This window comes from Abrus precatorius, unplaced genomic scaffold (genome assembly GCF_003935025.1).
Source record: "Abrus precatorius isolate BTA unplaced genomic scaffold, Abrus_2018 Scaffold6, whole genome shotgun sequence".
NCBI lineage: Eukaryota > Viridiplantae > Streptophyta > Magnoliopsida > Fabales > Fabaceae > Abrus > Abrus precatorius.
In genome coordinates this window covers 13,177,261-13,321,439 of record NW_020874406.1, presented here as the reverse complement: position 1 = coordinate 13,321,439, position 144,179 = coordinate 13,177,261, and the positions used below count along the sequence as shown (strand labels likewise).

At 31.6% G+C, this 144,179-nt stretch overlaps 11 protein-coding genes, 1 non-coding gene and 1 pseudogene across 24 annotated transcripts; 8 read left to right on the top strand and 5 right to left on the bottom strand.

The window, feature by feature from the left end:
• The first annotated feature begins 10,628 nt into the window (after positions 1–10,628).
• LOC113869771 lies at positions 10,629–12,085 on the top strand. The gene is made up of 2 exons (XM_027506241.1): positions 10,629–10,743; positions 10,829–12,085. Exons 1-2 carry the CDS (start codon positions 10,684–10,686, stop codon positions 11,414–11,416), a joined length of 648 nt encoding a protein of 215 aa, XP_027362042.1. The 5' UTR covers positions 10,629–10,683; the 3' UTR covers positions 11,417–12,085.
• An 18,034-nt stretch (positions 12,086–30,119) lies between these two features.
• On the top strand, positions 30,120–38,491 carry LOC113868499 (SNARE-interacting protein KEULE-like). 7 transcript variants are annotated; one of them, XM_027504134.1, is made up of 22 exons: positions 30,488–30,545; positions 31,865–31,923; positions 32,097–32,236; positions 32,323–32,404; positions 32,716–32,794; positions 33,276–33,326; positions 33,422–33,518; positions 33,627–33,659; positions 34,213–34,338; positions 34,448–34,639; positions 34,734–34,817; positions 34,897–34,995; positions 35,071–35,147; positions 35,558–35,654; positions 36,262–36,387; positions 36,551–36,646; positions 36,790–36,909; positions 36,986–37,063; positions 37,406–37,590; positions 37,859–37,949; positions 38,046–38,135; positions 38,236–38,491. In XM_027504134.1, the coding sequence occupies exons 3-22, from the start codon at positions 32,174–32,176 to the stop codon at positions 38,287–38,289; spliced, it is 1,920 nt and encodes a 639-aa protein (XP_027359935.1). In that variant the 5' UTR covers positions 30,488–30,545; positions 31,865–31,923; positions 32,097–32,173; the 3' UTR covers positions 38,290–38,491. The 7 variants fall into 7 exon arrangements, 6 of the variants coding, with proteins under 6 accessions (XP_027359936.1, XP_027359932.1, XP_027359931.1 ...); XR_003505383.1 differs by lacking the exon at positions 32,097–32,236 and having other exon boundaries at positions 30,120–30,545; positions 35,564–35,654; positions 36,979–37,063; XM_027504131.1 differs by lacking the exon at positions 32,097–32,236 and having other exon boundaries at positions 30,170–30,545; positions 35,564–35,654; positions 38,236–38,467.
• Positions 38,492–41,138: 2,647 nt separating this feature from the next.
• LOC113868501 (deoxyribodipyrimidine photo-lyase) lies at positions 41,139–44,427 on the bottom strand. 4 transcript variants are annotated; one of them, XM_027504136.1, is made up of 9 exons: positions 44,044–44,427; positions 43,601–43,950; positions 43,275–43,515; positions 42,988–43,145; positions 42,876–42,912; positions 42,648–42,706; positions 41,938–42,019; positions 41,753–41,824; positions 41,139–41,528 (listed from the first exon to the last, which is right to left on the bottom strand). In XM_027504136.1, exons 1-9 carry the CDS (start codon positions 44,350–44,352, stop codon positions 41,340–41,342), a joined length of 1,497 nt encoding a protein of 498 aa, XP_027359937.1. In that variant the 5' UTR covers positions 44,353–44,427; the 3' UTR covers positions 41,139–41,339. The 4 variants fall into 4 exon arrangements, 3 of the variants coding, with proteins under 3 accessions (XP_027359937.1, XP_027359939.1, XP_027359938.1); XM_027504138.1 differs by having other exon boundaries at positions 41,152–41,528; positions 42,988–43,051; positions 43,271–43,515; positions 44,044–44,384; XM_027504137.1 differs by having other exon boundaries at positions 41,152–41,528; positions 42,648–42,688; positions 44,044–44,384.
• Positions 44,428–45,322: 895 nt separating this feature from the next.
• TRNAK-CUU lies at positions 45,323–45,395 on the bottom strand. The gene has a single exon. It is a non-coding gene; the product is annotated as a tRNA-Lys (tRNA).
• A 6,683-nt stretch (positions 45,396–52,078) lies between these two features.
• On the top strand, positions 52,079–54,313 carry LOC113869820 (uncharacterized protein At4g22758). Its single transcript, XM_027506312.1, has 3 exons — positions 52,079–52,495; positions 53,433–53,640; positions 53,936–54,313. The coding sequence occupies exons 1-3, from the start codon at positions 52,208–52,210 to the stop codon at positions 54,175–54,177; spliced, it is 738 nt and encodes a 245-aa protein (XP_027362113.1). The 5' UTR covers positions 52,079–52,207; the 3' UTR covers positions 54,178–54,313.
• An 8,241-nt stretch (positions 54,314–62,554) lies between these two features.
• Positions 62,555–64,713, top strand: LOC113870208 (annotated as a pseudogene).
• Positions 64,714–67,863: 3,150 nt separating this feature from the next.
• Positions 67,864–68,510, top strand: LOC113870207. The gene is made up of 2 exons (XM_027506801.1): positions 67,864–68,215; positions 68,422–68,510. The coding sequence occupies exons 1-2, from the start codon at positions 67,942–67,944 to the stop codon at positions 68,508–68,510; spliced, it is 363 nt and encodes a 120-aa protein (XP_027362602.1). The 5' UTR covers positions 67,864–67,941.
• Positions 68,511–70,046: 1,536 nt separating this feature from the next.
• On the top strand, positions 70,047–72,909 carry LOC113869055 (protein cornichon homolog 4-like). 4 transcript variants are annotated; one of them, XM_027505176.1, is made up of 6 exons: positions 70,047–70,266; positions 70,724–70,905; positions 71,535–71,657; positions 71,750–71,874; positions 71,955–72,050; positions 72,773–72,909. In XM_027505176.1, exons 1-4 carry the CDS (start codon positions 70,195–70,197, stop codon positions 71,775–71,777), a joined length of 405 nt encoding a protein of 134 aa, XP_027360977.1. In that variant the 5' UTR covers positions 70,047–70,194; the 3' UTR covers positions 71,778–71,874; positions 71,955–72,050; positions 72,773–72,909. The 4 variants fall into 4 exon arrangements, with proteins under 4 accessions (XP_027360977.1, XP_027360978.1, XP_027360976.1 ...); XM_027505177.1 differs by lacking the exon at positions 72,773–72,909 and adding an exon at positions 72,151–72,719 and having other exon boundaries at positions 70,049–70,266; positions 71,750–71,793; XM_027505175.1 differs by having other exon boundaries at positions 70,059–70,266; positions 71,750–71,885.
• An 18,480-nt stretch (positions 72,910–91,389) lies between these two features.
• LOC113869394 (ACT domain-containing protein ACR8-like) lies at positions 91,390–94,358 on the bottom strand. The gene is made up of 6 exons (XM_027505700.1): positions 94,046–94,358; positions 93,218–93,378; positions 93,064–93,131; positions 92,404–92,970; positions 92,178–92,282; positions 91,390–92,076 (listed from the first exon to the last, which is right to left on the bottom strand). Exons 1-6 carry the CDS (start codon positions 94,105–94,107, stop codon positions 91,714–91,716), a joined length of 1,326 nt encoding a protein of 441 aa, XP_027361501.1. The 5' UTR covers positions 94,108–94,358; the 3' UTR covers positions 91,390–91,713.
• Positions 94,359–98,618: 4,260 nt separating this feature from the next.
• On the top strand, positions 98,619–101,817 carry LOC113869157 (ATP-dependent Clp protease ATP-binding subunit CLPT2, chloroplastic). The gene is made up of 5 exons (XM_027505336.1): positions 98,619–98,867; positions 98,949–98,987; positions 99,066–99,175; positions 100,162–100,341; positions 101,494–101,817. Exons 1-5 carry the CDS (start codon positions 98,653–98,655, stop codon positions 101,649–101,651), a joined length of 702 nt encoding a protein of 233 aa, XP_027361137.1. The 5' UTR covers positions 98,619–98,652; the 3' UTR covers positions 101,652–101,817.
• Positions 101,818–102,011: 194 nt separating this feature from the next.
• LOC113869156 (protein DETOXIFICATION 56) lies at positions 102,012–103,627 on the bottom strand. Its single transcript, XM_027505335.1, has one exon. It carries the CDS (start codon positions 103,625–103,627, stop codon positions 102,128–102,130), a length of 1,500 nt encoding a protein of 499 aa, XP_027361136.1. The 3' UTR covers positions 102,012–102,127.
• Positions 103,628–125,239: 21,612 nt separating this feature from the next.
• LOC113869774 (AT-hook motif nuclear-localized protein 26) lies at positions 125,240–126,148 on the top strand. Its single transcript, XM_027506244.1, has one exon. The coding sequence runs from the start codon at positions 125,240–125,242 to the stop codon at positions 126,146–126,148; it is 909 nt and encodes a 302-aa protein (XP_027362045.1).
• Positions 126,149–129,978: 3,830 nt separating this feature from the next.
• On the bottom strand, positions 129,979–139,156 carry LOC113868804 (kinesin-like protein KIN-UA). Its single transcript, XM_027504709.1, has 19 exons — positions 138,857–139,156; positions 138,444–138,544; positions 138,192–138,314; positions 137,669–137,854; positions 137,370–137,591; positions 137,088–137,244; positions 136,400–136,549; positions 135,769–135,857; positions 135,368–135,571; positions 134,971–135,084; positions 134,422–134,553; positions 134,187–134,318; positions 133,021–133,156; positions 132,836–132,928; positions 132,359–132,484; positions 132,123–132,248; positions 131,207–131,350; positions 130,623–130,751; positions 129,979–130,534 (listed from the first exon to the last, which is right to left on the bottom strand). Exons 1-19 carry the CDS (start codon positions 138,978–138,980, stop codon positions 130,377–130,379), a joined length of 2,646 nt encoding a protein of 881 aa, XP_027360510.1. The 5' UTR covers positions 138,981–139,156; the 3' UTR covers positions 129,979–130,376.
• Positions 139,157–144,179: the final 5,023 nt, after the last annotated feature.

Here is a 144,179-nt window from a genome sequence, read left to right as displayed (position 1 = left end):
AGTTAATTATGTTTTTAGCAAGCAAGCCAGTAAGGTGTAATTGTGTGAGAAATTAACAGGTCTTTTTTATTTTCCTATTTGTTTCCAGCTGCAAATTACAATTAAGAGTTAAATTTTTTTTCGTACATAAAAGCATGATACAATTTTTATTTTGGAGCCTTTTTAAGTTTGGACCATTGGCGATCGCACTCTTAAACTACCCTCAAAACCGAGGCTGGACAAACTTGCCTGAAAATAAGTGGTATACAGATTATGGGGCAGGAAAGGATGGTGATGACAACGTGTTGTACAACCCATGTCCAGAGATTAAAGCGATTGATTAAGAGATCAAAGAATAGAGTAAGTCATGGAAGAGCTCCCTTATTGTAAAGCTTTTAGGGAAGAAAGTCTCCTTTCAATTCCTACAAGCTCATTTGAATCAACAATGGGGAGGGAAAAGGGCTATAAGGATCATTGATATGCCCCAAGATTACTTAGTCCAATTTTTCACTTAGGAAACGTATAATTTTGCTTTGTACGAGGGTCTGTGGATGATTGCAGGACACTATTTGATAGTGCAGAGATGGCGGGGTGGTTTCTTGGATGACCCTAAATCTATATCCAAATTAGCGTGTTGGGTGAGAATTTCAGATTTAAATTTTAAACTTAAATAATGAGAAATTTCTCTAGAGGGTGGGCTCAGCGATTGGAACGTCATTGAAGATTGATAAATTGACATTTATCCATTAAAGGAGATGATTTGCGCGTATATGTGTTGAAATCAACCTTAAGAAACGATTAGTTCCTATGCTGAAATTTAGAGGACGAATTTTAAGCTTTTAGTATGAAGGTCTTCACCAAATATGCTTCAATTATGGAACCTATGAGCACAAGAAAGATCAATGTCTATATAGGATTGCTCTTGTGACTGATAAGGGGAAAATTTGCCAATAAAGACAATGGATATGGTGGAGAAAACAACTATTGAAAAACCAGACGAGGGTGTAAGAGGAAACACATCTAGGGTTGATGTCAGCAAGCCTAAGGATGATGGGGGTACACCTCATGTAACCACCAATGGAGAAAATGTTGAAGGATCTGATCATAATCAGGAGGAGATATATGGACCGTGGATGCTTGTTACTCGACTGCAGAAGAAGAAATTTGATCCAAAAATTAAAGCATCTAAGATTAATTTGATTGGACACTCTTCACGTAGTTCTCGTTTTTCAATTTTGCATGACGCGAAACTTGTGGACAATGAGGATTCGACTAAGAAATTGGGGTCTGTTACACAAATGGGTCCCAATGGAGTTCATGAGACACATAAAGATAAAATAAGAAATACTAGTAGGGGAAGGAACTCTCAGGCCATGCATAAGGAACGTGCAGCAAATAAAAACAAGTTTGGGAGACACGTGTAAGAGACTCACGTGAAAACTGTACCTACACATAGGAATGCGCATATGGTTGAGGACACCATTGAGCCACCAATGAGTTACTCAAAGAAGTGGGGTATAGATCGTGAAGTGTGGGAAACCATAAAACGTATCGAAAAGAAGTGTGTGGAGAATGGTGTGTTGTTTGGATCTTGGTTAAATTCAATTTCAACAGAAAGGTTGGACATTCCTAATAAAGAAAGAGGTGCTACCTTAGTACCAGAATGTGATAAGTCCATGGAGACCACCAAAGCAAATCTTCATTTATGATGAAGGTATGCGCCTGGATTTATAGAGGAGCAAAGTCTAAAGGCTTTGCTAATCTTTTATTGGATATGAAGACAAACTTCTGTTTCAACATATTAGTTCTAATGGAGGCTTGTGCTGGGAGTCCCATTGCGAATTCACTCACGCACAAGCTATAGTTCAACAGAAGTGCCCTTGTTGATGCAAATGGTCATTCGAGAGGTATTTGGTGCTTTTGGAATGCTAATATTTGGACTGACACCTATTCTTCTTGCTTCCCAAGTCATTCACCTTAGAGTTAAGATGAAAATAGGGAGGAGCTGGGTCTTTTTTGCAATATATGGCAATCCTCACTTTGTAAAATGACAAGAACTTTGAAATGATCTTATGGGATTCCACTCTTCCCTCCAGAAGCCTTGACTATTGATGGGAGATTTTAACTCCTTGTTAGCATCTTAGGAAAAACTAGGAGGAGGTAATAGTCACTTAAGAGGCATGCATGCCTTTCAAACCTTCTTCAACCATTGTGATCTGATTGACATATGTTTTGTTGGTGAACCTTTCACGTAGAGGAGAGGTGAGGTAAAAGAAAGGCTTGACAGGGGAATTGCTTCTATGGAGTGGCGTATGTTGTTTCTAAAGGCTTGGTTAGAGCACTTTCCTAAGCTTAAATCTAATCATAACCCCCTTTCTACTTCATGTGCTTCCTCTTGGGTGCCATAACAGGTAAAGATGACCATTTCGCTTCAAAGCAACATGGCTAACACAATCTGCCTTTAATGGTTTTGTTCGAAATAATTAGCACTTTGATGGGTCTTGGACTAACTCAGTTAGTAGGTTCCAACATGTCTTAAAGGAATGGAATAAAAATATTTTTGGAAACATTTTTACAAAGAAAAAGGAGCTTTTAAGGAGGCTTCATGGGATTTCTAAATGCTTCCAAAGGTTAGGGTATCAACAATACTTAGTGGGGCATCAATAGAAATTATGGCAGGAATACCAAAGGATTTTATATCAGGAAGACTGCTATAGTTTCAAAAATCTAGAGTCTCAAAAGTAAAATATGGTGATCATAATACTCGCTACTTTCATGGAACAACAATTGTTAGAAGAAGGAGGAATAAGGTGGAAGCCCTCCAAGATTCACATTGTGAATGGATATGTGATCCTTTGTTGCTGAAGCAAATGGTTAATTCTTTCTATATGGGACTATATGATGATCTGGGTGGAGCTAATCCTTATCCACTAAGTAATTGTTTCCCCCATATTTTGGCTGAGGAGATGAATCGGATTGGGGATATGCCATCTTTTAAAGAAATTAAGCAAGCAATGTTTCACATGGGAAGTTTTAAGACTCCTGGAAGCGATAGATTTCAAGCAATTTTCCTTCAATCTTAATGGGATGCAGTTGGACTGCATCTTTGTCAGGTAGTTTGTGAGGTGTTTTTGGATCCAAGAAAGGTGGCTAGCATCAATAAGACCCTACTTCACCTATTTTGAAGATTGATAATGTCATTAATGTTAAACAACTTCGACCAATCTCCCTCTGTAATGTGTATTATAAAGTTATTACAAAGATTTTGACTTATCGGCTAAAGTCGCTAGTGAGCAAGTTAGTGAGTCCTATACAAAGTGTTTTCATCCCAAGACGGCACGGAAGTGATAATATTATCATTGCTCAAGAAGTTATTCATACAATGAAACATAGAAGAAGTGATAGAAGTATCACGACAATTAAGTTAGATTTGGAGAAGGCCTATGACCGGTTAAATTAGGAGTTTGTGAGATAGACACTTTGGGATATTGGGTGCCAAGAAAATTTTGTGAATATAGTCTGGTGGTGTATCTCAACATCCAGTATGAAGGTGCTTTGGAATGTGGAAGCCTTATCTTCACTTTCTCCTTCTAAAGGGATTAGGCAGGGCGACCCTCTATCCCCTTACCTCTTTGTGCTTTGCATGGAAAGACTATCTCAATTGATTAATATGGCAGTAGATGTGGGCTTTTGGATCCCAATTAAATTAAGCAGAGGTAGCCCTTCTCTATCTCACCTTGCCTTTGCTGACAATTTAATATTGTTTGTAGAAGTGAAGAATTCTTAAGTGGAGGTAATCTTAAGGTGTCTTGACATTTTTCGGAATAGCTCAGGACAAGTTATGAATTTTGAGAAATCCAAAATCTTTTTCTCAAGGAATGTGCATTGAGAGACAAGAGTGAGGATAAGTGCTTGGTCTTCAAAGAATAGATAACTTAAGAAGGTATTTGGGAGTGTCTTTGTTTCATGAAAGGATCACTGAGCAATCTTTCCAATTTATTCTTGATAAGATCCAAAGTAGATTATTAAGTTGGAAGGAGTGAACCCTCTCCTACGTTGGAAGGTTGACACTAGTGAGGTCAGTGTTGGAGGCTATTCTTTTGTATACTATGCAAACATCCTTGCTGCCTGATGGAGTTTGTCACAAGGTGGATAAAATATGTCGAGACTTCTTGTGGGGAGGCTCGACAATTCCATTGTATTGGATGACACAATGTTTGTAAGTCAAAATGTAATGGGGGGCTTAGTATCAGATCCACTCGGGGGATGAATGAGGCTTGTATGATGAAAATTGCCTTGAAAATAATTACTGATAAAGATAGTTTTTGGGTTTGAGTGTTGCGTTCTAAGTATGCTTATGGTGACAGTTTGATTCCAATTATTAAGGGAAGGTCGACTATGTCTAATACTTGGCATGGGGTGGTTAGGATTTGGAACACAGTCCACAATAATTTGGTTTGGAAAGTTGGAAATGGAGAAAATGTGAACCTCCTAAATTCAAGATAGCTTCCTGGACTAGATATTCTACTTCATAAAGCCAATTTTTCCTATACTGAAACCTCTATTTCTCTAAAGTTTAAGGATATGATAAACAACGAAGGGGGATGGGATATTGAACATGATTGATAAAGTGCGTTGAGGCTATGAAAAAGATGGGGCTTTTACCATAGCATCAACATACAAGTTGATCACTGGAGGTACAACTTCACCAACTTCCCTAAATTTTGAATTTGTGTGGAAGTGGCCCGGAATACAAAGAACTCACTTTCTTCTTTGGTGTGTACTGGTTGGAGCCTTACCCAATAATGAGCTACGATTTGTAAGACACGTAACTAATGATCATAGATGCCCTATTTTTCAGGTGGAGGTTGAATCGGTCCTTCATATCTTTTGCAATTGCACATATGCTCGAAGGGTGTGGATGCAATTGCTTCTCTTGTTGTGGCGGCATAATTTTTTTAGGCTACCTTTGAAGGAGTGGATGGAGCGTAACCTTAGATGCACTATTTATATTTACCAGGTCCCATGGCATGTACTGTTTGGTATAGCTATGGAGAAATTATGGATTAATAGATGTAAGGTAGTTTTTGAGAATCATGCAATACTAGAGTGTATGATGGTGGCACGAGTTTGAGCGCTGGAGATTTCAATATGTGATGTTTTGGGACTGTCTAAGCCTTGCCTTGATCCGTTAGTACAGGCAATGGCACCCCTAGCTAGATGGTATCCACCAATGGAAGGGTGAGTGAAGCTAAATTGTGGTGGGTCTTTCTTAGAAAGTAATAATCAAGCAAGGTGTGGAGGTATTATGAGAGATAGTCAAGGTAGGTTCCTCGTTGATTTTGCTATGCGGTTGAAGCCATTGTCGGTCTTGTTCTCTGAACTTATGGGGATCAAGCAAGGCCTCATGATAGCTGCTAGCGAAGGATATGGCTTGTTGGTGGTGGAATCTGATAGTGTTGATGTAATAGAAGCCTTATGTAAAGGAGCACATGTTTTTCATAACATCCATGCATTGGTAATTCAAATTCTAGAACTTGTACCCTCCTTTAACAAGATTATATGGGCGAGGATTCTCATAGATTCCAACAAGGTAGCTGATGACTTTGCAAATCATGGAAATCAAATGAAAAGCCTGAAAATTTTTTGTTCTATCCCAAATTTTATTTTTTTATTGATGTCTGTAAGTCAATTTATTTTGAAACATAACTACTAGGTAAATAACATTATCAATGTTATGAAAAAAATTTAAAATATCAAAATATATAATTTTGAAAAAAAATATAAAAAATAAAATTTTTTTAAAAATTGTGAATTTTGATTTTTAAAATTAAAAAATTTCAAAATTATTATTAGTGAGTTTTAACATTTATAATTCTTTTAAAGAAATTAATAATAGCTATTTTTAGTATTATATAATTTTTAATTTTTGTATATCTAAATTTTTATACTTGCACCAATTGTTATTATTGAAAATTTTTGAATTTATAAAAAAATACCATATTGTTATTAAAATTGTTATTTTCAAATTCTCAAGTGTTGTACATAATTAAGTTGCTTAAAATGGTATATTGTTCTATTGCTTTCTAATCTTCTAATATCATATATTATTTAAAATAATAATAGGGTGGTTTGTTTTTTCAACTAATAATTAATAACAATTAATATAATTGTTAGATGCTGTTACAATTGAAAGTTTAAATTTTAAAAAAAGTGTAACAGTGTTAGAGTATGTTTACTTTTTGTTTTAAAAACATTTTTTATTTTTAAAAATAAAATCTAATACAAATATATAGTAGAATTTATTTTTAAAAAATAAAAAATTATTTTTAAAACAAAAATCAACCATACTCTTATATTTTTGAGTAATTGAATTCATATATTTTCGTAAACAAATACATAAATGATTTTGCATCAAGTTATTTTAACTTTATTAAAAATTATGAGCTTAAATTATAAGAATATAATTACATCAAATATAAAAAAATTAATACGTGTGGAGTAAAAAAAAAAATATTATGGTTCCAAAATTAAAGAAAAAAAGTGCGTCAATAACCTGTTTTTAGCAAACTTTGTGAGTCGTTATCTTTTTTTTTTTTTTAACTTAAAGTCTTATACAAAAATTTTAAAAATAATTAATAATTTCAAATTTATAAAAAAATTTACTTAATCTTTTATTTATTTATTATCTTTAATCAAATAAATATTAATTATTAAATCTAAAATTATATTCAAAAACTAATTATTTATTAATAACAAAGTAAATTTGTTAAAATATAAAAAATCTCTTCAAATATTTAAAAAATTTAAAATGAAAAATTTTAATGAAAAGTTACACTAAAATACATTGAAAATATGAAAGTGTTTTTTTATTTTTTTAATAAAAAATACCTTTAATTCCTTAACTAATATCTTAAAGTCATCAGCTAAAATTTTTAAAATTATTTAACGAACAAAGAGGACAATATTATATATATAACAAAAAATTCATGAAGATGCACATTTTTTTCAATTCTTAAACCTTTTGTCCATGTTCTCATATTGCATTTTTAAACCCATACTTTAGAGATCTCTCTCTATTTTTTCCTACAAAATAAATCAACAAATTAAGTAAAAGTAATGCGAACTTTGATTACACGTCACACGATATAAAACAGAAGAACATCGACATGATGAAAAAGTAATGATAACTATATGAAAAAGAAATACAAGTTCAAGTTAGAAAGTTTAACCCTAGTATGCTTATAATACCGAAATTCAAAGTTATCATTTATGAGTACTTAAAAAAAAAAACTAATTTTAAAAGAGTTACTTATCAATAACTTTTTTAATATATTTAAAAGTTGAGTTTTAGAGATAAAAAAATAAACATTTAACTTTTAAATTTAAAGATACATATAACATTTATAAAAATAAAATAAAATATGAACACATTAAAATTATATTAATATATTATTTTATAATTTTATTTAAAAATATAAAGTACAGAATATTAATTATAATTTTTTAAAAAATATATGATCTCTCTTTCCTTTATTTTAAAAATTTAACTCTTAAATATACTTTAATTCAAACAACTAAAGTAAATATTACAAGAAATTTGAGCCTAATTTAGTTTAAAAAATAATTAATAAGAGAAAAAAACTTTATTAATATTTTGATCATATTCTTAACTGATAACACCTTAACACACATTTCTCACATCTAAAACTTGACATCTGGGACGTAGAATTTGTGGGACTAAATATTTTTGAGCCACCTAATATTTAAATTAAATAAAATTTAATATTATATTAAAAGAATTAAAATAACTGTTTTTAAAAGTTAATTAATAAAAAAAGTTAAACACTTATAAATAATATTTTAGCTATATATTTTTTATCAATATAATATATCTTAACAAAATTTATACTAAAACATGAAATAATTCATTAAATGCCACTGAAAAAAACAAATGAAAAGATGGCCTAATTGAGAAGAACCATCTTGTGCTTTTCTTTCTTACTTCTGTTTCAATTGAACACTGTCTTCTTAGTTTTGTCATGAACAGGCCACGATCACACAATTGACTTCATTATCCAAGAATGGAAAGGATACATCGTACATGTTTAGCACCTTGCTATGCATCTGTCGTGAATGCAACGCATTACAAAACACCAATAGCTACTTGCAGAAGTTGACTTTTGACTATCTTCCTCCCTCTCTCCAAAAGGCAGTGACAGACTAGCAAGCAAGTGCAAACCCTTCATGGGTTTTGTTATTGCTATATAGAATGAGGCAACTGAGCCTTCATTTAAAACAATGATTTCAGCGTTGATTATACCGCATTGCCCACGTTCTATGAGTTGTTTGGATTTTTTTATGGAGAAATTTTATTTGTACATGTACAATTTTTAAGCAAAATTTTATATAAAATAGACAATATGATAGTAGTGCAAATTGTGTGGGCTTTTCTCAACTGGCTGGTTAAGTGAATTTCAATTTAGGCGTCGTTGTAGCTAGTTTATGAGGAGACAAAAGGTCTAGTTCAAACCAGGCGAAATACATGCTTTTTAGCTAGCTATGATGTGAACGGATATACTAAAATGTACGGATGAAGATTGTGACTAGTTTGTGCTGCTAATTGGGTGGTTCAGAGTCGGAAAGTAGGTCACCATTGTTTGTCTCCCACTCAAGCTACCTAGGTCAAAAAAGTCTCTTTTGTTTTCGCTGATTCACCATGTTCATTCATTCAAAGATATTTTCCTTTTTTCTTGCCGGGAATTTAGCTTATTTATTAACCAGTGTTTAGTGATATCAATTATGAATTATTTAATATATTTTGTTGAATATTTCTCACTGTTTAAAATATTAAATCACTTATATCTCCTTGACAACTTTGACTAACATTTGCCTTTAATTTAGCTTGTTCTTTCCTTTTGTGAGGCCATATACCTCTACAGCAGTGTGTAAAATAATCAAGAAAATCGTAATAGTAATTAAAAACGATGAGCAAACTCGAGGAATGACTATAATTGTCATAATTAAAAATTAATTGAATAAATAAATTATAAGGTCTCATTTGGTTATGTTTTTTAAAATAAAAACATTATTCACTTAAAATATATATTTTAAAAACATATAATAATTATGTAAATTTTTTCATAAAAAACATTAAAAATATTGTAGTACTTTTTTCAAAAAAGTTGTCAGAAATACTGTTTTTCATCCAAAGGTTTTAAACAAAAGTTATGTTATAGAAATGTTTTTGTCAAGCTTAAACAAAATATACTGTTACTCTTTCATTACTGTCGGGCGGTTTGTTAGTTAATGGGGTAGGTACATAAGAAATGGTTTTTTGTTGTTGTTACAATACAAGTTAAAGGTCCTACCGAGATATATACATAACCAATGCTTAGAAATAAGTTTAATTAAGTATTTTTATCTTATAAATTTAATAAAAATTTTCTTAAAATAAAAAAATTGAAAAATTTATTAGAATAAATAAAAAGAAAAGCTATAAAAATAATATATTATTTTCGATGAAAACTTAGAAGTATGAGATGAGAAGTGGTGTACATACAATGGAAGATGTGAACTCAAGTGCTGACGACGTTAATAATCTAAGCAAACATTGACCATATTGTTTCTTGTGTGTGGCCAAATTTATAATGACCAAAATATGAAGGTTGTGCGCGTTTCTCGGCTGGGTGATGGGATTAAGTAATGGCTGTTTCACGCTAAAGAGGAATGCTATAAAAGTATAAAAGAAGGAATGAAAAATATTTAATTATAAATAAAAAATATAATTTTTGTAATTTTTATAATACATTTTCCCCATAACGAGGCTCTTGCTAAATATATATGCTGCTGGCAACTTTTGAACGTGACTTGGAAGTTGGATCCTATTCGTCGTAGTCATTAATTACGAAGGCGGTGACCTCAGAACCCGAAGACAAATATTTGTTTCTGGAACCAATCTTAAACCGGTCTCTATTGGACCATTTTCCTTCTGGATTGTTCCTATTTCTATGGTCTTACATCCTCCACTCCTTGCCGTTGGACATTTGTATTGTCCTTTATTTTAAATTTTTTTAATTTAATAAGGATATTTCTGAAATCGCCAAGTCTGTTAAAAAGCAATTTAAAAATCAAAATCAGATATCCCAAAGCTAGACAGAAATCAATTGTCAGTGATTAGAGAAAACAAAATTGTAAAGAGGAGTCGCATTGGTTACCTAATATAAATATTAAGAGAGAGAAGAAGTGATATTTGAATATATTATTGATATTTTGTGTGACTGGCCAATCACCACCCTGGGCTTGTCTCCAAGGCTGCAATTGCAATTAGAATAAAAGTCAGAAAAGGGAAAGGCAAGCAGGAACAGAACCCGCACTAAAATCCAAAACCGGCAACAGAAAGAAATGAAAAAGTTGGGTGTTACTTAGTCCTTTCCTTTGTTTGGTATTGGCATATGATGTAAGAGCCTTAGAGGAAGTAATTGTGACGAAGAAAGCACCGAGAAAATGAGGTGTGAGTGTAACAACGTCGTTAGTCCTCTCCCATAAAAACACACTGATATCGTAATGCAATACGTTGGATTAGCGAGCGAGAGACGAAATGTCAACGCTCTTTGTCCCTACCCTTTTCACATAAATAAAACCCACTCCCCCTATTCCCCCAATTCCCCTTGCACACAACTCAAACACAAACACGCACAAAAAATGAAACTAGTTTGGTCACCAGAGAGAGCATCCAAAGCATACATCGACACAGTTCAATCGGTAATTGTTAATTAAGTCACCTTTCTTAATTGTTATCTCATCATTCATGTTGTTCCACTTCTAACCTTGACTTCGGTATGTGCAGTGTCAGCTTTTCCGCGAATCGGGTGTGGCAGAGCTTGTTTCCGCCATGGCTGCGGGGTGGAACGCGCAGCTCGTAGTGGAGACATGGTCGCAGGGTGGAGTTATTCCAACAAGCGTGGGATTAGCCGTAGCGAGCCACCATACGGGTGGAAGACACGTGTGCATAGTCCCAGATGATAGGTCAAGGAGGGAATACACAGAAAGAATGGGTGAAGCAGGTGTGTCGGCGGAAATAGTGGTGGGGGAAGCAGAAGATGTGATGGATGGTTTGGTTGGCATAGATTTCATGGTGGTGGATGGTCGAAGAAAGGACTTTGCCAGAGCGTTGAGGCTTGCCAAGTTGAGTAGTGAGGGTGCTGTGCTGCTCTGTAAGAACGCAAATTCAAACTCAAGTTTTATATGGAGGAGCGTGTTGGCACAAGGATCTCGGCGTCTTGTTCGTTCGGTGTTTCTTCCGGTGGGGAAGGGGCTTGAGATGGCACACTTGTCTGCTACAGTGGGTAATGCTAATAGCTCCGTTTCAGGACACAACAAATGGATTAAGCATGTTGATCAACGATCAGGGGACGTGCACTTTATTCGAAGGTGAATTGATTCTGCATACGTCTCAACTTGGCCATTTAATTTTGTAAATACAGTGTGAATTTAAGGATCAAATCAACATTTACTCCGTGAGAAGGAGCCTGACCCGTTATTGTTTATCTAGCTTCTTTCTCTCTAGCCTGTAACATGTTGGCTTATTTATTATTTGTTTATTTATTTTTTAGAAAGAGATAAGAAGAAAAAGAGAAACATTTGTTGCTATTCTTCATGTCTTTTCCGTATTTGGAATGGTTTTGTAACTTCAAAGGTTCACCCGTTAACATTCAATGACTAAGGTATCTTGTTTTCTTTCTATTTGGAAAAATCTTATCCTTCCAGCAGCCTGGCTGTTGAGTTCTGGTTAGTCGAATGAATCTAAAATTGAGACTGGGCATAAGTCATCATGAAATGGACAATAGAGTGTTTGATAAATTAATCTCAAGGAGCCAATGATGGCGAGCATTCAAAAATCAAAGATTTCAAGATTATGCTGAACTGCAGTCCCTTTCAAATGTATATTTAATAGGCATTAAGTATGTTCTCAACAAAACATTAATGTAATGACATGTTGTAAAATTTAAAATTAAGTTGTGTAATTTGAAGCACTAAAGTCAACATGTGCTTCCTTCTGATTGATAAAAAAAAAGTAAAGATTTATTATATTTTCATACCTACCTATGAAATTCAGAGTCAACAATTACTAGCCCGGGACCTCAATCAAATTTCCCTTATTAGATCAAGTGCTTATCCCCAAAGCCAATAATTATCACTTAAAACAACGAAGTATTACACTGAATCAGTGGTTGAACTTATAAGTAACCATTAATTTAATCCCAAATATCGTGAACCAACAAATTTTGTCATTCACTTTCATGATTGTCAATCAATTTAATATATGAAACAGGCACTACAATTTAATTTGGTATAAAAAATTATAAAATTAATTTAATCCCTGGATGATAACTATTCCTGTTGTTTAAAAATTGTCAACTTTAACTTCTAAGACTTAAGATAAATAATAAAAATGACAAATTTTATTAAAAATACAAAATATTTATTATTTTGAAAACATAAAAGCATTATAAATATTATTTTTATTGATAAAAATGTACTCTTTACAAGTGCCAAAAATCAATTATATGGCCTAGAGTTAATAAAATCACTTTTTTTATAAGATATTTTTTTAAGAAAACTTTAGTGATTTTTATTTTAAGGCGTTTTATGTTTTTTATAAGGTATTTTTATTTTCTCTTAATAAATAAAATTGATAAAAATTTAAATTAAAATCAATAAAATTTAAATGTTGATATTAATATTAGGTACAAAGATAATAAGTAAGGATAAAATTATTATGTTATAATATTTTATATAAATAAAAAAATTAACTAATTTTAATTGCTTTTATTGATTTATGTAATTTAGCCATAGATCTTTTGTATAAAAGACTAAAATAAGTATTACCATTACCAATTTGGTCCTTGATTTTAATAATCATCAGGTGATTTAGTCTCTTACTTTAAGGTTAAAAGGGACATATATTTGATAAAATTATGGATTAAAATATTAAAGTATACCAAATTTAGAAATTAAAATAATTGATAATTAATTTTTAAAATATTTATTTTAAATATTACTAAGTACTTATAGAAGTTAAAAATCAAAATAATAAAATAAAATAAATTTCTTTTTTAAATTAGATCAACTTTTATTTTTTTATAATTGTTTTATTTAATACCTTTAATTTTAAAAAGTATAATTTATATTTAATTTATAAAAAAAATATTTTTATATTATTTTTTCTCTTATAAAGACTTAATTAGAAAAATACTCCATTTAAGCAAAAGTCATGAATTAAATATATAAAAAACATTAGGAATTAAAATATCAATACTTCTTAATTTCAAAGATTATTTTTTTGACAATATTTTAATGAGTAAAACAACTAATAATTATAATATCGAGAACTAATTGAATGGTTTGATAACGAATAACGGCAAATTTATCTAAATAATGTTAATTTAAAAATAAATTCTTAAATTAAGTTTATTTTTAAATATATTCCTTATTTAGTGTGAATTTTTATCAGATCATTAATTATATCGCATCTGCATGGATGATACTCTATTTTTTAAAATATTTTAATACATTATCGACAACCTCCAACTGATATTCTCACCACATAAACGCAGAACTGTTTGAGTAATTTTTAAAGAAATAAAAATAAAGATATTTTCCTGTATCAGACACTTGAGGGCGATAACTGCTTACATGTCAGATGGGCATATGTATCGCAACAATAGCAATGATAGGCAATTTTAAAAAATCAACCGTAAGGGAGAGTTGAATACGTGTCAAAATCCTACGCTGTGTCGAGTTTGGGTCGTCGATTATCCTATTGGTGCATCAGTGGCGATAGTGGTCTGATTACGACATGTGGCAGGATAGATGCTGGTGCCGCAGAACCCTTCTTCCCTCCTGCACTTTTGTCTTCCATTAACGCCGGCCAGAATAGCATTTCTCCATTAGCGGTGTCAAATTTGGGGCAACAAATTGTTGATTTTACAGTATATTTCTGAACGAAATTCAAAGGTAAGAATAAAATTTTGTAATAAATATGTTTATTTTATTTGTAAATGAAAAATAACAGTTTAGTAAATGTTGAAAATTTGCAAGTGGTGGCACCGGAGAATAGATATCTGGAACTCTATTTGAATCACCAAAAGAGGTTAGTGAAGCGTAAAATTTTCATGTATAATTTTTTTGTAATTTATTTTTATTTTTATATATTTTTTAGCAATTTAATGTAAAAATAATTGAAAATATAAAATTTGAATTAATTTTAAAAAAATAGATTTAAAAGTTGAATAATTGTTGTTATATTTAATTCTGAAATTTAGCATTAAATTGAAAAAAATTATAATATGTTTAAGTTTAAGTACAATTATAAAAAAATTGTAAATTTTGTGTAAAATATTTAGTAAAGTCAGTAAAAAATAGATTAATATTATTTTAAAAATAGAATAATATTTTCTTAAATTGAATAAAATAAATTTTTGGTTGAGTGTTTTTATAAAATAATAAATTGAAATTAAAGTAATTTTTAGTTACAACATAATAAAATATTAAGTTAGCAGAGAAGAAAAATAAATAATTAGTTAAATTAAGAAATTAAAATTGCATAATAAAACATGATAAATTAAATAAAAGTTGTAAAAAATTTCATCATTGTTAAGATTAATTAGAAGGGTAAATTGTAGGTGTAGAAAGTTTAATTTTATGAAACATGTTTAAAATGTAGAATAATTTTGAGTAGAGTAAATAAAAATTTCACGAAAACATATTTATAAAATAATAAACAGTATTTTATAATTTGTTTTCAATAAATTAGAAATAATAGAATTTCAAAAGATTTAAATTATAAATAAATTCATTTTTAATGATAATATAAAGAGGAAATTTAAAATATAGTTCAAATAAAATATATGTATATTTAGAAAAATAAAAATGTAAAATCGTTACAAATAATAATTACAACAAATAATTTTTATAAAAATAGAAAATTTATATAACTTATCTGAATTATATTTATATTAAGTTAATTTTGTTTTGAATATTTAAGTTATTATAGACTAATATAGATTTTATAATGGTAACATTTGTTTAAAAAATTATAACATGTGGCTTCCTAGCATTTGCAAAAATATTAACCTCTATTATAATAGAAATATTAAACAAAAATATTTACATTACATAAATATTAAACAGTACAGCTTAATAAAAATTATATGTAAATAAATAATAATTTTAATACACTTATTATGATACAAATTATTTTTATTATTATAAAAATAAACAAAAACGAATTCTGCATGTAATAAAATATTAAATCAGGCATTAATGTTAGTAAATATATAATAAAATTGAAATATTAGGTATATAAAATTTAAATTATATTATTAGAAGCCTAATAAATATTAGACATATTTATTATATTTATTATTTATGAACAAGAAAATTGAAATTGCACTTAAATCATACCTGCTAATTTGCTGTAACTAGTTTTGTAATGGTAAGATGAATTTAATTTGTAAAAAAATTGAATTAAAGTAATATCGAGAATAAATTTGTAATTGTAATATTATTTTATATTTTCATATGATTATTAAATTTATTAATTATTATGTAACTTGGTTCAATAAAATTGTAGTTGTGTATTTACATAAGTAAAATATTAATTTTACTATTATCTAGTCATAATAATAGTAAAAAAATTATTTTTAAATTATCAGATGACATCATTAAGATTAATTTATAGTTTGTACAAAAATCATTCAAAGTAATATTTAGTATGAATATGTAATTGTAATATTATTTTATATTTTCATATGATAATTAAATTTATCAATTATTATTTTACTTGGTTCAATAAAATTGTAGTTGTGTATTTAGATAAGTAAAATATTAATTTTACTATTATCTTGTCATGTTTAATATGTTAATAATAGTAAAAAAAAAATTTAAATTATCAGATGACATCGTTAAGATTAATTTATAGTTTGTATAAAAATTAAATAAAAATAATATTTAGTATAAATATGTTATTGTAATATGATTTTAGATTTTTATATGATTATTAAATTTATCAATTATTATGTAGCTTGGTTCAATAAAATTGTAGTTGTTTATTTAGATAGGTAAAATAATAATTTTACCATTATCTTGTTATGTTTAATATGTTAATAATACTAACAAATTTTTTTAATATTATCAGATGACATCATATTTTTCACAAGGTCTAGTGATTAATCCAGGGCCTAAAGATCCGTCATTGTTATGTTTTCAAAGTATACATGTGTTTGAGTACATTTGAGATGTTGAGAGCATCCCATGATGAAGGTTAGGAAGTGTCATTTTATACAAGAGTTAATGAAGTTTGAATCAAGTTTTTTGTGGTGTAAAGACATCATTAGATTAACACATATATGTGTTCCATCACATCTTATGATTTTCCACTTGTGGTACTTTTTGCCTAATGTTGCTCTAACTCTTCAAGGGCATCCACTTGTATGATTTGGACACTTGACATATAATTTTGTTGGTTTTGATTCCACCACAAAATAACTTTGATGTGCCTTCATTGCAAAATGTTTAATAGCCATTTTTACATCATCTTTACAGTCAAACACTTGGCCAACATACAATGCATCACCCTCCTTCCATGCTTCATCTACATGAATATCTAAATTTTCTAATTCTTCATCAGTATGTTCCCAATTAATATAAGTATAATTTTGACTTGAATTCCAAAAAGGAGTTTCAATCACGCTTGCATTGAAACGAAATGCAACAGTTAATAAACTTTTTGAAGATTGAAACATATAATTCAAACCATAAACATTACTACCTCTATGTTGTGCATTTTTATGACTATTCAATATGGAATTAAATTCACCCTTCATGTTAGTATCAGATAAACTATCTATTGAGAAATCTCATTCATTTTTGTTGTCATCACCTTCTTCATCCTCATATTCACTTTCTACATAACCATCAAAATTGTTATAAAATAAAGATAAGTTATAAAAAATTTAATATTATAAACCCTAAACCAAAAACATTACTATACCTACTCCAAAATGAAGTTCATCATTATCACTTGTAATGTCATGTAAAAATGAAACAACCTTCTGACCGAATACAAGAACTTTCACCGAACGCAATACCTGCATATACTTTAATTGCACTTCTCTGATTTTGTTGTGAAAAGGCACTTAACATACAATCAATATCTTCATTATCACATATATTCATCATCGTGTATTGTCTACCAATTGGGTCTACTAAAAATCGTGAAATCAATCTAGATAAAACCTGATTAGTAGACAACTTCAATTTTTTATGAATATTTCCTTTCAATATCTCAAAACTAATTCCATGTTCAATTTTAATAATTTTATTATTTCCTTCAAAAGTAACACCCTCGTTACTTGAGAATATTCGACCATTCTAATATACTATTATCACAAAATCAATCATCCTGCATTAACAAAATAAATCCACAAACAACAATCTTGATCAGTCAAAAATAATAATTTTTTCTAAATTTTTTACATTTTGCATCATGGATACTGCATCAACTATAATCGCAAATATTTGCCTATTTACTTAATCAAAATGATTTTATTAAAAATTCACATACGCAACACCAAACTGATTTTATTACATAATACTGCATTAATATATAAATTTTTTTCTGCAATTTTTTAACACAATAAAATTAGTATAATTATATTTTAATATCATCATAAATTAAACATTAAATTGTTTAAATTTATTGCATAAAAAACAACGTAACCTATCACATAATGAATTTTATTAAACATAACTTTATATGCCTAATTTTTTTTTATAAATATTACAAATTTTTACTCAAATCAGCCTTTTTATATCAATTTAATTTCATAATCATTTTATTACCTCTGTTTAATTAATTTTACATCATTTTTACATTTCTTCTCACAGTTTTTTTATATTTTTCAATAATTTATACAAATTTTAAAATTATTAATACATAATAAAATACTACAATCATATTAAAATCAATTCATTATAGTTTATTTACATTCTTTTATTTGATAATTATATTTCTATCACACTATTCAATTTTATTTTAACTACTAAATAAAAGAAAATTATTTCCATAACAAATAAAACATATAAAATTTTATCTAAACAAAAATAATCATAACTCAATAAATAAATAAATAACAGACGCACTGAAAAAACTCAAGTTACCTAGGTTTCCAAAATTTTTGCTTCAGAAACGTTGGAACGTCAAGCTTTATGTTCTTCTTTCACCAATATAAGGCAAATGTGCAAATGTGAATACTGTTATTTCTTCCTTCAGATTGAGGCAAATTCAAAGAGTGCAAAACACGTCTTTCTTTCTTCTTTCAGCAATGTTATGCAATCTGAAAACTGCATTATATATACAAAGATTTTTTTTTCAATGCATTACTCATGTAACCAGTACATGTAGACACGTGGCGAGTGCCCAGTTGTATCGCATTCTACAGGCGATAAGGCTGACGCAGCTAGACCACCGACTTCCTATCGCTCAAGACTAACCGATACAGCATATCCACTTGACACGTGTCAAGCCCCCACATGTATCGCTGGTCCAGAGTTGACAACATTTACGCATTTTGACTATCGACTTATCTGTCATTTCTTTTTAAACGATACACCTCACGTGTTTAATATGAGCAAGTATCGGTTAAAAATCACCAATAGTATATTAAAAAATTAAAAAAATTTGCTATTGTCCATGCAAATGCGATACAAGTGCTGATCTGGCAAAAATTCACACTAGACAGGGAATATGTTTAACAATAAACTTAATTTGAGAATTTGTTTTTAAATTAGCATTATTTAAATAAATATGCCACGAATAACACATGTAACGTGATTTTAGAAATAGATCTGCATAGGCCCAAATAGCTACATACACTTTTTCTTTGGTCAATGAAAGAGCTCCATCCTCAATCAGTTCTAAACTGAGGACGCAGGCTGAAGGTACAAGTTATTTGCGGCATCTCAACTCCGTTCTCATGCTAATACCGTTATTTTTTTAGTCATTATTGTAGCACATTTTCACACTCTACGCCTTATTGTCTGTATTTGTTATCCAAAGAGGCATTGCAAGACACGACCATCTTTTTCTATTTGTAATCGGGAGCTAGAACGAAATCAAGTCAATTACTCAAATTTCACCCAAGCCATTTTACTCAGTGAGTGACTATGCTTTGTAGAAGGAAGCCTCCTATCACCCTGTTTGGTTGGCTCATCTTGTGCACTACTGCTAGCACCTACAAAGATTAAAATTGAAGATAAACAATAGCATATTCATTTGGAGCAAGATCCACTAACCTACCAGCCTTACAGACAGAACTAGAGAGGGAAAAAGAGTCCATGTGAGTGATTAATACAAGGTCATAATGTTATTTGTTTCCCGTGTGCATCCTGTATAAGAAACTTGATCTTTGATTAGTTTTCATAGTAAAACCAGGAATAACGTTGAGAAAGTGAAAGCTAAAAAATTGCAAATGAAAAATCAAAAGTGCATTTATTACTTTTTTCCCCTTAAGTTATTAGGTTGATTTAGTGAAGAACAATAAATTTTTCTTACAAATGAGGAGTTGATATGACATTCTATATTACAATCTTATTTCAACCACAACTTTGTTCCTATTAACATTGAATTTGGATGTAATGAACTTGAATAGTGTTGATGGGTTTTTTTGTGGAGTAAATGGAGCTGCTAAATATGTTAAGTTGGACATATAAATAGAGTTAGAAGTTAGACAATTGTTTAAGAACAAAAAAACTGTTTAAGTTGGACATATGGAGTAGTAGTGTTAATATAAAATATCATGGTGAATGTGTAAAATTTGACAGAAGATTCAATTGAAGTATTTGTGTAGTATTTGTGTTACTTGTAGTTGCAAAATGCAAATGTGACAAGTTTGAAAGTATAATAAATCGCACACATTTGTGTTTGATTTGTTTCTGGAAAGCCATTGACAATTGGACAGTGATGTTATATGTACATCTATGTTGTCAATGGTGCAATCAAATTTAACAATATCAATTAAAGTATTGTAAAGTGTTGTGGAGTAAATATTTAAATTCAAAACAAAGGATATGAATGTATGATATGCGAAATAAAAGGCAATTTGCAAGATTTATGATGATTGCGAACTTTCTTATAATGAGTTTCAGAAATGGCTTCTTAAGATAACGATCTTATATGTTAGGTATTGTAGTTCATTTATTAGCTCCACTAATATGGATTATGTTATTGATCATAATTGTGCGATGTTTCACAATTTGTTTTGGATATTCCCTCAATGCATAAATGTGTTTAAATATTATAAGTCATTTATTCAATTGATGTTGCGTGATAAGTTTGTAATTAAGCTCTTTTTTATAGCCCATATATTGATATTTGACCTTTATTTTGTTTGAATTTTACACTGATTTATTTATATATTATGCAGTTTAGCATAAAAAAAGCCACAACTGGGATTAAGGCATGTTTTGGGCTCAAATTGGTTGTAAAATAGAGTTTCACAGTAGTCAGTAAGCTCAGACCTATCATCAAGCACAAAGGTGTTTCGAATACATGCACGGTCGTACATATTGACCAACACACCCATGTATCAAGTTTAAGCACGATTGTGCTCACCTGCAAGAAGCCCAACTATGAAACAATTTTAGGATTTTCAAAACCCCTATTTAAAGGAACCTTGGGGGAGTAATTGAGCATCCTATTCTACATTGTTTACACCTCATTTTTACACTTTGTCTTTGACTTCTCTTGAGACATTATTGGTAGAGCTTGGAGCTTTGGACAACTGTACTCAAAGATCGGGAACTCATCTCATCTCTAATTCATTATTTTTTTTTATTATGGCTTTACTTATGATTGTTTTCATTCTTTTCTTTAACATGAGTAACTAAGTTTATAGCTAGGGCTATGAGAATACTTATTCATGAATTTATGAAATTTTAATATTTGAATCTAAATTTGGTTTCTGTTCGTGATTAGTTTTTATCTTATTGTATTTCTTTATAAATCCTAATTAATTATATCATCAAGTGACCGTAATTCAGTTAGTTAATAAATTTATAGGATAAAACGAGATAAAATATTAGGTAGACCAAACTAATCTTTCTCTTCTAATTGTTATTAAATTAATAAGTTTATAGATATTTTATGTTTTATTTAACTAATGTCTTGCATGACCATTGAGGATGTTAATTTAGACAAAAGAATATTAATATTGCATGACCATTGGGTATTAATAGTAATTGTATGGATGATTGGTAATTACAAGGAAATTGCATTTATAATTAAACAGAAGAAAAATATAAAAGATTGAATGAGTAAATCCATATGCCCTAAGTTCTTCTTTGATAAGTTCAAACAAGAAGAGTGTTACCTTCTTTGATCTTAATCTAATTGATAATTAATTTACTTTCAATCCTTCTTTTTATTTAATTTCACATTTGTTAAGTTCAAATAATTAAGTTAAGAAATTCTTAATAATTAAAAATCAATCCTTTTAAGATGATATTTTGCGCTAAACCATGAGAGGTTCACATAATTTCTTTTTCTATTACTTCATAAAGGGACAATTCTAAGCACATCCTCACACAATGTCAATATATTGCAATCATGAAATTTTGTCTAATCATTTGTGCATCCACTAACAGTTGAGTTATTTACTTGCAATCCTAATTGAAATGTCACATCTTTAAATATGATTATGCATTCTCTATATGGAAAACAAAATGTGTGTTTTTTTAGCACCAATACTCAACAAGGACATTAATAAATGTCTTATCATAGTTATAACATTCAAGTTGTAATAAATTCTAAAAACTAGTAATTTTAAGGTAAGGTTATAGTTATATATTAAGTGGATTAATAGTTAATTTACATCCAATACTAAAGACTCAATGAGGTTGTATTACCTTAGATGTTAAACTACTAAAACAATTTTAAGTTTATGATAAAATTAAATTACAAAGCACTAAAATAACTTAATTAAATCAATAATTGTAAATAAAATATAATTTAAAATATAAAATAAATTTAATTTAAACAAGTAAATATTCTAATATTACCAATTCTTCCGATCCCACATATAGGTAGCTTCTAGTATTATAATGATGGAGATTTTATCGTTTCATAAGTTCATTCACACTACCTATATTATTTATTATAATAATTATTCTTAGCTTTTTTATGAATAGAAGTCGCAACACTCCTTAACTTTTATAAAAATTTTAGATCAACCTACCTAATATTAGCATGAGCGTAAGTGGCACAAACTAAGACATATTTCAAATTTTGTATTTATTTTATTTTAAAAAAATATTTATTATCAAGTAAAATCATGTGCTAACCTCACTCATGATCTAAATTATTTAGCAAAAAAGTATGGGATTTCATCTCATCATAGAATGTTTAAAAAGTAAAAGAAATGTATTGCTAACATTATTTTTCTTTTTGGAATAAACATGGATGAAAAAGCATTCCTCTCTACATAAATATTGTAGATGTGTAAATATTATAGAGATGAACTTACATAATCTTTTAGTAGCAATGAAAACTCAACAATAGTAATAGCTCCAGTTCACAAAAGTAAATACATTTGAGCCTTTCCATTTCATGCTTCTTCAAAGGCATGGAGTTCATCTACAAATCACAACCTAAATTTTGACATATAATAGTATTGGAACTATTAATGACAGAGAAATTTTTGTGTGCTTTGAGCCTATATGATATAGGGGTGGGTACGGGGCTCAAAAGTTTGAACAACAGCAAACTGATCATAATAGTAGAAGACCCATCTTCAACTGTAGTGTGCAACAAATATGGCAGTTCATGGGTTAAGTGGGTGGGTTTATTCAATTATAGGCCAAAGTGTGTAATCTTTGATTTTTTACTTGAGTTTTTGCAATTGCAGATGAAATGTCAAAGTTCAAAAAAAATGATAAATTGAGGCATAAATAGAACCAAACAAATGATAAGATGAAAGGAAAAATTGAGAAGACAAAAGAGAAGACAAAGATAAGAAACAGAGTAATTTGCAATAGCAAGAGTTGCAACATAGTGGCATGACATAAAAACAACGGCGTAAGATGTAACATCGTCAAAAAATTTAGATAATTTCTTAAACCTTAATTGATGTCTATTGATGCTTTTTGGAAGAATTTTTTTCCTTTCTTCTTTCTTTTCCTAATCATTCCTAATCCTTATTTCCATTTTACTATGTTTGATTCAAGATTATTCTTATTATTCTTTCTTTATTCAGTTTAATTACTTCATGCCACTTTGAGAACATTCAATTATAGGGTATATATGCATTTTAGTTATATTTTAAGTCCCAGGGATTAGACTTTAGTATAAAGGATGCTAGGTGGTGGCATTGGGACCCTTCTTAATAATTCTTTAAGTGTCATTCTATTTTTCTTTATACTAAACTTATGCACTTCACTGATTCTCCCCTTTAAATATTGACAATGCCTTTAGCAAATGTATTGAATCGTACAAGTAATATAGTGAAAGTAAAGTATCGTTTCCATTGATTCACTAAATTGAACTAATTGAATGCAATTAGGATTGAATGAGACTCTAAAATATAAATTGATTTAATTCACTTTCAAGTAAATAAACAACAAAATATGAAATAAGATGAGAAAATTCAATGACAAGATAGTTAGGATTAGATTTCACATATTTTTCATGTGATAAACTAAATTCCCTTACTAGTTCAAGCTCTTCTTAAGATGCTAAGAAAAATTTCCACTCAATTAATTCATATCCAATTCCTTGGTATACAAATTCTCTTGAACCTATACACAAAGATTAATTCCTTAATTCCAAATGTACGAGTCTAAGGTTTAAGAGCACAAGTAAACCAAAAGATCACACACCTAATAATTTTTATTCCTAGAAAATTAAATGATGAGACAAGTAAATTAAGAAGTACAACCATTCATTCCATTTTTCAATGTCAAGAAGGTTCATCAAAACAAAGCATGATTAACTAGTTCATACCAAACATTAAGAATAGATTTACAAGCTAACATCAAAAGAAGTTTAAACTAGAGTCAAGAATCTAATTACATCACAATCCCAAAGAGATTCATCAACCCTAACTAGAAAATATTTAGCAATCCATCACAGGCATGAAAATCGCTAGAAAAGAAGGAGAGGTTCCCTTAGCCATGTTCTTGACAAGAAAATAAGTCTGAAAATCTTCTCCAATCTTTCTCTCCAAAGACCCAAGCATGAGTCTGTTCTTCCTGCTCTAAGAGTTGCCCCTTGGTTTTCTCTCGCAAAAAAATCCTGATTTTTTACAATATGTCTCTAATCCCTTTTATCTTACACAACATGTATTCTTGTCTACATCAGTAAGTTTGCGCCTTGGTGCACAAATGTCTACGCTTTAGCATTGAAAGTCCTGCAACTTTATTAGCTAATCGTGATAAGTGCCTTAGCACACACAACCTTGCACCTTGACACAGGATGGCCCGAGAGCACATTGTCACACTTAGGTGGCGCCTTAACACACATAGGTCTGTGCCTTGATGCTGAATAACCTGCAATTAATATCCAAACTTTAGCAATTTTCACCCAAAATAGTAGTAAGGTAAGAAAATTTTAAAAACTAGAATTATAATAAATTTGGAAGAAAAAATAAAAAATAAGAAGTTAAAGAAGATTAAAATTAACAAAAAAAAATACACTACTAAACTCTTAACAAATATACACATTCAATTGTCATATTTCTTTAGTGCTTCTCGGAATGATGTAGGAGAGAGAAACAACTTGCCTTCCTTAATTCATCACTAGAAACTTATAATCACTATTCCCTTACCTTTAATTTACTCTCTCAAAAATTATCTCCCTCCCCATGCATAGGAATTTACGTAAATACCTTAAAGGGGTAAGATATGAACTCCTACCCACTTTAAATGTTACAACCGGATTCTATGAGTGTTCTAAAGGAAAATGGCGCCAACCATAATTAGTCATTGTTATTACTTTACCATTGTAATTAAAGACAAAGCACAACCTTTTTCCACCCTTAAGTGCCATCCTCCTTAGTTAAATATCCTTCTTGTACCTCTAATTATCATACTACTCGAGGAGTTAGGTCATAAATGAAATGTCAAAGAGTAATGGAATAAGGGGGAGGATGGGGAATTAAAGTGTCACGTGACATAATGAAAAGAGAAAGAGGCTAGTTAGTGTTGATTAGGTGGTGGTTGTTCTTTTTTTTTTTTTCCTTTTTCTTTGTAACTCTTAATTAGAAAATTAAAGTCCCATAAGGACAAGAGCTGGACTGACAATTCTCTACTTTCTTTTATTCTTGCGTTTCAAATCCATCTATATAAAGAGATTCACCTCACCTTGATGCAGTTTCCCTTCATAAATGAAATTACGCTATCTACGACACCTTGAGAAAACTAAAGGACGAGCATCCTCCATTACGCTGCCCAACCTTGTCATCCTACATATTTAAAATTTGATATATCATTTCATGTGCTATTTTGTTTAGGTCTGATTATTACTTATGAGTGGTGCGTGCAAATTATTGATGACCATTATAAGTTAGCTTGCATAGTTTGAAATAAAAGTAATATATTTATTTTTCATTCACCGCATCATCAATGTGAGGACAAAGGAAGGTCAAGGCAACAATGTGGCACAACTAAGGAATGCATGTATTTAGGTTCATAGAATAACCTTGGGGGTAGTGAAGGGGAGATGACCCAATGGCATGGAGTAGCTCACCGCGACTGAGTCACATTGCCGACAAGCCCTTACTAATCCCGACTTGGACACTCATTACTAAGGATAGTGGTAGGCTCATTCCTAAATGTTGAATATTGAATCAATGAAGGAATGAGGACCTCCGACCACCTTGACTTGAGGAAAGATGAAAATTGGAGGAAGTATAGGCTGTGAGTGGCATGCATCACATCTCATAGTTTCATTGAAATACTTATGAACATACAACATATTTAATAGTATTTTAATTTGGTGTTGTTTCTTTGATGAAATGAAGTTCTTTTTTAATTAACCTTTGTGTTCTATTGTGAGTATTGTGTAAATCATTCTTATTATTTGGGACTTATCTTTTTGCTTGTTCCTTTTTTCTTTTGTTTTCCTTTCTTGTTTTGTTTGTTTCATGCATTTCCAAATGAGCATCGATTAGGCGAAGATATGGATATTAGACAGCAACAAGGAAATGTGGCTCTACAATCCCCAAACACATCATCGCATATTCAAAGGACTAGTGACCATGGGCATGGGACCCATAAATGACGAGGGCTGGAAGCCTTATTAGAACAATAGCCTCCTTGCTGAGATTTACATGCCACTATGATAGGCTAAGACTTATTTACCCTTTTTCTGTTCCTCTTTCATCTTCCCTACCTTCCGTACATGCACAAATTCCAAACCCTCCTAGAGACCCCAGAAAGAGAAAGGCTCCTATGGATTCTAAAACCCCACCTACTTCTTAACCAGAACTTGTACTTGAGCCCGAGTGGAAGGACATCTCTATCATCGAATCTTCCATTCGACCTATACCATCTCACCCTACTAGTGCTCCCTCTTCCACCTCCACCTCCATATGAAGCTGGATCTTCCATACGCTATCCATCACAACCACCACCTTAGTCTCGCTCTCCACCTCCCACGGTTAGATGGGTAGATAGTGACAATGAGCAGCCTTCTCCCCTTCAACCTCAAATGGGAACGACCCGTCTATTTCTGGTGGAATAGAATCTGGTCCAGTGAAGACTCTCTTTCGATAGAGTTTTAATTATGATTGTATATTGTCATGGATTTTGAAACTGCTCATAGGACGGGTTGTATTGTTACTTTTTGAAAGACTATGTACTAGGGGTCTATTTTGATGTATATATGCTTATGGATTTGTCTAGATGGATGCTTTAGATAACCCTTTTGATGATCACATGTGAATGCTTTGATACTTCGATATACCTTTGTGTGACCCGCAATATCTACTTTGATATGGTTGGTTATTAATGAACATACATGTTATGTTGTACCTTGCTGAAATGAAGTAACCACTATATATGGATGTTGTAGGAAACTATTGAAGTGTGATGGTAATTGCAGGTGCCATGAGTAGGGATATAATGAGTATATACATATGACTGCGTGTATTGAAATTGTTCTGTTTTGATAATTGAATTGACTAGTAATTTCTATTTATTATGAATTAGACTCGTTACAGGAGTGACATACTTGCCTTTAGAATTTTTGTAATGAGAAGAATATATTAAAGTGCTATTTTTATGCATTCTACATAATGCTGGATTGAACCTTTCAAGAGATGGATGATGTTTAATGTATTTCAATAGTTTGATGCTTCACTGTATAGTTTGTTGGCATGCTCAACTCCTAACTATAAATTTTACTCTTAATGGATAGATTATTCACGTTAACTCTCTCCTCTAACAATAAAAGAGGGTATTCCATGTCTATATATGCATGTAACACGGTAACTTATTTTAGTAATAATATGTGTAACATTTATACCGTGAAATAAGAATACACTTTTAGTAGAATAAAAATCAAAGTTAATGAAGTTACATGAGTTGGATGTGAATTTTTTTTAAAGAGCTAAATATAAATAGTTAAGTAAGTCAAGTATCGATAATTTTTACAAATTAAACATCAGACTGTTTTTAATATTTGAAATTGAAATTTTAACTTAATTGATTCGATATTTAAACTGATTAAGCTTTTTCTATTTTCCAGTTGTCACAAGTTTAATCAATTAATTAAAATTTCTCATCCACCTCTAATATGATGTCAATTTTATATATATATATATATATATATATATATATATATATATAGTTTTTTTATTAGTTCACACTGTGATAGTACTGTCCATGTCATACCTACAAATAATGCATGAATATCATGACAATAATATACTTTCATTCACACTGTACAAGGTCTGCATAGTCTCCACCTTACCATTTGAATTGAGTTTTCTTGAAGCAGAATAAGGAACAGTTGAAACTTACACACGGTTTCTGTGATATGAGAAAACTGAAGCATCGGAACATAATATTTTACTATTAAAAATGTAAAATAAACAAATAAAAACTTATTCACCGTTAATTTTTTGAGTTAATTATATTTATAAAAAATTTAATTTAAATAAAAAAATATAAAGTCTCATTTTATATTCCCTTGTTTTAGAAAATTCAATTCATAAATACCGTACTTGTCGTCGTCCTTAAAAATTGAACTTCGCAATTTTTCATATTTTTAGTTTTTATTCGTTCCTTTCCGTCAATAGTTCCCTCATTGAACAAGGAAGGTTCTAGCAGAATCAACGGTTCTCCACGTGCCGGGGAGGTGTATTATTGATCTACGCGTCCAAACTTATAGTCCGTGATCTAATTCCTTGTTAATGTTAGGCCTTTGTTTAGAGTTGCCCATTACACCGTATTACTTTTAGCTGTATTTATAATTGAATTTTTTATATTAATTATAAAAATATTTTTAAAATATATTAATTATAAAATTTTTATACTCTGAATTTAATATAAAAAATTTGTTTAATTAATTGCAGCATATTCTTTTATGCAAATTACTATCTTAATCATTAAATATAATAAATGTTTTTGGAACTATTTTTATTTATCTTAATAAATAAATTATTTATTTATTATAAATACTAATAATGCAATGTAACGCTTAATGTGCTTCCTATAACCAGATGTCCTAATAAAAACGAATTCGGATCCTCTCATATTTTGGCAAGAACATAAGCCTTATGTTGCCATTTATTTAAGCGAATTAAAAATGATTTAAGCAAATTGTGTAAAAAAACTATAAATTATATAGAAACTGATAGCATATTATCAAAGAGTAAAATTTTATAAAATTTGTTATCAAAGTCAATTCCACTCATCCTCTTCTATTTATTTTTAGATGATATTTGATATGAATGGAATGGAATAAAATATCTTAGCTTCTTCTTTATCTTTATCCTCTCCTATTTATTCCTGAATGATATTTGATATGAATGGAATGGAATAGAATGCCTTAACTTCTTTTATTTTTGACTTATCTATGTCTTGAATTTTTTTTTGGATAAATTTTATTGTGAACAATTGTGTACCATTAATGGAATGGAATAAAATGGACTTTTTATTCATGTTTTGCTGCCACGGTTAAATGTTTCTAAATGAGTAGAATTGACTTTGATAATAAATTTTGTAAAATTTTATCCTTTAATAATATGTTATCAGTTTCTATATAATTTATCATTTTTCTACATAATTCGCTTAAGCCATTTTTAATTCGCTTAAACCGTATAAAATTTGCTTAAACGAATAACAACATGAGGCTAATATTTACGTTAGAACATGAGAGGATCCGAAACCAATAAAAATAGGACTCTAATAATTCTTGTGGGACACCCGCTCATTGAATTTGACAAAAATAAAAAACCAAAAAATTTGAACTCCCCCTCCATAAAAATATAAATTGTATATTTGTAAATTGATATTAATTTAAATATATTTTATGTAAAAAAAGAAAAAACCTCAAGTATACGAGTTACGAGTATTTTTTATTTTAAACTACTTAAATTACTCATCCTATATATAGGATTAATTAATTAATTTAATATTAAATACGATTAACTTATATTTATTAAACGTATTCTTAAATATATTTTAACTAATCTTTTCAAAGATACTTACGATCAATGCATTTATAAAATTATTAATATTTTTTAGTAAGAAATTGATTAAAAAATATTTATAATCTTAAGAAAAGGATCATTTTAAATTTGATAGTTTCATAGTAATATTTTTATGATGTGTGACTTATTTTTTAAATATTTAATTGTTGTATTTTAAATGTTTATTTATACTTTTAAACTTAATTTTAATAAAAATTTATTTCATTAAATTGAATATCAAACATGCAAATATATAAATTTAAAAAACATTAATACTGTATTATATAAATAATGAATAATATAAAAATATTAGATATAATAATACCGCACGATAGAGATACAAAATAAAGCATTTAAAAAAAAGTTGAATTATTCTTCCCTTTTACGAGGATAGGGCGTCGTCATCCAACGGTCCACTCCGCTTCTGGAAAAGAGATCCGACCCGAACACCATCCATTTGGAGCTTGAATTCGGCCTTTGGAATTTGGACAATTCAACAGAACACGTCATGAATCATCGTTCATACGTTCCTGTTCAAATTTAATTAACCAATAAATCCTTCATTACATTACCATTATTTTCAATTTGAAATACTAATTAAGCTTTAAAACCAATTTTGTTCAATTAAATCGTTTTCTTCCCTTCTGGTGCCGCTGTTTTTCATTTGTGATTATTAGTTTGACGATCCGTGGCCTTGCTCGGGATCCCTAGAGAGATCAATCAAGTGTGAGAAAGGGAGCATGTCTATGTCGGATTCCGATTCTTCCTCTTATGGCGGTGACCGCAAAAGTTTCAAGCAAATTACCCGCGAGCGTAAGCCACTTTCCCATTTGTATTTTAATTCTTCTACTTTCTACCCTGTTATTTCCATTTCGCTTATTGCTCTCGACACATTCAACAACTTTTCCTCGTCCTTGTAACTTGCTCTGTTTCATTATTGGTTATTCACTTATGCTTTTGAAATTAATTACACATGCTACCCAACCAAAACACGATCACGTTAGACGTTAGTCCTCAGTGATTATTCGTCGTTTCCGAATTCTGCCACGCCGTTACTTTGTTTGATCACAATCTCAGTATCACGATTTTTTACTTTTACTTTTCTTTTTTTTAACTTTTTATTAGCTATATGACAAGCACGTTAAGGCAACTAGCTTGTGCGTTCAAATAAGCACTTCCTCATGTATCGTTTTAGAGGTTTCGGGGTCTGTCTATTGAGTTTGGAACATGGTTTTTGTGCTGTTAAAGTTCTCATGTAGGCACGATATCGTTGCATGTTTCATCATATTATCTATCCAGAGAATTATGCTAGAATTTGTTTAGGTGGCGTGAAAGATGAATCCATCTTTGCGCTACTGAGAGAATTCCTGAAAGCTATAGAAAAACTGCTCTCTGTTTGACAAGCATATAATAAGCGTGTCAAAACTGCCTAATGGGGAGGCAGTTATCAGGTGAGAGTAGGGACCTTTCAGCACGCACCAAGTGAGCAGCCCAACTCATCATGGGCTATTTACATCAAAAGCAGAATAATATTTATCCATCATAATTTCAGCACTGTATATCAATTTCCATTATCAATATTATTCAATAATCCAACAATATTCTAAATATTCAAATAATGCTAATCCATAAAATAATGAAAGAGAAATCCAATGTAGCAGATATGCTGGGAGATTGATGACTTCGATGGTTGTACCCCCCACCTTAAATAAGTTATCTTATCCTCTGTTTTTGTAATTCACTTTTTTTTTTCCTTTTGTCTTTTGTTCATGTAAAAGGAAAGAAAAAGAAGAGGGGGAAAGTTGCATGATGGATGAAATTTCAAATCATTTATAGTTCTTTAAAGTGTTGAATTATCAACTTGTTACTGTATATGTCATGTGAATTTCTTTACAATTAGTATTTTAGCGTCATCACCAAATTCAATGCGACACTCTTGTCCTTTGCATTAATGGATACACTGATTCAAACAAATCTTGAATTATTTAAGTTCTTATTTCTGAAAAGATGCTATTTTCCCAACCTTTTGCAAGTATTGCATCCTTTCTGGTTTTCCTTTTGTTCCCTTTAACATTTTAATAGTTTATGATCAAATGAACTTGTTTATTTCTGTTTAATAATGCTATCTCCAGGATTATTACATGAAATGATGAGATCAACAAGAACAGGGGATTCCAAATCAACTTGGAAGGTATATGATGCCATTAGTTTAATGAATTCTACCTCAAATTCATTTAGCTTTACTTTGGATGTGTGTTTCATTTAAAGTTTTTAGTTTACAATTAGATAATTTATTTGTCTAAATTGCTTGCTTTTTTCATTGGATCTTTATTCGAACTGAGATCATCATGAGTATTTTTTCAGCTGCCTCTAGATATCTATTCCTGGATGTGCTATGCACTGTAGACTAGTTTCTGTGCAATAAATGCTGGTAAATATGCATGCATGTTTGCACACATGCAGTCAAGTATAAACATATTTTACATTTGAGTGGAGTGTTGAAGGTGAATTAAAGAACTAAGAAGTATGAAGTGAAAGTTGAACTTATTGATTACCATCATATACTGGTTCATGGGTTGCTTGCCTACAGGTATTAATAATGGACAAACTTACTGTAAAGATAATGTCTCACTCATGCAAGATGGCTGATATCACTGATGAAGGTGTTTCATGTAAGAATCACAAGATTGATTTTTTTGCAGTCATTTTTTTTACTACAACCAATCCATTGTTTTTACCCATAATTTCCTCTTATTTTAATTTTCCATGCTGTTTCGATAGTAAATATCAAGTTTTATAAGTAAAAAATCTATTTAGTTTTTGCTGTTTGTATTGGATTGCATCAATTTATGAACACCTCTATAAGGTAAGGTCATTTACATCTGACCCTCTCCAAGATTCACAATGTTGGGGGCATCCAACAGGCATCTGTTGTTTATTTCTATTTGTTCTGTGTTATGTGATTTTGCTGCTCTTTTTGTAGTGGTTGAAGACATATACAAGCAACGGCAGCCATTGCCCTCCATGGATGCTATATATTTCATCCAGCCAACCAGAGAGAAGTAACATATCTGCTTTTCTGTTTTGTTCCTGTTATTATGCAGTTTGTTGTGATTTTGCAACTGATGTCTCAATAACACGTGGTTTACAATGTCTTTTAGGGAAAATATTTTTTTTGGGTTTTGATTTTAGAAAACTTTGATTTATTGATTTTGTTCTTATTTTTATGGTTGCTCTCCTGAATTCTTTGCTAATTAGCTTCCAATTTTATTTTATTTTAATTAAAAGGTTTCTTTATTTCATTTTGTTCTTTTGTTTACTTTGAAACATGTCATGAATTATTTCCTTACTTTTTAATTTTATTGTTTTGTTTTGAATATTGCTAGTGTTTTCTACAGATCACATGAAGATTCATTGCTTTGTCTATCTCTTTTCCTTCTAATTATTCATTTGTAATGTAAATCAATGAATGATAAATATACCACATTCGTTTTTTTATTGTTGATCCATATTTAGTGATTTTCTCTCCATTTGTGTTGGCAGTGTAATTATGTTTTTGTCAGACATGTCTGGAAGGACACCCTTATACAGGAAGTATGTGGTGATCATTATAATATCTCTTGTGTGTTCAATTCATTCCAGGTTCAACTTATTTGTTTTGAAGCCTGCTTTATTCCATGTTCCTGTAGGGCATTTGTTTTCTTCAGTTCAACTATTTCCAGAGAATTAGTTACAGAGATTAAGAAAGATACAAAGGTGTTAACTAGATTAGGCGCATTGAGAGAGGTGAACATTTTGTGTTTAAAAACTGTATTGTGCTTAAATTCATATTTGTGCCCAAACAACGTCATTTCATATTGTTTTTACCCCCCTTATTTGGATGACATTATGCAGATGAATTTGGAATATTTTCCTATAGATAGCCAGGTATGTGGTTGCACACTTGTACTTTAATTTATTTCACCTTCCATCTATAATATATATCACCAATTTTCAATATGGATACAATTGTTTTTCTTCCTCTTTGGTTGCTAATAACTTTCAAAACTCATGACATGTAAAGTGCTTCTTGTTTTGGTCCAGTTCCGCATAGCCATGAATGAGTGTCTAGTGATGAATCAGGATTATCTTCCAGTGAAATTAATTAGAATCTATAAGCTGTTGAAGAAAACCTTCCCTAGATATATAAACAGGGCCATCCATGAAAACACTGAATAAACTTAGCAAGCAAACTATACTTGATTGCATATTACTGTTTCTGAGGGTTAGTAAATTGAATCACCATACAAGAAGTGAAAAGTTTACAGCCAGAAGATATGGCTTAGAAAGTTCATCTATGCAAATTGGCAATTTTTTTAATCATTCATGTGTATCTTTTACAATATCCTTTTTGGAACTCATCATCATTTTCTAATCCCATCATCATCCCACTATTGGATGGCTTCAATTTTGGGCTGCATTTTTGTTCATTTTAATGCAGGGTTTCATCACAAATAATGACAGAGCATTGGAGGAGCTATTTGGGGATGAAGAGAATAATCATAAAGGTGTTGCATGTTTGAATGTGATGGCAAAACGAATTGCTACAGTTTTTGCTTCGTTAAGAGTATGTGGATAGTACTCTTTGTGACAAGGATACAAATTGTAGTCAGTTCTTTATAATTGTTCAAACACGTGATTGAGAAGTCTTCTGAAGCCTGTAAATGTTTTTTTAGGAATTTCCTTCTGTTCGCTTCCGTGCTGCCAAATCCCTAGACGCAACCACAATGACTACTTTTCGTGATCTTATTCCTACGAAGCTTGCTGCTGGGGTTTGGGATTGTCTAATGAAATATAAAAAAAGTATACCTAATTTTCCTCAGACAGAGACCTGTGAATTGCTCATTCTTGACAGATCTATTGATCAGGTTTCTTAGCTTCATTTGTTGATCATTGATTAATAATATCCTTTTGAAGGCCAGTCATGTTGTTTATAATGAGCATATTATTCTGATTTTGTAGATTGCTCCGGTGATACATGAATGGACTTATGATGCCATGTGTCATGATTTGCTGAATATGGAAGGAAATAAATATGTTCATGAAGTAACTTCTACAATTTCCCCTTCTGTCTTTGAATTTTTGTGTATCTTGTAAATAAACGCAAATCTACTGCATTTTTAAGGTTCCTGGTAAATCTGGTGGTCCACCTGAGAGAAAAGAGGTTCTTTTGGAGGATCATGATCCTGTATGGGTTGAGCTTCGCCACGCACATATTGCAGATGTAGGTCCAGCTTTATGCCTTTACTATGCTAGATATAAGTAACATGAATACCTTTTGATATTGATAACCATGCAGGCTAGTGAGCGGCTGCATGAGAAGATGACCAACTTCATTTCAAAGAACAAAGCTGCACAAATCCAACATGGTTCAAGGTGAGCAATAATTATCTCCTGATTTCTCAGCAATAGCATTGTTATATAAGAGGATAGTAATGCTGAACTCAATTTACTAGAAATTAAATATTTGCTTATGTTGGGGGGGGGGGGGGGGGCGGGGGGCGGGGTTCATTTCATATTCAAAAGTAATTTTATCTAATTTTATAAAATTATTATTGCAAGGACGGCATATATTACTTAGAACTCTTAGTTTTCTATTGAATAATTTTAAGCCTGCGCTGTTGGGTAAAATGGTCAAGTCCTTGGTTGGAATTCAAATGCATGTGTGGTTTGTTGTTGAGAAAATTTGGCCCATAACTAATAATAGTTTAACTGAGCCTAAACTTCTTGTTTTTTGATTGATGAAATGTCATAATAAACATAAATTATCGACTTGTGTTCTATTTATATAGTGGTGAAATGTCGACAAGGGACTTACAAAAGATGGTTCAAGCACTTCCACAATACAGTGAACAAATTGACAAACTCTCCCTCCATGTAGAGGTTAGTTTTTTTTAATGCAAATTTTATACAACTTTTTTTATTGCTATCTGGTGTCTACACTTAGAAACTTCCTGGAAGAATTGTTCTACAATCCGCGTTTGTCCTCAATGAAAAATCTTATTTTACTCTCTGGTAATGCCATTACTTTAATTGCCTGATTGGGCAGTTATTTTAGCTTTGTTTTTCCCTTATTACCACCTCCCAGTTTAATAACGAAATATTATTGCTTCTATCATAATTCTTGCTGATAGATGACAGAATAAATAAACTTTTGCGCTCAAGTTTTTTAGATATTTCTGATAGTTGCTTTCTGATAATTGCATGCGAATGAAAATAATAATGTTAAATTAATTTGCAGTTTGTTACTGTTTAAAAACTATAAATGAGTCCCTATTGTTTCAGTCTATTATTTGGTTCTTATGGATCACAGGGACCCAATTATTATTATTTTTTATCTTAACATTTATAGGAACTCATTTATTTGTTTTAAACATTAGGTCCATAAGAATAATGGGACTTGGAAATTCATTTAACCATACAGTGGATCTGATTATGATCATGGGTGCCAATTGGCATAACTTCATAAATGATAGGCTTTGTCGTCCAGATTGCAGGAAAAATTAACAGAATAATTAGGGAGTCAGGACTGCGGGAACTTGGCCAGCTGGAGCAAGATCTTGTTTTTGGAGATGCAACAACAAAAGAAGTGATCAAATTTTTTACTACGAACGAAGTAAGAAATTCTTGGAGGGAGAAAGGAAATGGAGGTTCCTTGAACCCAAACAATTCACATATTAAAATAAGAAAGCTTTTTAGCGATAGGAGTAGTGAGATTAGAGATGCGATTTCTCCCTGTTTCATCTTTTAAATTTCATATAAATATCACTTTTGTGCAGGATATAAGTCGTGAGAATAAGTTGCGCCTCTTAATGATTCTTGCTGCTGTTTATCCCGAGAAATTTGAAGGAGAAAAGGGTCTGAATTTGATGAAGGTACGGTTTCATTCATATTGGGTACCAACTTGATTTTCATTTGCTGTTCATTTTATATTTTAAAGATAAATATGCCGTTGATCATATATACCTTAACACCTGTAATGATGTTATCCAATTTTAACCTTCCAAATGCTTCTCAGGTAGCACGACTGACAGAAGAGGATATGAATGTTGTACATAATTTGAGAATGCTTGGGGGACAACCAGAAACCAAAAAAAGTTTGACCACTGCTTTCAGTCTTAAGTTCGATATCCATAAGGTAAAGGTGATTTCTAAATTAAATATATGATTTTTAAACGTTACATTGTCTGAAGAGTGTTCTTTTAAGTTGTCAGAAGAAGCGTGCAGCAAGGAAAGAGCGTCCTGGTGAAGAAGAGAAATGGCAACTAGCACGCTTTTTTCCCATTATAGAGGTAAAAATAATGTTAATATGATATTCCATTCTTCTCCCATGGAATATGCATTCAGTGATGAAATTTTCAGAGGATAGCATAAGGATGAAAGTCGCCTGTTAGTGATGTAGTTGGTTGTTTATAGATTCCAACCAAAATTCTCGCCATAAACGGGAAATAAGAAGAAAGCATTTTGCTATTCTTTCTTTTAATATCATGAAAATTGTGTAATATAGAGAAAGATAAGGCAAATATGATGAGTAATTTTTAATTTATTAGAATAATCTCTTTATGATATCATATTGGTTAGTATTTATCCTGAAGTTTCATAGCCTCGTGTGTGATGAGCGGATCATTATTCAGGAACTGATTGAAAAACTCACGAAAAATGAATTGTCAAAGGAAGATTATCCTTGTTTGAATGACCCAAGTCCGTCCTACCACGGCACACCCGTTTCTGGGCATGTAAACCAAAATCCTCATTCAATGAGATCAAGACGCACACCAACTTGGGCTCGACCGCGAGGTTCTGATGATGGATATTCAAGGTTTTATTTTCTTTCTTCATCAGTACCCAGGAATCTAATCATTGTTTCTGATGTATAAATTTATTTTTCTTTCATCCATTAACCCTGTTCTTCCATCTGGCTCTATGTGGCTGCTTATTATTCCCCCTTGCTTCTGAGTTGGGTAGGCTTGCATAAGCTTGCTATTATGTAGATAATTTGTAGGGAAATAGAATATCTCTGTTGAAAATGACAATAAAGCGGGAACTTTCTCACGAGTAATTTTTTATATTTTCTTGCTTGCATACAGCGATTCTGTACTACGACATTCATCGAGTGATTTTAAGAAGATGGGGCAACGAATTTTTTTATTCATTGTTGGTGGAGCAACCAGATCTGAGGTTTGATTTTACACACACACACATATAATGAGATTGTATTACTACTTTTTTCCCCGTTTTTGAGATCTGATATGTTATTTAAATTTTGACCTTCAGCTGAGGGTTTGTCACAAGCTTACCGGAAAGCTGAAGAGGGAAATTATTCTTGGCTCATCAAGTCTCGATGATCCTGCAGAGTTTATCTCGGTATTGAAGTTTTGCCCTTTTCAATGCCAAACGTAATGTTTTCCTCCACAGGAATTGCAATTTCCATAACTATTGTTGCATGCTATTTCTTCTTTTGCAGAAATTAAAGATGATAACGACGCACGAGCTTTCATTAGATGATATCCAGATATGATGTTAAGGACTGTAGAACTAGAAAATGCCTTATGCTCACTTGTAAAATATATTTGTGTTGTAATCAAATAGTTTAATCATCTTTATATTACAAATTCTGGATATTCGATTCCTTGTAAAAAGCCTAACCTGAATAATCTTAGTTGATTACTAACCGGAATGAACTTTATAGTTCTTGGCGAACAGAGATTGTCTCCCCTCCATAATAATAATAATAATAAATAAATAAGCCACCGGTGAGAACCAAAAAAAATTGATTTCATCAACTATTGATATAACAAGAATATAAATTATAAAATATGAATTCACGGTATTGTCTATGCTTATTAATTTATGGTTTTGTTAACGTCGAGGTTAGGATGTCATTGTGCACCGGATAAATGGTGGCTCATGTTACAAGTAACTTGAATTTGGATGATTTCCAGTTTGTGTGAGAATATGAAGTTTAAATTTATTTTTACTTAAAGGAATTTAATTTTATTGAAGCGACTGAATATTAGGTTAAGAAAAATTATATTAGTTATGTTTTAAATTGTCTTTTTTTTTTAAACATGTAAATGATAGCTACTCTTTTGAAAATTGATTATTTTTGTGATCGAAGTTACTCGAGTTAAAAATAAAAAATGACATGATGAAATGAGTTTGGTTATATAGAGAGGAGTTTTGATTTTGAAGTGAAAGTGTACGGCCGCAGAAAAAGAAGAGGGATACAAATTCTCTTATTGTAATAGGAATTAGACATTCAATTTTATCTTTGTTTAAACAATAATAAAATTATGCAAAATTTACTTATGTATTTCTTATGAGATAGAGGAAAGAGAGGTTAGGTATGAGAGAAGAGGAGGTTGGAGATGAGTAGGAATGGGGAAAAGGGATGGAAAGGTTGGGTATGAGAAGAGGGGAGAGATAGATATGGGGAAAGGTGGGGTGTGGAGAGAAAGAAGAGAGTTGGATATAGAGCATGAAAAAAAAAGAGAGTTAAGGGAGAAAGAGAGGAGTTGTGTGTTGGATATAGAAGTTGGGAAAGAAATATTAGGCATAGGAGAGAACATAAAGTTAAGGAAAGATACGTGAATATTGCATGAAAAAATATTTTATTATTTTCTCTATTTTTGTTTAAATAAAAATGGAATTGACTATATAGTTTCTATTATAATGGTAGAAGATCCAAATTTCAAAAATGAGGTTAGAGTTGTTTATAATGATTGCAATAAGTAATTTTTCTTTTTTATAAAAAATTATTTATGTGAAGAGAAAATTATAATTTGTCTCAAATTTTAATTATTTGATTCAATTTATATTCTTTTAATAAATAGTTGAAGATTTTTTTATTATCTCTTAATTTTTGTTGAGAACGTAGAGGAGAAAAAATGACATGCAAAAGTATTCACTTAAAGGAAGAAGTAATTTTACTTCAGCTATATTCACTTGCTTTTTTCTCAAACAACATTAGGTTTACATAAGCAATATAAAATTAAATATCTTGTTCTCATGCAAACCCACAAAAATTGCATATGACCTTATTTAGATATATTTTTTTAATTTTTAGTTTAATTATATTTTTAATTTTTATAAATATTAAATATTTTGTGATAAATTTTTATAAAATTTTTTACTAATAATTAAGATTTAATTTTTACCGTTAACTTGAATCGACAAATAAAAAGTTAAATTAGTACTGCATTTATTATTTAAAATAAATATTTACAAAAAAAATCTTTGAACAATTTTACATATTTATAAATACTCTTTTTCTTCTCGTCCAACTCCCTCCTGGAGCTTCACCTCCTCCACTCTTAACCTCCACCATCATCATCACCATTACCCCCACTCACTCTCCATCCCCCAACCTCCACTCTTACTCCCTCGCTTCCATTTCCTTTCCCTAACTCCACTTTTTTCACACACCTCCTTCTAGGTAAAGGGAAATGGGAGGAATTATGGGAAAAGTTTAAGGTTATGGATAAGGGAGTAAAGGTGGAGGAGGATGAATTACAGGAGAGGTTTAAGGTTAAAGAGTGAAGGAAGGGTTATGAGAGAAATTTAGGGGTGAGGGAAGGTGGATAAGGAAGGGTTACATGAGAAGTTTGAATGTGAGGGAGTGAGATTGGGATTAAAAGAGGAGTTACAGGAGAGTTTTGGGGTTGAGGAAAATGGATGGAGAGGGATTTGAAATTGAAGGAGGGGGAGTGGGGGTCGGAGAGGGGTGTTGGAAGGAGCGGCGTAGGGGGTGCAAGAAGGAGAGAGAAGGGATGTGGGAAGAAAAAAAAATTAGAAAAACTTTTATGTAATTGTAAAATATATTTAAAGACTTATTTATAATTATGTAATTTTAAATAATAAAAAATTAAAAAAATAAATGATATAGAATATTATGTGATTCCATATATAACTGAGTTAATTTTATATTTATCAACTCAATGCTTAACAAAGGTAAATTAATTATAGAAGTAAATTAATGATAGAGACTAAATTTTAATTCTTTAACTTTTTAGAAACTAAATTTCAATAAAAAAATTTAGAAGAATTTATTTTAAAATATTTAATATTTATAGAGATAAATATAATTAAATTTTAATTTTTTAATAATAGTGCAAAAATTTACTAGTTTCCTCTAAAAATTATACTCATTTTCCATGAACTAAACTCTTTTCCATTCATTTGGACTAAATAAAATAAAGAATTATATATAAAATAAAATAAATAAAAATGATATTTAAATGGGTAAAAATAGATATAAAGTTTTTAAAAAGACATTTATTTTGGATTTAAAAAAATCAGTATAATGTGTTTCAATAAAAAATGAAAATTCCAACCTAGGGAAGTTCATAAATCATGACACCCAAATAAGGAAAGTTCACCTTTTTTCTGTTAAATCATTTCTTTCAATTTTTTTTTACATTCTTAAATCATTGCATCCAAACAAAGTGGTCAAGAATGCGGATCATGTTCCCTGGTTCAAATATCACAAGCCAAACAACGGCACGTTACCATGCTACTCTGCCTAAAAACAAAATATGCCAAGAAACGTAGAAGCATATATATGCTCCTTCAGTTTTCAGGATCACAACGGCGTGGTACTTTCTCCTTTCGAGATAGCGAGTTTTCAGCCTTTCTCTTTCTCAGCTCACTAACTAATTTATTGACATATGCAATGTATTTATCGACATCAAATTTCCTTTTGCAGCCTGCATAGTTCATGTATCGGATTTTCCCAAAAATGGGCCTCTCTCGCCAACCCTGAAATACATCATAAGAATTAAGTGCCGAAACTGAGAATTCTAGTTGATTTTCATATGATGTTTTGCAAGCTCTCAATTTTACAGTTCATTTGGTTTTCAAAAAAATAAGAGGAAAGCACAAGTCAGCTACGCAGAAAAGGTAATTACAACAGCCTACATACTATGTTTCATTCTTCCTCCTCAATATTCATATTATAGTGAACGAGAACAATAGAGGCGAACCTGATCATGAACCCCACAAATTGACCACATGCAGCCAACATAACCATTTGGATCTCTCCCATCTAATTCATACTGCAGTCAGTTGAAATTGCTATCATTTATACAAATTGTAACAACCTTCCTCTTATGAAAATCACACCGTAATTAGATTACTTGTCTATGTTGACCAAAAGGAAGAGTGTTACCTTATCATTTAAATATAAAGATATCTCAAGGGCATCTTCAGGTCCTCGTGTCCATTCAAGTATCTTCTTGGCCCAATACATTCTGTACACGAAATTTTATAATGAGGAAACAAACGCAGTTATATTAAGGTTTCCCTTGTAAGCTATTTTTATATTGTAAGAGATACGGTCTATCTCTGCTAAGATAATATAAGAAATCATGCATAACAAAATATCTCAGGGACCTGAAAGATTTCAGCATATCTAGGAAGATATTCAGCAAATGTTATAGCTGAGCAGTCTTGTCAAGGATATTTATTGCCTAAGGTCATGTGATTGATGATTATTAGGGAATTTCTTCCAATCCATGGACACGCAATTTGCAGAACCAAACAAACTACATTTTATTTGTGCCTTCTGTTGTCTCCAAACATTTTTCATAGCAGTGGAAGCTTTTAACGATGCTTTTGCATGTTGATAGAGTGATAGACTCGCATTTATTATGTCGTGTTTTCCTTTCGTGGGTTTATAATTTATTTTCAAACAATGGTGATCAGATTTTCATATAATTCATTTTATTATGAAAGGAAAGAGATCTTATAAAGATCTAGAGCTGTAAGGGTGAAAAAATAGAGTTGATGTATACTCTTCATTGAATAATAACGTGTAATAAACTTAGAATGTGCAAATCGAAGAGCAACAAAAGGAGAAAAAATCATCAAGTTACTTACCGCATAAAACCATGCATTTTCCCATAATGAACCATCTCCAGCTGAGAAGCATTCCAGAGCTGATATTTGCAACAGAACGATATAATGCTCATTAAGACAAAACAATAAAATGCCCATTAGAAAGATCTGAAGCATAAACAAGTAACAAAGTGCTTTAGTCTTTGAAATTGTCACTTGTCAGGTGATTTTAATTGGGAAAATATTGTCATCCATGAAAGATTAGCTTACGGGATCAGCAGTCTGTGCCTTCTCCAACTGCTCCCTCCTACAAATACAAAAACTAAATGAACTTTCAAGTAAACAAAAACATTAGAGTTAGAAACAAATAAAAGTGACTCACGAGTAAATATGTTCTCGTTTATCAGAGGCATGATCGAGCAAGGTCTTACGAGCCCACTCCCATGCTCCTTGCAATGAATCATAATGAGGCTGGTAAAAGCAAAAGTTATCAGCAAGCTCTCTCCGCACAACCAATTCCTCCACGAAAGCATCAATAGCCTTTAGATCACAAGTCAAGAACAGGAAAGTTAAACTAAACATAAGGCACAAGATAATTGTCACAAATTTTGGAAAGAAAATAAAATCAAGCAACAGAAAAAATGTATTTACTGGGCAAGTAAAACATACCTGAGGGTGTGAAGTTCGCAGCTTACGTGCTTCTAAAGCACAACGCTGAGCAGATATCTGTCCAAAATGCAAATAGGGTGATAAGCCAGAAAGTGCAGTGGGTTTGCACGGGTTGTTGCGATCTACAGAATAATTTTTCAACCTTTTAGTCAAGAACCCATTTTTACTTCCCATTAGCACTTCCATTGCAGCATTTTCCCCAGGTTCACACCACTCAACTTCAGGAACCTCAGCTCCTCTCCTAGTTTTTCAAAAAATAATCATGTCAGGGGGTTCAGCTTATCCACATGAATTGATTTTAGCTTATAAGCACATACAACTCTAACCTTAACACATCAGCAATGAGATCATCCCAGTCAATGGAGTGGTTGTCAGTGACCACCCACTTCCTAATTGGGGGTTCAAGTTCAATGTTAGGGAAATCAATGAGATACTCAGAAAGCCTTTTGTTTATCTTAGCCCTTATGGTCCTAGCACTGTACTCCAACTTATCAGAAGCAACCCAAAGGGGGACAACATTGTGAGCATCCACTTCATGGACGGTAACAAAACCGCCTACCCTCTTGCAAATCTCTTCTTTACACTTTCGTACTTCCCGCAACGGTGAGAAATCCGTCACCAAAAGTGAAGCTTCACATTCTCTAAGAAACTTTGGTATAGTATCCTCTGCTTCACCCTACAATAAAAAATAAAAAAAAATAAACACTTTTGAAGAGTTAATAAGAGAAGCGAAATCTGAAAAAAAAAAAAAAAAAAACATGGGAGTTACCCGAAACAAGAAAAAGGGGATATGAAGTGTGTGTTGCATGCGGTGGCACAATTGGCGCAAACCCCTCAACATGAACCCTAAATGACGAGATTTCGCGCCCAGAAAGCTATGGAAGAGATTGAAAACAACGGCTACGGGAACGTTGGCTTTGTTGGCCTCACGAACGGCGTGGATGAGAGCCCAGTTGTCTATCGCTCGTTGATCTCTGAACATCCAGTACACAACGGGACCCGCTTTTTCGCGCGAACCTTCTTTAAGGGTCCGAATCCGACCCGGTTGAACCGACATGGGCGACGGTGCGTAAGCCATGGCCGTGAATCGTAACGCCACCAGCTAACAGTCACAAGTCTTGGAGGGAACTTCAACTGTTCAACGTGTGGTTTCAAACGAACTTACGTGGTTCCAGTTTCTATTTGACACGTATACAATTCTTCTTTTTTTGGAATTCGGTTCAGGACCCAAAATCTTGATCTCAGCAGCCCATACGAAAATGGGGTTGGTCGATTTTCAAGGCCCGCAACAGAAAACTAGTTTGGCGAAGGGCATGAATGTCATTTTCTGGGCCCCAAATTAACAATTTTGGACAGAAACAAATAGTAATTGATTCCATTACTCCAACCAAGATTGCAGGTGATTTACTTGTAGAATTTTGTGCAAACTTGAAACCGTTTATTTTTCAAGAAATAGTTATTATATGTATGGTATATTGTTAAGAATAATACTTTGTTGTAACTTCAGCCGGAGAAATACCTTCTGAATCTTTCTATATGCCACCCAATGATACTCAGTAGGCAGGTTTTTTCCGTTCGATTTTCCACTATGAAAGGATAAAAAAAAAACCGTAGAAAAGCAGCGTACAACAACGATTGAGAAACTGATATTTTTAATGAATAATAATGGTGCCTAAAACAGAAAGCCATAAAGTATGAGGTACAATGAGAAAGCTCATTTCCAATTTCACTGACTGCATAAAACTGGTGGGAGAAAATATTCAATATATTCTAGTTTTCTGGCCTTCTTCCAACGAAGTAAAAGGTTAGTTAGCAGGTCGATGATCATACTGAATGCCAAGTACAATATCTTTTCTACTCCCATTTCTCTTTAATTTTATTGAAAAATATGTTATCTATTGTGACTTGTTAGGCATCATGATGGACTGCAGAAAAAAAAATACCCTGTCCCCCCCAAAACACAACTCGAGGAGCGTTAGACAAATGTCAGCCTAACAAATACAAGGTTGCACAACATTCATTGTCATTATTTACTGAAAAAAGTGAAACGCCCACCGTGGGGCTCGAACCCACGACCACAAGGTTAAGAGCCTTGCGCTCTACCGACTGAGCTAGACGGGCTTATAGTAATGTTCGAGCATTTAATCATTGTGAACATTATCGTCATTACTAGAACTTACACTGACCTTACCAATCCATGCTTACTAGCTTTTGTTTTAAAATTTTATACATATTTTTAATACTTAAAAAACAAATCATGTGGTCCATATATAAAAAGCAAGACTAATATTTAATTTTATTTTTCAATGGGGTATTTGAAAATGCCGGTTTTGAAAAGAGCGGACAGGAGAGAATAAATTTTCAGATTTAAATAAATATATTTTAATTTTATATTTTTAATATTAAAATATATCTATATCCTTTTATCTTTTCTCCTTCAAACTCCCAAATAAATTTAAGATAAAAAAAAAAAAAGGAGTATTGAGATATAAAATAATGCATTTTTTTATGCAAGTTTAGAATTAAAAAAATTAATATAGTAAGCATTAACTTAATGGGATATCACATATAAACAATTTTTATACAGTGGGTGTGAATTTTTTTCTTAAATATGAAATTATCCTTTATTGTATTTTTTTTTCTCGTAAACACAGACTTTATCGTTCTTTAGTATTTATTTAATATTATTTAAAAATAAAATAATTGATTGTTTTTAATTAAATTTATGTATGAAATTTTTCTTAAACAGGTAATAATTATATATATATATATAATATTATACATTATTTGCGAAATTTTTAAAAGTAAATGTTACTAAATCGAATTATGATCCGCGAAGGGTAGAGTTAAGTAAAATAAAGTATTTTAATTTTATTTGTTTAAGTCATTTTTCAACAAGCGTATGAAACAAACAAACAAACAAAATAAAAACAACTTATGCCCGAAATATTCCAACTTTTTCCAGAAAACATCGAAGAGGCAATGACTCAATACCCTCGTGCATTATCTTATCGGATTCGCCCCTTTTGCCGTTTGTTTAATAAAATAATTGGTGGAATGGTGGATACTCTTCCATTTTAGCGATAATTAAACAGTTTAGTTTCAATTTATTTAAGCAAATTGAAATTTCCCTTAATGCGAAATCTACCCAGCATGGTGGAGCTCAAAACCACACCGAAGATCTCTCCAAAAGCACAATAGGGTCCAAGCGCCACCACGACTTGCAGTCTCTGCTAAGTGGCGCAATGACCAACTTGTACACGTGAGCTCGACGGGTTTGCTTACAGCAAGGCCAAAGTGAAAGAAAGAATTGAGAAGAAGTTGCTTAAGATATCACATCATGTTAGCCACTCTTTGGCCATGCTTAAGAAAGTGCCTGGAGTGAAGAAAACAACATCCAAAGACCGAAAGCTTCTCCAAAGTGCTTTGAATGAGACCAAGTTCGATCTTGTCGTTGCCAAAAATGGCACTGGCAATTTCACCACTATAGCACAACCAAGTAGGTACTGGGCATCACCCACCAAATATTCCAAAATATTAGTTTAAATGAAAAAGAACATGAATTGTTTGCAATTATGTCTCTAATTTGATTCGCACACGCTATAGAAGAGACCAGCTTGAGAAACTTCTAATCCTTTTTAAACCAAGCACGTTGTCCAAATAGTTATCTTAGCAAATTATAAAATTTTCAAAAAAAATGTTACCAAATTAGCTAACTTAAGTGAATTCAAGAGGAGCTATTCGTATTTTTATAAAATTTGTTTAAGTGAATTGAAACTAGATGTTCCAATTTCTGACAGATCTTCCTATTTCACATACTCGAGCTATGATTTTATATTTGAATTTTTTTTTTTCATTGTGAACGTTTAGTTATATTTTCATTTAAACAAACATAAATTTACTTAAAAATAAATAAAGAAAATGATAAAAAAAAATAATGCAAACTTTCACTTTTTTTTTCAATTCTTTAGTCTCTTGCTCTTTCTCCAACTCTTCCCTTCTCACCCATTTAGGCCATCTTTAGCGGCTATTTCGTACACAGTTTCTTAAAATGAAATGCAGAGAATTACATTTCTTCACCGTTAGACAGTATGACGTGGCATTTGCAGTTTCTTCAATAGAAGATGCGTTCCTAATATAAGGAATGGTTTCTTCTCTTGTGTAGTCTCATCTCCATGGCAGCACATCCATCTACTACGTCCAGCTCTTTTGGGAGGAGCCAGTGATCCTCGTCGAAGTTTCTGAGAACTTGCTTCAATCGTCATGGAGTGTAGAAGTCGCCATTAATGGTCAAAATTGTTGTGATGCATTAATTTGTGTTGTAAAAATTTAAGTCCAATTTTATTTTCCAAATGAATTTGCCGTGCAGGGGATTTGGTACAGGGCATGGGATGCGTAGAAGTTGCTGTTTGGTTTCCAATTTTATGAAGATTCTTAAGCTGCAACATTTAGTTTCATTTTTTTTCACCTGTTGGACTTCTATTTGTAGAAGTTACCATTCAATGATGTGGCTATAAAATTCTATTACTTCCTGTAGTAATATACACCACCATTTGTGCCATTTGAGTATTTCTTTCAAGTTCTTTCAATTTTTTTGCAAAATCAATCATTACCTATTGGTGAAAATTCTCTAAATGCTCCAAATCTTCAACATTTTCTATATCCATCATATCCAATCAACCCAAACAATTCTCAAAACCCACAAGTTTTTATGTGTCCACCACCCCAACTAACCCAAACACATATTATAGGTCTTCGTTACCCAATGATCATCCTCCTACGAATTAAGTTGAATCACCAATTGGTCTAAACAATATTTAATCAGATAAAGAAGAAGAAATTTCAACTAAAAAAAAATCTATCATAGTATTTCCAATGAAAGAAAATGTGATTCCTATCTAATCGTGACTCAATGTGTTAAAGGATTCAATTGTAGGAGTAGACCAATCACTTAGCCAATATTGGGCAAGAATAAAGGAAGCATATAACGATGAAGAGCACAAAAAATTTTCTAAAAGAGAAGCCAGTCAATTGAAATCTCGATGGAATCGTATCCATCCTCCAGTTCAAAAATATAATAGCTACTACAAACAAGTAGTTAATCATAAAAGAAACGGGAGCACATAAAATGGTGTTATGGTTGTTGCACACATGATTTACTCGCAAGATACTTGGTACCCAATGTTGCTCATTCTCACATTTTTCACACAAATTTCCTCTGTATTCTTATTTGATATTTAGATAGAAACGTAATGGATGGAAACATTAATTTAGATGATCTAAAAATTGATTTAGATGATCTTTTGGATCAATTCGTAGATGAGTATCTTAAAGACAATATCGACGAAGAAGTGATCAGGTTTATACTACAAAGCTATTAACAACAAATTCCCAACACCACAAGATCTAGCCAAAGAAGGAGAGTGGTTCATTGGAATTGTGAGGAAAGTCATGAACGATTATTCAATGACTATTTCGCTGAAAATCCAATATACACAGATACTCGGTTCTGAAGAAGGTTTCGTATGCAAAGGCTTGTGTTTCTGCGAGTTGTAGATGCCTTGACCAATCATGATGAATAGCAAAAGTGCACAACTGCTCTTCATATATTGGCTTATGGGACATTGACTTTGTGGACAAATATATTCGAATTAGTGAAAGGAGTTTGTAAAATATTTGGGAAGGAGTATCTGAGATGCCCTAATAATGTAGACATTGAACAACTACTACAAATGGGAGTGGCATGTAGGTTTCCTAGAATGCTAGGTAATTGTCCAGTTGCGTGGAAAGGTTAATTTTATCAAGGTGATCCTGCAAACCCAACAATCATTCTTGAAATTGTGCCCTCACAAGACTTGTGGATTTAGCATGCATTTTTGGCACTGTAGGTTTGAATAATGATATTACTGTGTTGAATGCAATTTTTTTCAAGAACTGCTCCGAAATTGCAATACACAGTGAATAGAATCTAATATAATATGGGTTACTATCTAGTAGATGGCATATATCTAGACTTTGCTACATTTGTGAAGACCATCTCGATGCCACATAGAGAAAAATGAAAATTATTTGCCGAACGACAAGAATCAACGAGGAAGGATGTAGAACATGCATTTGGAGTGTTTCAATCTCGATTTCATATGAGGTCCAGCACGTCTCTAGGATGCTGCAATAATGAAAAACATAATTATACATGTATTATATTGCATAACATGATTGTCGAGGATGAGCGAGACACCTATCAAAATTATATTGATTACAATGGTGTAGGTGATGACATATCAACATCTAAAGAAACTTTAGGTGCTCATACCAATTTTAGATCAACATACCTTCAAAGGAGAGTAGACGTTCATAACAAACAAATGTACCGCTAACTTCAAGTTGCTCTTATTGAATATATTTGGAAACGTTTCGAAAATCAAAATGATGAAAATTAATTTTATGTAATGTTATGTATTTTTTATTGCTTTATTTTACTTTTCAATATCTACGTATTATGTATTATGTATTTTTTTCGTAATGCATTTTGTTTTATTGTAATTTAGTTGTCCTTTTTAAATTAAATTTAAATTTGGTACATAAATGAGTAAAAATAAAAATATATAAAAGGTGAATTTCTTGAAATTTCTTACCATTGGAATGAATTTGAGTTTAAGTTACTTAATGCTAACGTAACAATGTAAGAACCACAAAACACATATTTCAATACAAGAATAAATTCTTTCAAGAAAGATGCTTATAGCACTTCCACTCAATTTTCTCTTACTTCTCACTTCTCTCATTCTCCGGAATCTCACCTTGTCTCCCTCCTCCTCTTTCCACACTCCCATTAGTTTACTCAATTTTCACTCTTCTATGTGAAAGATTGTGGTTATATTTATCTAAATAATTTTTATTTTATTTTTTTCATTTTTATTTTTATTTAAATAAAAATAAAATTAAACATCTAATTTCTATCGCAAATAAAAATATTCTAAATTTTATAATTTATTTACATGGATGTGATGACAGGATACGAATTAATATATATATATATATATATATATATAATAGATAATATAATTAAAAAATTCAAGAGGAATGCAATTACAAAAATTATATCTAATTCTATGAAAATCTAATAATTACAGTGAATAAATATTTTTTTATTTGATTTATAAACATTTTTCATACATACGACGGAAGAGATAAAATAAAATAAAATAGAGCTAATATTATCTTTAAAAAAAATTAAATCTTATACCAAGCATTTCTAACTCTCAGTTCGAGTTAAAAAACACTTTTGACTCTAAAGTTTTAGTAAGACGTAACGTGTAAAATATAAATAAATAAATACATAAACTTATGTACCTGATTAAGCTTGAGAAAAAGACAAATAGGCTGATTTTTTTATATTTTAATATATTTCTTTTTCTTTTCCTCGTTCTCTCTTTAATTTCTCTATCCATTTTAAACTTTCATTTTTATAAACAGATGGCCTATTCGTATAAAGTTTGGAACCTAATTTTTAAAAATAAAAAAATAGTTACTATCATTCAATATGCTTTGAATTTCATGTCAATTGGTCGTTTATTTTGAATGCAAAAACGATCGCAGAGAGTATAACGCTACGTGATATGGTCACGCGGTAACAAAAAGCCCGTCTTTTGGTAACAACGAAAGGACAAATAGCATTTAACAACATGGTAGTTTACCATGCTCCTTAAACAGTTATTATTTCTCTAACGGTAAAGGTTGGATACTATAATAGGAAACGAGTCACATATTAAAAAAAGGTTTAAATTTTGAACCTGTTAAAATAATTATAAAAGATAAATTTTAAATATAGTATATAAAAAATGAAAGCAGTATTTTTTTTTAATAAAAATTCATCATATAACTAATAACGTTGGTTATTTAAATGTTAATTTTTCTCATTAAAAAACTCCAGATGTTAATTTAAATCATCAAAATAAAATTGAAGATGAAATATAATATCTGATTTAGTTCTAATTGGATAATAGTACTATCAAGATTTGTGATTTTGCATTTGAGTTTCGGTCATTATAAAAAGATTTTCTAACTTCAATTGTTTAAAAAGTAATTCTACGCCTTTTGAAAAAAAATAGTTCCACAACAATGCATGAAAAATAAAATCGCCACTAACACAGAAAAAGACAACTATTATTCAGATGACTACTAAGATAGTTAATTTGATATAATTAATTTATCTTTGCGATAAATTTTTTTATATATTTTTTAAATACTATGAAATACTTTCTTCCAAATTTGCAAGTTAAAAACCATTCCCAAAAGCATTTCAACTTTATTAATTTTTTAAAATATCACTTATTTTAATGATAAAATCACATAAAAAAACGACCCATGATAAATAAAAAAGAATTATCTATTTTTAAGCACGCTAAAACAATGGAGTTTGATTATTGGGGAAAAGAAGAACAACGATAATTCACTTTATTTTATCACAGAAAATCAAAATACCCATTGACCTAAAGAGGAAGAAAAGTAGACAAATGGGTGGCCGGTGCGCAACGTATGTTCATGTCCGAGTGTTGGAACGAAAAGGAGGGGAAAAGGAGAAGGCTACAAATCCCCAAGCGACAGCTGACCCAAAAAAAGAAGGAACAAAAGTACCAATAATATTTTATCAACCATCACATTTTTAATTTTTATTTTCTTTCTTTTTTACCTCTCAATAAATAAATAAATATATACACGCTTACACGGAGTGAATGAATAAATAGTTTTTGAATAAAAAGACGGCGGGACCCACATAGCATTAGCACAGGAATATAGGATGATACGAATACATTAAGGGGAGAACTTGAGAAGTGCAGTGCAGTTACCCTCTCCGCATCAATTCCTATCCTTTCAACCATACCATATATTCATTTTCATTCATCTAACCGCTGTCTTATAAGTTGTGTTGTATGTCTCAAAGGACACAATCGCCGGTGCTCGCCGCCCGGAGAATTAAGCCGCCGCATCCGTTCCCGTCGCCCCGTCGAAGAACAAAGAACAAGTCAAAGCCTATAAAGATCTTGCAGCGCTGCTCATCCGCGCCGCTGCTCTCATGCCGTGATAACGGTGACAATGGCGGTAACGTTGACGGGCATTATTGGAGGAGTAGAGGCAGACTCTTCCGCCCTCAAACGTTTTCGGATGCATTTCTGTCTTCCCCTTCTCCGTTTTCCTCTCCGCGGATTCACAGTAATCAGGTTAATTACTAATTAGACTCAGCTTTACTAACCGGTTTCTATTACGGAGATTTAATTTTTATAAACTCTTTCGTTGCTTCTTCGTCACATTAATTTTTCTAAAATCAAATCAGGATCGAATAGCCTGAATGGTTTCTTTCATTTTGGGAAATGGAAATTAGAGATAGCGTAAACCTCAAAACAAGGTTACGTAAAAACTAAACCGACTCTATTTCTTGATGCCGTCTCGAACTGGACAGATTCCGCAAGTTTTTGCCAAAGTTAGTACTGTTTTGGTGAGGTCAAATTTGGAACAGAGTCAAAGTTGAGTGAGAGTATATATGATTTATTTTTTTAAAAATTGTGTCCCAAACCTGTGATTGGTTGTGCTTTAAGTCCACGCAAGAATTGCTGTTAAAAAATAACTTGGGAGGTTCCTGAAAATTTATTTTTTTCTGAATAATAAATCATTCTTTTTAAAACTAATTGAATTCATTCTATTAAAATAATTTTATATATTACATGAAAGTACAAATTAACTTCCTTTCAATATTAGGATGTTTGATTACTTTACGACAAGCATGGGAAGTTTTTCAACCATCCAGATTACCTAACAGAAGTTGAAGAATCAATGCTTATGCATTTTTTTAATATAAAACAATCAATATAATAAAAATGTTATTTAAATTAGTTTATGTATATATCTTAAAATATTTAATTGTTTAGAATTAATTTCATCGAAAGAAATTTTTCTTAATTTTAAAATAACTGAGCAAGAAGTCATGAAGATTTAAATAGTAGGTGTAGTGAAGTAACATGCGCGCATGACTTGCAAATAATGACTTGATCAACCCCCAGTAACAATAACAATTAATTACATCGATTACTTTGTATCCAGAGAGTTGTATAACTGATCAGAAAAGACGTATTCCTCTTGGTGGTGTTTTTTGTATTAAAGGGGTACGACAAGGAAGATAAGGTGGTGGTTAATGTGACGGTTGAAGGAAGTCCAGGACCAGTCCGAACCATGGTTAAACTGGGGTCCAGTGTGGAGGAGACAATAAAGCGTGTGGTCGATAAATATAGAGAAGAAGGGAGGAGCCCCAAGATCGATGTTAATATGGCATCTTCATTCCAATTGCATCACTCCTATTTCAGTCTCCAAAGTAAGCGAAAATTTGATAACCAACATTTCTATATCAAACTCCTTCTTTCCCCCCTAAAATATCACAAAACGCATAACTGTACACTCATAATGTAGTTAATATTACTTAAAAGGTTTTAACATGTTAACTTTGCGATTAAAGTTTTAAACTTCTTAATGTTTGTAGAAATGTGAAAAGTGTAGCTATGACAAAGTTGACCAATATGGCAACCCTACCTTTATTATATATATGAAGAGGTTTTTTCCCCTAATTTTGTTAGATGGTATTTATTTGGCTAACGCTTTTTGCTTGCAAGGTTTGGATAAATCAGAAGTGATTGCGGATGTCGGTAGCAGAAGTTTTTATCTGCGGAGAAGTGGGGAGGCATCTACTTTGAATTCATTTCATTCGGAAAGTGCTCCCCAATTAGTCACGCATGGTTCTGTTCCTACCATTGCAACTCCTCCATTCTTGATCCCGTCTTTCATTGCCCGTAAGATTAGCAAAATTGTGAGAAGAGCTCGCAGGCTTTGGAAGATCGTGGTTTGTTCGCCTTGAGAGACAACCGAAATACTGTAGTATTTTGGGCTACTTCACCTCATGACACAAAAGGCAACCATTTTTAACCTGCTGTTGCTTTTCAACCTTTCATTTCCACCCTCTGTATTCGATCTACATATATTTATTTGTTCAAATTGCATATCCAATGATTGACCATTGGCTTTGTAAATATTTCAGTATTTTGCTTGCAATATGATAATGATATCAAATCGATTGGTTTAGTAACTCAGCGGATGTGCACCCTTAATTTTTTGAACACCAACTTTGAGTCAAGAGTCTAAAACAGACTAATGCTTTGTCTCGACGAGAGGGGAAAAAAATATTGAAGAAAAAAGCTTGTTTTCATTTTCTGAAAGAGTTTTCTCTTTTTAAAAATTAAAAATAGATGTATTTTTAATTTTTAAAAAGAGAAAACACTTCTAAAAATTGAAAACAAACATTACTTCCAAATTTTAGATTTTTCTCACCTGACTTTTTAAATTTTTTCTTCTTCTACTTCACCAAACATAGAGTAAGTATTACACGCACAAAAAATAAAATAAAAAACTACAGCTGCATGCCTCTTTGTATTTTATTAAACACAGCATTGCCCATTTTCTTGTATAAATTCAATTATTGAATTTTATCTATATATGCACATTTTTAATATATTAAATTGGGCAAGACTGTGACTTTTTTTATGCGTTTTGTCAACATTAAGTTTTAGGATTGAGTTTAAGTATTCATAAATAAAAAAAATTATAAAAAAAGTACATAATTATTGTATTAGAATCATAAAAGTATAATAAATATTTTTCTTTTTAATAAAATTTTACTATTACTAACACGTCATTTGGTGTTTATATTTTTAAATCTTTTATTTTTGTTTATTGGAGCGTTTAGAGTAGTGTTTAAATTTTATTTTTCTTTTCAAAGTGTGTTGCTTTAACTTTGAAACACTAGATTTGGTAGAGTATATTCTTTTTTTTTATATTCTCTTTTTTTATGAGTTGAGGCTTGTGAATACACATGGATGTGCCAAATTGGAGCTTTTTTTTTTTTTAAGGATTTTAGTGCTTTTTTAGCTCACACAAATTGCTACAACTTAAAAATTTTTGGTTATGCAACAATTTGTGTTTTTTTTTTTTTGTGATTGGAATTCACTTTGTGTTTTTTCATATTGCAATTTCTATGTTTTGGGTTAGGATTTTTCATGTTTTGTTGAACAAAAAAAAGAATTGATGATGTGATACTAAGAATGGTATATGAAGAGTAACAATCTGTGTGTTAACAAACAGTAACTTAGGCAACAATGTCTAGTAGGTTAGAGAATGAAAGGATGAGGGGGATGAGGGAGATGTGAGAGGAGAGGCAAGGGGAGAAGGCTGCGGTAGGGGAAGAAAGGGCTAGTGGATTTGGGGAGAGTTGAAGGAAAACAAGAGGAGGAGGAGGAGGGAGAAGAGAAGTTGCAGAAAGGAATTTGAAGGAAGGGAAATTTGAGGTGGCAATAAGGGAAAATCGAAGTTGGAAGAAGGGAAAACAAGGCTGATGGATTTGGAGAAAAAAGGTGGAGGAGCTACAATAATAAAAAAAAAAAGAGGAGTTGCAATAGCGGGAGAAAGAAAAAGGAGCAGGAGAAAAGAGGAGAGAAGAAGGAGAAGTGAAGAATCAATACCTCTTAAATAATTTTTATTATTTTTAAATAATTTTTTAAATAAAAAATTTAAGTTAGATTAAATAAATGACATTAGGTCATTTCATCACCACTTAAGGCATCTTTGTTAGGCCATATAATAAAGTTAACAAAAAAGATTAACATGAAAAAAAAACTTTAAAAACTAAATTAAATAAAAAAATTAAAGAATTAAAATAAATTTTACTCTAAAGTTAAGGTACGAAAAGATTAATTTTACTTAAATTAAATTATTAATAAAAATTTTATAATAATATATTAATAAAATAGTATATTATATTATTAATATAAGTTTAAAATATTTGTCTCAAAAAAATCTATATTTTATTAAATAAAGAATGCCTAAAAAAGACAATTCTTACGACTAATGTTTTTTATTCTAATATGGATTTTGGTAGTAAAGGTAAATTAAAAAATAATTTTAAAGTGTATGTAGCTAAAATTTAAGATGGAAAAATAAATTTAATATAAAATAACTAAAGTTAAGATTTGAGAGTTTAAAATATTAATATAGAAGAAAATGTTAACATAAATATAAATTTATTTTAATGTGAAAAATTAAATATAATAAAGATTTTACATTTTAAAAATAATATAAATTAAATATTAAATAACAAATACTAGTAAAATTTTGCTATTTTTTGTGGATTTTTTACAGTAATTTGCTATGGATTTTTTAAAATTTTTAAAAATGTGATTATTTCTTGCGGATATAGATTTACATGTTTATGTATAGAATTATTTGCAATAAATTCTTACAGAAAAATCTTAAGAAATGTTTAAATTTTTGCAATTTTTTTTTAAATTTGAATCCGAAGTAAGTTTCTCAGATTTTTCACAGTTTTGAAATTATTTGTAAGAAATTTTTAAAAATTATTTTATTTTTTGTCCAAATTTAAATCTTTAATAAATTTTTGGGATTTTTTACATATTTGTGTATAAAATTATTTGCAATAATTTTTGCAGGAAAATATTTATAAAATATTTTATTTTTTTATATTTTTTTCAAGCTTAAATCTGTAATAAGTTTTTTAATTTTTCTACGAATTTGTTTATAAAATTATTAGCAAGAAATTTTTGTAAAAAAATCCGCAAAAGTTTATATTGATATTGTTATTCACAGAAAAATCGGCAAGTACTTCATGCAAATTTTGCTGCAATATTCAGGATTTATCTTACAATTGTGTTACCAGTGGTTTTTTTTTGCTTGTAGACAACAAAATCATATTTATTTAAACTTGGTATTTAAATATATGTTAATTTACTTGATGTTTATTTTATTTTACTTAATTTCAAAATATCACAAATTAAAATTGTCAAAGTTAAAAATAGTATTGAAAAGATAATTGGAGTTCAAAATCATTTTAACAGTTCGATTTGAATCAAATATAATTGAAAAATTAAATTTTTTAGTTTATATAAAATTGAAATTAGTTAAATTTATTATATAAAATTAAAATTAATTGTATAAAATAATTTATTCGATCCTCTTTAACTTGAATTGTTTAAAAACAATTAAAGCAGTATTTTTTTAAAATCATTCAAATGATTATTTAATTTTTTATAACTTAATCTCTTCTAAAAAAGAAAATAAAATTATAAATAAACTCACAACAGAAAATTCGTGTCTATTTTTCTTGTTATCTTCCATTCATGTACCAGCTCACACACAAAAATTAATCATCATAATGTCACACACTTGAAAAGAGCCTACACGTGAAGGAATTGATTCGAGGATCAATGCAAATGAGTCTCTGTTCCTCATTAAAGTCGTCATCAAAATTGAGCTATTAGCGTGTCGTCTCAATTTCAAAGTAACGGCATCAGCATTTAATTAGTGTGGGCCAAACAAGGTACAATCCCGGTAATTAACTGTTCTTATTTTTAAAAGTTAAAAGGAACACATAATGAAAAATATATTTTAATACGGTATTTAATAATTAGAAATATAGTATTTTTTTATATTTATTAAAATATGGTCTTTCCAAACATGTCAATATCAATTTATAGAAGAATAGGACTATGTTAGCATGTTTAGATTGGAATTTCAAGAGCTTAAAACAACAGTTGCAGGTTAAGCATAGTCAAAGGTTTCAGCTGCTCAGACTTTACTTAAAAAATGTTAATAACGATTTTTACTTAGGTTAAAGAATCTCTGCCACGTTGTTATGCTGTCATAATAAGTCTCTACATGCAAATGAAGCATAGAACAAGAAAAGGTAAGAATTCTAAAATAGTCAATGGTGATTTTGCTTTATGATCTATAAACCTAGTGTTAAATGCCAAAAAAGATAGGAAAATTTGGAGAAGAAGGCGCAAGAGACAATAGGTTAACAATATATATATATATATATATATATATATATATATATATATATATATAAAATATTTTAATACTTAGAAGATTATTTTTTAGAAATAATAATTAGAGATTCAACTATTAATTAAGAAAAAATATATAAGAAAAAATTTAAAATTTAAATTATAGTTTAAATTTCATTAAACAAAAAATAATATACTAATATATAATAGTTTAGTAAATATTTTTAATAATAGTTTAAATTCTGAAATTATTATTTTATAATTTATGTTATAATATATACATTCTTATATCTTTTTTCTAATATTTGAAACATTGACTATAATTGACTAGATACTTTTGTTTCAAAAATTGTTATTTACGTTTTTTCAAAAGCTTAGGGCACCTAAAACTCCAATATGAGCACGTTGTTATAATCCTATTTCTCTATAAATCGCCATTAACATTTTTTGGATAACTATATTATGATAAATATGTAAAAAAATTATCATATTTTTAATTATTAAACATGATATTAAAATAATTTTCTCACACATTATTTTTTTATTTTTTTTTACAAATTCAAATACGTGATTGAATTATTTACAAAAATTTATTTGACTTTTGTTTTCCTCATTTATTTTTATTTTATAATAGAAATACTCTTCTCTGACGACAGTGGGTGACTCCATCAATAAAGGAAGTAAGATTTTAACAAATATACGGGGAGATTTCAAAGAACCTAACATATTTTCTTGAAAGAAAAAAAAAATCTCCATGCAATATTTTATGCAAGTTTACTTGTAAAAAAATTTGTAGAAAAATTACTTGTAATTTTACGTGTGAATTTATCTGCAAATCTTATTTACCAAGTAGATATTACCGAGAATTTAGTTGAAAGAATTACTGGCAGATTTTTTTATTAAAAAAATTATAGGTGTATTTTAAAGTTATTATTAATTAAAAAATATTTTAATTTTAATTAAATCATTTGTAGGAGACATAAAATAAAATTAACGTTATGAGATGATTATATTACACTATTTGAAGAAATAATAAAAGATAATGTATCTACATATTCTACCATTAAGTTGCACAAAATCATAAAAGATAATGTATCTACAGATTCTACCATTAAGTTGCACAAAATCATAAAAGATAATGTACCTAAGGATCCCACCATTATATTGCAATATTCACAATCTAATGTTGTGAAAGAATTTCAAGGTAATTGTATTATTCTGTATTTAACATATTTTATTTAAATTAATTATATATATACAATTCATATTTAAATATAAAAAATATAAATGTATGTATTATAAGTAATATTTCTATTTTCACATCAAGATCAACAAAGATTTATGTTAATATTGACATATCACAGACTACTCATTTTATAGATTTATTTAGGTAATAAAATTATTTAAAATTTTCCTATTACAATAATTATTCATTATTCTTTACTTTTTCTCTTAACCAAATTTTTAATTATTCAGTATCACTTTATTGTAAGAATTTTAATAATGTGCATGTTGATGACAATGTTAATAATACAAGACAGGTTCTTCCTAAGTTAAAAAATTTTAAAAACATATATGAAATTTTGATTTTGGCAAAATCAAAAAGTGATATGATAAATATTATTTCTCTTATACTTTGTTCTTCTTATTTTATTTTTTAAATTAATTTTCAAAATAACGTAATTAGTTATATTGTAACTGTGAATGATATATTACTTAAAAATAGTTGATATTATATTTTTTGCCCCCATTTGCAAGAAGAAAGTTTCTTTAGCAGTCACAAATTTTAAATGTGAACGATGTTATAAAAATGTTGAGTATTCAATGACAAGGTAATTGAATTATAACACTATGTATTTTAATTTTTAAATTTTAATATTAAAATAAATTGAATTATATATTATTACCTTAATTTATATACATTACATGTTTCGTCTTAAGCTTGATGTTAAAGATTCTATTGATTTAACTATATTTATTTTATTTGATAAAGTTGTTGAACAATTAGCACAAGTAAAGTTAAAAGACCTTGTTACAACATTTGAAATTGTACGCAAATGTTTTAAGATCTAAATTTCTAAAAAATTTATTCAAATGATTGATTATATAAATAAAATATATTAAAATAAATAACTATTTTTATGTGATAATTTTTTTAAGATAATGATAAAGGGTTGAAGTTGTCTCCACAACTTTCAAATATTATACGCACTTCACATAGTTTTAAAATAAAAATAGTACTTATTTTAAAAATCGTAGAAGACAAAGCTTCACAGCAAATAAAATTTTGAAATGGTAGTGAAAATAATATAGAAGATTATATTGGAGTTTTATTATTTCCATTTATAATGTTTATAATATATGATGAATAAATTTTTTTCATTGTTTAATATTTACAGATTGAGAAGAAAAAAAGTTTAGACAATATAAATATAAAAATAAAAGAAAATAACTCAACAATAGGTTCTTCACATATATCTCAAAATGTGAGAACACTAAATCTACAAAAGAGAAAAGGAAATTAATGTATAATTTATAAATTTATAATATATTGTTGAAATTTCTTAATTAATACAGTAATATATATTTGATATTTTATTTTAGGTTGCAACTAAATGAAAACAAAATAAACAATACTAAACGAAAAATAACAATGAAAGATTTAGAAGATCTATCAATTGTATTACATTATTATATAAATACTTTTTAAATTTTATAGAATTTAAAAAGTAAAATTTTACCAAACATTTTCGTATGTTATAAAAATTTTATTATCTTATTATATATATCTCTCTTACTTTATTATTATATATATTATGTATTTACTTTATTTTTATCACAATATTTATTTATATTTTATATATAATTCATAAATTTTATATTATATCGAATATAAAGATTAATTTTTGTATTCAATAAAATTATTATTCTCTTTTAGTTTTTATTTAAATTTTAATTAAAATTTTTAAATATATAAAATATATTTATCATATTTTTTTATGTAATTATATTAGATATTATTTAATATAATAAAATTTTATTATTATACATTTTTATATTTCAACTATAGTTTTTTGTTTATTTTAAAATAAAATAATTTAATAAAAATATAAATAAATTTGTGTAACACACAAATATATTTCTTAATTTATAATTAAATTATTATTATTAAGATTTATAATTATTAAAATTATATATAAATTAATTTTAACTGTTATATTTATTTTTTTATATAATTTATTTTTAAAAATAATTAAATTTTTATTTAATATTTTTTTATTTTCTGTCACATTAAGAATAATTTTTTTATATTTAAATTATAAATATTTAAAAACTAAATTAAATAATAAAAATGTAAATATATTTATGCAAATCTATACAATGCAAGAGTATATTTATTAGTTTAGGGTTTAGGAGACATTAACCACAAAAGTTACTTAAAAAAAACATAAATTCAAATTTGAATTCAGATGGTCGAAGATACCGTGAGCAGACGAGCAGTCATGCCAGTATCCTACAGCCATTTTGAGGTAATTTCAAATAATTTTTTTTAATTTATATTATAATAAATGATTAATTATAATTATTAAATTTCCATAATTTATTTGAAATAGGTTGAAAAAAATTTAGAATTTTGTCTTGTAGAGTTTAGTTATCTTCAAAGAAAAGTTAGTAATATTTATTAATGCATTTATTACCAAATTTATATTAATTAATTCATTTATTAATGAAGCTTTAGTTTATTCATTATATATATAATAAAAAAAAATAAAAATAATAAAAACATTTATACTTCTTTAAATTAATTCATTAATAAATACTACTAATTTAATATTTTTAATATATTTATTATTAAATTTGTATCAATCAATACAAAATAATTATCAAAACTATATATTAATTTCTACAACAACTACGTAACACTAAAATGCAAATTAATCATACTAAATAATGATAAAATAATAATAAATTACACAAATAATAAAAATAATTATTTAAATTTTTAGTAATATTTTTTTTACGAAACTCACTTAAATGGCTCGGTGTTTTCTTTTACTACGAACAGTTTAAATACAAATTTTTTTTTTAAAAATAATAAGTTCGCCTCATGAAACTTGCTAGAATTTAGGTACATGTCATTATATTATTCCAAAGTTTTTTTTTTTAAAAAAAATAACTTTATTAATTTATTTTTAAAATATATTAAAAAATAAATAAGGTCCGATTTTCCTCATTGAAGATTGAACCTTAAAGAGCAATGTGAATCTGACTCTCCAGGACTTTGTTGGGATCTGGATGCTAAAACAAAAATATAAATGCTCATATGCACAGAGCAAACTTACTCCATCTTCTTTCACCTCCCCAAACATCCTTATCTCAATGCAAGACTCAATTCCGGTTCCGCCAACCATCTCCGGCCACGTGGTGGCTGTCCCACACCCAGGTAGAGGCCACATCAACCCCATGATGAACCTCTGCAAGCTGCTGCTTTCCAAGAACACCAACATCCTCATAACCTTTGTGGTCACCGAGGAATGGCTCGGCCTCATCGGTTCCGACTCTAAACCCGACAACTTCAGATTTGCCTCAATCTCCAACGTTATTCCCTCTGAACATGATCGAGCCAACGACTACGTCACCTTCTTTGAAGCCGTTATGACCAACATGGAAGCTCCTTTTGACCACCTACTTCACCGCCTTGATCCGCCACCAACAATTGTAATCCACGACACTTACCTCTTCTGGGGGGTTTGCGTTGCCAACCGAAGAAACATTCCTGTGGCGTCGTTTTTCCCGTGCTCAAATACTACCATCTTCTGGAGCAAAACGGTTACTACCCAGTAAAAGTGTTAGGTCAGTTACCTTTTTAGGTTTTTTTTTTTCAATGAAAGAAGTAATTATAAAATTATAAAAATACAAGAAAATTTTAAAAATTACTATTTAGATATTTTTAAATATTTTATTATTATTTTAAAATTTATTATTGACAATTTTGATACTTTATATTTTTTAGTTTTTTTATTTTTAAATTTTTATACTCACAATACGGCAATTTTTACACTTTATATTTTTATAATTTTTTATGTTGGAATACATTGTTTTTAAATATTATATATTAAAAATAATTTATCTTTTTTTTTTCACAAATGTAGGTTCAGTTACTTGTTTGTTTATTAGTGTGTATTATGAATTAAAATTATATTTTAATAAATTGCAATAAAATTAATCATTTTTATTAACATAAAAGTTTATTCTTAATTAATTAACTTTTTTTTTTCTTTTCTCTACCACACCCATGGAAAGGAATTTTAAGGTAAAAGAAATTTTAAGCTTAACCTACTTTTTTAATATCTTAAAATTTATTAAAATTTATTAAAATACAAGATAAAAATATTAAATTAAAAATAAAAAAGTAAAATTTTTATAATTTTTTCATTTTAATAAATTTTTATAATTTTTAATAATTTTAATGAATAATTAAAAATGTGTGAGAAAGAATAATAATATATTTTCTTAAGCAGCGCTGTTTGATAGCTTCACTAGGCAATCTTTTACGGAAATTAAACCTGAACATCTAGTAATAATGAACAATGTTTACATTAGAATGTTAATTGTGATATTTGAAAAAAGTTATTTAAATTTCAAATATTTACAACAGAAGAAGGTGAGAAACGCGTGGATTATATTCCGAGGAACTCGTCAATTCGTCTTGCAGATTTTCCACTTATAGATGAAAGCTGGGGCACCCGTAAACTGTTGCAATTGGTCCTAAATATTGTACCATGGGTGCAGAAAACGCAATACCTATTACTCCCTACCATATGTGAGCTTGAACCTCGAGCCATTGATGCTATGAAACAAGAGTTATCGATACCCATTTACACTATTGGTCCTCTCATACCTTGTTTTGGTGATGGTCACGCTGGTTCTGTCGACAACAAACATTCTGATCATGGTTACTTCCAATGGCTTGATAATCAACCCTATGGCTCTGTGTTATACGTCTCACAAGGGAGTTTTCTTTCGGTTTCCAATGCACAAATTGATGAGATCGCAGCTGGTTTGCGCGAGAGTGGTGTTCGGTTTTTGTGGATAGCGCGTGGGGAGACTCCAAGGTTGAAAGAGTTGTGTGGGGATAAGGGACTAGTTTGGCCATGGTGTGACCAACTGAGGGTGTTACAGCATCCTGCTATAGGAGGGTTTTGGTCTCACTGTGGGTGGAATTCCACCAGAGAAGGTGTTTTTTGTGGTGTTCCTTTTCTTGCATTTCCAATATTTATGGACCAACCTCTAGATTGTAAATTGATAGTGGAAGATTGGAAGGTGGGGTGGAGGGTGAAGACACAAGTTGAAGTTAAACAAGACACTTCGATTAGAAAACATGAAATTTCGTGGATTTAGACAGTGATGAAGGGAGCGATATGAGGAAAAGAGCCAGGGAGCTTCAGCTGCTATGTCAGCGTGCAATTGCAAGTGGTGGATCAACAGATTCTGATATCAGTGCTTTTCTTCGCCATATAGGTGCCAAGCCAGAGTGAGACTATTGGTTTTGTTGAACAATCCTCTAATTTCTTTTCATAGTCTCCAACTAGAGTGCTGGATCCATTATCTAAAATTAAGATCATAAAAGCCTAGAATTTATATTTATCATGTCTTGTATGGTTTTGCACCATAAATATGATTAGATAGCGGATTTGTAATATCATTCTAAGTTTCTTACCGTGCAGACCATGAATGTCCATTAAATCATAAATATGGTGTTGGGATAGCTTGCCTAGGATAGTCTTGATGTATTATGCCAACTTTCTGCCTTCCCCTGAAGACTATTTTCACACAGTGATCTGCAATGCTGAGGAGTTTCCTAACACTACAGTGAACCATGAATTAGGGGAAGGGAAGGGGGTGTGATGCGGCCAAGGGGAAGGAGATATAAGTTTAAAGACTTCTCTAAATATATCTATAAAATATTATAAAAGCAAATTACATGTACTCACTGTTAAATTCACATTCTGAGAGTTAATTCAGTATTTAATAGAATCAACTATAAATACTAAATTTTAATCTTTTAACTTAAATTAAATAATAATAAAAAATTTTATAAATATTTATAGTAGAATGTGTGATATTTATTGAGACTAATTACATATTTAAATTATATATATATAGATGTGCTTGACAAAATTAATAAATAAATTAATGAAAATTTTACTCAAAATATATATAAGTATAAATTTTTATTTTAAATTCAAATTTTAAAAATATATAAATAAAATATAATTAAATTAATTTTTAACTTAATTGTAAAATACTTTTTCACGTAAAATAATCATAAAACAAAGTTAAACAACACTTGTCGATGAAATTGATAAATAAAGAAAACATTACCTAATATTCCTTATATATTAAATATTTAATCATTTCTATTTATTGTCTAGCGTCCAGTGTTGACATATAAGTTTAAATTATACGATTTATTTTGTAACATGCTCCATACGAGGAGAGTTGAATTCCTTATTCCATTTATTATACGTGGTTGCAAAGAAAAAAATTTAAATAAAAAATAGTAATAACTTTGTTGGATTTTTATCCTTTTATAGATAAATACTACTCAATTTATATATTTTATATTGATTGTATAAATTTTTATTATATCTTTTTACATATTTTATAAAATAAATTTTTCAGATTATACATCATTTTAAAATATTAAAAAAAATTGTTTAATAATTTAGAAAAAATTTAAAATAAAAAATTAAAAGCATTTAATTATTTATAAATAGTCAAAATTAATTGTTAGAGACTCTTAAAAAGAAGTTGATGTCATGAAAGCATAAATATTTATCGATTAGAGACATAGTGACTTTAATTAATATCGTTCTTAATTCTATGTCATTACACTCGTTATCCTTTTTTAAGGCACTGAAGTCGGTGATAAAAGATATGGTCACTATCCAGTAGAATTTTTTATGGAAGAGTGTTAAGAATGAATCTAAAATTCCTTAGGTGAAAACAGTTTGTAAACCGCTAAAGAATGATAGTTGGGACATTAAGAATGTACAGTAGTTTAACTGGGCACTTCTTGGTAAATAGTTATGATGAGATGTTAATTGTTTTAGTTTATTACAGGTACGGGTGTTAGAAGCTAGATATGGCAGATTAACTTCTTCTATTCAACGTTCATCAGTTCACAACAGATATTCTTTGTTGTGGCGTGATTTGCTGGAGGTTATTTATCAAGAGAATTCATGGCTGGATGAAAAGTTAGATAGGAGTGTAGGTAAAGGGTTGCACACACTTTTTTGGAGAGATAAGTAGGTAGGCAGGTGCGATTATGTGAGGCATTTCTACAATTGTTTGTGGTAGCGAATAATGTTGAATCTTGTGTATTGGAGAATGATTTTCATAATAACACTAGGTGGATTTGGGATTTTAGTTGGTGAAGAGAACTCTTTCAACATGAGATCTCAAGCTTTAATATTTTGTTAGAGCTTGAGAATGGAGTTTCTATTAAGGTGCTACAAGAAGATAAATAGATATGAAGGACGGATTCTTAAGGTTGTTATTCAGTGCAATATGCATATTCATGACTGTTTAAATTTTTTGGTAGTCCTAATAGTGTAGATCAGTGCAAAGGCTATAGAGGAAAGGTCTCTCTTAAGTGCCTAATATTTTCTTGGCAATTGTTGTTGAATGCACTTCTTTGTAAAGGTTTGGTGATTGATTGTTGATGATATAACTTGTTGCTTCTGTCATAGTTTGGAGAAAATTACAAGTCATTTATTTTTAACGTGCTCAGTTTCATATCAAATTTGGTATTTTACTGCGTGTTGACTTGGATTCTCACTAGTTTTGTCTTTAGATTTATCGACTCACTTGCTTTCTTGAGTTGATGTTGGTTATAGTAAAAAAAAATGGATATGTTTATTAATTGTTTGGATAAGTACATTGTGGTCTTTGTGTTTACATAGAAATAGAATAGTATTTTCAAATGGTATTTTGGATGAGAGAGAAATCTTAGAGTCTATTATTTTGAGGTCCTGGAGATAACTATCACTTATCAGTAAGGGAAAAACTATTTTGTTAGTTAATTGATATTTGAACTCACAAAATTATATTTGTCTTAATTTTACATAAGTATGTCTTTGTTTTTTATTTTTTTGAGTAAGTATTAATTTGTTCTGTGTATATGAATTTTGAGTTCTTCTTAAATTCTTTTTAATAATATATATTTTATTTATATAAAATATTAATTATAAAATTAAATAATTATTAAAAATATTGTAAATTTGTATTTTAATTTTATTTATTAAAAAATAAATAATTAATAATGTTCTACTTTTATGGGGAAAAAATTATTATTCCGTGCAGTAAAACCCATGGAAAGCTTAAGGAATTTATTTATTCTCCGAATATTTAGATGGGACCGGGGAGGGGGAGCCAATGAAAATTCTGACATGGTTAGAGGGGCTTTGCCAATAATTGTGAGGGTTTGCAGTTTCATTCAGGTGCTCAAGATTTCAAGGGAACGCAGTCTTCAAAATCCAAACAAACTCGAGCAGTTTCCAAGAAGTTTCCCTTCTCCATTCAAGCCCCACCACCTCATTTCTATTGCATTTGCATTTCATCACTTTTCACTACCTTCAACCAAGCAAATATCCATCCCCAGCCAAATCAAAGGGGAAAAAAAAATTAATAAAACAGAAATAATAATAATTGATAAAACTTCGAGGGCGGAGCGTGAACTCCACTCTCTTATCTCTGTCCTCATGGGTGGAATCGTGTCTACTACTCCTCCGTCCCACAAGTTTCCGTTGTCGACCGTGGAAACTAGTCAGTATCTTCGGCCATCGAAACTTCTATTAAATGTGACTGTGGAGAACAGCTTGGGCGCAATTCAGGTGCTCATGTCGCCTGAAGACACCGTCGCCGATTTGGTAAAGGCCGCATTGCTAATTTACGATAAGGATAAAAGGAGGCCACTCTTGAAGGACACTGATCCGAAGTGCTACCACCTTCACTATTCCCCTTACACCCTTCAAAGTAATAATCTCCTTAATCCATCTTTCCCCTTAATTTCTCTTTTCTTTTGTCACATATTTCATATATATAAAATTTCTTCCACCCTAATGGTTCAACGTATAATGTGTGTATAACTTATGCAACAATCAGTTGCCTATGTAATGTCTTTATTTCTCAGCTTTATTTGTGAATTTTTCCCATGAACGATAGCTATTACTAAGGTGCAGGTTTGAAGCCAAATGAGAAATTGAAGAACTTGGGATCAAGGAATTTCTTTCTCTGCTCGAAGCCTCCCACTTCCTTTGGTTTTATTTGAGGATGGTGTTCCCCGATGCAGTCCTGCTAGAAGATCAGGGCTATGCCGAGAGCATCCCTGCCACTTTCTGATGAACGAAATTCTTTGCTGTTTGAATGTACATTTTCCAATGGATTTGATTGCCTTGTTGCATATACAATTTAATGGAAATACGTATGTATACACCAAGGTAATCACATGCCAATATTTGCAACTCAAGAAATTGTGGACGAAATTTAAGTCTCAACGTTTCTCTGTTATTTTCCATGGTTTATAGTCTTTGGATATTGTATTACTGTATATGCTAAAACGCATCCTGAATTTGGTCAAATTTCCTATGTATCTGAAGTGCATTGAAACTAGATGCGACATTGACTAAATAAAGTTAATTACCACTCACTAATATTATGGGTATCGAGTTCGTTGCTCTTTCAATACCATTTGTTATATATCAATTACTTATCATTAAGCTAAAGGATATAACTAATGATAAATATTCCGACTAATATTATTTATCTTTTAAATAGTGTACATGTCTTTTAAAAAATTAATGACACGAATTATTATGGTAAATAATTTTTTACATAAAAATATCCTTATTAAAAGAGTTAGAATGTAGTTATGAACTATTTTAGGTATTTAAGTGATATACCAATAATTGATGTATTGTTAGACAAAATAATTAGTATTTTTTGATTTTGTTAAAATGATAAATAGTTTAAGACAGGATAAAAGGCTCAGATAGAATATCGTATGAGATAAAAGAAGTACATTTTTTCTTAAAATTTCTCCCCCAGCAAAATTCAGTTTAAAGGTATGCACTTCTTACAAATATCATCAATTGAAAATTAAAAATGTTAAGCTAATCAAATTCTAATGATTGTCACCAAAGAAAGTGGATCAACAATGTAAAATACTTGCAAAGTTTTCAATGCTCAAAAAGCACGAGTCCAGTTTAAAAAATATTACAGCAACTCCAATCGAAGTAGTTTAAGCTACATTTACTGTTAAGAAATAATTTATTTTCCAATTGGCAGTATTGGAGATGACTCACATGTAAGCAAAAGATTTTTAATTAGATAAGCAACGGTTATGTATTAGTAAAACCGAGACAACTTGCGGGATAAATAAATACATATTAGTGAGATATAAATATTTAAATTAGTACGTGAGATTTATTAGATGGAATTGGTCATTGGAAATAAGAGTTGTTTAAATTAGATAAAATAAAAAGATTTAATATATTAAGATGGAGTCTATATATAAAATAATAAAACAAATAATTAAATTTGTTATATTGCATCATTAAAGATACTTTTCAATTATACGCATATACATTGTATGAACCTTCTAAATTTCATGTTGATAGTAATAAGTTTTTAAATAATAAATAATTAAAATGCTTCAAAGTTAACAAAAAGTAAAGTTAATGTTATTTGTTCACAATATATATTTGAATTTATATACACATTGTTTTTTTAGTAAAAATACTAGAGTCCCAGAATGGTCAATGAGCAATGTTATACAACCATCAATCCCCGAAAAATGAGAGGTTGTCTGTGGCTATCCGTTAGCGGTGTTGCGTGAAGGAACATGGCGTAGAAATATAGAGACAGAGGAAGGGGAAGGTGCGCACTTCGCACGTGCTGGAGACAGGCTCCAGCTAACGTGCGCATTTCCTTGGAAAAGAGGGAAGAGGAAGAGCATGGGCGATCTATTTGCGTGGCTCATCTCCTTCTTCCTTCTCATTGCACTACTTGTCCTCGTCACTTACCAGGTTTTTCTTTTATCTTTATTAATATGACGTTGCAGAGTAGAGGAGGTCAATTTGAGTCTCTACAAATATATATTTATTGCAAATTTTGTTCGAAGTTATGAGATGCGATATATGAATATATAAATGAATAAGTTGCATGTGATGTTATTTATTCTACATGAATTCTGGAAAACGGGGGAGAATACCTATTGTTCTTGTGCTTATTCGTTCACATGTGTTCTTCACCTTATTTTTTTATTTAGGAATTATATTTATCCTTATGCTGATATTTATTATTCTGTGCTTTTTTTTTATTCTGCTTCAGAGCTTTGTGTCGGTGGTTAATTGTTCTACTTGTGAACAATACTTCCAAATCATGTTTTGTGTATTTTTTAAGGAGTGTTATGATGAACATGTTGCGTTTGGTGGTATCAATTGTCCTCTAACATGTCGTGGCTTGTTTTGACATTTGTTGCAGCTAATGTGCCTGGCAGACCTACAATTTGATTATATAAATCCTTATGATTCCTCAGTTCGAATAAATAAGGTGGTTTTGCCTGAATTTATTACGCAAGGTGTCCTATGCTGCTTTTACCTTGTTACAAGACATTGGATTATGGCACTCGTTTGTGCTCCCTATCTCTACTACAATGTTCGGTTGTAAGTTTAAAGCAAATTTACGAATAATTTAAGCAAGTTTGTTGTTTTTAATATGGAATGGAAAATTCTTCAATATTTTCTTTTTAAGAAATCTTTAAGTGGTTTGCTCTTCAATTTGAGAGTGGGAAGATAGTTTGAGTTTGAAACTTCAATTTGAGATTTCACTTTGCCTTATTGAAATCTTGTTTGATTTTTCCTCTACTTGGCTTAGTTTGTATTCGTTTGATTTACACCGTATATAAGCTTGGTTAACTGTATGGAACTTTATTTTCCCCTGTATGGTTTTGGTTGACTTGGTTTGGTTTACACCATTTATATATAGTTTGGTTAGCTGTGAGTAGCTGCTGGTCAAACCAAACAATATATATACATGAACTTATGCAATCATTTTTGCGTTGATTTGTATCAAGTTGAAACCTTGGAAAGTTTGAGTCAAATAGTTTTTTGTTTATATTACTCACAGCTACTCTATTATATCCTTTCCAGTTTGTCATCAGTTGTCCATTGCGTGGTAGATGGTTTCTTACCAGTTAGAGGATCAAAGAAAATTCGAAAATATTGCTTGATATCTTAATGTACTGGAACGTGCTTTATTGGTCATGAAACGCATATTTTATTCCTTTGATCAGGTACAGACGAAGAAGGCATTTGATTGATGTTACTGAGATATTCAACCTGGTCTCTTGTGAAAAGAAGCAACGGCTTGTCAAACTCTTCTATCTTGTTTTTACCCTTTTCCTCTCCGTATTTTGGTACAATCAATTTGAAAAGGCTTAATTGTCTGTCAATTTTATGGATTTCATTAAAATGAATTTTTTATTCTTAAATGTTCATCTTGCTGCAGGATGATCTACTCATCAATGAATCAATAATTGCAGTTGATTGCGTGTATAGTGCTGCAAACTCCCAGATGTGTCTCGTAGAGAACTGTTAATTACTTCTCATATGCAATGCTATCATGATTAACATGTACTTCAGGGTTCAGTTACTAGCTTGTTTTTATTGTTATAAAAAGTGGTACAATATAACTTTTTCTTTACATTTTTTAGGTGAAGAAAAATTCAAGGGACGGGTTGTCTGTTGAAGGAAGATTGAATCAGTGTTGTTCTTGCAATTCATGTTCATTCTCAGAATAAAAAATCGAAGTACGTTCCTGCTTTTCTCTATCTTTGGGTATCAAACTTCATAGAAAAGAGACTAGAAACATGATTGAACCTTCCTTGTTTTTGGTTGATGCTGGCATAGCGCTATGTTGGGTCAGGGGAAAGCTGTGCACAAGAGTCTGTTCCGGGGGTTCGGTACATCATCGAACAAATAAACTGATGCAAGTAATAAAATCAACATTTTATTTAAAAATATTTAAGTTGATCTAAACTCTACGCGGAAGAAGTAAAAGCTACTTTCCTTGTTTAGATTTGTTATGTAATGGAAGAACGTGATTTATCTATTCCTGTCCACAGTTCACAATTTTATTTCGGTAAAACACCTTTTTGTGTAAGATATATTCTTCTGGGGACATATTCAATTCTTTATTCATCATACATTACAATACAAGTAAAATATTCTAATATAAGGTTTAATTTACGACTTAAACCACGCCTGATGATTATTAGAGTTAAAATTTAAGTTGTTTACCTTCTTATTTGTCATTGTGGCCCAGTTTAAAAACTTTAAAACAACTGTAAAAGTCACATTTTCCTTCCACTATCCTCAGCCTTTTCTTTAGGCCTTTATCCAAACATAATAATACAAATGTGTGTTTTGGTACATAAAGAATATTTTTGCCTGAAATTTTATTTTATGTAAACATTAAACAAAACTATAATTATGTGTAAAAGAAACATGACGAATGCATTGTGTTGGACAGGTTTATTTTTGGATGTCAATCATCTCATTTTCGAGCAGAGAAGAAGTAAGTGCAAAGATTTTTTAGGTCCATGTAAGTGCAAAGAAGATAGATTATTTTGATGGAAAGGGCAGTCGTTTTACTTTGGCACTTGTTGAAAATAAAATAGAAGGCTTTATTTGTTACCCTCATTACTGAAAGGTTTGCACCTTTTGTATAGACTTTTTTTTTTTTTTTTTCATTCAACACGATCTTTTTTTTGTAAATTTTGGAAATAAAATTTTGAAAGGTATTGATCACCTTGATTCTGAAAGAGTGGTGCAAAAAGAAAGTCTTACTATAAACGGACAACCAAAACCCTCACACGAAATACATGGACTGGAACATATTATGCATATAGGCCAAGCCCAATAGAGTTCATGCAGTTCAATTTTAATTGTAGACTAAAAGAAATAAACTATCTATTATATTTCTTCACTTTATACTGCTCATATTAGATCCAGAAAACAATATTACTCATTTTCAACGTTGAACCCAAAATTCCATTCCCTGGCCCATCGGCCGAACGGACAAACAAATTTATTGTTTATACTTTTGTATTTAGCATTAAAAAATCTCAATATTAAATCAGATTTGATTGCGAAGCATTTTAAATCAAATCGTATAAAAGGATAATTCTATCAAATGCTCATCTAAACTAGTTCTTGAAAAAAAAAATATTAATACGTTAGGTCACGAATTGAGGAATTAAAATAAAAGTTGAATATAATATTTTGAAAATTAAAAGATCAACTACTTCATTTATCTATACTTAAAATAAATTAAAAATGTCATTTTTTTTTTCTTAATGCGTGTATATCTTATAAAAAATAGATAGATAATTATACTTACAGGCGGAGCACCACATGATTCAGTTCCTATCTTATCTGAAAGAACCAAAACATAACACTAATTAAAAAATAGAACACGTGAAACTATGACAAAGGCTAACTTTAGCATCTTGAGAAAATAAAATGAAAATATTTTCTGGGAGTGTTCTTTTTAAAAACCCTTATTTGCCGTACTAAGTAACCGATGGAAATCGGAAGACATAATAATAGTAATAATAATAATAACAACAATAACAGATTCCAAGCTTCCAACAATAAAATTCCACACACATAACATAGCATGCAATAAAGTTTGGGTCGGCAAGAAAATCCCTAAACAACAAAGAAGATGCTAACGTTGGCATCTATAAATTTCATCCCACAAGTTCTCTTTTTCCATGGGAGGAAACAGAAACCCTAAGCCACACCTGTTTATACATTTTGTGGTTAGAAAAAGTAAAGATTGTTTAATTGACACAGTTGATAGATATACTGGATAGGGCTATATTCGGTCTTCCCTATAGAAAAAGGTAACTGAGTACCTTTTCGGTCTAATATAACTGAATACCCTTTGTCAGATTAAAAGATAATTAATCTAATTAAGAATAATAATCAGAATATTATCTACTTTAATTAAAGGACCAAAACCAAGGCTGACTTAACAAGCTCATTAGTCCATAACAATGCCTATAAAAGGAAGGTAGGAAGTACAGATAAATGGTGAAATTTTTAATATAAAATAACATTTATTACTCAGAACCGAATCCTGACTTCAGTATCGGAGTGCCTTTGCAGTTACCCTCCCCACGTCAAGTAACGTCAGCAAGATACAGAAAGACGTCACCCTATCCAAGCAGAGACTTGAAGACTAGTGTTTCCCTAGCAAGAACAATAGATAATTAGATCTCTTAAGTATGCTGTAGGGTGAGGGTTACCTTTACTGCACACTCCAAAAAAATAACATTTGCATCGTCCATTCATATCCTAATAGTTGGTAATTTTGCATTTAACGACTTAAGTCTTATATGCGAGATTAATATGTCTTTTTGGTCTTTGGCTTTGAAGTAGACATGATTCCTTGCCTTAAAATCCCCTCAACCAAAAAAGGAAAAAAATAAGAAAGCAAAGAGAAATTTATTTTCATTCACTTAAGTTTGTATTCTCCAAATCCAAGGAGTTCCTCTGTTTCCGTTTACAACTTTTACTGTTCATTATAATTAAATTCTCTTGGTTTCATACAACGGCAGACATTTAGGGGTTAGATTCTTGCTTGAAGCATCAATTGAAGTTATTTCATTTCACAAACAATTAAATTTAGGATTTTCTTACCCTCAATTTTAAGAGTTGAGTTTGAGTATTTATAAACATAAAATTTTTATAAAAATATTTTTTATTTATTGTATTAAAATTATGAAAATATAATAATTTTTTTAAATAAAATTTTATTATTATTAATCGTTTATTATTCATTCTAATAACTGATGTTATCTTAAAATTAACATAAAAAATATATAACACATTTTCACTTTACTTTTTTTATCAATTTTTTTAACTATTTATTTTTTTAAAATAATTAATAATAAAGAGTTTCTTGATAACCTTTCTCATTTAACATTAGAGTCAGACACAAGCTAGTATGCCACTTGGTTTGTAAAGTTTAATGTAGAAGCATTATTCGAAACCTGAAAATGTGAGAGCCAAACTTATTTGTGCAACTTGGTGAGTTGTGGTTATCATTAATTATTATATAATATTAGATCAAGCCATTGATTTATTAAGAAAAATGACATCTGTTCCTAATTGTACCAGATAGGAAACTGCTTGGTCATACATATAGGAAAAGAAAACTGAGTACCTATTCGGTCCTGTTTGGATGAATACCTTTTGTTAGGATTAAAAGGTAATTAATCCAATTAAGGGTAATAATCAGAATATTATCTACTTTAATTAAAGGGCCAAAACCAAGGCTGACTCAGCAAGCCCATTAGCCTATAACAATGCCTATAAAAGGAAGGTAGAAAGTACAGGTAAAGGGTTGACTTTTCATTATTAAATAACATTTATTGCTCAGAACTGAATCCTGACTTCAACATCGAAGTGTCTTTTGCAGGTACTCTTCCCACGTCAACGACAGTTAGAAGGACGTCATCGTTCCAAAATAGAGACCTGGAGACTAGTGTTTCCTTAGCAGGAACATTTTGGCGCCCACCGTGGGGCACAATTTGCCTCATTTTTAAAAAGTAAACATTGTACTTACAAGAAGCCAGCAAGACAGACAGACTCAGCAAGGCGGAACCTCTCAGCAGCAAGAGGATACTACACCTAATCAGCCTATTCCCAAAGTTTTAATGGAGGGAGGTGGTGACGAAAGCTTCTTTGCAGTGTTGAGACAACTCAAAGCAAAGATAATGGAAATGAAGAAGAAGAGGGAGAAGGATGCTCTTGAGATTTCAGCTTTGAGAAGGGAAAACGCTAATTTAAGGGAAGAGATAAGAACCCACATACCTTGTCAAACTACACCCCTCGCCCAAGAGCATGGGGAGTCCTCGGCATTACAAGAGAAGCCAAGATTGGTACAACAATTTGAAATCTAAAATGACTGAGATGATGTGGTGAGCCGAAGCCCGTTTGCTCACCATATCTTGGATGCCAAGTTACCAGACAACTAGAGAGGCCTAACAATAGAAAAGTATGATGGCACATCCGACCTTGGGAAACATTTAGATGTTTTCACAACTCAGGTCGGTCTGTACACAGAAAGCGATTCCTTATGGTGCAGAATTTTCCCCATCTCACTTCAAGGACTAGCCCTAAGTTGGTTCACCCGACTCCCCCTTCATCCATTGACTCTTTTGCAACTCTCACAAGACGGTTCAATTTACAGTTCGCCACAAGCCGACCACACCCGCTGACATCCCTAGCACTAGTCAACATTCATCAGGAAAAGGAAGAATCACTAAGAGCATTCATGGAACGCTTTAGCAAAGTGACCCTTTCAATTCATAACCTGGAACTAGTCGTGGCTATACACCACCTCATAACGGCCCTTAAGGCAAGGCTTTTCGTTAATAGCATATGTAAAAAACCACCCATGAACTTAGATGAGCTTCGGAATCGGACTGCCAAGTACATGCAAATGCAGGAACTAGCTAAATATCGGAATCAAGTCCGAATAGACCAAGGGTCTAATTTTAAAGAAGCAGACAAGAGAGAGTCTTTAAAGCCTCGATAAGAGACTAAAGCCAAGAGAAATGATGTTGAGAGACCCCCTAGAGGTCCAAAATATCCTGCATATACTACTCTCAACACCAACCGATCTAGAGTACTTAACCAAGCTCTAGCAACTAAAATATTGAGTATGCCAAGGTGTGCTAATACCCCTCTCAGGCAGACAAAAGCAAATCTTGCCGATATCACCTCAATAGGGGCCATACCACAGAAGAATGCACGACTTTGAAAGATAAAATCGAAGATTTGATTAAGGAAGGACATCTTCGAGGATTTGTACAAACAAATCCCACTGGTTGTGCTGAAAGAAGTAGAGATCGATACCCCCAATCCTCAAGAAGATATGAGGATAAGTAGCCTGAGTGACAGCGGAGCCAGTCAAGAGAGCCTCCTGTGAAACGATATGATGAGCGAGAAAAATACCTGAAGAGGGTTATTAACACCATAATCGGTGGGTTTGCAGGTGGAGGACCCACTCATTCCGCTAGAAAGAGACATCTAAGGCAAGTTCGCTCTGTTAACAACGTTTCATTGGGTAGCAGAATCCAAATCCTACCCATCACGTTCACAAATGATGACTTTCAAGGAGTAGATCCGGTACAAGATGATCTCATGGTTATCAGTGTGGACATTCTCAATTGTACTGTCAGAAAGAAATTAATTGACCAAGGGAGTTCGGCCGATATCCTCTAGTACATTCAAACAATTGGGCATAACAGAAGAAGAGCTTAGAAAATATCATGAACCGCTGGTTGGCTTCTCTGGAGAGCGGGTAGAAACCCATGGATGTTTTTATCTATACACGTCATTCAGGTCTGAACATGAAGGAAAACGCATTAAGATTACATACCTGGTAGTACATGCGAATACCTCCTACAATATACTGCTCGGCAGACCATCTCTCAATAGATTGAAAGCTATAGTGTCTACTCCTCACCTGGCCATGAAGTTTTCCTCTGAACGGTGCCGAATTGTCACAGTTCATGCTGACCAGAAGACAGCTAGAGAATGCTACTTCACAAGCCTGCGTCTCAAGTCACTCCATGAATACATACGGGATGCTAATATTATAGCTCATCAGTCTGCAGAGGACTATGAAATTAAACTGGATCCTAGGGTTGATGAAGGGTGTCGGGTAGAACCCAATGAAAATAAGCAACCTTTCCAGCTTGGTAGGAAACTTGAGCAGGTCACTTATTTGGGAGTCTTTCTATCTGCACAAGACAGGCAAGACCTTCAGAAAATATTGCAGCATAACGTCGATCTATTTGCCTGGTCGGCTTTTGATATGCCAGACATTGACCCTGCGTTTCTCTGTCATCACCTATCGGTTTATAAAAAGGCCAGGCCGATAATATAGAAGAAAAGGAAGATTGGAGGTTACAGAGCAAAGGCGGTAAAGGAGGAAACTGATAAACTATTACAGGTTGGCTTCATCCAAGAAGTTAGATATTTCACTTGGTTGGCCAATGTAGTTATGCTTAAAAAGGCGAACAGAAAATGGCGGATGTGTACAGACTTCACTGACCTTAACAAGGTGTGTCCAAAAGACACGTACCCCCTTCCAAACATCGATACCTTGGTGGATGGTGCAGCCGATCATAAGGTACTTAATTTTTTAGACGCATACTCGGGGTATAATTAGATATGAATGTATCCTCCAGATGAAGAAAAAACAGCATTTATCACAGCTTCGGAAAATTTCTGTTACTGGGTAATGCCTTTCGGTCTTAAAAATGCAGGGGCAACGTATTAGAGGCTTATGAACAAAATTTTTGATAAACAAGTCAGGAAATGCATGGAGATATACGTCGATTACATGGTAGTCAAATCTGTGGCATTAGAACAACATCTTACTCATTTAAAAGAAGTATTCGGTGAAGCTCGGCGACATAGGATGCAGTTTAATCCAGAAAAATGCACATTTGGAGTAGCCAACGGCAAATTTTTAGGCTTCATGCTATCGGTGAGGGGATTCAGGCGAACCCTGATAAGTGTCAAGCTATCATCGACGTGACAAGTCCTCATAACGTCAAAGAGGTCCAGAGACTTGCTGGGCGGATTGCGAGGCGACCTTCCTCCAGTATAAAACTATGTTAGCAGCACCGCTTGTGTTGACAAAATCAAAACCTAACAAAGATATGATTATCTATTTAGTCGTGTCAAATAGTGCCATTAGTTCGGTCTTATTGCAAGAGATACCTGAACCAGCCCAGTGTATTTCACCAGTTGAACACTCCAAAGTTCCGAAACCCACTATCAGCTGATGGAAAAAGTGGTGCTAGCTCTATTCCATACAGCTCGACGATTAAGGCTGTAACAGCTCGGCAACTTATTCGGGACTGACGACTGTCCCACAAATCAACACGAGACTTTTCAGTATGCTTTGTCCTCACTCGCACACTTCCCGGAAACTTTTCAAAAGGTCACCCATCCCATAATTGCTCCAAGTTAAGCATGCTTAACTTTGGAGTTCTTAAGTGATAGGCCACCAAAAAGTAAATGCATTTTGTTGGTATAGGTAGTCCTAATAAATTCTTTTAAGCTATCCTTAACTGTATACACAATCTCTGGATCTCCCTCTTATTCTGATATAAGTTTGATTCATTCACGTGCCCTTTACCGCCGAAAGCCTGCCAGGTAGCTGCTCCTTGTCCGTGCCATATTGCATTGGCGATCACTCCCCACCCTTGCCTAGCGCCTGAGTGTCACATGCCCACCAACTTCCGCGTGGCTTGTCCTCGAACGACACCGTACTGGGAGAGAGGCCTGCTCTGATACCAAAATTGTAACACCTTAAATTTAATTTCTATAAATAAGAAATTTTACAAATTTTTGAGATAATAAAATTTCTATTTTTAATTCAAGTTTCATTAACCATTTCAAATAAAGGAAAAAGTCAAAAATTATATCAAACAGTTGCTATAAGACTTATTCAAATACAACAGTTTTCTAAAATAATATCCTAAGTCTTATAGCAGTTCCATCCACCCCTTCACTGAGTAAAGTGTTGATCATCTTGATTACCTGAAAAATGAATGTAAAGGTGAGTACTCTACACTACCTAAAAACACACAATTAATGTAGAGTCTCACCTCCAGCACATTTTCAATACATTAAACAAATATAATCACATGTAGCATTCCATATCCATAGGTATAGTACACAAAACTCGTGCATACACACACACACCAACCACACTCATTGTGGCACTGTGATCACAGATTTACACCATGAATGGTCGCTGGTTACCTCCGCCTCATGGATACCACATGGGCAGTCACAGGTCACTCAACAAAGATAACGGTCAGAGGTCTAGTCAGGAAGAGAGTGTGTGACCTATGGTGCACCCGTTCCGTAGTCGGTGTTGCCACCACTCCCTCATTCTCAAGGTATTTCTACCGTCATAATCTCTCACATTCTTAGTGTATCGCTGAACCATTCACAACACATTAAAACGGCGCTAACACGCCCATTCACACATATTTCATTCACGCATGCAGTAATCATGCTTACACACAGCCCACAATTATCATTCACATTACACGGCCCTTGGGCCCACATTTTCACAATATTTATTCAAATATACGGCACAAGTGTCCATACTCATCTATCACACAACATTTACATACAATCTACATCCATCAATTTCGGATCAACACACATCATGTTCACATATCACGGCACATGGCTCATATTACATTTCTCAGCAATTTCCTACCCACTAACTCAGCCACAACACAATATTCAGTAAAATAACAATAATTCATGCATAAAAAAGTAGGATAGAGTCCCTCTTACCTCGAATTGAAGACCTACACTCAGATTTGACCACGGACGTGCTCCCTACACAGATTTCGGCCGAAAACACATGGAAAAACTCCATGAGAACTCCAATAACCGAGAAACAGAGAAATGGGGATGAGAAACGGAATCCTAACCATTAAAACTCACCTCCAATCAAGCTCCCGAACAGCTTTGGAGGCAATTAATCCGTGGAATAGGACTTTGGAAATGGGAGGATCAAAGGAATTTCGAAGGGAGAGGGAGAAATAACTCTCCCTAAACTGTAACCCCCTTTAAATCCTTTTCTGGTCGCGACACTCTCGCTACAGTGAGACTGCACCCAGAAATGCACCCTAAATTGTCGCTATGTCGCTACAGCGAGACATTTCTCGTTACAGCAAGAAGGCGACAGTTCTGGTCCTTCCTCCTAGGGCCCTCTCGCTGCAGCGAGAACAACCCAGTGTTACGCCCCGCACTTAGGCACTTAGCCCATTTTCAGCCTATCCAGTCATACATACACATAAAACATCATTTTCAAATAAATCAACACACACATGAATATATATATATATATATATATATATATATATAGAATAATAATAATTAATATTACCAAAATTCAGAGCGTTACAAAGGCATAACTTCTAAAGCCATCGAGTGGTAGTGCAAATCGATTGCCCAATGGCCAAAGTTTTGAGGAAGCCGGAATTAGCTGGTCGGCTAGTAGCATGGACAATTGAGCTATCCCAATATGATATCCACTTTGAAAACTGACACCCTCTCAAAGCCCAAGTACTTGCAGACTTCCTAAATGAATTTACTGCACAGAAACAGGCCACAATTGACATGTGGAACTTGCATGTGGATAGATCCTCCAACCGAAAGTGTAGTGGGGCAGGAATCATATTAGAGAGACAAAACACTATAATTATTGAACAATTCATTCGGTTTGGATTCAAGGCATCTAATAATCAAGCTGAGTACGAAGCACTCCTCGCTAGTCTCAGATTAACAAAAGAAATAGGAGTAAAACGCATCATTTGCTGGAGTGATTCGAAGATAGGGGCCGAACAGGTTAATGACACATCAGGTGAAGGACTCAGTCATGCTCAAGTATTATCAAGAATTCAAGAACATGGAGAATGATTTTGACAAGGTACAGGTTAGGCATAAACTAAGAACAATAAATGAACAAGCTGATAAGCTTGCTAGATTGGCTAGTCAAAGGAAGCTGGGGCAACTAGAAACCGTCATTCATCAAGAGATTCCTAAACCTAGCATCTATAAGCAAGAGTGCATGAACATAGAGAATATACCTCAAAATTGGATGACCCACCCCAATTATCCAATACCTCACCTACAGCAGCCTACCAAATGATTCAGCCTCGGCCAAGAAAGTAAGAATGCAGGCAGCAAAGTACATCCTCCTCGGCAACGAGCTTTATAAGAGAGGAATTTCAATACCCATGTTGAAATGTCTTGATGAGAATCAGGCCAGCTATGTCATGAGAAAAATTCACGAAGGTATCTGTGGTACCCATTCGGGCGGACGAACTATGGCAACTAAGATTCTTAGAGCCGGATACTTCTGGCCGACACTCTCCCAAGACTGTCATATATTTATAAAGAAGTGTATCCCTTGTCAACAGCACGGTCCTCAGTTACACCAACATGCCGACACCCTTCACCCCATCAGTTCTACTTGACCCTTTGCCATTTGGGGGATGGACATTCTCGGTCCTTTTCCCTTGGCAAAAGGGCAGTGCAAATTCCTGATCGTCGCCGTAGATTACTTTACTAAGTGGATTGAAGCCAAGCCACTCGCCACCATAACAGCCAACAACGTACAGAAATTCACTTGAAAAAATATCATCACACGTTTCGGTCTCCCTAATGCCTTAATTACAGATAATGGGTTACAGTTCACGGATCGCCGATTTAATGAATTTTTAGAAGGACTTCACATCAAGCATAGGGTTACATCCGTTGAACATCCTTAGACTAACGATCAGGCCGAGGCTGCCAACAAGGTCATTTTACATGAACTCAGAAGAAGATTGTGATCGGCAAAAGGAGAATAGGTAGAAAAGTTGTTCGAGATCTTATGGGCTTATCCGTGTATGCCACAAAGAGCTACAAAGGAGACACCCTTTCGGTTGACATACGATACTGATGCCATGGTGCGTGTCGAGATTGGTGAGCCATCGTTTCGAAGACAAAACTTCCAGGAATCGACCAATGACGAATCCCTAGCCGTCAACCTTGATTTACTGGAGGAAGTAAGAATAATGTCGAGGAAGTTCAATTATAAAATTAAACCAAGACAATTCTATGTGAATGACTTGGTGTGGCGGGTAACAGGGGAAGCACGTCGAGAGCGACGGGAAGGCAAGTTGACTGTAAATTGGGAAGGACCCTTTCGGATAACGGCTCGACTAGACAATGGGGTATACAAGCTAGAGACACTTGAAGGGAAGACAATACTGAGAACATGGAATTGTACACATTTAAAGCATTATTTCAGTTAAATACATGTAATATGTAATCAGTGCATTATTTTTCTTACCCAAGTTTTGTCTTCTTAAAAGAAAGTGAAAAGGAGTTTTCCTGGGAAGGTTTTTAATGAGGCACATTATCAATAAAGCACATTTTGCAGCTATTCAGTTTCTCTAGATTATAAATTTAATTCCCTCCCGAGTACCCCTACTCGGTCAAAGATGATTTATTAAAAATTTCCTCTCAAGTACTCCTACTTGGCCAAGGTTGAATTAATTCCCTCCTGAGTATCCCTACTCGGTCAAGGATGACTACTATTAAATTCCCTCCCAAGTCCTCCAACTTGGCCAAGGTCGAACTAATTCCTTTCAAGTACCCCTACTCAGTCAAGAACGATGCACTTGTTAAAAGTGAAGCTATCATTTTATAAAAGGATGTTAGCAGTAATCGGTTAAGAGCGAGACAAAGCATAAAAGGAAAAATTTAGTATTCATTTGTCACGGCATTACAAAAATTTGGGCATTATTGGCCCAGGAACAAAGAAAGAAAAATTACAAAATGAAGATTAATTTTCCTCATCCCCGGCATTAGACCAGGTGCATTCTCAGTTGTCGAAGCTCGGCTGGGGGCTTCGGCATCAGGTTCTACATCATCATCCGCGTCATTATATGGTAGGAATTGTCTGCTGAAAAAGTCTTTGGTTAAATCAAAATGAAAATCGGTTGGTACTTGGTAAAATTCGTAGCATTGGCGCACGACATGATAAAAGCCAGCTTTATGCTCGACAAAAATCTTGTCAGAACACTAGTCTGAAAATGCCTTCATCTCAGCCTCATCTTTTTGCCTTTCCCGAGTTAGAGCCTCCTCCATTTCAAGAGATTTGTTTTTTAAGAGCTCCTCCGTCTTCACCCTTAAAACTTCCACTTCTACATTCTTGGCCCTTAGAGCCTCCTCAGCGTTCTGTAATCGATGCTCTGTCATGCTGTAACTTTCTTTAATTTGGGCAACCTCGGTCTCCAGAGCCTTGATGGTCTCGACAAGGGCAGATCAGGCCGCCTCACTCTCTTGCTTAGCTTTTTGAACCTTCTCCAACTCTAGTAAAGGTTCCAAAGTTAACCTTCGGAGCATCCCCATGGATCGAGCTTGCAGCTCCGCATACCATAGCCACAAAGACTTGTGATCCAAGTTATTGATAATGTCCTTTCCCGATCAGAAAATATGTCAGGGGTCGCCACTCGTCCAATGTGAACCCCTTCGGCTAAGAAGGAGTCGCATAGTACCCCTGAAGGGATTATAGAAATTGAGGAGCTACTGGCCCTAGCCGTTCCTGCAAAACGAGCATGTTTGCGCGTCCCGACGGCAGCAGTCGGCCCAGTCGAGTGGAAGTACTTCCTTTTTCTCTCCCTCTTGCCTTCTTTTTCCTTACCCTTCTTCTTTCGCCTTTTTGGTTGGCTTTCAGCCAGGACAAAGTCTTGGAGGGCGTGGCTTGGTTAACTCTGTAACATTGTCAAGACGAGGGTGGCGATGATCTTCAATTGGCATGTCATCTGGGGTTCGCCTTCTTAAACCATGACGATAGTTCGGCATGCTCATCCCCTTTTGAGCCATTAAACCTACAACAAAAACAGAGAGTCAAATCAATACAATTTGATTCAAAAAACTAAAACTATAAAAACGAACCATACCATCCATATCCAGATGTGGATGAGGGAACTTCTGTAAGAGAATGAGGGCTTGGGCAGGAAGCTCTTGGGGAAGAGACTTCAAGTATTCCAAGGCCGACATTTCTTCAGCCGACAAAAGGTCCTCGGGTAAAACGTCATATCGACGAGGTACCCGAGTCCAGTGAAAAGGGAAAAGTGTATTACGTTCATTATCAAAAAAGTAATTTCTACCAACAGGATCCACGGTTACTTTAAAGTAACCGGTTTTAAAACCCTTGAAAGACAAAGCATAAGGCTTGAATAGTGGCAATTCAGGTTGCCTTATTAAGGATACCCACCTAGCTAAATCTAAAGGACGAGTACAAAAGAAGTGAAGAAATAAACCTACACTAGGTTCTATATAATAAAATTTACATAAGATTCTAAAGGCTTGGATGGCCGCCCACCCATTCGGATGGAGTTGTGTTGGCGCTACATTTAAAACCCTCAGTACTCCTATTTGGAAGTCGTCAAAGGGTAACTTTATATGTAATTCTCTAAACATATACTCATACACATAGAAGGTGTCGGCCATTCCGGCACCCCCTAAAAAAATAAAGTCTGGGTTCTCGGTTTCATCTCCTTGGCATGCATTAAGAATAATGGGGTATGGATTCGAATCCTCCCACATTGAAAAATCATAGTGGTCTACAAAAAGTTGAAGACTCCTATTTTTCTTAAAGCGGGAAAAGTAGGCCGCCACTTCACTATGAACCCATTCGTATCCAGGGATCATACACGGAGGAAAAATTGGTCTTTCCTGAGGAGGGCTAATACTTGGAAGGAGTTTGGTAGACTCAGAATCAGTAGAACTAGACGATTCAGTTTCGTCATTACATTCCCTAACATTGACCCCTTATTACTTCTTCATCCACTCGGCATTGAAGAAATTTCAGCACCCCTCTCGGTATCATCTACAACTTCTACTTCGACAGTAGTCGGTTTCAAAGTATTTGACAAGGAATCCTCTCACTCAATAGAATCGGCTATAAAGAAAAGTTTAAAAGTGAAAAGGTAAGATTAAAGCTAAACGTACCTTGAAGTAGTCGATTCAGAGGAAAACTCTTGACAACCAAACACTCGAATACCCCTCTATTCAGAGCAACAGTGACAAATGAAGTCTGGACCACCATGTATTTATAGGATTTAGGGCCCTCAGACATATGAAGGGTCGCACCCCTTCCAGACCGACAGATCTCTTCTAGATCAAACGGTTGAGATCGAACACCCTTTTGTTTCGTACACACACATCGAGAAAACCCTAAAAAATCCTGAAACCCTAAAAACCTGAAGTTCTAGAATGATTTTTTTTTCATTATTTAGTTTTTATTTTTATGATCTTTTATTTTCTACCCCCTCGATATTCCTGCCCACCATACAAACCGAGTACCCCCTCGTCTACATGTGCCTGATATTTGTATATTGTTAAGCCTTTACTTCGTACCTCTTCAGGCTTGGGAGGCTAGTGTATCGGATAGGAAACTGCTCGGTCATACATATAGGAAAAGGAAACCGAGTACCTATTCGGTCCTGTTTGAACGAATACCTTTTGTCAAGATTAAAAGATAATTAATCCAATTAAAGGTAATAATCAGAATATTATCTACTTTAATTAAATGGCCAAAACTAAGGCTAACTCAGTAAGCCAATTAGCCCATAACAATGCCTATAAAAGGAAGGTAGGAAATACAAGTAAAGGGTTGACTTTTCATTATTAAATAGCATTTATTGCTCAAAACCGAATCCTGACTTCAGCATCGGAGTACTTTTTGCAGGTACCCTCTCCACGTCAGCGACAGTTAGAAGGACATCACCGTTCCATAATAGAGACCTCAAGACTAATATTTCCTTAGCAAGAACTTTGACATCGTTTTCTACTTTTTTTATATAAATCCTAATTCCTTGGCATCGTATTTATATTCACACTCTAAAATTATGCTTCTCTGCAAATTGAACCACAAACTTTGTCTCCAATAGGGTCAAAGGCGGCTAACTTACGGCTAAAGAAAAATAAATAGAATAGTTATATATATGTCCAAAGCTTGGTTATAGAAATAACTAGGTTGGCTATATTATTATTAAACTCAGCATGGTCAGTGTAAATAAATTTATAATAATACTCTATAATATTCAAGATACTACACTTTACCATTAATAATACATCTCTTTAACACTTGATCTCTAGCTAGCTAATGTATGTATAGTCCATCCATCAATAAGGGATAACCTAGGCTTGGCAGGCTCATGATCATCAAGAACTTTTTCTTTCTTTATTTCTTTTGGTGGAAGCAAGTTGAATATATTCAAAAGTGCCGATTTGTCTTTAAACAAAGCTTGCCGGCCGGCCGGCTATTATACTAATTAATAGGACAAACCCGTAATTCTGAAGTAAAGCATGATATTTAGATCCTCCATCTACATCTATCTATCATAATTAAACATTTTATAGCTCCAAATAACCAAAGAAAAGAAAAAGATGGCTATGTTTTCCTTTAATACTAACGATGCGAATTAGTGTTTGTTACAAACATATAATAATCAATGATTAACTATATAAACTTCATATATGCATGATAATATTCCTTAGAGATAATGGACGATACCTACTTCAGGGTATATACTTTATTTCAACTACCAGAGATAGAAAGGTCATGACCGATTTTCCTTAGAATAGAAAATAAATTGTGAGATCACATCTTAAAATGGAATAATTTTTATTTTTATTGCAATTAAATTAATTATCTTTACATGTTAACAACACTTATTTCTTCATCGAAACTAGTTTTGGTACAAAATTATTCCGAAATATTGTAAAATAAGCAATATGAAAACACAAATTAAGCATGCAAACGGCTATTTAAAGTGTCCAAACAACTCTTGTCATGAGCTTAGATTAGTCCATTCACCGGTTACTAATGATTTGATTTGTTGGTGGTATTATAAGTTTGGTTCACAATAACTTAAGCTTATTTAACTAAAATATATAAAATTTAAAGATTTTTTTTTAAAATATAATATCTAAACAGATTTCATTAAATTAAACTTGAGTAGCTCATTAATTAAAAGTTGGACTTGAAGCAATAATATAAGTTCAATTTTTACTGAACTTTTTGTTTTTGCCCAGTTAAATGTGTATTAAGCCTAACTCAACTCAATTTGTCTCATCTGTACTTCTATCAACCGGTGTTCGATCTACCCTCTATATGTAAAAAGATGACAGGAGTCATTACAATTAAGGAATTCTATATTATAATATATTAATATATAGTATTATAGTGTGTAAAAGGTTTCTCCTGGCTTATTTTCAGTCACTGATCCTTTGTTCTTTCTGCTTTCTTAATTTCCAACTCAAAAAATTAAAAAAAAAAGTCGTTGAATCTCTCAAAATAATATGTAGCAGCCATTGTTGGCATTCATTTGTCTTTTATTTTATTACTTTTTTATTTAATCAGCATTTCGCTTGTTTTTAATTCCGTCTTCATCGCTAATTCACAGCATATAAAATGACGGATTGATTGATTGGTGTTTGGCTTTATATATGTCTTAGAGCTTAAGTGATCGATAATGAATGATAATTAAGACAATATAGTCAATTAAATATTTTTATAATTTTTAAGTTCCAATAGTTAAGTTTCATTGTCGACTTGATGGCTGATGTAACATTGTTTTGTTGATAAAAGAAAATATTCTTTTATCACATTACATAAATATTAAAAGATATATTTTTCTTAAATTTATTAATTTAATGTTACATAAAAAAAAAATGGAAAGCCAAGGAAAAAGCTTAATGTCATGTTATCATTATCATGATAAAGGACTTATTTTTGTATTAAAAAAAGTTAATTAATAATAAGACATTTTCTAGTGTCTAAAACTTCAGCCTACTAAGTTGGCAAAAATACAATAAAATCTAATATAAAATAATTATGATCTTTTGTGTAGTAATTTTAATTAGAATTAATTTAATTTTCATTCACTTTTAACATGAAATATTTTATTGCAATTTAATTTGATATTGATAAATTCATATTTAATAATTTTAATTACGTTAATAATATGATATATTAAACTAAATAAATTATCGAATATATTAATATTATGTTATTAGAATAATAATAAGAGACTTGAAATTACAATATCAAGTGCACTGAGACAACAGTTTTGCCATGTCTCAGAGTAGCACATTTTTAATAAGAGTTTTACAATATTTTTATTGTTTATTTCTCCTATTTTAATAAATTATTTAAAAATAATACTATTATAATATTTTTATGTAACTTTTTGCCTATATAAGTTAAAAAGCATGCTCTATTTTTTAATATTTTTTGAAAAATTGCTATAAGTAATTTTTAAGATTTTATTACTTTTTTCTTTTATTTTTAAAATTTTGTATTTACTTTTTAAAATCTCATAGTTTTATAATTTTTTTAAAATACTGTATTTCAGTATATATTATTTTTAATTATACATAAAAAATAATCCTCAAAAAGCAATGATCTGTATAACTTAAAGGTTTATTAAGAAAACAAGTGGGTGTATCACGTGCGACTTAGAAGTTACCGGGGTCAACAACGAGATGAAAGACAAGAAACAGAGAATGCATGTGAAAATTGTACAAACAGAGACAAAACCAGCTCAAGTACAGTTAACACCAACTACTGCGCCCCCCTTTCTACCACGTTACACTTGCTATCCACCTCACCAACTTGTTTAATGTTGAGTAAAATATATAAATTATTCTTTTAAATGATATTTTATTATGAGTATTTTAATTTTAACTTTTAAGGCTGAATTTAAGAACTTAAAAAATAAAATTTTATTTTAAAAACATATTGTTACATTAAAACTGTAAAAATTTGATAATGCTTTTTTAATATTTTTTAAAAAAATTGATCCTTTAAAGAATTATTTGTCCTCAAAACTGTCATAATATACAATTTAATTCCTAAATTTGTTAAATTTGTCTAAAGGACAAAAACGTAAATAGGTAATACAATTGAAAATTAAATTGCATAAAATTTTTAAAAAAATTACTTTAAGGGATGAAATTGCACATGGAGAAAGTTTGAACGAGCCTTTCTCTTGTGGAAAACATTTGTGCTGAGTTTTTCCGGCGCATCAGTATTTACGAAGCCACCTGAGTGTAGTAATTGGACATTACGGTCTCAACAGAGGCAGAGGCAGGGAGCATTGAAACGTTTATAATAATAATAATGGTTTCTTGGCTTGAACAAGTGTACAACCAATAATTGGTCCCAATTGAAAGCTTTGATATGTTACTTCCAAACTCAATTCTTGGTGCTGTTGCAGCTTCTCATGCATGATACTACTATTTGTTAACTATTCTTTCAGAATCAATGAAAGGCAACTCTACAGTCAACCATGCTCTTCTTATTAATACACTTTACCATCTAAGGTATAATAATTATGAAACATTTCAACTCCAAAGATAAAGCACCAAGATCTACGGTTCACAACCATGCATGCTTTTGGATCTCCATCCCCTCTGTTTCCTTTTTATTTTTCTTCTTCTCATCCAACCAAACCAATGACTTCTATATGTTAAACGTATATAACATAATTTCACATGAAGAGTGCTTATGTTTAGTAGAAATATTAATTTTTGTATACCTTTATTTTCATAGAACTCTTTTTCTACTTTTTTATCTTTATTTTACTCCTTTTCTACTTTTATGTTTTTATTACGTCAATCCTCTTTTCTTTCATCTTTTCATTTCTCTCTTCCCATCCAAAGGTTTACCACTATCATTATACTTAAGCGTTAATTAATCCAAACCCATCTCCACGAGAATAATTGTGCCTTCATTTCAAGTTAATGCCACTTGAATTGAAGACCTTATAGAGTTTTGTATCTGATTCCCTTACGGTCAACTTTACATGCAGTCGCTCATCTTAATCATTAAAATATATTTAAAAAATTAAGAAAAATCTATTAATAAAAGAAGGTAATCACTAATCTCAATCATTAATATATAATTTTAAAATAAAATTTTAATAAAAGTATATAGGGAAAGAGAGGAATGATAAAATATAATACTGTGGATCAGTTATTTTTCTGTCAGCAGGGATCGGATTCTAGAGTTTCTTACGATTTTTTCAAGCCGTCCTCCTCACCGCCTCAAAGATGATAAAAGAGATGATTTTGACAGAAAATGATATTTATATTAATTATTACAAAATTTATTAAAATAAAGATTTATAATTAAATTACAGTATTAAAAATACTTTCACTAATAATATATTTAAATTAAATTTTTTTAATATATCTACATCTTAATATCAAATAAAATGATTTTGTTTGTTTATTAATTCTTCAATCATTTGTGAAAATCTCTGATGAGGCAGATTCTCATGAGGAGAGATATTAGCAGAGGCAAAAAGTGGAGCCCGGAGAAGAGTTGAAAGGCGAGAAAAAGGAAATTTGAATTTAAAAACTAAAGTCAACCGCTAAAATTAATATTGCTATTAAAAAGAAGTGGGTATGTACAAAGGAACCTAAATGAAGAACGAACCTAATTTGTCGTGTCTCTACCTAAACTTGTCTTCAGCCACCAAGAATCCAGTTCTGTATTCATCCCACTACCTTCCCACCGACGTGAACAACGTCTTCGGCAATAACCAATTCCTCCTAATTCAAACGAGCATTTAAAATGGTGGGGGCAACCCCCCAATCTCCTACAGCTGTACATGTAACTATCCGTTTTCACCTACCAAACCCAACCCAACCAACTACAAGACCTACTATCACCGAATTTCACCCTTAAACTTTTTATGTACACAAAAGCCCAAATCTTAAGCAAAGAATATTATGCTACAAAAGTTGCATAGAACTCTCACTCCCAAATTTCCTATTTCCACTTTAAGAACAGGATTTGATTAGTCCCAAGTTGTACAAATTCCTTCTCACAAGGCTCCCTATAGACAACAACACTGCTCCACCAACTCCAACCGCTTGATCCTCTCTCTCTGCCTCCTCTTGATATATCAGCGGCAACTCCTTCACTTCCAAATTGCTTAATCCAATCTTCTGCCTTACAGATTCGATGATTCTTGGATCAGCTGGGTTTCCAATAGCATCCGTCACATAGAACACATTTGTAGCCGTGTTGCCTACGGTGGATATCTCAGCCCTTGTCACATTCAGTCCATTTTCTCGGAAAGTTCTCATCACTTCTGCAAGAAGCCCTTGCCTGTCTTCCGTGCATAACTCTAATCGAACCCCCTGTAATCAACCAATTAATAATTATTTTAGTCGTGACCACTTTACATCAAAAGGTCCTAACGATTTAACATGTATACAAATGAGAAGAGGGAAGCCTATACCTCAGATGCCCTTCTCTCCACAGCAGCTTTTAGGCACTGAATTACCCGCTGACGCTCTGGTTCTGAACTAATTGGTGTGCCATCCTTGTGTCTTATATAAAACTCCTGAGATGAAAATTAGAACAACAGCGTTAATTAAGATAAAAAACCAAGCAACTGGGCAAATGAAATGAGAGGAAAAAAAAAAAAAGAAGCTAAATTTGATGGAAGATAGTTGAATAATTACCAAGTACGCTCGGTCGCCATTAGTGTTAATAGTTGCATGAAACACAACATATTCCATATCTGTCAAATTACATACAACATCAAACAATAGCTTCATTCGGTCCTTGCACTGAACATTCACAACTGAATAACTCCTTTCAGCCCAATTCTGAACGGTAACTGATGGGTTATCAGAAGTAAACTTGAGAATGGGAGTCCTCTCATAATCGCGGTCGGCAAACATCATTTGATGCAGCCTTCTTTCAGTGTGCATCACAGCCATGGAGACAGAAGTTTTAGCACTCCTAATGTCATTGTCTCCCTTCAAAACATTTCTTAAGCGCACTTCAATCTTATTAATCTTCTGAGAGTCCTCAATACTGGACCCAGAATTGCAATCTTTTACATAGATTAACGAGGCAATGCGGCCATTGTGAGTCCAAACCTTAGCCTCAACCACATCGCATTGAAGATCAGCCAGAACAGCAAAAACTTCCGATAGAAGGCCAACCCGGTCAGTTCCAGTTAATTCCAGCACAGTGACACCATTTGAAATGTTCGTTCTTACATTTTGAACGCTCCCAAGTGACTGTCATAAGCAAATTCATAGTCGGATTAACAATAAATTACAACGGGTATTTGGTAATATCAATTTAGAACTTGTAAAGCCAGAATTAAATACCTGTTCAATGTATTTCAAAACGCTCTCATCTGTTAGCTTGTTTCCGTTTTGATCAGTGACATGGAAAACTGTCGATTGAATAGCCAAAGTTAAGCAGTGCTTGAGACATCACCCATTTTAGCATATGAAAAGGGAAATAAAGATATGAACTCACCATCCATGAACCACTTGCCATCGGAGGAAATATAGGCCTTCTTAATTGAAAGGTTGAGATCAGTAAGCACCTGTACGGCATCCAATAGAATACCATGCCTTCTGGCGCTATCAACCTTGACTAAAGTCGCTGTGGAGCAAACCGCATTGTCAATGGCAACCCTGTTATATACAGAAAGGTCAAAGTCAGGAAGTAAGTCAGCGAAGTTACTTTGTCCCGGGAATTCTGTTTGATAATGTGGGATTCAAGACCCCCAAAACCAAAACGCGTGGGAACGGGGAGGTTCTGGAAGAATGAGGGGTTAGACACGATAAGAAAAGAAAAGTCAAAAAATTGTTAAAATATTGAAAGTGGGCCAATAAGATTTAAAAGTCAGGTGTGGCTTTGAACAAATTATCCATCGAAATATTTTTGTGTCGTGATTGTAATTTGAAATATTAGAAAACTGAATTATTGGAAGCAGGTCTGAGGGAACGGGTTGGAGTCGGTGGTCAGAGACAAGAAACATTCCTGTCTGCCAAAAACAACTTCCAGTCCAACAAATGAAACCAACACCCAAAAATAGCCTCTGTTTTCGACTTATCAGGTTAGGTGTTTAACACCATTCCAAAATAATTCGATTCGATTGTAAAAAAAATTGGCAGAAATAAAAATAAAGAAACTAATTTGGATTCGACTTGCATAAAATCGACCACACTCCTGCTGCGAAAATTCTAGATCCATCCGAAACATTGAGAGTTAAAAACGATATGCTAAAGGGGAGGGAGAAAAAACAGAAATCATGGGAACACTGAAACACTAAGAAAAGAGGAGGCATAGTTTAAGAACCTGGGAGTGCCCATGCGTATTATGAGTTTTTCGTATTCATCCGTACAAGCAGGCCACTCCATCGCCTCTTAGGAAGAAAAAACAGCGCCGCAGCCCCAAAAAGAAGCACCGCTACGTCCTTGTGAATTGCTATATCACAAAAGAAACACCGAATGAGATGTGATCCGAAAGCGTGGCTTTTTATTTGCCCCACCCCTTCGACCAAATCGCTATGCCAGACTCAAATTACGTCGTCTTCGCTGTGAGTGTGGAACAGTGACTCTCTCTGTCTCTCTGCTGTTTCCCTTCTCCCAAAGCTCGAGCGCAAAGCACGTCTTGTTCTTGACTTTGGCTCCGTGTTTACAAAGTTACACCGCTATATATATTTGAGAAATATTTAATTTATTTGGGAAATAATATAACAATTTAGTTTATTATTTAATAGATACCACGGATGTACGCAAAGACCAAAAGAGAAAGAGGGTTTTGGTTAATGGAGCACTGTCACATGGCGTGACTAACGCCTGCCGCGCTGACCCAGCTTCCAATCTTTCCTGTTCCATCCCACACCGAATGATTCTAATTCAAAATAAAATCTCTTTTTAGCACTTTAATCTTCCATCAAATAAGGACGACACGTAGGATCTCCAGATGTTGCTTTGCTTGCTCTGTACTCAACAGCTCGGAACATGTGAAATGAAAGCCAAGAGGCGTTCAGACACCTCCTTGGATGGCCTCCTCACTTTTCTTTTCTTTAATATATTTGATTTCTTAAGATTGAATTTAAATATTTAAAAAAGTTATTGCAAAAAGTTATTGTGAAAAAAATAGTACCCTTCAGCGGAGTAAACTTGATACTGAGGTGGGATTTGCCGACCCGAATTATGACGTCCGCACGTGATAACACCGCTCGGATCGGCTTTTCCTCTGTCACTCATTTCGGCCACTTTTCTTGTACTTATTTCTGTATCTTTTGATATTCAATTTTGCTTATAACTCTGAAGCCCTTTCTATTTTCATTCATTAAACACGATTTCGTTTAGATGGTTTTTGAAAACCCAATATTCAGTCATAAAAATTTGTAATTTTATTTGGATCAGTTTAAAACAATATCAAAATTATATCAATTTTTTAGTTAAAAAAATATTTTATTAAATAAAATATAAAGAATCTCAAAATCACTGTATAAAATTTCAGTGACTAGTTCTTAATTTGAAACACTCGTTAAATAGAATATCGAATACATAATAAAAATATATAATCTTATTATAAATTATAGTTTTATCTAGACTACAAATTACAGTTAAAATAATGTTAAGATTTTCTACAAAAATAAATATATTTTTTAAAAACATATCTATATACATGTATAATAAAAATAATAATAAATTTATAATTCAAAATGATTTGATTTGAATTTAAACATAAAAATTGAAATTGGAATAAAAACTTATAAAGTTTATTATTATTCATTTTTAAATACTCTAGTCCTTCCTTATTTTTAATCAATATTTAATTTCTTTTTATAAAACAATTCAGATATAATTTTTACCGTGTACAATTTGGATACATATCTGATTAGTAAAGAGGAAAAGAAAACCACACTTTGGATATATCTGATTAGCAGTTTCATTTTTAATGCCTTGCGAATGATCGAGATTAGTTGTTGTCCTTTTCATATTTGCCATGAATGATATCTTCCTTTCAAACAAAGAAGAGTTAATTTTAGAAAAGCTAGACATATATTCCTAAAGGGTGTAAACAATTACTATTTCCAAAAATGTTTTTAAGAAGTTGACTCTAAGAATGTTTGTGACATGAGTTAGGATGGCTATAACCCATTTCGAAATTTGAAAAAACTCAGTCGTATACAAGCTTAGTTGAGAGTACAATTTGAATTTTTATAATAAATGTATTTCAAGTTATAAAAATTAACTATTTACAAAAGTAAATGTTAAAATATATAAAGTATACTTTATTTGCAATCGTTATTATGATTTAATTATTTTATTAAAATATAATTTTGTTATTATATTATAATGAATTTTACGCTGTATTAGGTTTTTTTCTTGAATTTATTTTTATTAGTAGAATTTATTTATTTTATCATAATTTTTTATAATTAAAAATTTATATCATTTAAAAAAATTGAAGTTAAATGGAATAATATATATATATATATATATATATATATATATAAAACTGTAAAAGTCTTTTCTAATAATTGTAACGATGAACTAATAATTTAGTACTGAGTTTTTAATTTTTTGAAAACGTAAATATTTTTTCTTAAATTTAAAATAAAGATATCTCATTTTTTCTATTAATATTATTAATTCAATGATGGAAGAATTTTAATAAATATATATATATACACTAAAAAGATAACACGTGCGATGCACAGATAAATTATTATGTCATAGTATGATATAATAAATAATAATTATAAAATAAAAAATAATTATATAAAATATATATAATAATATTTAAACTGTTTTAAATTTTAAAAATAATTAATATTAATAAAATCATTTTATATACTATATTAAGATTTATATAATATACTTTTAAATATTTATAAATTAACTTTAAAAGTAAAAGAATTAAACTCAAATATTATTTTAATTTACAAGATTATAAATTTAAATTTATAAAATTTAAAAATATTTTTATAATTAATTTATAATAATTTAATATATATACATACACATCATAATATAAAGATTTATAGTAAAAAAATAAATTTTAATATATTTAAAATTTTTTAAGACAAAAATTATTAAAAAAATATTTTCAATTTTAATATTTATTTTAAATTTTAAGACAAAAATACATACATACTACAGCTTAATATTAAAATAAAGATAAAGATATATATATATATATATATATATATATATATATATATATATATATATATATACTAAAAATTCTAAAAGTATAAAGTGGGACCTACTGAAAGAGAGGCTCGTTGTCTTCTGTCATGTGCGTCAGAAAACACGTTCCAGGTTAGCTAGTGTCTTTGCCTGTTACTCACAACTTAGCACAATAAGGATTAAGGGGTGAGTAGTTCACAAAGAAGAGTGGGTGAAGATGTGGCGGGAAGAAGGGGGTTCCCGCCACCGGCCAAAGGGAAGGGTGGTTGGAGCATTGACATCGATTTGTGGATCCTAAAAAGGTGCATTGGGGCACACCTCAGCATAGCTTTGGCAGTGTGTCTTTTTACACAGACGAAGGGGTAACATACGAGGAGGGGCTTTGAGTAGTGCCACGTGGATGACAACTCAGCTATTGTTGATTGGGTCCAGTTGTCCTTCGATTTATCGTAAATCCCGCTACCTTGGCCACTTTTTGACCGTTACGATTCGAAATTCTCGGTCAAGTGGAGAGAGCTTCGATACAACGGCGCCGCATGTCTTTCCGTGGGACACTCTACCCTTGTTTTGCTCTAACCTGCATTAACATGTTTCAATAAATAATCGCCATAACTGCAAATCCTTCCTTACCTTTCTCAATTTCCCACTTTCTCAATAAAAAAAGTATGTCTCGAATTAAATAGTTTATTTTGTATTTTCATTTGATTTAAAAACACTTATTAGCAACAGTGATGATAAAAATACCTTTAGCAAACAAGGGATCAAATAGGAGTATTTTAGAAAAATTACAAAATTTAAACAGGTAATGTAGAAATAAAGGGATAAATAAGTAGTAATTTTCTTTAATTCGTTCTAGAAAAATATTTATACTTTCGCCGGTCAAAAAGAAGTTAAATAGTTATTTCTTATAATAATGTATTCCTAAATTAGCATTCCAAAATCACTCCAAGGAATAGGGACAATTGATGAAAAGGATTTGACTTGGTTTAGAAGCAGACCAACTTTACATGTCTCAAGGCGGTGAAGATAAACTAGTCTTTTATTTGTTCATAGTCCACAAATGTGAAATTCAATATCTCAACATTTCCCTTCAAGTTCATTAACTTTAGACTAGTTAAGACTTGTATATATATTTTTAAATTGTTAGCCTAAATTTAGTAATTTCTAGTTTTTTCCGTTGCCTTTTACTTCGGATCTTTCTTTTCTTTTTATTTCTTGGGTCTGTGTTTTTTTAATGCCACAAGTCTAATTGTTTTTCTTTGTTTATTTTATTTTTCGTTTTGGATATGAGTATGGATAAGTAAATGTTGAATATAGTGTATAGAAATACACTATATTAATTATAATTATAAGTAGCAAATTTACACTTGACTAGTTGGCACATGTTGTGAGCAAAGTTGGATCTGACAAATTATTCATAACCCAAGTGGATTATGCAATAGTTAGTTTTAAATGTGGCAAGGTAACACAAACCATAAGGTAAGAAGAGATTGTACCAAAGAGTATCAGAGAGGTTGGGAAGCCCTTCTTGCACTTCCAGTGTGGCCTACCCATAAAACATTGGAGTAATGCAAAGCCTGCGATGCTTTGAAGCCCCGAAGTGAAGCATTGCTTTGGGCTCTAGTGTTTCCAGCCCAACCGGACCTGGAAGTTTTATAGGCCCAAAGCCCAATTGGCAACAATACGACACCGTATGTTTCTTCTGCTTAAAACAGCTCTATCCAATTCCAGAGTCTCGCATTTCGTTGGGAAATGGCTGCCACGCAATACCGTTGCCCCGCGAGTCTGATACTGCGGTCCGACACTAGCGTTCGTTTGGGTCAGACTTTGACGCTGAAGAACCCTGAAAGTTCATGGCTCGGAATCAAAGTTAGAGTTGGGTCGTGTAGTCTCAGTCTGAGATCACACGTGTCTGTTTGGAAGCGCCGTCCCCTCTCTGCTACTGTTTCCTTCAGCCTTCCTACTGCGTAAGCTTTTTTCACCTCCCAATTTGAATTTGATTTCTCCCATTTTCGGATTTAGGTTTTATTGTCATTTCCTGTTTGCAGAAAGCCGGAGCGTGCTTCTCCTGTCCAGGAAATTCCCAAGTGAGTATCGCCCAATTGTGTTCTTTGCTCTCTTCCGTTCTCATTCGTTCCTTTCTAATTGTGTTTGATGAAAGCAAGATGGTCTTCCAAGGCTATAAAATCGTTTGCTATGTCTGAATTGGAGGCAAGAAAACTCAAGTATCCCACTACTGGCACTGAAGCCCTTCTCATGGGGATTCTTATAGAGGGTAACTAATTCCTCTGTTACATTGCAGTTTCTTCAAGCTTTTATGTTTATTTTAGATTTTTATATACTTTCTTTTGGAAGAATTGAGGTAAAATAATTTTATTCGGGTTTGTGAATGATATTTTAAAAGTGAATCCAGTAAAGTTGATTTTGTTTGGTTGGTGGGGTAAAATTACTTTTGAACTCGAAGTAAGATATAAATTGTGGGTTACGTGAGTTCATTCTTTTCAATGTAAAAGCAAAAAAAGTTTTTGCTTCATTCAAAAGCAACCAAACTTGCCAAACGCTTTATTTACTGTTCAAAGTAGTTTCTGCCCAAAATGTGGTTGCCAGGGCTAACATGGTGTTAATGTGAATTAGTTTGTATGTACGACATAAATGGAGAAACATCTATGGTTATATATGTAGGGAACTTAGCTCAATACAACGCTTATTGAGGATGGTTCTTGATATATTAGATCTTAGTTCCCCATTAAGTTTTTATGAAAAACTGGTTACATGGGCTAATTTTTCTTGGTTCCCTGTTTAAGAAACTAGATATAATTAGCTAATAGCCATAAAATGCTACTTCTATTTAATCATTTACTTTCTGTTGATTCTTAAATTCAGTCATTTAATCTCATGCAGTTATATTCTCAGCAGTCCTCATTTTCTCATTCCATTTCGTTTTCTGATAGTGTCTTAGAAAACAACTAGAATCCACTTGGCTCCTCATTTCGTCAACCCACTTCTTAAATTTGACTAGAACACACGTATGGAGTTTATACCCCCTCCTTACAAATAAATAATTCAAGGCAAGAAAGCCTCATTTTTTTCACTCGGAAAAAATGGATTTTGTCATGCAACTTAAAAAATGCATTTTTTAATTATTTGAAGTTGCAAATTTATGCCTTATACACTTCCCTTGTGTTGTACCTGCATTTCTTCTAATGAAAGTTCTGAATATACAAGTTTAAGTATTGTGCCTAATCTATCTCTGGTCCGTAGGTACTAATCTAGCTGCTATGTTTTTGCGAGCCAATGGAATTACACTTTTCAAGGTGCGAGATGAAGCTGTTAAGTTACTTGGAAAAGGTGATTTGTTTTTCTTCAGCCCAGAGCATCCTCCACTGACCGATGAAGCTCAGAGGGCCCTTGATTGGGCTGTTGATCAAAAATTAAAATCTGGTTTGTTATTCTCCTTTTTCTAATTTATTATTGTTTATCACCATCTGCAAATACTGGAGAGCTGATTGGAAAACCTATATGACTTTAAGGATCCCTTGTAGATGAAAATTTACATGATTAGATGAGAATAGTATCAATTGTATGTATTTAATCCTGCATAATAAAATACATGTGGAAGGTAGTATTTAATCTAAAAATCCTGGATCATCATCAGCTTTTTATTGCCCATGCTTCTAGTCATTTATTTCTGATTACATGACCTGATAAGCAAGTGTTTGCGTTGTTTGGATGTGCAATTGTCTTTTGGTCCTGAAGACTTTCTTCTATCAAAAATAATTGTCAAACCTACATTCAGGTTGACAATGGTTCAGTTAGATCATGATTTTCATTCAAATTTTAACAATAAAAAAGATTCAATTCTGCTTTTGGAAATCATGATATATGATTAAACTTAAATCATGAATTCCAAGATAAAGCCTTGAAGCCATTAAGAAAACAGGTATTTTAAATAAATTGAAAGATTTATTTAGTTGTCTGATAGAGTTTGGAATGCTTTTATTGGCTTTTAATGTTGAGATGAATGCATGTAGGTTTTCTAGCCAAAGAAAGAACCATTTGTCATTTTCCAAGACGTTTTTCAGCATTATGTTTCCTGCTACTGATTAGATGGTTTTTTGTTTTGTTAGAGCGATCTGTAATATTTATTTATTTTAAAAAATATTATTTAAAGAAGAGTTATTGGTAGGCATGTGATGATTGATTTCGTTTTGTGGGACAAAGTTGTTCCTAATACAATTAGCAGTTTTTCTAACTAGTGCAATGTTGTATATGATAAAAAGTTATATATAGCATTTTTTTAATAAAAATTAAAAAATTCTATGTAATTAAATGCATTGATACTACTAAATGTTACAGTTTTAAATAAAAATTTGTTATATATATCTTATGCCCTGCAATTGCATAGGTTAGAAAAACCGTATAATTAAAAATGCCAGTTATGGATGTCCACAACTAATTTGTACTTTTTCCAGCATGTTCCTTGCAGTTCGTGCCTCGTTATTCTTTTTGTTTTGTAAATGATGATTCTTATCAGATGTTCTATGCACAAGTTAAAGAAATTAATCCTGTTTTATAAATCCACGTGACTTGCAGGTGATGGCGGGGAAATTACTACAGGACACCTGCTTCTTGGCATTTGGTCTGAAGTGGATTCTCCTGGTCACAAGATTCTGTCCTCCCTTGGCTTTAATGATGAAAAGGCTAAAGAGCTAGAGTCCACAATTTCTAAACCTGGTTGTACGGATGAATGATTTTTTCTATAAGATGTATGAGCAAGAGTTTTGCTTTGAGTGCATATTGATTATTTGATGCAATTGTTTGTACAATAGATAGATCAACAGGCGGTTATGTTCTGCTTATTGATTTGGAATGCAGAAATCTTATTATCAAATGTGAAGTGCCCTTCCCCCTCCCTCTAACCACAATAAAGAAAGAAGAAAGAAAGAGAAGAAATAACCAGGCAAAAGCAATAGGCAATATGTAGTGATCGAAAATGACATGTGGATTGTTTTTTAGTGATTTTCAGGAAAAATCTTTGAGCAATGAAACACTAAAAATGGGGGTGACAAACCATTGAGCAATCGTAAGTGTGACGTCCCGTCTTCAATTTATGTACATGATTGAGCCGTGTCTTATTCGTTCTGGCCTGATGTTTGGAGACACGTATGGATTTGGTTAGATGGAGATTTTTTTCTATAACTATAGTACGTCAAGATTTCCATGCGCCTCAATTGGTTCTTTCTGCGTCAAATTTGGGAATTTCCTTAACCTGCTCGTTGCTGGCTAGTGCTTGGGCCTTGGCAGCTTCGTTAACCCAGTTTATCCGCGCAATAAATACCAATAGGAGCGTCAAGCAGGTAACGATACCAGTAAGAAGTCCAATGAAGAGTCCAACTAGCCCAAGTCGTAGCTTGAATGCAAGAACAACACCCAGTGGCAGGGCCAGAAAATAAAATCCACCCATATTAGCATACATACCTAACCAGGGTCGAGCTGTCCCTCGAACTATGCCCCCACAAACTGCCAATGGAAAATTGAACACTTCCACCAGAGCCATCAACAACATTGTCTTCTTTACTCCCTTTATGATTCCCCCATCATGGCTAAAGAGGGGGCCCCAAACTCCCCTGGCAGCCACCATCACCAAGCTACCTATGCAACCTGAGACAAAGCCCAATGCTAGAGACACACACGCTGATCGATAAGCAAGGCCAGCTTGGTTGGCACCAAGTTCATTTGAGACACGGGTGGAAACACAAGTGGCTAGCGATAGCATCACTGAGAAGAGCAAATAGTCGAAGTTTAGCACAATAGCCAAAACTCCCACTGCTTGCTTTGCATTTGTCAAGTGGCCAGTTAGCAAGACAAGAATCTCATAGCACCACCACTCAAGGCATGTATTGAGGCAGCATGATCCACACAGCTTGAGCAACCTAATCCAATCTACAATCCTCTGATCCCACCATCCTCCTTCCTTCCACATGCTTACCTTTCTGTTTTCAAGAATTATAACATAAATGGCCAGCAGAACAACAACAATAAAATCAGTTATCCAAACCGCCATGGAAACTCCTCTGATCCCCATGGTCTTTGAGAGTACAATGTTAACGGGTATGTGGAAAGCTAGTGCTGCAGCAGAACTGAACATGGTAGGAAGGGTTATGCTTTGAGAGCTCAAGTAGGCTTTTAATGGACAGAAGAGTGAGATGACAAACAAGTCGGGTATGAGATAGGAAATATAGGTCCTGGCCTCAACAGAGATGTCTTCTTGTTGACCAAAATGAATCAAAATTTTGTCAACATTAAGCCACAAGAAAGTAATGGGAAGTGATACCAACAGCAACAACAAGACTGTCATGAGAAGGGTCTTGTGAAGGAGTCTGAAGTTTTTAGCACCATGAGCCTGTCCACAGATAGGTTCCATGGCACCGCATAGACCATTGAGGACAGAGAAGCCAGTGACATTAGCAAAAGTGAACCCGAGAGCGCCACCTGCTAAGCTGAGATCTCCTAGACGCCCCAAAAAGGCTGTTGTGATGGCTGTCTTGGCAAACCAAGCCAAATTCATGGCCACCATTGGAAGGGCTATTCCTCGTTGAACTCTTAGCTCTGTGAGCACCATCTTCATCATGCAATTTTGGGTTTCTAATGACGGAGGAGGCAAAGGGAATTCGTTAGTTTTATGGTTTGAGCTTAGGTTGTCTCCTAACTTTGATGTTCCGGACATTGTTGCTTTGCTCCACTTGTCTTGTGTCTGGGATTGGTTAAGAAGAATGTGTGCACGCGAGGGAGTTTTAGTTTCTTAAGGCGGGAGAGATTGCTGGTACTTGGCCTTTTGTGCTGCCAATGGAAGAAGACGTTGTTGGAGAAAGATTTATAGTGCGTGATGAGCCATGCCACCACTTTGGTTAAGACAACATTTTCTAACTTTCTTTCTGGAACTGATTTGCAAAAGATATTTATTTCAAGCATTTAAATTGTTATTTGTTCGAAAGCATTTAATATTGATTTTATCTTTGACTTTCAGTCATCAATGTGAATTGTACGTGCCGTGTATATATATATATATATATATATATATATATATTTCAGTTTTTATAAAATGAAAAATTTTAAAACTGACGTAGTATTTTAAGAAAAGCTAAACATGGAATTCTTTTAAAATTATGTTACAATTTTTTAAGTTTAAATATTCAATGAGAAAAACCAATATCTCTTACAAAAGTACGGAGGAGATATTAAAATTGGTTTTATGGATTCACTGATAAAGTGACTTTCTAAGAATGAAGCATGAGAAAGAGAAAACCTGGTCATGGAACCAAATCTAAAGTCTAAACAAAACCAAAAAGTTATTTAAGGAATGGTATCGACTTACTTTTTAATCCATTATTTTTAACACATTTTTAATTGTTAACTAAAAATTATTCAAAAATATAAAAGTATGAGAGAGAATAATTAATTTAAAAGTGAAAAAATATGATTCATGTTATTTTTATAATTTTTAATAAATTTTAAGTAATAATTATAAGTGTGTTAAAAGTAGTATATGTTGCTAGGTTACTAAACGGTGCAAATGTTAACTTTTCATCAGTTAAAAATTTCTCCTAGAAGAAATACTTACTAAGAAAGGGCATTTTCACTTCACCTACTTATATATTACCTTCTTATAGTTGTTTGTTTTTATATTGGTGAAGAGTATAAAATATACTGCCTACAATTCTATTTATAAGAAATAACTTCCACACTTTTAAATGTTTAAACTCAATGTTAAAGATTGGAATTAATAAAAATAAAATAAAATAAAACTATGCAGATAAAATTGATTAAAAAGCTTTTTATACGTTGATAAAAGTTGACGAGGGAGCGTCTTTTGAAAATATATTTAATTTAAAATAAATATAATTATATTTAACAAAATTCATATCCAATTTAATTAATGCTTTTATCATTCATTTAGTGAAAATACCAAGAAATAAAAGATAAAGTTGAGAAGAAATAACTAATTTCATATTTATTTTTTAAAATGAAATAAAAATTCTTGTACAAAACACTTAACTTTTTTCTGGGTCAACAAACACTCAACTTTTGAAACTTAAAATATCGTTTTTAATTTTTTTTCTTTTATGCCCGGGGGATGGTTTCGAAATTACATATAATTTATTATTTTTCACTTTTTCTTTGTTTTTTTTTAACTTATTATCTTAAAATATAAAAATCATTCAATATTTAGAAGAAAATAAACCAAAAACTGTTAGCTATGTAAAAAGCTGGAGGTTTTGACACCATAATACTAAGAACATGCTCAGTAAGTTATTTAGTTTATTTATAATTTATTTTATTAATTTAATAAGTCATTAATTAAGTATATTGTTCTTATAGTTTTAATGTTTTCAAATTTTATTTAAATCTAAAATGTCACTTCAATATAAGAAATTCTTACTCCTTTTTAAGTGGAAGCCTTTTCTAATAGCAGTGAAAGTATTTCAATTTGGACAACATTGAATTGTGGAATTATTTTAATGGGCTCATGGGAAGCAGGAGGTGATCGTAGGAATATTATCACCAATTTGGTTGAAGGATGAGTGGTTGTTTATAGTATCCAACGAAAGTTCTCTTATCTTCAAATTCCAGTGGCATAGACGGTGAAGGAATTTTCGATTTTGCACTTCGGAATTTGTCAGCTTGTGTTTCATGGAAAAAATAATAGTAATCTAAGAACATACTTTTAACCATGACTAAAATTTATTAAAAGCTATAATGTAGAAAAGAAAAAATATTAATTTAAAAGTAAACATTTTATATTTCTAATAAATTTTAATTAATAACTAAAGATATATTAAAAAGAATATGATAGATTGTGTTGATAACATTACTAAAAAAGAAGAAAAGTTATTTCTCATGAGTTGATCTTAAATTAGTTGAGTAGATAGACATTACAGTTAACATTAATTTCTCAAAACTGCATGGAAGTTTATGACACGTGAAATCTTAGCCTGATTCCGTGCATTGGCGAATACAATGTTTGAAACGATTAAGAATGAAAGAATCAAAACCGGTTTCAAGGCAGTAACATCGATTCGGCCAAATTAATTCCGTCGGTTGATACCCAGTTAGGTCTAAAGTAATATTCATTTGCCAACTTAATGATGTGTATATATATGCTCCTACTTCATACCATGCACGAGAATAAATTAAAGGCTAGACTAGCATACAATTGTTCTCTCTCTCTCTCTCTTTCTCTATATATATAGATCTTAAAAATAATATCTCAAGACAAAAAGAAAACTTACTTAAAGGCGTCCCTTTTAGGTGGTACAAAAACCATTTCTTGACATTTAATTTAACAACAGGAGTGTAATTAGGTACAGGAGTATATATGACAGATACTATATCCAGTGGAAGATATAAATGCAAGGTTAAGTCTAAGGAATCTTGGAAAGATATAGGATATAGGGAATTTAGCCACGGAGTGCGACTTTAACAGATAGATAATCAAAATAAATAATTGTCTAATCAGATTTAAGAAATTGTAATAAACCCGCGAGCATAGGGTAAAAAGAAAACCGAAAGGTGGAGCCAGATACTTCAGCGCTTGAGGCTTCTTTTTTTTAAGTGTTTTTTCCAAGTTCCTTTTCCATTTAAAGATCCACACTCACGATTCTGTAAAGTGGTTAGTGGGGTGAAGGGTTGGTCCAGACGCAGAACAAAAGCTTACCAAAGCTAAACATCTAACTTGTCTCTTCCGTCACCACTAATTATCTTCCAATCATAGTTCATAATTCACAAATTGAAGCCTTTATAACTATATCTATGGCAATGAAAGCTTCATCCACTTTGAGCCCCTCCTCGCTGGAAAGTAGATATATGGTTTGGTACATAGTGGCAAGGAGGATACAGTGGAATTATGTGCGAGAGGTTGAGCAAAAGATACACCGGACTTGGTAATAAATAAATGATAAGAATGATAAGAAGATATGGGAAAATGCTAATGCGTGTAGAGAATACGTAAAAGATCAGAGATGTATTACTTGAAAATCACATATCAATAGTTAAATGAAAGAACAAGGAAAAGAAAAAGATTTCCAATTAGTATGATAATGATATGATAATTAAGTGACATTGACAAAAGGGAAAATTAGTATGCCAAATATAAACGCATGTTTCGAAAGTTCAAATTATTGAGACAAAAGACACGAGCAGTTGTCTTCGAGTATCTTTGATTGATATATAAAATGGTTCTAGTGGAAACTGAGGTGTACCTCTTTACTCTGTCAGCATGTGATAAGGGGCATGGGTTATTTAGGAGACACAAACTTTTAATACTGATGGAGCAAGCTAAAATGAAATGAGTAAACCTATGCTACTAAATTCATCACGTATACTTCAGAAAAGGGACAACCTATACAAAGCAAAACGATTCCCACTATTATTTGGCTTCAATCATAAAGACATTACTAAAATCCAAAGTTTTTCCCTCATATAGGATTCGTAATCATCACACGACAGCCGTTTCTTGCCAAAAGATTTTTGGTTTCTTACCATTTAATTTGCATCGGTTTATAGGGTCCTCGTACAGTGTACTGAATGTAAATAGTTTAAATGGGGCAAGAAATTTAAGACTCAAAGGAAGATCTGCCATTTCAATACAATCACACTTACGCACATTTACAATGGATTGCTTTTCGTGATAATGAATTCATGGTTAAAAACAATTATAAGTGCTAATATGTGTGATAACGATGAGAATGTGGCCAGGAATTAACGGTAGTTATAAAAGTCAATCGTGCGATGAAGTTTATCCAAATAAAATGCATGATTATTCTAACTAGTAAAAATGATTAACAAGACAAGAGTTTTTTAAATCAATCTTAGTGCCACTCGTGGTTTTGACAACGTCTAAGATGACATGCCCCAAAACAAAAATTCACAACTGCTTCAGGAAAATCTCACCCCCTGGAAATTTCCAACCCACAGAAGACTCTCTTAAAACACATTTAATCACGAAAATAAAACTTATAAAACCAGAAAAAAAATCAGAGCAAAATAACAAATTATAATTTTATATACAAATGTCTCATTTGGACTAGCTAGGCCTGAGCCCAGATGCACAATGTTCAACCGGCCCAACTGAGCAGAATCACTTCCAATGGTGAATCCGTTGAGTCTTGTGGGCCTACTTAGCAAGATCACTATCTATTATGTCCAGAATAATTGGTGGATCTCCAGCTCAGGTATCACACAGGAGGTTGCATTATCCGTGCTATTTTAAGCATGGTGGTGGTTGACCTAAAACAATAAGGAATGGTGGTGAGATCACTCTGGGTATGTTCTTTACAGATCACGATCCACTCCTAGAAAAAAATGATTATGAGACAACTTATTTTAATATCTCTTATTTGAAAACTAGGATAAACTATTCTCTATCTTCTATGATGAACCACAATTTGCTATGGATATTATCACAATCTTGGATTACAACCACCTGAGTCACTCTTTCCATATTAGAGTCAAAATAAAGGAAACTTTACGTAGTAAAATCATTAGTATCTTTGTTAACCTAATTTATATTACTACCTAGAATAACTTCTAATTTGAGTGTTAGAGTATTTTTCGAAGAAATCGGAATACTAGAGAGTTCGTCAACCACCTAAAACAACTATCATATCAGAAGGGCTGCTCTGATCTTTCCATGCTAAACAATATCTAAACACTAATAGTCCTTAATTCATTTATTTTATGGTAAATTTATTTAATAAAATGTGTCTATTTCATTATACACACATACCCCCCCCCCCCACACACACACACACACACATATATATATATATATATATATATATATATATTTATTTATTTATTTATTTATTTTGGTCCATTATATACATAAAATAATATATACATTGTTTTATTTTTTGGACACATTGTTTTTTTTTTGTCCACATTGTTTTAAATAGCATTAACCCCCAAGAAAAATGGGCCAGCGATGACTAAAAGTTGCTGGGCTAAGCAGATCTACAGCACCAAGTTTATCTTAAAGAGAAAAATTTAGTAAAGCTCAGATTCTTACGTCGAGTTAAATGGACAATTAAAGAACAATACAAATACATGAAAAAAAATACAAATAAAAATAGAATAAAATTATTTATTTCAAGTTAAGTTACAGCACAATTTTTCGTTTTATTCGTTGCTTGGTAGTTAAGTTTTTTTAAGGTATTGGTGGTTAAATTTGTTGGTTTGTTCCATTGATATTAAAGAAATTTTGCTAACTTGATTTCTTTTAGGTGAAATTAGGCCTGAAATAAATAAATAAAAAAGTGTTCCTCAGTTTATTAAATAAGAATCAGAGGAGTGATAAAAATATACTTTTCGATATTTTTTAATGTATTCTTAATTATGAAAATTTATTAAAAATTATAAATGTAAGAAAGATAATTATTAAATTATAAATGAAAAGAACGAGATCTATAATTTTTTTTATAATTTTTAATAAATTTTAGTTAATATCTAAGAATATATTACTAGCATTGTGTATAGAAGAAGCATTTAAATTCTTGTACTTTCTTCCATCTTTTATTTTATTATATCTCAATACTTTTCGCATGCAACATAGAACAATTTTTTTACGTCGCTAATCTTTATCTTTCTTTAGTGAATCATATGCACTTAATTATCCTCACAAAAGGCTTATAAAATTGACTTAAAAATAACATGAGTTCACTAATTTACAAATACACCAACATCTCACGTTCAACTTTTTTCCCCCTATTAGAATTGTTGCTAGATCCGCATATATAAGGTGATGTATTTCTTCAGATAAATTTTTCTGGTAACATGGATCAAATTTAGATCCTTGATAACCTTTCATGTGTACTGTTGATAAATTAATATATACTATTAATAAATAAATAAATATTAATATACTGTATTATTGTTAGTATATGTTTTCAAAGTCTTTATTAACAGTTTGAATTTTTTTTTGACAAAAGTTATGCCAATAAAAGTTATCTTAATATTTGATATTTTTGGTATAATGAAAGTAAAAGGATGCAATAACTCGTGATCGAGGTGGGATGTGTTCATGGATGACTCATATATGCAACTTTAATAGCATGTTTATTTGTACATTGTCAATCTTTGTTGGACTAAATTTTTTATTTATTTATAAGAATTCCTTTATCACATCTCAAAAAATATAAAAATGTAGTCACAATTTACAATTAAACAGCCTCTAAACAGCTCAAGTGAATTTGCCAGCACATTAAATCGTGACTGTTTAAGTTAATCTCATTTAACAAAACCTCGTACTTTTAGCAAATTCGAATGTAAGTGATAAGGGAGATTGTTAAATGCTTGAGTGTAGAAATTGGTTTTGGTTAGATGTGGAGAAAAAAAATAACAGGACAAAAAAATAAAAAATAAAGAAAGAAGAAGAAGATAAATAAGGAGAAAATGTTTTTTTTTTTGTTGTCATTTAGATAAAAAGATATATTTGAGAAAATGAGAATAATTATCCTTTTATTTAGTTAGGAAAAACATAAAAAAAATATAAATACCTTAAGTAGTTTTTACATCCCTTTAATTTAATATTGATATGTAAATAAATAAAAAAAATTCATTCTCTCCGGCAAAAAGAAGAAACAAGTTGAATTTAAGTATTCAAAAAAAGTAAATTGACTAAATTCTCTTTAAAAATAAATTAGATATCACATTGAAAATTTAAAAGAATAATAATACTTTTTAATAATATTTTATTATTGTTAGTTACTTAGTTTTAATAAAAATTTTATAAACTGCATATTATATACCATAGGCAAATGAAATAATTCTCACTATTTTTTCTCTTAAAACATATTTCCTTTTCTCTTAAAATCTACACAACCAAAAGGTGTAAGTGTTTTATGTATACAAAAAACTCATAATTTAAAAGTAAAAGAATGCACTGAAAGACCACAGTGTGGAGGTTTTATACGATATTAAATAAAAAATAATTTAAATTATTAAATAACATACTAACTAAAATCTTAAGAAATCAAATCAGGGACAATTTTAAATCAATATAAATAAAATATATTATAAAACATACAAGATGAAAATCGATAATATAACATTAAATAATAATAACATAAATGTAAACTTTAGTCTCTAGTTGTCTCAAAAAAAATAATTTTGAATTTATTTTTAAAAAAATTAAATTAAATAAGTTTGGACCATGATTTTTTTACTAATAATTTTTATTTCTTTTGGCTGGTTTTGATAAGTTTATTAATTCATTTTTTGCTCTACTAATGGTTTAAACTGGTCCAATTTTTCCATCTCCTATTATATCTCAAGGGCGACTATCCTGACTGATAAAGGGTTGAACCCTAAATAGATGTTAATGTTTATTCCGTTCGTATTTTTAAAGCCCCGCTAACGACATAATAAATACAAGAATTCAAACAGTACCAAGAGACATTTAATTAATCATATTAACTATATATTTTTTAATAAATTAAACGGCTTCTATATTAAGTGATTTAAGTCATTGGTTAGTGCTTAGCGTGTTTATTTCAAGCTTTCATTATCATATATGCAGAGGAGCTTGCATTAATTAATCTCTTTCATATTTTTATTTCTTTCTTCCTAATAAACTAGATTTCATCAATTCATGTTAAATTAATATTCTTTTTTATATTTGACTAAGTAACGTAATCAACCCCCCTAGGGATGGCAATGGGTAGGGTATGGGTAGGGTACTATAGTACCCATCCCCATACCCGCATTTTAAAAAAATACCCGTACCCAGCCCCATACCCGCATGGGTAGTACTTTTAGTCCTCGTACCCGTACCCTCTGGGTACCCGCATACCCATACCCGCCCCTATTACCCGCGCATGTCTAAGAAAAAAAAACAGTTATAAAAAAAATATGCTTATATAATTTTACCGAACAAAGTTTAAGTATAAATAAAAAATAAATATTCAAAGATCATAAGTGTTAAGTGTATCTTAAGACATCAATTTTCTAAACTAAAGTACTTAAAAATCAAACAAAATTACACACATAATCTTCAAGATCTTGTAAAACAACCAACTCCTAAACTTTATATTCCTGTATTGTCACTCTGCAAGACCTAAAAAAATAGAATTAGTTAATTATTTATTGTAAAGTCAAAATAGTATAGTTAGGCTATTTTACCTCTTCATCAGAATCAGACTCTCCAAATGACTGTAAACGTTTATCTTTCAAGTTTACATATTGCTTTGGTCCAGTAATACCAATAGAAACTAAAACATACAAGTACATAATAAGAAAATCAATAATTAAGCTATCAAATTAAAATTAACAAAAATATTTAATTAAATAAATATATTAATAGAGTATTCAATACCTTCATTTTCATGTTTCAGCCAACTTTGTGCGCACATGAGTGCTTCTAAAGTATCTTCATGGAGTCGAGAACGATGAGGACTCAACAATCTACCTCCTGTGCTAAAAGCAGACTCTGAAGCAACGGTTGAAATTGGGATGGCCAAAATATCCTTGGCAATTTTTTGCAATATTGGATATTTGATCCCATTTGATTTCCACCACCCAAGGATATCAAAACTAGCACTTCTAGGCAGTACCTTCTCTTCCAAGTAGATATCCAACTCAGACTTTGATTGCATATCATTTGTATCTTTAACAAATGAATCATAATCACTTAAAAAATTGTTAACATTAAGTATATCCAAATTCATTTCCGTCTCATTAGACTTTTCAGTTGAACTTTCTACTATTCCCATGGCTTTAGCTTGATAATCTTCAAACAACAAGTAGCATAATTTTTTCACATTGTTAATTTGAAAAGAAGATGAACTTCCATAGAGCTTGGGAAAGAAGTACTCTAACAACTTTAATTTATATCTTGGATCCAAAAAATTGGCAATTCCCATGATTCCATGTATAATAGACCAATATTTCTCAAATTTGGTTACCATTTTTGTAGCCATATTTCTAATAGCCTCAATTGAACAAATTTGCCATTGTTGCAGAGATAACTTTATTTCACAAACCAATGGGAAGAAAATATTTGTTGTAGGATATTGTGTCCCAGAAAACATCTCAGTCACACGATTAAAGACTTCCAACCTACTATAAATTTCTTTAGCAATTTCCCAGTCATTTGTTGTAGGGATACATGTATACATATGCTCTCTTGTTTTCAAACGAATAAAAACATCTTTATAAGCCAATGCAACAACAAGCATGTGATAAGTAGAATTCCATCTTGTTTTACAATCAAGTACAAGTTTCCTTGTAATAGAAACTTTGATTTGACGTGCTGCTTCCTTAAAGGTTTGTTCTCTTTTAGGTGTAGCTGTCCAAAAAGCAACACTACTTCTAACCTTCTCTATACCATCTCCAAGAATATTTAAACCATCTTGAGCAATTAAATTGAGAATATGTGCACAACACCTCATATGAAACAATTGACCATCAAGCATAAGAGAAGAACAATCAAGTTTGTTTAGTAACAAACCAACAAGAGAATCATTTGTACTACAATTATCCAAAGTGATGGTAGATAACTTTCTATCAATATTCCAATCTAGCATGCATTCAACTAATACTTTAGACAGAGCTTCTGCTGTATGTGGACATTCCACATATACAAACCTATTAATGTAAAAATAAATTATATACATATATAAAAAAAAATTGAAATAATGCAAATAATTATTAAATAAATATATCATATAATGATCATAAAAATTATACCTCAATATGCGACTTTGCATATCCCAATCATCAGTAATGTAATAAGCTGTGATAGCCATAAACCCTTTCTTTTGATTGCTAGCTGTCCACATGTCTGTTGTTAAAGCAATTCTACTTCCAATCTTCTCTAAGAGTCCCATAGTCTTCAACTTTTCATTCAGATATATTTTGATAATGTCACTTTTTATTGTGTTCCGACTAGGAACCTTGAATAAAGGTTGGAGGGCTTCAGAATATGCTCTAAAGCCCAAATGGTCTACTATAGAAAGTGGATACTCATGAATTATTATCATAGAAGCAAGATCTCTTCTAGATTGTTCTGGATCAAAGTGATAATTACTCAAATAAGTGGATGATCCGTCTACTTTCTTTTGTTCTCTCAATAAGATTGATTGTCTTATATCCTTATATGGCCTCCTCTTACAAGTTTGAAAGTGTTTATGCAAATGATTTGTTCCATCTGATCTTCTACCTGTCAGTTGCTTGTTACAATAATTGCATATAACTTTTTCTTCCCCATTAATAATTTTTTTCTTAAAGTGATTCCATACAATCGACATCTTTCTTTTTTTTTTCATCATGAGTTGCATCACAATCATCTCCATCCACCGAAATAGGAAGTGTATCAGACTGGGATTGAGATTGATCTCTAATATCAGAACTGTCACTCGGTCCAGAATCATTAAGTGTACTTTTAGGAACATTTTCAGGTTGTGTGGGAGTAATGAAAATAATTGGAGAAGAGCTACTTTCAGATTCCTTTGAAGGAGTTATTTCATGTACATTTTCCATTTGTTATTACCTATATAAAAGCAAGAACTTAAATAAAAAATCTTATTTAACCCAAGTCAATATAATTTGACATAATTTTAATCACTAAATTTCTAAACATTTTGTATGTTTCATATAGAAATAATTTTTTTTAAAAAATTAATCGCATATCAACTATATAATAATTAAATTGTATTAGTCTAGTTAAACGATATAAAATAGTAAATAAATTTTTCTATTAAAAATATGAAAAAAATTATTTTTATGGTTTACTTTATTGATAAATATATTTTTATGTTAATCTTATAAAATAAATTTAATTAGATAGATTTTTATATATTTAAATATGCATTCTTTTATTTGAGTAACATAAATATTTATATTAAATTTCTCAACCTTTTATTTTGCATAGAAATTTTTTTGAAAATATAGTATTATAAAATAAAATAAATATGACCTATAAAAGAAGTCTGAACTGAGTAAAAAATATAAGACATGAAATTATATAAAATAAATAGTAAAATCTTTATCTTGACTAAAATTTTACAAAAGCATCCACAAAAACTTTCTAAAATATAAAAGTAGTTTAGATTCTTGTTTTCTTAAATTATTAGTTCCTCCATTATAAGTAAAAAATTATTCAAACTATAATATATGAAATTAGAACAATAAAAAATAATTAGAAATATCAATAATAATTATAATAGAGTTTTAGACTTACTTGTTGAAGACTTGGAAAATTTGTTGTACTTGATCTCTGAATTCTATAAGAAGTGATGGTGAGATCTTTCTGTAAGTTACACTCCTAAAGCACAACTCTCGATAGGCAAATTGTGGAGCAACTCATATAATTATATAATTATCAATGATTATAAAAGAGACCTAGCCTTGAGTAACATAAAGTATTAACCCTAATTCCTTCCCATTATGGGCTTTTGGGTTAAGGCCTCCCTCACATAAGTAGCATAATAATAATAATAATAATAATAGTATATGCGGGTATGGGGCGGGGTGGGTACTTAGGTACCCATACCCGCCCCCATCCCCATGGAAATTTGTAGGTATTTCCCCATACCCATACCCATACCCGTGTAGCGGGTAAATACCCTACCCATTGAGGGTAAATTTTGCGGGTACCCATCGGGTACTTTACCCATTGTCATCCCTACCCCCCACACACACATATAATTTCACAACAGAAACAATACGATAAAAAATTTAATATGATGACAGAATAGTAAACTGCTAAACAATCTTTAGTGGAAAATTTTCTAACTTAATTAAGAGTTTCAAGCTGAAGTTTTGTAAATATAATTACATTAAAATATGGTAAAAAGTTTTTCTTTTTGCTATCTTTAATAATCTTACTCAATTTGAATTCAAGTAGATTGAGTAAAATAATAATTTAAATAGTAAATTAAATGATAATAAAATATTGTAATAGTATGAAAATGTTTTTATTAAGAAATGTAATCTAGGGGCATCATACCTACCTAGGTTCGTCCCTCTATATTTATTATTATTGATAATCTAACGAAGACGTCAATGGTTACTGTATCGGTTTATGAAGCAGACAGAAGATATGATGATAGTTTCGTTCAAAACTTCAAATTCATTGTATCATAGTGATCTTGGATTTAAGGTCTTAGTTTGCAGTGTAATTCCTTTAAACACAGCATATATCCTGCTTTTCATAAAAACCCGTGAGCACAACGCTGCTAGACTTTGAATGGATGAATGCTTAAGACCTAAGCCTATCCTTTGCTTAATTAAATTGAAAAAGACAAACTACATGTACCTTGAGAAAGTCTATAATTCAGTAGAAAGAACTTAGTTTCATTTAATTATTAGTATTTTTTTATATTGTTTGGATATTTTTAAATAGAAATAAAGATACATTATATATTTATTTATTTTTAATTTAAATGAAAATTAAAGGTAATAATACATATATATATATATATATATATATATATATATAAGCATAAAGTATATTTTAAGAGTTAAGACTTATATTTTGTTTTTTTTCACCAATATACTGATCGAGATTTAAATATTTATAAGCATGGACTTGATTTCAACTGTATAGCTTGGGCTTTAAAATAAACAAACAATTTATCTTGAGGACAATTATATTAATTGTAAATATCGGTAAACTATGAAAATGAATTAAATTTTTTAATAAAATATCATTTAATTAATAATAAAAATATAAATTAAAACATAAAGTTAATGTTGATATCTGAAGTTTTGAACTTAAAAAAAAAAGTTAAAAAAAATGATATCACAATGTTTATAATTAATGGCAGTTTGAAAACATATCAATATACCTTATGTTGACTAAAAAAGTTAAGTATTGAATAAAACGTTAAGACAAGAAAAAGCTTCATTTCGCTAAATAACTAATTAAATTTAAAATATTAATTTAATTTGATACAGAAACGCGAAGAACATGTTATATATAAAATGAAAAAGAAATTTAATCACATGACAAAAAAACATATATACTAAGGTTATTATGTATGGTATTACAAAAAATACAAGAGAATTTAAAATTTTTGCATAAGGATGAAATTGTAATAAAATTGCTTTAGAAAAGATGTGAAGCAATATCCCTATGAACCAATCCTAATGCCGTTTAGTTTGATCCAGCAAGGAGCCCTTTCCCAATAAACAAAGGTTATGTTTTATGCTTGGCATTCAGGAATTATTAGGATATATACTTTAAGTGTCTTGCTGAAAAGTATGTTTAGGATATTAGTTAAAGAATAAAATATTTTTATTAAAATTATAAATTTATATTTTATTTTTTTAGTTGATATTTGAAAGATACTGATTATCGTTTACTTAACGTTAATTGTGATTTGATTTTATTTAGTTAATTACTGTGACACTGTTTACAGATTAAAAATCTTACATTAGTAATAAATTAAAACAAGTAATTATGAAGCAACATGAATTAATGAATGGTAATGAGACGGAGAAATCAACCTCGTAAGGTCAATCTTAAATTAATATATAAAAAATTGGTCAAAGGTTTGCTGTGGGGAGCAGTTGCCTGCTCCGGGCCTTACATATCGGATAGGGATTGGATGATTGAATTTGTTCTTATCATTAATCCATCGATTATCTTATTCACATGGATCTACCCCACATTACATCCTCATTTGTCTGTCAATTTCTCTCTTTGTAGATCTCCATTTTTAATTTTAATCAATACACGTAATTTTCAGTTTTTATTAATTGTCATCGTACCGCTACGTCTAACGCTAAAAACTAGGGACACATGATAACACGAACAACGATTTTTTAATTACTTATTGGGTTTATATCTTGTTTGAATTCAAAACTTTCGTCATAAACAAATCTCATCCTTGCTACATGATTTTTGCTAATTGGCTCGTGAAGCTTAACAGTCTTGCAATAATTTTGGAGTCATTCGGATTAAATTAATTAATGTGATTGTCCGGCAAAGTAACGAATGAATATATATATATATATATATATATATATATATATATATATAGAGAGAGAGAGAGAGAGAGAGAGAGAGAGAGAAGCAATAATTTATTACCTAAATTAACTCTTTCTATAAGAAAAATTAAATTTTATAAAAAAAATAAATTACATTGTTATTTAACATGTCTTTCGAGATTGTTAATTTAATATTTTTATTAACATTAAATAGTATCAGTTGACGATTTAAATTTTCATGCTAAATGTGAAAAATAAAAAGCTATTTAACATGTTATTAACTCATGAAATGGTATGTTGTTGTTATTATTAGAGAACTAAAGGAGGAGGAGGGTGACATGTTATTATTATTATTATTATTATTATCGTGAAATGGTATTTTATAATTTATATATTTTCTCTCTTCAATTCAGATTATTTGTGTGTGTTTACACCCCACCAAATATTTTGCTATAATGATTTAGGGGTTAGGGCATTACAGGACTGAAACTTAAAGGTAATGAAAGGAAGAGTGTTGATGAATATTGTTGAATCCGGTCTCTCTCGTCAAAAGAAGTGGACCTATAAGCTAGGCTGTAAGCACACAATCAACGTGAAAAAGGAAATAAGGGATCAGCTAGAATCCTCTTACGCTTCTGCTCTTGATTCCAATGAGAGAAAGAGAGAGAGAGAGAGACTTAGTATCTCTTATATCTTAATCCCGTGAGGAAGGACCAGTACAATGGTTACTGTGAAAGATTTGCAAACGTGCCATGTTGGGGTTTCTTATGTGCTAAAATATTACGATGGGTCACTTCCTCTCCCCAGTCAAAGATTTGGTGCAAACAAGTTCAGGTGAGGGTTATGGTGAAACGTCTCTCATCCATGCTTCAACTGAATGCTTCTCCATAATTTGTGTTCTTTTTTAGTTGAAAACTTCAACCCCAACTGGTAGAGTTAAAGAAATTAGGAAGTAAAGTCATCCCAATGTTCATTACTATGTAAAATCAGGCACTATTGATCACTAAAGAGTTTTGCTATTCAGAATAAATTTACTTGTATAAAAAATGACCAGATTCAAACTCACATCAAATTGGGTAACATTAGTCATACTTAAAGGAGGTAAACGCTGAATGTAATTGTTGTTATTTTTGTACTAATTCGATGCATTGGTCAATAATTTATAACCAAAACCTGTTGATAATGACTAAAATCTGTCAATAATACAATATTATCGATGAACGATCTATGGCCATAAATTCATGAAAATTTCGGTCATTGATAATGGATCACTAACAGCCATAAAATAAATCGGAGATAAATGGATATGTCTGGTGACATAATCGTCAATAAATGAATATAACAATTATTAGTAGGTTGCCCATCAATAACTATGTTGTATTTTTTTAAAAAAGATTATGAAATACTGAAATAACATTATATTAAAATGAAATATAAACATAAATATTTTAAATAATAAAAAAATATGTACGTAATTTTATAATTAAAAAAGATATTTGTATCAAGTATTTAAAATTTAATTACAAATTTATTTTAAAATGAAAAATTAATTAAGGTATGTTTGATATATTTGGAAGTTAAGTCTTGAAAAAGAACGAAGAAAGGAGAACAATTTTTTTAACTTCTAATTAACATTCTCTACTTGTCATAATTTTAAAACTGTAAATTTATTTTATAATAAAGACATTTAACTAGAAAAAAATTATTTATAAACTAATAAGCCTAAGTTTATATGTAAGTCACTAAACTCAATTAAGCAATTAAATAAATTTAATATACAATATTAAAATATTATATTAATAAAATTATTGTTATTATTAATTTTTCAATATACAATAAAATATTATTATATTATTATTATTAATAACTCAGCTTACTAGATCTAAGATATTGTTTAGATTGTTCAAACTTTAAAACATAATTTTATTTAACGATTTTATTAATTTTAAGTTTTAAATTTAAGTTTAATAAAGGTATTTATTTAATAGATACGCATAACTTGACCTAACATGATGTACATTAGGTTACAAGCTCAAGAAAAAAAATTGACCTAATTTCTATCCTTTTCGATGTGATACCCATTACTGAACAAGAAACTGCTAATACACGTTAGCTTTTTCTTTATTTTCGCAAAGAATAAAGGTGATACTGATACGGTACCTCTAAGAAGCATGTATCCTAAGTTAGAAAAGAAAAACATGAAAAAAAATTTAATTTTAATAAATTTAAATTAACAAAATACATTTTTATATTTAAAATTAATTAATTACTTTTTATTCATTACAACCCTAAAATGACATAATTATCTTAAAATTAATCAATATTAAATAAATTTTAGTTATATAAAGTTTTGCAAAACTAACATACTTGCGATGTGTTTAGTAAAACTAGCGGATAAGTTAATTAAAAGATAAAAGCCAGATAAAAATTAAAAAATTCGTTAGTTGAATTGACTTCTGTTTAAAAAAATAGTTATTAAATTTGTCAATAAATATAAAATGATAAATAAAAATATCATTAGTTTTTAATCTATAAATTAAATTTTAATAATTGTATATTCTTAAATAATTATAAATTTTAATTTTATTATTATTTAAAATGTTTTTATGAAATAATATGAATTAGTTTATACTATTATTTTGATAATTTACATTATAAAATTTTTAATGATTTAATTATATTGTAACAATATTTTATGACAAAAGTGATTTTTAAAAATTAAACATGAAAGAAATAAAAGTAGTAAAATTTTAAAAATTGAAGGGGATAGAAGTAGAATATAAACGTTCGATTTATATACAACAATAATATTCTCATCGAATATAATTTTTCCAGTACTTCTGTAGTATATATTTTCTTATAGTTACTTTTTCTTATTTGAGAAATTTTCCTTTTTTTAAAAAGAAAAATTAACCATATACGATTGTGAATATTATTATTATTATTTAAAAATATGTATTTCAAGAAGATTGAATTTTTTTAATACTTTTCTATCTACTTTATCTTACATTTTATTACACTGATCACTATTTTTTAATTTTTTCTTTAATTTGTATCACATCTATGCTTTGTTTTTCTCCTGTTCTACTTTCTCGTATCTCTTTTACCCGCGACCATTTCATAGTCCTTGGTGTGAAAAAATCATTTGTTGATGTTTGTAACATCGAGATTCTGCAAATTTCGTCCAAAGTTGGTGATAAAAATTTGACCGGAGAGAGTAGGCAGATTATGCAGAATAGCTTCACATGATGATTGTCATTTGTCGCCCTACAGAGAAATGGTTAGTGGATAAGAGTTGGATTTGAAGAGTGCATGCGACTAACAATCTGACACGCGCGCATAGAGAGGGAAGAAGGAAGGGCCATCCTTTGTTTGGTTAAAGAATTCTTTTGATGGATGATAGGGCAGATCCAAAGGGGGATTCACCCCCGACAAAGAGCATCTTTGGATGCATGGCCTTTATTTACGCAGGCCGAGAGAAAGAGAGTGACACTGTGTGTTCTGGGTTCTCAGAGCAACTAATTAAGCTATAAATTTTATTATATATAATTTTTTATCATGTCTCCTCGTGTGTGTATATATATATATATACATATATATAGCTAAAATTAATTTGTATATATTACCAGTGAAACTTCAACGCTTATATTATTTAATAGTTTTTATTGGACATGAAATTCATCTTTCTCACCATTGGTATTATGATTCAACGGATCTAACTTTTATATACATATATATAATATATAATAGCATGTATGTATGGAGTATGAGTTTGAGTTTCCGTTTCAGCAAACTCTCCGGCGGTGGTGGCGTAATGTGGCACTTTCCATTGTCTTTTTGTGTGTGTCTGGCAGCGCCACCCACGCCTACGTCTTCTACTTCAACACTCTGGCTTATGCGGTCAACCCTGTCCCTGTGACCTCTGATTCTAGTTACGCTTTCTTTGTTTCTCCATCCATCGAATGTATGTTACCTTCAAACACACACTTCCATTCCCGGTCTCGCTGTACGTATCTTAATAGATAATCAAGTCGCGGGCCTAACTAATTTGCAGTTAAGTTCCCGTGACTACGAAGAATATATTTATTCGGATTCTTTGTTATAAAAAATATCAATTCCATTCATGTTTCTAACTAGGAAATGGTCTACCTTTTAATTAATTGGTTGGATTTATGTCCACCACGATGAATCTATTACTTATGAATAAATTTATATCAAAAGAAGGCAGCTGCCACAACTAATCATAGTAATAATAATATAGTACAAACGGTTTAGTATTGGACTACACTTCGTTACTGCATTTTTTGTTAAAAGAATGTTATAAGCATATACATCAAAAGGTTAAACTAATAGTATATAATATATTATATTATCAAATAATATTATTAATATAAACTTTTAGTATTTATATTAATGATGTTTATACTTTTCATTAAAAAATATTACAATAGAAACAATTCTTACATCTTATATTTTATCATTATTAGTGATATGTCATAAATTTTTTTAAAAAATGTTTGATAATCACCTTTTGAGCCTTTATATTTAGAAAGATAAATAAATAAAAAAGAAGTGATAAATATAATAGATAATGCGATGTGATAAAAAATATTAAATGATTATTAATACTATTTAAATTTAATAAATCAAAAATAATTTTTCTATGACTAAGCGAAGTAACCTTTATATGTTTAAAGGCATCGTAATGCGTTTATGAACTTTTTGTTTGTTGATAAGATGCGTTTTGAACTATGTCATAACCCACTTATATAAATTATAATACACGTATTAGTGACCGATCTTTGGCTAGATACTATTACTTTATGCTCTTCTTGCATGATAAAATAATAAGCACTTAATTATGATATATAAATATCTCAACAATATTATATTCATTCAGCAGTTCTTAATTTCATTTATTTTTTCATATCATATTATTTATCATTTATCATTCTTCTAATTTATATTGCCTCATGGTGTAGACATCCAAAAGTGAAAGGAGAGGTAGTACTCGTCATCTTTTGCACGGTTGACAACAGCCCACTTTCTTGCAGCTTCTATTATCTACGTTATCTTTAATTTCGTAAGACTCATTATTTCCCGGTAGTGGCAATGCACCCAATGTTTGATGTCTTATTAACCTCGATTTTCAAGTAAAATAACCTCAATTTTAAAGGCTTTAAGCCGCCGATTGTCCCAAAGTGTGGTGCATGTGGGTCACTAGCTGTGCCCCTTCCCACCAAACAGCCCATATAGATGTAGGTACCTTCCCACTTGTCATCGCATTTCCAACAACATAACTGTTCCCCATGTCCTAATGTTTCTATTGCTAATTAGCTCGCTAATTACATCCTAATAGAATGTTAATTATATATTTCCTCATATCTAAAGCGAAGCCAAAATCAATTTCCGCACTAAATCAACTTAATTATGTTATTCTTGCTCCAATATAAGGCATTTATCGATCTTTCTGCTTTTTATATAAAAATCTTGCTTCTTGCTGTCCGTATATTATAATATAAGTCCCTCAATCCTTAAAATTGACAATTGCGCTAGAGCATTAATCACGTAAAGGTTTAAGTTTAAATCACGGGAGTAGAACATGTAATATATAATGGCAATTAATTAAGGTAAAACAAACCTTTGAATAAATCACATGAGTGATGACATGATTGATACTTGGGCAAATCAAGGCAAAGGTAGCGAGCGTCCCAGGGAAGAAAGGATGGAGTACACAGGAATAGACCCGAGAAAAGCGGGGGAAGAGGCACGCGTCATGCTTAGAGCCGGTGGACCTCAACCTTGAGGTTAGACTTTATAAAGATGGAATTTGCAGAGGATTCAAGTGGTGCATGTGGTGATTCATAGAAAATTGAAGCACAAACAAACACCCTCAGACTCTGTGTGTGTGACACTAGTCCAGTTAAGTTTTAATTGTGCCAGCTATGATTTCATTAATTAAATCAAGTCTGCTACATACCACCGTAGTTCCCGTTTGTGATGTGGATATTCTCCGCAAACGACAAACTATGTACTAAAATACAAATTAAAACTTACATGAATTTATAATTATTTTGTGTCTCTTTTCTCTTAACATGATAAAATTAACATGAGAGCATCTTTATCTTTTGCTCTTTCCATTATTATAATGACTTCGTGTGTGAACAACGTGAAATCAAATTCAGAGTTTTGTGAAAGGTCCTAATTACTAGTCCTTTATGTAGTTGAGAATAATTGATCAATGTCAGTTAGTTAGCGTTTTATAGTTTTGGTTCTTTTAATAATGTGATGACACATAAATAATGTAGGAAAACTTTCATACTAACTATTTTAAAACTAATCTATTCATAAAATTAGTTGAATTGGCATGTACGTTGTAAATGTTCAATCATATGTAAGATAAACTCTTCTCATCAATTTTGCACATAAAAGAAATCTTCTATTGATTGACGGGCTTCTAATAAATTGCGCATATGGTTGTTGGCATCATAGTGTATGTGTGTACATCTTCACCAAACATATTTTCTTTTTAGATATGATAGATCAGTTTGATGTTGATTAACAGAGTCAGAAAAAGAGCCCTTACTAATAAAGTTCAAACTCGCTGTTTGAGTTTTTTTTTGAGTTTTTTTTTTTTGGTTGCACAAACAGTATCATTATTTGTTACTCAGCAGTATGATAAAGTTAAGTTCTAATGAATATATTTAAGAGATGTAATTATCTGTTAACTGTGTCACACTTTAATGATTAGTTCTTTCCTGTGTATAATTCAACATAATTTTGACAGTTTGATTTACTAAGATTTTAGAAATTTTAATACCGGAAATTGAATTTAAGTTGGGGTTGTTGCGGTATATAACAAAAAAAAGAACAAAAATTAAAAAAATAAATATAATTGTAGTGCAGAGGTGGGGACCATCCACCGCCCATAAGCTCGCAGACTTACCGAAGCCAGCTTCGATCTATTTTCTCAATCTAACCCTAACCCAACACCCAACATTTGCTTCAACTTTCTTTTCCTCCATCATTCTTGCAGTTCCTCAAGAGGAACTTCAATTTTCACAGCATCCAATTCATCCTTCAACTGGGTGCCACGCCAATTTGAATCTCGCACTTCTTCTCCTTTGATACTCAACTTGGGCTAGCTAGCTCAATTCAATTTAGCAAGAGAAGAGAGACTGGTCCGATCACACGTAATTTGCTCTTTTTATTTCATTATATTGAAATTGCCCAATTGATCAATTCAACTTCTTGTTCTTGTATATCGCAAAGGAAAGAAGCAATTAAACAGCTTGAGATATAGCTCACTACATTCAAAGATATATAGAAATAGAATTAAGAGAAAAAAAGAATGGATCCTATTACAGCACACGGGCATTCATCACTTCCTCCTCCTTTCCACACATCAAGAGATCTCCATCTGCACCATCAACACCAGTTCCACGCGTTGCAACAAAGCACAGAAGATGAACAAAGCGGAAGCAGTGGAGGCCTAAACCTCGCACACAAAAGGGAGCGCGAAGAAAACAACAACAACAGTAGCGAAGGAAAAGAAGGTGGTGGCTCAGGTGAAACCGAAATCACAAGAAGACCACGAGGAAGACCCGCGGGATCGAAGAACAAACCGAAGCCACCCATCATCATCACGCGCGACAGCGCAAACGCGCTAAAAACGCACGTGATGGAGGTGGCTGATGGCTGTGACATCGTCGAGAGTGTCTCCAACTTCGCTAGACGCCGCCAAAGAGGGGTTTGCATCATGAGCGGCACTGGAACCGTCACCAATGTAACTCTCAGGCAACCCGCATCTTCCGGTGCCGTGGTCACTCTCCATGGAAGGTTCGAGATCTTGTCCCTCGCCGGATCATTCCTTCCACCGCCGGCGCCACCGGCTGCTTCCGGTTTGACCATATATTTAGCCGGTGGACAAGGGCAGGTTGTAGGGGGAAGTGTTGTAGGAGCACTCATTGCTTCGGGTCCTGTGGTTATTATGTCAGCTTCTTTTAGCAACGCTGCTTATGAGAGACTCCCTTTGGAAGATGAAGACCCTTCGGTGCCCCTTCAAGGAGGTTCTATGGGGTCACCCGGTGCTGGTGGTGGTGCTGGTGGGGGAGTTGGTCAACAACAGCCACCTCAGCAACAGACGCAGCTTTTGGGGGATGCCACTGCTCCTCTTTTTCATGGTTTGAATCCCAATCTTCTCAATTCTGTTCAGATGCCGTCCGAGACATTCTGGGCAACTGGTCGCTCTCCGTACTGATGATGGATCATATGTGACACTATCATTAATGTAAGTGAAACAAACACTATCACTAGGTAGATGTTTTATTTCTTTCAGTGATGCCTTTGTTTTTAGCTTTTTCGGTGGGTCGGGGGGTACGTACGTAGCAAGAGATTCACCAAACTGTCGTGTTAGAAAAAAAGAAGAAGATAGGGAATAGTGATGTTCAACGTACGATCGAGGTTCTATTCGCTTCTTTAGGATTTGTGTGTCATTTTGATATGATTAGGTGAGTTCATATATGTTTACGTGTATTTGATGAGACTGTAATTAAATTGATGGATATCATTGGCGAGTTTTATTTTATTTTTGAAGAAAAAAAGGGTACATTTGCTTCTATTGAACGACTTCGAGGTGAAGCAGTATGAGTTACTAGGTTGTAGTACGAGGAACGAACGCAAAGGGAACGAGGAGTAAGAGAATTAAGAGAATAAAAATAGAAGCACGTGTGGCGGAGAAGTGTGCCCAGTGGAAGTTATAAGAGGAGGAAGATGATCTCGATCGCCAAGTTCTAGTTCTCTGCTGCATGTTGTGCCTTCGATCCAACACTTAGTGAAGTGTTTGAAAAACTCATTAATTTTCTGGTTGTTATTCATTGCATTTCCTGTTCTCATTTTTGTGTTCGTCGTTATAAGCGCATCATCTATATAAGGTTTAGCAACGAAAAACATGTTTAGCTTGGGTTGCTTATATTTCTGAATCGAAGATAACGTCTATTTTGTTGTTTCAGTTTGAGGTCATGGTTAATTTAGTGAATAATGATATTGGTTTCTTGACGAAGCACCTGATAAAGATCATATGTATGATCTTAGTTGGGTTATTCAAATTCAATTGAAATAAAAAGGTATTTTAATACATTATAGTAAAAAAAAAATTAATTGTATTCTTTAAATAAATATGAAGATTTAATGAAAGATAATTAACATAATTCTAGAAAATTAAGTTATTTAATATGAATTTATTTTACTGAAAATATTATTAAATGTTCTTAAGGTACAAATTATGAAATGAATTTTTTTTTAATTTTATTTGTCTTAAGAAGATACTATACAGATTAGGGAGTGTAATTAATATTGTTGTTTGTATTAAAATTATTGTTGATTTTTTATAATGTGGCATCCACTATTATTATTATTTTATTTATGATACATATATAAAGTATTTAAGAATTAAATTTATTTTTTAAAAGTGAATAAATATATAAAGTAAAAAATAAGAATGTAATTAACATTAGTTTCAAGTTAGTTAATATTGCATGGTAGTGAATGTGTATCCTTATTTTTTTTTTCATTTCATATGTTTGCGCACTTTAAAGAAATTAAAATGATACGAATTAAGTAGGAATGAGAACATAACTAAAAAAATTAATAATTAATATCATCTTAAATTCTTGATTACACAAATAAATAAAAATAAAATTTTCTTTTAAACATGGATAAAGAAGAGAAATAAAAAAAAAAACAAACATACAAATATTTTTATAAATAACCTTAATTTTAACGTAATTTTACCATAACTTTTAATGAGAACTCTTTATTTATTATTTTTTAACTAATATATTAGCTCACTTGTTTGAATTGGGTTCGATTTATATTAATTTTTTAATAAATTTTCTTAGGAAATAATAATAAAGAAATAAAATGAAGTAAAATTTTCTTATAAATTAGAATGAAGTTGTTTTATTTATTTAGTTTTTTAGATTTATTTAACCTTTTTAGAGCTTGATACGAGTAATTTAATTTTAATTTATAAATAATTTGTATTAATTTGATCTACTTATTTTTCTTCATATGTTAAATTTCTTTATAAGTTCACTCATGTTGGGCATAACTCTTATTTTATTTCTCTTTTTCGTTTTTAGAGTATATGGTATGGTACAAGATAAACATGAAAGTTTGGCAACTGGTTCACACATGCACTGTCTGATCAAAGCTCTTTTTCGAGGCAGTCACCCACACTTTCATTAAAAGGCAACGATAACCAAGACAACAAGGTTCCCCAGCGTTATATATACACCATGTCTCCCAGTCCCTCCAACCCTACTCTCTCTCTCTCTCTCTCTCTCACGTTCATGTTGAACCCTCTCAAGTTGAAGCCAAACCCGGTTAAGATTCATGCACCAAAAACTCGCTGCTCGTATAAGCCAATCTAAACGATTTACGACATGACCTTATCCGATCATTTTCAATCCTAAGTGAGACATTTTTTAATCTTTATTGTAGCATATGTATTGTGAAAATTGCCCTATACTAGTCTCTTTTCTTATTTTATTTTAATATTTGTTTTCTTTTAACTTGAATTATTTGTCCTTGTTGCGGCTCTAACCTCTACTTTCAGGTCTCAATCCAAATTATGCTTCCCTGTGTATGTACTGCCTCTAATTACCTTTTTCTCTTTAAGAAAAAATAGTCCTTTTCTTTTTGGGGGGATAGTTTGATCTTAATTGTTTTTGGAAGATTGTTCTAATTAGTTGAAAGTGACTTAGAGAGCAGACAATTAATTTTATTGTAATAAACAGATTAATTTAAGAGTGCCCGGGTGTGAGAATTCATCCACAGGGATCTATTGATTATTACATCCCTAACTACTTAACAAGTCGGTAACCAAGTTGAGGGGCCAATCAACTTGTTATTCTTGATGGAGACAAAAAGAAAAGTGAAGAAAAATCTGAAACTGCCTCTGACTTTGATTTTTGATCAATCACTACTTTTAAAACTATTAATAAAACACACAGCCCGCGAAAGAAAAAAACAACAACTACGTGAAATCTGGCTCACTTCCCGCATTAGATTGACCAAATGGTATATCACGGGTCTTGAGGCCTTCTAACTTTTAATTTATAGGGACAGAGGGATACGCATACGCCTAAATCCTGCGCAAGAACTAACGATTTTAATATCATGTGGAGATTACAAGAATCGACTTCTGTATATCATAGGCTAAAGCAAGTAAATAACAAAGCTTTGCAGAGTTGTTAGATAGTTAAGTCTATTGAGTATATTAATACAAATTTAATTCTTAATTATGCATATAGAAAAGAGTAATTAAAAGAGGTAAAATTCACTTTGATTATCTCTACGCATTAAAGAGATTAGTTTTTAGCTATTAATTAATATAGCATCAGTGTATACTGAAAATTATATAGGCAATAGCAAGTAATTAGGTAGATAACGATGTTTCCTTTAAATGGGATGTGTTTTGTTCTGATTGACAAATTTTCTCCCTCCATTGACCGTATTATAATTATACTAAAGATACCAGCTGTCAGATGAGACATCTGCTATTTTTGCAACTCATAGCCCCTGTTATAGTCTATGATTTCCATCTAAAAGATTAACAATAGATTAATGCGCTCGCGTTGAGGATCACCAACGTTACACTTAAAAATCATTGCCCATTCGACAATACCAATAGTAATATTATTGACACATTTTCCTTGCAATCTCTACATCAAATGCCATTGGGCATTGTCTCTTTAAAGTGTAACTAGTCCCACCAAATTTGATTTTTGCAAGACTAATTAAATTTAGGACCAAACACTTGTATAGTTTGGAAAAATATCATATTCAGATAACAATCTGATTAAGGCAGGCAAAGCCCCCAGCCAGGCATCATTACCCAATAATAATATTACCTAAAAGACTACTTTTTCTTTATCTTTTCAGTCCCGAGTATTTTTGAGGCGCATATGCCTTTATTGTCCTACCTATTTAACTCGTCTCAAATGATCAAAAACAATAATTATAATAATACATTGAATTTTGCAACTTGGTAGGGGCACTCATCATGAAAAAAAAAATGTTCACGGGGTCCACTTTTTTAACAAATAGATTTTGTTAAAACAGTTCAAATCATCACTAATCAACAAATCAACTATTGTCCTTATGAATTGCAACAACTATTTAATGGAAGAAATTCAAAACTGTCACTAACCTTGCCTCTATTTCATATACAAATCAATTTACATGACAGAAGCTAGACTCTAGGAAGCGGACCAGAGAGACACCACGTTGACTTGATTAAGTTAAGGCCTTTCTTGATAAATAAACCACAAACAAGAACTCACGCTTGTTTAGAATTTCAGCTAGAACACTGAATACAGCCTTCCTGCTTAATTGCTTATAACGAATAATGCATCCAAAATATTTAATGGTATTGTTTCTCTTTGGATCTTTCAGCCCACTTTTAGTTTACTCTACAGAATTCTTCAGTTTACCCGCAAACGCCTTATTTCAGCTTGGAATGTGGGACTGGAGACTAGCGTTCGATGAGCAAGAGTCTTTACATCTTCTCTTGAACAATCTCGCGAGATACGAACTAGCTCCCACAATGCACCCCCATTAATCATGTCTCTTGCATTTATTTCTGAAATGCATCAACCAGAGGGTCTTAGGCATGTACTCCAGTGAAAGTCTTGTTTCTAGTTCACAGATAGAGTTTACTTGTTACTTACCATGTTGTGCTAAATGACATAGTGCAAGCTCAATATGACGCCTAATTGATGAGGCTTCGTTATTTGCATTTTGCACAATCCATGGAAGAGCACCATCCTCAATAAGAAAAGATCTTCCACTCTTTGTCCCTGTACAATGTGGCAAAACTTTAACTAAGGCGATAATAGGCACTGTTGATCGAGCACGATTTTGCAAACCCAAAATATGCGAAGTGCCAACAATAAAGTGAATTACAAAAGTAATGGACGAATTTTAGAGGGGAGAAAATAATCTGTATAATTCCTTAATATATAGACTCAATTACAAAATTTATTTATTTGGATTTATTTCCTGTAATTGGGCCAGATTTGTTACCCATAATTCCTAGATTAGCATTGATTCCTCAAACCTGTATATATTGTAATTATCCTTGTACAATTTGATCATCTAAAATATTATTAAGCTTATCATATTTCTAGTTGGTACCTGTGTCTAAACCCTAGCCACCTTCATTGTTGTTAAATACACAAGTGTCATTTCAATTAAGATATTAATATGCACCACACAAAAAAATGTGACTTGGGAAGCTTCTTATACAAGTTACCTTGAGTAGATGCTCTTGACTCACACTTCGCAAAATTTGCTATTCCACGTGCAACCTGTGCATGTACATCGGGATGTCTGCATCTGACCATTCCCAGCAGTGCCTTGATACCGCCTTCGCCCCTTAGTTTCGTTTGTAGCTTATCTAGTTTAAGGGACACCAAACTTTTAGTGGCAGCAGGTTATTTTGTTTCAAGAGCATCAACTTGGTACATAATGCCAAGACTAGAATTGCTCCCAGTCTGAGTGTCTCCACAGATCAATTAATTTTACTACATTCAGCACAGCCCCATGAGACCCCTCAAATGCAACGGCTTGACATTTCCAAAATAGGCCGAACATATATTTTTCCTTTACTCTTCAACACGAAATTTTTTAAAGCCTTTGTCAGGCATAACAAGGCCAAAAATACCTCACACACACACATGAACTTGGCATCCTGATTAATATCTTAACAAAGATGACATGAAGCGTTTTATTGATACAACTTAACTTTGGAAAGATTTAGTTTGCCAGGGATTTTAATTATGGAAATATATTTGTTCAACAGATTGGTTTATAAATTCATAATCCTTCCAAAAACAGGAATATCAGCAAAGAAAGAAGGGGAAAATAACAGAGGTAACCAACAGTGAAGTATGATTTTATAATTTCTAGGTGGAACAAACAAACGATTCTGTCTATACTTTGTTGTATTGCTCATCCAAAATAGAGAATATGGAAACAAGCAGTAGAACAGGTGGCTCAACAAATTTGTCATTCATGATTCCTATCCGACTATCCTACACCTCACCAGACCAGTTGGATCATTTATAAGTAATGAGTCTGGGATTCTCATTATCTATATAGCAGTAAAATCCATCTGACACACAGACAATTAAAACAATTTCAAAAATAGAATAAGATCAGCAGTTTACCATTGCCACAGAGATTTGCAATGGCTCCAGCAACCATTCGAAGAGTTTGAGCATCTTCAGCATTGGCTGCAGTCATTGACAGCAAGCTAATGCCCCCTTGGGCCATAATGAGTTCTTGGTTGGTTTCTGTTAAGACAGAATACGGGTGTGCAAAGGCCAGGGGAAAAAAATCTAAGTAATAAACATTTTCCTTTCATAAAAATACTAATGGGAAAGAAGAGGAAACCTAACTTTACCATTCATTGCCAAATTTGCAATAGCACCTGCAGCAACTCTATGTATGGTCTCATCTTGTGAGGTCTTAAGCAGGTTAAGCAAGGATGTAAGCCCCCCTGCTTCTACAATCTTCCCCTGATTTGTTTCTGTAACATCAAGTTGGAAGATGTTAGGGCTGACAGTTCTTATAACCCCAAGTTCTATAAAGCACACATAGTTTAGAAGGAGATGCTTTCCTTCTTCGAATCAGTGCATTTTATAAGCCAAGCCAAATACATGATTTGTGTCATAGGAAGAATAAGGAAGAGAAGGTTTCATATGATTTTTTGGTGATTTTTGTTTTTAACAAATGGTCAACTTTAACTTTCTCCCCAGATTCATTTACACCAAATCAAATAATTATAATTTACAGGTCATGCTAATTTTTATTTATTTTTTACTTTTTCTTATTTGTCTGCATGATAAGGAATTTCACCACAAGCAGGTAAAACTACCACCTTCAGCTGCTAGATTTGCTACAACTTTCACAGCATGGATTCGCACATCAGCATCATCTGCCTCAAGCAATGACAAAATTTTCTGCAATCCAACTGTAAAAATATTTATGTTATCAGAAAGAAATAATTCCAAAATAGACACAATAATCTATTACCAAAAAACACGTCAAAGAGCCAATTACTACCTTGCTCAAAGAGCTTGGCTATTGAGGGCTTCTCTCCATTTCCTGAAGCTTGTTGCTGGTGCTTAATTTGGGAAGTGAGAGAATCGAGACCACCAATTTCTTTTTCAAACCCACCTTTTTCAAGTTGCCGTCTTGTCTATAGGATAAATGTCAATAAGATAAAGCAAATATGATTCCAGCACATGATTACATGAAGCATCATAAGCAGCCCACATAATGACAAAAAATGGCAAAGAACAGTAATGTTGGTTTGTTTTCATTTACATGGTCTCAATTCAACTCATTTGCCATCAGTTAAAGTCCCAAAATTTTACTTAATCTGCTCAGTTTCCAATTTCATCATCAGAGATGAGAACAGAAAAGAAATCAATCCTGCAGTTGGGGGAGAACCAGGTAAACTAAGCTAAATTTTTCACCTAGTTACGTTCACATTCTGCAGTGTCAACGTAAGTTTCTCCATCGGATAGAAATTAGATATCTCAAGGACACAGACTGTTAATTCAAGGCTTCTTTAATAGTCCATAACCAATGAATAGTCTTCCCAGAGATGAAAATAAACATAAGTATCATGACCAATGATAGGCAAGGCAACCAACATTTTTAGTCCCCCAGGTTTCAGCCTAGAATAAATATAACCTAAAGCCAAGTGCCTGAAGATGCCACGGCATTCCATTGGCATAAATATTTCCATGTAGCAAATTATTGACATCAAAAAGAGACACACACATATTTGACATAGTCATATCTCTAGGTGAAGCTGAATCAAAGATATTAAATACTACCAGAATTCAATGATTTCTTAGATGGTATAGCTGCTTCAGTTGCAGAATTTTCAAACAAAAAACATGTAAAGGAAAGTTATTTCTTCCTCCGCAAAATTAGATTCAATTTTTTTTAGGAATTAAATAAGACATTATTTTGAATTTTTGTTGCAAAAATAAAAACTTTGGGAATAAGATCAGTGTTTTCTTTGTGAATCAAATAAATATACCTGTAAATTGGTAATAAATGCAAATTGAGTGATTATTTAAATTCAAAAGCTCTCCATATTGAAAACCACACGAGGAAAACAAAATATAATGCAAAGTGATCTTCTTATGAAACATCTACTGGATAAATTAAAAGCCAAATAACATGGGCATTTGTGCACTTTTGACATAGCTTACCTCATCAACTTCAAGACTCAATTGCAATAATTGACTTTGTAAAATTGCTATTTCTCCTTCAAGTTTCTGTTTCTGGCATTCCTCATCTTCCAACAGCTTGTGAAGTTTTAAGATATCTGACTTTCCTGATGCCTGTCACAGTAAACATATTCATTTAAAATTAATTCAGATACATAAAAGATGAGGAAAGGACATGCAAAAGAAAAATATAAATATTGGAGGCACAAAATCAGACCTCTGATTTTTTTAGTTCAGCCACTTGAATCTTCAGATTATTTACGTCCCCTTCAGCAGCTTTTCTTAGAAGAGTCTCTTTCTGAAGCATTTTCTTCAAATCAGCCAGTTCCTCAGCAGACACTTTGGGAAACTAGGAAAAGACAATTCTAGTGAGGCTACCACAACCAATGCTCGATTAGGGAAAGTCCCCAATCACTAAGTGGGCTTACTTCCATTTAATATTGAGCTACTATAGGTTGTTTTGAAATTCACAAATTGCAATTTAGTTTGGGCTTCATTGGAATATTTAACCCTTTAATCTACAAAAGAAGATGGCCCACGCATAACTAAAGGGACAAATTCATAGCATAAACTTACAGGGAAAATTCATTAAATTAACAACTTTGGCAACAGGAGTCCTTAGCCTGATTTTATTTTTTGATGAGACTATTTCCCCATGTCATATCTATTCTCCTTCATGATTTCCAGAGAAGTTGACTCTGCTGTTCTTAGCACTTTCGTCAACTTTAACTAGCTTTAAACAACATAGTATAGCAAAAACCACTACCTCTCCACTCAATTTCACATGGGATTCCTCATTCTTTCGTTGATTCATCACTAACTGTTCTTCAAGCTTCTTAATTGATTCCATATAGTCTTTCTGGTATTTTGATCTTTCCTTCTGAGAAAGGAAAATGAGTATCAGTACACATTCACCAGGAAATCATCAACATCAAATCAACTGCGTATTTTGCTATTTGAATTTCATGAAGTTACTTAGGTTATGCTGCACACAAAATCATCTTACCCTAACATGCAAGACATGAGCAGTATTCTCAAAGAAAGTTACAAGTGAATTATGGATAGACTGTACCAGAAACCATGTAATTTAATGACTGTACCTGACAAAATCTTTTATACAAACTGCAATACTTGTAGATATATAAAATTGATATGGAACCAACCTCCAATGAATCTACATAATTTCTTTCAGCCTCAGATATCCGATGTTGTGCTTCAGTGGCTAACCTTTCGATCTCATCTTCAAATGCCTTCTGCTGCCTTTCATGTTCCACAATGAGTTTATCTAATTCTATGTCTAGCCTTCTAGATAAGCTTTTGTAATCAAATTCCTCCTTTAACTTAAGCATGTTTTCCACCTTCATAGCCTATAAGAGATATTCAAGGTACCCAGTCATTTATTATTCTATGAAATGTCCTTATGACATAAAATTGCCACCACGGACTTAAAATTTAAATATATAAGAGGAGGTCAGGCTAACAAACAAAATAAGACATTTCAGCAGCTACAATGATAAAAGTAGAATGAGAAAAAAGAAAGCACACTGGTGAATTTGGAACCCACCCTCTGTCCAAACATTATAGTACTGGCAGTCTCTCCCCTATGCCGTGGAGATGGTCCAATAGTAATGACTAGTGATGTTCTTGCTGAACCTGTTAAAACTTTAAGATGTCAGGAAACAAACACTGCACAGATAAGGTACATAAAAATTAAAGATTCTAGACAATTTTAACAAAATATGTATTTCATAATAATATCTCTAATCTAGAATCGAACAATTTATGTATGAATTTTCTAACCCAAGATTTCCCTCTAATGTCAATGGTACTTCAAAAAGAGGTGACTTCTGAGACATTAAGCACAAACCCCTTGTAAAGATTTGTCTACAACATAATACATACAAGCATAAGATTCAGCAATTTATTATTAAATGTCAGATGACGACTTGCAAAGTGTCCTAAGCTTCACCATGTGTTTTTTATGTACATATTACTGAATGTCTCCCGCAGTAATTCATTAATTATTGGGCTAGCTTTTAATTACCAGTTGCAGAACATGTGATTGACACAGGTTTCCAGTGTGTTTTACCCATCAACATCCTCTACATAACATGCCATATTTGAGAATCCGGTGCCTTATAGTAATAAAAGAAAGAAACAAGAAAATATCAATTCTTACACTTGCTGAATCTTACCTCCAAATGAATCACGTAATAATCTGGTAAGCTTTGAGTCACGAAATGGCACATGCGCACTATTCTCAGCAAGTGCATTGATACACTTCCCCAATGCACTCAAGGACAGATTGATGGATTTGGCTTCCTCTAATGTATGTCCTTCACTTCCTATTAAGCAATAAATAATGAAACAATCTCATTAAGCAGCATGGATGTTATACCAAGCAAAACAACCCTGATTGCCTGAGTAATAGGTCTGCAGCAACTGATGATTTTACCAGCCTCCGTTCTTAAATATGTTATTCAAGTTTTATTTTGACAAAAACTCATATTTGCTTTCCAAGCATCTCACTATAAGCCTGATAACCTTTTGTCATTTTTATAACCATAAATGTCAAAAATATCATAAACAGAACCATGTATCTTTCCATCTAGGAAACCAATATGTACATCAAGCATGAGATTTTGAATTATATTAGTCTCGACTGTCCCAAAGTTACAGATTTAATTTTGCCTCAAAGAATTTTTATATCAAGATCTATAAAATATACAGTATGGTAAAAGATGGGAGAGAAATAGTGACTGTTTCCTCAAAGTAAAGCCTTTGAATATTTAAAGCCACTATGCACAGATGAATATGGAGAGATCACGAAATTCATTCCAAACCAGCAAGATCTACAAAAACCAACTTACGAAATGAACTAACCTGACTTATCAATTCGTTCTGAACCAGCAAGATCTACAACAACCAATTTGCCTTTCCGAACAACAGGTGCCTTTATGGATTTAACCATGTGTGGATGACTGCCATTTTCACTTGAAAATGCAGCATCTCTTCCCTTTACAGATCTCTTTACATGCACCTATAATATTAGAAATATATTCAATGTCCCAGCAAGACTAAAAATAGAAATATTGAACAGTGAACAATAACTCCTAAGAAGACAAGAACATGAGCACCAAAAGCAAGATATGCAAATTGATTTACCATCAGAATTGCATGACTTCGAGAAGATTCTGTATTCAGTTTTGTATTTGCTGCAAAACGATGAGCCTCTCCTAATCTTAGCAGCTCAACAAAACTATGCTGGTCCCTAATGTCAACTAGGCTAGCTCCAGGTAGTGAAACATCACCAGTTTTGGGATCTTCTATGATGGTTATGTTATCATTGGCAGGGTCAAGCAGATCTTGTATAGTCTCCATATAAAGCTGAACATGGACATTAAGAAAATAGTATGTTGAAGATACTTAGAAAGACATACCAAAATCTTTTTCAATCCAAGTACCTGCAAATAAGAGACAGAGACTGAATCGGTTTCCAGAGAAACATCTGCTAGAATATCCTCCATAGCTCGCACCATTATTCCACGTGCAGCTGTGTCTTCCTCTCCAAGTCGTCCAAGAGTATAAGTTTTACCAGTACCAGTCTGCCCATATGCCATAATTGTTCCATTGTAGCCATCTAGTACACTCTGCAGAAGGTCAAAGTAAGGAATGTAATGAAAGGAAGTTCCACAGTAAGAGCATGGTTGCCCATATTCATTTTTGTTTTAATACAAATTTCCACATTTCCCTGTGATGAGATACATGCACGAAATCAAACGTAAAGTCCTCAGGTTAATTCTTGAGGATATCAATAATGATGAACTACATAAAGTAGGGAAATCCCAAGCAAGAAGTCTTGCAGTTAATCCACATCACTTCAATCAATCTAGCTTTTAATTGCTGAGTATGAACTCTCATACATAGACAGACCTCATTATCAAATTACTGAGTATGAATGCAAACCACTGGTCAATGAATACCCACCTCCACAACAGGCCTGGCCACAACTTCATAAACGCGTTTTTGTGAAGCAAATTCGGTGAGCACCTCATCAAATTCATAAGTATCTGCATCCCAATTGTTCTTCCGGAGTTTCAACCTTTTGAGCTGCAATAGAGCCAGACAAATAAGAACGATTAACAGTCCAACGACCACATAAAGATTCAAGCAGCAGCAATAAGATAGCTCCCAAACAAACAACACGGTTTTAAGGAAGCTAAAATTGATTTAGCATACCTCTGGCTGTAGTTCCACACAGTCAGCAAAATCAGCATCCGCCACCGATTCTTCTGCATTTCGTGGCCGCAATCTAACGGCTACTCTAACTCTTCCAGGAACTTCACCAAACATAAGCACGCCGGTGTCAGGATCAAAGCGAGATAGCATTACTCTAAACTAACCTTCAAATTCAATAAACACTGGCGCGTTTTTCACACATTTATTGGCGAGTTTTTCTTACCAAATTCACGGATCCTTAAACACTTTTCCCTCCAGAAGCAGAAAAAAATTCATTCCTAACTAGGAATTTCAACATATCATATAATCACGAAATTAAGGCGTAAACGACAATTATCGATCACCAAACAGAAAATGTAGACCGATAATAAAAAAGGAAAGATCTGAGAGAGAGGGAGGATGGAAGAACTGACCAGCAGCAGCGTGATCCTTGCCGGTGCTATTGCGGCGTTGCGTAGGCTTGGACTTGACATGTGGCTTCAGAGAGGTCCTGTGAGTGCCATTTCTGTAACTGTTACCACCCTGAGAGGTGGCCATTGTTCAAATTTGAAGAGCAGAGGGTTTGCTCATTAAAGAAACCAACAATATGCAGGTGCACTTTTACACTTGTTCAATCCTTTCTAAATCGCGAGGTATGTGACTCGCATAAATTCGGGTTCAGTTGAGTCGTGCCTATTTTTGACTTTGGTGTTTGCTCATACGTAGTTTGGGACTCAAAAGTTAGCAATAGCAACCTCATAGACTGAGCCTGATCATGGGGCTTCGCGGGTCCCATTCTTTTTCTGATTCTTCAGTTTATTTTTCCAAAAGTACCAAAATACCCTTTCTTATTTCAAATTAAACCTTCTTACACATGGGTAGCATCGGAATGAAGCTCAATTTGCTTTTCCTTTAACAGAGAAGGAGGTGTCACCTCACACCCGCAATGAATCGTAGGCCGGCAGCATTCAATTTCTTTCAACTCCCCCAACCGATCATTTCACTTTGGATTACTGCTATTTTTATTTATTTTTTACTATTTTCGTTCTTTGCCTCTCTCTATTTAATTTACAATTATTCATATTTACGTATTCATTTAAAATCGCATTAATTATAATTTTATTATTTAAGGTTGTAAAAGAATTAAGGTAAAATGTAGCGCATGGAAGGTAAGGGTCTTTTTTATTTTATTTTTCGAAAGAATAGCTTTGTTTCTAAGTAAACTGTCTTTTGTGCCGTTTCCAAGATATGTTTTGTCCATTTCGCATGCTAATTTGCGAACACGTTAATCGGCAACTGCTCAGAGGAGACCTTACGAGTTACGAGTTACTAATGTCATACACATACGTCCAAAATGGAAGAACATTCAAGTTTCCTAAAATTAAATAATTCTCGAGGGTTCAACTATAAAGCTATCCATAAAATCAATGTTTGTTCAATTCAGGTACCTCATCATCCTTACAACTCTGTTATGTGCCCATGTTTTTCTTTTTCTAAGAAACAGTAAACATTCTTTCTATTTCATCATAAATCACTCTACCCGTATTGCTACAAAAATACACAAATCTCGTATTTTTATGCAATATGAAAGTCCCTTGTGACTGAAAGTTAATTTATATACGAATAATACTCACACGCTTAAATAATATTTTTATAAAAATACTTTTGTTTCAACAATTTAAAAATTATAAGTATCCACCAATTATATCTAAATTTATTTGTCATTTCATATAATAACTTGGCAGTGTACGGAATATTAGATATATAAAACAATAAATGCCTTATTTTTACCAAGCTATATCAATTTTACTGCCATAGTAATACTTAATTTTAAAAGTTAAGATGAAATCAACGTAAAAAGAGAAACAAACATACTCTCAAAATTTAAAATTTAAAAATGAAGTGCAGATTTTTAAAATAAATTTTGAAACGCTATCCAACTAACATGCAAGGAAACGTTTAGTTTGAGGAAGAAATGCAAGGATTTGACAAATTGGTAAAGAGTGGAATGGAGAGGCAAAGAGGGACTGGAAACTTTGCAGTTGTCACAAAAAAGGGCAACAAGTGAATAAAGATGGAGCCCTTTAAATCTATAGGTATGTAGATATTCAAATTGAATCAACTTTGGAGGGAAGAACATGCCATCAACTTCCATTAAGCTCTTAAAATATAATATATGCAACTTTTTGTCCTACTCTTTTTCCTTTTTCCCCTTCTGATCAATTGCTCCAACACTCAGTTCTGCACTGCTTGTGAGATTCAGGATTCCCAACTGATTATATTATGCAATTAAAAAAGGAAAAAAAAAAAAACATAATTAGTCGTAAGGGTCAGTTTAAAATATTTAAGAATCATATTTTTTTTTGCTAAAAATACTTATTAAACTAAAAATATAAAATTATAATAAATATTTTTTAATAAAAAATTTTCACTTTTAACTGCTTAAGATTAACTTTAATATTAATAAAATCAATAAAAGAATTTATTTGTCTTAAGATTACCTCACCGTCGTTTGGTCCTATTGCATATTTACCAAAGTTATTCTTTTAAATTTAATATTATTGTTATTTAAAGTTAACATGCACAAATCAAGAAATTTTGTGTGTAAAAAAAATCAGTAATTAACGAAAATTATTATTATTTTAAACTTAAATACTTCCATTTTTTTCGTTTAACCTATCTTCTCCAACTAAAAGAAAAGATGACAGATTAAAAAAAAGTGGATAAAAGACACATCTAATTACAAAATGAAGATATAGTAGATAAAATGACTAAAATTTACTTTTAATTATTTTATAAATTTACTCTAAAAATACTGATCAGGAAAACTAATCAATTGATGTGCCAAAAACAATTCTTTAAATTCTAAAGTAACATTAAAAAAAAAGAGGCTAAAATAACATTAGTTTTAAAATGGATTTTATTTTGTGTGTGTTTTGCTGATTAGTATTTTAAAATTATTAGTTAAGATTTTTTTTTAGAAATTATGTAAAATGAATAAAAGTACATTAATAATATTTTAAATATTTTTTACTTTTTAACCAATAACTTTAAGACATTAATATGAATTTATTTTTTGTTTTTCCCTTTTCATTGATCATGTTTGAAAATTTTTAAAATACTACGAAAACAATTTTAAACGAACAAGCAGTCACAACATAGAAGACTATTTTGAATGAAATGAAACTTAAAGTATCCAATTTAGTCTTGAAAATTTTCATTTAACCCAATTTACTTCTTCAAAAATGTAACATGATAATTTGTTAAAATTATAAACGTGAGACAGTTTAGTGCTTCTATCTATTTCATGTAAGGACCAAAATATAATATTTTTAAGAATTAAATTGTCTATATTATTTTTTTCCGACTAATTTAGATTTTATCCTAAAACTTAATTAATTAATAGAAGTCAACATCATAAATAAAGGGAATCTTTCTGTACAACACTGTGTCTCCTTTATTTTTCAATATATTTCTGAGATACATGTATACAGAAAAACATGGTTACATATATACAATGTGAATTCTTTATATTTACATACTACATGCCTAAGCTGGAATGCTACTATAACAGATCGAAAACCTCGTAAGATATACTACATGACTAAATTAATTGTTACCTTGTATGAACGTGCAGGTCTGTATGAGAGTGATGAATTTGCTGTTACGAAAATAGAAGGAATAAATGAATACGAAAAGATGGTGATATGCATTTTGGCAGTTGTCGGAGGTTGCATCATATTCTCACCTACCATTTTTTTTTTCAGCGAAGGATAAGTATGATTCAACATGCAAGCAAGTAATTACATTCTAGTAGTTATCATGTCCATTAAAATATATCCAGCTAGGGCCCTCTTATTCGATGAAGCCACTCAACATAAAATCCAATGTTGTTGATGCCAACAATGAAACCAGTTATTAGAAATATTTTGTTTCAACCGGATGATAATAGGTGATGAAAAGTGCTAATCTTGGACCATAATTTAACAAACGATCTAAAGATGTTCCCAAGCTCCTCTAGTAGTCTTCTCTTGCCCTCCAAATTAATTCAAATCTTAGTGCAGTTGTATCATTAGGAGACCCACTAATGTCTTTTTAAAAAATCATCTGAAATAAAGATTATATATAGAATCTATGAATATGGTGTGAACAATCACTATACAAAGGACATGGGCACAAGATGAGACGGTCCTAGCTAGCTAGTTTCGGCAGTGGGATATGCCTAAACTAAAGGCAAAATGCAATGCATAAAGTGGGCCGCGCCTTAGCTTATACTTTATCTTTTTCTTAGTTCAGAAGGATAAAAAGCTTAGTGACAGAGATATCAAGAGAGAAGAGGGCGAGGGTGTGCTCCACCAATGCAGGCCTTATGACTAAGAGTGAGGTTGATCCTCCTTGGATACACGCTTTTCACCTTGCACGATGAGGACTCATCAATAAAGAGTTTTAAAAGTTCAATGTCGAGTGTGAAGTCAGTGGTCTCGACCAATTAACCAAATCATAGCCGAAGTGAATGTACATATTTCATTATATTTCCCAGCTTTGCTCTATCCCTCATAATTTTGCACGAACCGAACTTCAAGGTTATTCTCAAACTCCAACCAGGTCTGAGCCAACTCAGGTGACAGCCACTGCATAATTGAAACCCACAAATTAATGACGAAGTTCATTACATACTTTGTCATTTGTCAACTTCCAATTTTTCATAATGTTTTTCTCATTTCTATTGCTACTTTGTTTTCAGATTAACTATATATTCTTTGAATTTCTCATTTTTTACTCTTCACCTTTTTTTTTCCTTCTGTTTTCTCTTCCTATAATTGATTTTTTTTTCTTTTTGTGATGGAGTCTTAGGGAGTATTGGTAAAATTGGGATGTGGGAATGAAACCTACTCCTTAAACACTTTTCTATTTATGGTATGTATCGACAAAATTATTTCTGTAAAACAAACATTAAAATTTGCGAGTTTGTAATTTTAATTGTAAAATTAACTAAAAGTTATGAAATGGTAATTAAAAATTTATAATTGTATAAGTAGCTTATGAAATTAAAATTGTTTGATAAATTAATTATATAATTACTGATTTATATTAAATAATTTAAAAATATATATAATATTATATTAATGTGATACAAACTTAAATATTACTTATTTTATTTATTTATTATTAATTAATTAATTAATTATATAAAAAAAAACATAACTTTTTCATATATATTTTGAATATAAAACATTCTAAGTAATATATTTTTTAATATAAAATATATTGAAATAAAAGAGACCTAGAAACATATAAAACAAAGATTATTATAAAGATAAAGAGAAAAAAAGTAAGGAAGAAAAATTATTTTTAAAAATATGAAAGATAAAAAATATAATAGAAATATTAATAATTAATTTTTAGAAGTTAAATTATTTTTTGAATAAATTTTAAAAAATATTTTTTCAAAAGATATTCTTTTTATATTTTATTTACTAAATAATTCTATAAATTATTAATGAATCAATAAATTATAAATTTTTAAAAAAATTTACATTCTACCTTTCTTAATTATATATTAAACTTATATTTGATAAAAAAACAAGTTAAAAGTTAAAGACTTTTAGCTGTGAAGCTAAATGAAAATTGTTAGTTTGTAACTAAAAATTTATAATTATATAAGTAGCTTATAAAATTAAATTATTTAATAAACTAGTGGTACAATTTATTGATTTATGTTTAATAATTTAAAAATACATATAATATTAAAATTAA

What these genes read in the sequence shown, in the direction of transcription:
- LOC113869771 (XM_027506241.1), top strand. Translation starts at nt 10,684, where the DNA reads ATGAAACTAGTTTGGTCACCAGAGAGAGCATCCAAAGCATACATCGAC. An exon ending in ACATCGACACAGTTCAATCG is followed by an intron (nt 10,744 to 10,828) that starts GTAATTGTTAAT and finishes CGGTATGTGCAG; the next exon opens with TGTCAGCTTTTCCGCGAATC.
- LOC113868499 (XM_027504130.1), top strand. Translation starts at nt 30,473, where the DNA reads ATGTCTATGTCGGATTCCGATTCTTCCTCTTATGGCGGTGACCGCAAA. An exon ending in GCCACGCACATATTGCAGAT is followed by an intron (nt 34,996 to 35,070) that starts GTAGGTCCAGCT and finishes ATAACCATGCAG; the next exon opens with GCTAGTGAGCGGCTGCATGA. An exon ending in AACTCTCCCTCCATGTAGAG is followed by an intron (nt 35,655 to 36,261) that starts GTTAGTTTTTTT and finishes TTTGTCGTCCAG; the next exon opens with ATTGCAGGAAAAATTAACAG.
- LOC113868501 (XM_027504136.1), bottom strand. Translation starts at nt 44,352, where the DNA reads ATGGCTTACGCACCGTCGCCCATGTCGGTTCAACCGGGTCGGATTCGG. An exon ending in CTTTATATTTAAATGATAAG is followed by an intron (nt 41,825 to 41,937) that starts GTAACACTCTTC and finishes AACTGACTGCAG; the next exon opens with TATGAATTAGATGGGAGAGA. An exon ending in TTTGTGGGGTTCATGATCAG is followed by an intron (nt 41,529 to 41,752) that starts GTTCGCCTCTAT and finishes GATGTATTTCAG; the next exon opens with GGTTGGCGAGAGAGGCCCAT.
- LOC113869820 (XM_027506312.1), top strand. Translation starts at nt 52,208, where the DNA reads ATGTCTCAAAGGACACAATCGCCGGTGCTCGCCGCCCGGAGAATTAAG. An exon ending in CGCGGATTCACAGTAATCAG is followed by an intron (nt 52,496 to 53,432) that starts GTTAATTACTAA and finishes TTTGTATTAAAG; the next exon opens with GGGTACGACAAGGAAGATAA. An exon ending in CTCCTATTTCAGTCTCCAAA is followed by an intron (nt 53,641 to 53,935) that starts GTAAGCGAAAAT and finishes TTTGCTTGCAAG; the next exon opens with GTTTGGATAAATCAGAAGTG.
- LOC113870207 (XM_027506801.1), top strand. Translation starts at nt 67,942, where the DNA reads ATGGGTGGAATCGTGTCTACTACTCCTCCGTCCCACAAGTTTCCGTTG. An exon ending in TTCCCCTTACACCCTTCAAA is followed by an intron (nt 68,216 to 68,421) that starts GTAATAATCTCC and finishes ACTAAGGTGCAG; the next exon opens with GTTTGAAGCCAAATGAGAAA.
- LOC113869055 (XM_027505176.1), top strand. Translation starts at nt 70,195, where the DNA reads ATGGGCGATCTATTTGCGTGGCTCATCTCCTTCTTCCTTCTCATTGCA. An exon ending in TTGTCCTCGTCACTTACCAG is followed by an intron (nt 70,267 to 70,723) that starts GTTTTTCTTTTA and finishes CATTTGTTGCAG; the next exon opens with CTAATGTGCCTGGCAGACCT. An exon ending in CTCTACTACAATGTTCGGTT is followed by an intron (nt 70,906 to 71,534) that starts GTAAGTTTAAAG and finishes TCCTTTGATCAG; the next exon opens with GTACAGACGAAGAAGGCATT.
- LOC113869394 (XM_027505700.1), bottom strand. Translation starts at nt 94,107, where the DNA reads ATGGAGTGGCCTGCTTGTACGGATGAATACGAAAAACTCATAATACGC. An exon ending in ATACGCATGGGCACTCCCAG is followed by an intron (nt 93,379 to 94,045) that starts GTTCTTAAACTA and finishes TGTATATAACAG; the next exon opens with GGTTGCCATTGACAATGCGG. An exon ending in ATGGCGACCGAGCGTACTTG is followed by an intron (nt 92,283 to 92,403) that starts GTAATTATTCAA and finishes TTTTCATCTCAG; the next exon opens with GAGTTTTATATAAGACACAA.
- LOC113869157 (XM_027505336.1), top strand. Translation starts at nt 98,653, where the DNA reads ATGGCTGCCACGCAATACCGTTGCCCCGCGAGTCTGATACTGCGGTCC. An exon ending in CCTGTCCAGGAAATTCCCAA is followed by an intron (nt 98,988 to 99,065) that starts GTGAGTATCGCC and finishes GATGAAAGCAAG; the next exon opens with ATGGTCTTCCAAGGCTATAA. An exon ending in TGATCAAAAATTAAAATCTG is followed by an intron (nt 100,342 to 101,493) that starts GTTTGTTATTCT and finishes CGTGACTTGCAG; the next exon opens with GTGATGGCGGGGAAATTACT.
- LOC113869156 (XM_027505335.1), bottom strand. Translation starts at nt 103,627, where the DNA reads ATGTCCGGAACATCAAAGTTAGGAGACAACCTAAGCTCAAACCATAAA.
- LOC113869774 (XM_027506244.1), top strand. Translation starts at nt 125,240, where the DNA reads ATGGATCCTATTACAGCACACGGGCATTCATCACTTCCTCCTCCTTTC.
- LOC113868804 (XM_027504709.1), bottom strand. Translation starts at nt 138,980, where the DNA reads ATGGCCACCTCTCAGGGTGGTAACAGTTACAGAAATGGCACTCACAGG. An exon ending in AGCAAATCTAGCAGCTGAAG is followed by an intron (nt 132,485 to 132,835) that starts GTGGTAGTTTTA and finishes TTGATGTTACAG; the next exon opens with AAACAAATCAGGGGAAGATT. An exon ending in TGCAAATCTCTGTGGCAATG is followed by an intron (nt 131,351 to 132,122) that starts GTAAACTGCTGA and finishes CCCTTAAACTAG; the next exon opens with ATAAGCTACAAACGAAACTA.